Here is a 131680-nt window from a genome sequence, read left to right as displayed (position 1 = left end):
ATGTACTAACTCTGCCAGATTGCTTGGTCGGTATTTTCTAACTCAGACACTGCCTTCTTCAAATCAAGTCTGAAGACAGAGAAGGTAATGACAAAATTGTAATTTTTTTTTCTTCTGGTTCTTTTCAAACTATTTTTGGATAGCTGTCCTGTTACCACCACGTTTCCTTTTTAACTTCTTGAGATGATGTATTTTGTAGAAAAATTGTACAAATATATTCATTTTTCTTTAAACCACGTGCTGCTGAATTCTCGATTCTGATTGGTTAGAAGGTCTATTATTTTCTATATTAATGTTTTTCTTCTAATATGTTACATGAACTTGTACGACTGACAGAATTAAAAAATATGTAATTGTTGCTATGGTGAACTTTTCTGTGAGGAGATGTTTATTTAGCATTTTTGGAAGGAATCTCCAGTGTCAGCACTTTTTAACAGTCAGATGTAAAGCTGTAACTTTTCTGACATGGGATGGAGTTCACGTCAGCTGCATCGCATCTCCCTGTTGTTGATTACTTTAATTTCACAGCACACCTCATCCTGCTTTAAAATAAACCTTTGAACTTGACTGCATTTTGAGTGTATAGGTGTTTTTAGAACTTGAAAAGAAAACTCTAACTGTGTGGGACTGTCTCTTGGTGTGACCCGGAACCAGAGCAGAAACCCCTGCTTTGTTGTTTCTCTTTGCAAATTTGAAACACCCCACGTTACCCTTTCCCATTTATCTCAGATACATCATCAAACCGAAGAATCCTTCTATATCTCTGCAGTAAAACAGTGCTTAAGAAGATTATGCTCAGCGGAACAGGTGACCAGCTCTGGTGTAATAGATACTCATGCGGCCGCTAATGATGCCTGCTCAGTTGGGCCATGATTGTTTTGCTAGTCAGCGCAGGCTAAAAGCATATCATTATCCTGCTCCGCTCTCTTCACTGAGCCAATCCTAGAGAAAATTAGATGTCATGGACATGAAGAAGGGGTGCGGGACGCGTGTAACCATAGAGACTCGGCCCTGTGTGGCGGGAGCCACATCAGGAGGAGGGAAAGCGTCCTTACGATCAGGCTATAAAGAGGATATGGGACCGACGCTTCCTGTGCCATTACACCATGACTCCTACACATGACTCAAGATGATTGCAAGCTTCGGGAATTCAGTCTTGATAACTGACAGACAACTGAGAGCAGCTTCTCATTACACACTTTTAAATCAGAAAAACTGTGGTTGAATGATTAGCATGCTAATTCTTACCTCAAAAATTAAATTAGAATAACACTTCTGTATATTAGACATTAATATATAAGTAGAGTATTGCTTAAATAAAAAATAGTATAATATTAGTGCTTTATTTAGTGATCTCATAGTCTTACCTTACATACTGTATAAATATACCTTTATGCTTTCCACCTTCTTAAAACAAGACATTCTAATAAATAACTGCTCTTAATTGTATGTGTACTGAGCACAGAGCTCAGTATAAACTCCAAACTACTGTAGTAGAGAGAAAGAGATGGCACATACTAAGACAGTTTACACAAAAATGCATGACAGGTTTTGGATATGAAATGAGACATAATTTAAAAATGAAGGAAAAACCTCAGACATGAGATTGCTCAAAAGTTAAAATTACTGGTAACACTTTACATTAAGAGTCAAATACATTTCGAAAATCAATAGTTATTATAAGGGAACATAAGGTAAGGATATGAGAACACTAAATTAAGCACTAATCAGCTACCAAAAGTCACCTTATTCACTAAAAAATATGTACTGAAGTGTTTCTAAAATCCAAAACTTATGGATTTTTTTCCCCTAAAAGAAACAGGTATTAAATTCACTTCTGGTTCTGTGAGAGGAAGGCATAGCTGAGCTCTAGTACCATTTTAATAAAATATACTAATGTATTTACTAATGTACTAATTTAGTACTAATTTAATAAAATGTAATTTATGATGGCATAAAAAATGATAATGGTAATAATGCTTAATAATCAATAATAATATGATATAATAATATATTTAGATATGGCACTGAGCTGATATGCAGGTTTGTATTGGGCTGACGTCAGCCAAAAATGGTGGATCAGATATCGGAGAAAAAAAAGACTGAATTAGATCCAATCTTGTAACAAATGGAAAAGATTAGAATTGGGTTTGGAAAATATATTTTTTTTATGTAGCTATATGTGTTTACATATATTTTTTGTTAGGACTGATTTTGATTATATTCACATTTTATACTGTATTAGATTTGCAAGTGATGTTTGTGTGAAAGCTGTAAATTTTGTGTAAGTCATGTTTTTAGTGATGTCTGTTTTTTTCCTGTATTTTTGTGTGCTTCGGTTTTAAAAAATCATTTTAAAGCTCAGCAGGTTTTAAGAAATACTGGATGGATATCAATATCGGCTGATTCAAGGTGTCAGTATCAGTACTGGAAAAGAAAAAGTGGTATCACCCCATCTCTAAGTATTATTATTATTATTATTATTATTATTATTTCTACTACTACTACTACTAATAAGAATAATAATGCTTTATAGAGCAATGCTTTTATTTCTATTTTTTCCACTGTAATTTATGTGACCTGTTGTACATACAGTTGTAAATTAAATCAACAAAATTCCTTCAGAGGCTGTTAAAAAAAAGCCTCTGAAGGTATTTTGATATCATTTCGAAGCCAAACTGACCACCAAGGAACACTGAAAACAAAATATAAATGAACGAAGAAACCAAAATATCAAAAAATTTAGCTATTGTAATCAGATTTAATTTTCAGAATAATAAAACATTAATTCAGAGGTACTGTTCCCACACTGCCAGCACACAGGAAAGAAGTTTAGAAAGAAGCTCTTAATTTAATCTCTGAAAAGAAGCTTCTTCAACTGGTCAATGTTGATTAAACTGGTTTAAGTTACAGCAATTTCATGTAGTTGAGCATGTAATTGAGTATTTGAGCTACAAAAATCAGTTAGTGCTACTACACATCTCCCACTGAAACTCGTTTTAGCAGACGTCAAAAAATGGAATTTCCGCCTGCTTTGGAGGTGCCTGTGTTCAGCATTGAATTTATTTGTGATGTCACACTCCACAGTAGTGGTTAATGGCTCATATGAAAGTAGACACTCAGGGCTGGAAGAATTTGAAGTATTTCGTAAGTTTTTTTTTAAAACTTAGCCTACTAGGTTTAAATGTTATAATTTTTTTGTGGTAGTTGTATACAGTGTTTTGCTATCAATAAAGCTTTAGTTTCTCTCTGTACCCATGTTATTGTGGAGAGGTGTGAATTGTTTGCCCAGCAGAGGGCTCACACCCCTCCCTTTTCCCAACGCCCTGCTCACCAGCAGCTAAACACAGTCACGATACTCTACACACAGAAACCCAACAGTGTCCTGACTAATCTTATATCAGACTTCCGCCAATAAAATAATTCATTTCTTTATACCTATTGAAAATGTCCATGCTGTCAGTGGAATGGAAAGCTAGTATACTGTGAGAAAGGGTTAAACTACTTCAGCATGTGAACTTGTGTATTAAACTCACCACCTGTGGACTCTAATAAAAGTCTAAAAAATAAAAATCTCAGCAAGGTTTTGCTCCTAAATATTACTGTCAGTTCCAAAGCTCAACAAATACTGATTCTACTACTCTGTATGCTGCATATAGCGCATTTGTCAGATTTTCAAAACCTTTGCCATTCAAAATATGCATAAAAAATAAACATATTTTTTAAATAAACATAGCTTTTTTTTTTTTTAGAAATGCATCTTTCTTTATAACCCTGAGACAGAGACTGGCAAGCTAACAAGCAGAGAGGACCAGCAGCTCATTAAACAGTGCAGTGCCTCTTTCATACACTCTTTCCTTCTCTCTCTCTCTCTCTCTCTCTCTCTTTCCCTTTTTCTCTCTCTGGTGCAATTACTGGAAATGGACTCGGGATGAGAGACCCTGCTATTGAGCATCTTGTGTAAACACTGAGGTGACCTGTTAGACATGGACTCTAAGCGTCTTGATCACAGCCAGGCCACTCGTGAAGCAAAAGCATGAAATTAGTCCAGGTTTTCAGAGCCTTTGAACCTGTAATAGATTTGTTGTTATTGCAGGAGAATGAGAATTTCGAACCATTTAGCGGAATGAAGTCAGCACACTCAAGAGAAAGAACAATCCAGGATTTCTGATCTGATATGACATGATGGAGTTTTGTTTAGGCAATGCTTTAGCAATGTGAATCTGCCAGATACATATTTATACAATGTACACAATGTTAATGTAACTATATGAACGTACGTACGTTTTAAGATGAATATATTTGATTCTTAATAATGACAGTCCATTTGCGATCAGGAACTGAAGCTGTCATTTAAGAGAGAAGGGAAGGGTTTTTATCCTTTATCTTTTTGGAGTAACATCCAATCCTTTCCTGGATCCTGTATAATATTACTCACGCTACAGCGCTGTTGAATTCTTAAATCTGATTAATTTTCTAGAACAGCAGCTCGGTCAGTTGATTCATTTTAATGTGCTTGTTCTATTATGTTATTGTTTCTATAGTAACAGCTAATTCTTAGGGACTTGTATTTTCCACACTCAACAATAATCTAATAAACAGATGTGCTGTTTAAGCAATAATTAAGCAATATCACATGAGGTTATATTGAATATCGTATACTGATATTCAGTTTAACTGCACAATTGTGAGTGTGATAGTGCTTTTATACAGCAGTTCTATAAACAAGAAATTAATATTGAGTAACTGACATTTCGGACACAATGTGGCCAAACGTTTTATTTATTTTTGCTCCGCTAGCGGAAATAGATCCCGAAGAAGCCACATTCACTTTACAGCATGTCGGCTAGCTGGCTAACCTACCCACATTGATTTGTACAGTGAAATTGGCTTCCCATCTTCCTTTTCATCTTCATCTGACAAGCTATCATATTTTAATTCAAAAGTTTTATTCCTGAAAAGTATTTCTTGCTAAGTCTGCTGATGATCTCTCTAACTCTACTGTAGTAACCGTGTCGAACTAGGAAGTGGAATTCTACATGGCGAACACACACAAGTGGAGTGTTGTATAAAAGAAAACATATAATTGTTGACATAGTGAAGATCTCTGTAAGGACATGTTTGTTTAACGTTTGTGGAATGAGTCTCCAGTTTCAGCGCTTTGTAACGGTCAGTAATTTTTCCATCACTGTAAAGTCTTAAGGACAGAGGATGTTGCGCTTTCTGGATTCTCAGCAACATGAAAAGCTGTGCCTTTTTGTCTTATTAACCTCAAGAGATGGCTGTTTATAGCAGCTATAATGTAAGTGATAATAGGAACTAACTTGTTTTACGGATATTTCACGACATTAAATGTAACTATAAATGGATAAAAAGTACTATGCTTCACCTTGTTGTGGCCATGTCATGTTTTATTCCTCACAGTTAATACAATTTTTCATCCAAAACCTCCCAACAAAGCCTTTTACAGTGGTCTCTCGCATAGCATCCTTGTGAAGATGGTTAATATCTATAATGTCTCGGAGTAACTGCTGCTCTCACATTGGATTTTTTTTTTTTGCTGTTATATTGCGTTTGAAGGTCAGAGCACTGTTGTCTTTTTATTTTAATTAATATCACTAACAGGGGCGACACAAACAAAATTTGTAAGTGATTAGCTCAAGTGAAAAGGTTAAGTGCCTCACGGCATTGTATGATCTAAAACTAATGTGTGAATATGTGCTACTTTTTCATTTTTATTATCATCTCTTAAAGCCTTCGTGTCACACAAGTTTTGTGTGTAGGCTGGCTCATGGCACTGTGTACTCATCTTAATCCTAACCTTACATCGATCACATTTCTGTCTTTTTATTAGATATTGACATGTTTACATACCCTGATTCAGGGGCTTGATCTAATGAAGTGTCGTAACTGAATGAAATTAGACTGAAATAAATGAAATAATTGATTTTTGGAGGTTTAGAATCCAATCTAAAACAATTATTGCATGACTAAGCTGATCAAATAATGTACATGATTAGTTTTGCGAAGCTTTTGTCTTCTTGAGAACAAGCAGTAATAATTCAGATTTCCTCCTCACGGCCAGTTAATTGAAAGTTGGATATTGACCTAGAAATAAACCGGGAGTGCATTACAACATGAGTCATGTTGTTCAGCCAGGCAGTTAGACAGGGGTTTTGACCAAAGTGTAGCCATTTTACAACAGAAGCAGAGAGCTTTACTGTCCTTCTACAGGAAGTGAGAAGAGTGAATCACCAGACAATATGTCTGGTGCTTTATACACCTTTGCAATGTATAATGTATAATGTAACTATTAAATCTAATTAAAAAAAAATAATCTTTGGCAAATTGCTGTGGCATAAGAGGAATAAATCACACACGTGGCTTCATTCACGTGGAGCCACATTACACCATTCTGTCGTTGATTATTTTCCTATAACAGCATGTCCCCAGGTGTTTTATTCCTTGCTAAATGTAACACTTCAATTTTCACAAAGTTTGCATTACAACTGTCTACAAAGATCTCTAATCTGCTAATGTGTAATGATGGGAACTTTAGGCTCAGATCACTTGGCTCAGATCACCAACAAGATTTGACTCTCAAAGGCTTTTTTCTAAGCCAGAGAACATTTGCGATATTATGACCAGTAATTGCTTTTCTTTGCCTAACTATGGTTGAAATTCTTTAATAAAATCTTCAATTACTTCACACTGTGTTTTTGCAAACTCTATTTAAATGCACATTTAAGCATTAAAGTTGTTGTGCCTGGGGTGTATAAAGAGTTTCATTCCCATTTAACCTGATTGCCTTCGCTAATACACTTCACTAAATATACAACATATCTACAACAAGCAGAAATGCAGTGGATCCTCCCTGTCACGCTGAGAGTCAAAAACACACCTCAGAATTCACACTAGCAAACATTTCAGATGTTCACCACAGGTTTCCATGGAATCTTATTGATTAAATTACACTACAAGAGTAACAGCATTGTCGAGATGTTAAAAAAAAAAAAAAAAAAAAAAAGAAGAAAAGAAAAAAAGGCTCCTATATCTGAGTCAGCTCTCAATGTTCACCGAAAAGAGTGACTCGTTCCTGAATCATTCCTGGTACATCATTTCATATTTTCTAGAATTTCTAGCTGGAACTTGAGTGGAAAACATTCACTTCATGTGTGCATCTGGTGTAAAAAGCTACAGTGATTAATAAAATACCTTAATATGCCGTGCAATACTGTAATAGACTGAGTGTTTGAGCTCTGGATACAGGGTCTTGTGGTGTCTTTCAGTGTTGTTCCATAGGAGACAAAAGACAGCTAATTTTCTAAGGGTCAATTTTGTCACTTGCACCTCAGTGTGTGTTAATTGTGAATGTCCCTGTGTTGTTGCGGCGTGACAACAAGCATAGCAGGAGAGAAAAAGAGAAATGCTGGGAAACACGGCAGGCGGCTGCTGTTTAGCCTTTAGAGGCTAATGCTGGGAATTATTCTTGATGAATTAAGGCTGAATCCTCCTGCTGCTAGTTTCAGCCCTGGTGCCACATTGCCATTACTCTTTCAATTTGGTTCTTTATTCATCGTTTCACAAATTAAAGTTCCCATATGGCCTTTTTTTTTTTCATACTCCCGTGATCCGGCGGGTTTTTGCCACTTGAGTCAGTCTGACACATAGGTTCTAGTTGAGATAGCGCTGCATAAAAGATGATAACAGGAGCGATAATGTGATGAGGGGAAACGGTGCACAGGTGCTGCACTGACTGCTGATTGTTATTCAGGTTGACGATGGAAAAACGAATTATTGAATAACGCCAACTTAGGTTAGGCCTACAAAACAACAAGGCAGCGCTCCCGGACATCTTACATGAAATTTTCAGCAGCATACACCTTAAGCCAGTGTTCATTCCAGGAGAAGCTTTGATGCCTGGTAAGATAAAATAGGCCTGATGTTGGCTGTCAGATTGTTTGATTAGTACAGATTAACACCTAGAGCTGTCTCTCTCTCTCTCTCTCTCTCTCTCTCTCTCACACACACAAAATGTAATACTGACAATACATTCTTTAGGGCATTTCTCTTTTTTAGCAGGTGAAACATGTCAAACCTCAGAGCCCCTCGTTTCCCTGATTCCCTAATTGCCATGTGGTGAACACTGACAATCAGTCTGACACTTAAGGACACTTAAATATTGATCCCAACTCGTCATTGCTGGTTTCTGCTTTTTCACTGGACACACTGATGTATTCTTAAAAGAATACTACACCATGAAACACATGAAATATGTTTATATTGAAATATTTGTGATATGCCTAAAGATTTGGTGCTAACTTTGGTTGGTCCTGTATTTTCGTTATTCTTGTAAGACACTAGTGGTTGTCTGCTGCACTGATGTCACATTGCTAGCGCAGTTACAATGGTATTTAATAAAAATAAAACTCCCTGAGGCGACAAGAGGAAGAAATCCTGAGAGGAACCAGGCTCAGAAGGGAACCCATCTTCATCTGGGTGACACCGGATAGCGTGAGTATAAGTTATTCTACCTCTATAACTGCATACTATAAAGTCAGACAGTGTTAAGTGTGTTAGAAGCAATTTGAGTATGAGCATCGTTAGCCTTTTAAGTTATCTTGTATCAAACTGAAGTTATCAACTGTTCAGTGATGAACACTTGAGTGTAAACTGTTCATGTTTTGGAGATGAAAGACGGCTATTCTAGTAATATTATCTACATGAGCTTCAAATGAGAGACTGGAGTCAATAATCACACCAAGGTCTGAAAAGCCATCTAGAGTTAATGTGCAATCGGAACGCTTGCTTCTAGCTGCCTGTGATCTTAGTCGAAGTTCTTCTGTCTTGTCAGACAGTGTCTAACATCCTTTACAAATTCCTCAACTTTACTAAGCTGGTGTCTGTCATCTGACTTGTTAGCGATCTACCAGATGATGAGCATGATGGAGTTGTTGGAGGTTGTAGCAAGAAGGCTGACGTTTTGGAAGCTGATCTGTTTGATACAGTTTGTACAGATGAGGATGTGAGAGAGCTGGACAGACTAAAGCACTAAAGCGCCGCTGCATCACTCTCTTTAGGTAGAAATGAAGTAAGGGTTAAATCTCACTGGCAGTGCTATCAGCAAGTGGTCAAGCTGCGCTGTGGATAATATAAGAAACCACTTAGCAAAGTGAAAATGCAACAAATTCAACATTTCGACTACATTTTTTTAAGATTAAAAAGTTAACTAAGAATTTCATTACAAAATAAATCTGGGATGGCAGTGAAAACCACATATTGATTAGAAAGATTAATGTGCTAGTCATTCAGGGTGGATTTTTTCCTTTAAGGCTCCAAAGGCAAAATAAAAGTTGCACTCATAAACTCCATAATATCAGATTACTTCTAACTTCTAATAATTATTCTCCTCTACATAAAATCTTTCCCCTGCAGACAACTTTCATTATAAACAAATTACAAAGAATGCCTTTGGACTTGTTCTTTGCTTTCGCTGTGCTCTTTTACAGCTGACAGCACTTTTATTTTTATCCCATGTGGGTGGCTGAGTTTGGAAAGCATGACTTAGTCGTGTTTAGCAGGAGTGGTGAAGAAATTACACTGTTAACACCATCATATCAATTAAACAGCACCTCAATATAAGGAAGGCTTTTATTTTATTTGCTGCCAAATACGCACATAAAACCTTAACACAGCATTCAAGCTCAGCAGTGCAGTACTGCGAAATACCATAGCAGTGTGCAATTTTAGCAGGGACGGCCTCTCGCTTTCCGCTCGTGTGCATTCGTTACAAGTTTGGATCACTCTTGTGTGTTTTTTTAACCTTTGGCACTGTTGTGTACCACATCAAAGCAGCTTGCTCTCTCATTAATGACTGGCAGCCTTCATTATTTAGGTACTTCATTACCTTCGGTGCACAGAGCTTTACAGAGAGGAGAAGCTTTTCAATAATAAGAAATAGACACAGGGTTAGATGTGTGGATTTATTGTTTGTCACTTCCATTTATATAGGGATTGAAAATCTACTCTGATTTTAACGTATTACTGATTTATTTTTCTAACTCTGATGTATGTGTCAGTTGAAGACTTTTATAGAAGACTTTGCCTGAGCCTTTTATAAGAGCAACCTAATATGTGTGGTGGTCTGGGAAGACTCATCAGATGTCTCTGAATTCTTTCTTTCTCTTTTTCTCTGAATTTTTTTTTTAAACCAATTTTTTTTGTCTATAACATATATAAACACTTAAAACACACACACACACACACACACACACACCTGTGTGTGGAGGGTCTGCAGGCTGAAATACTTTTTGATGAAAGAGATCAGAGGAGAATGATCACACTGGTATGAGCTGACAGGAAATCTATAGTAACTCTTTACAACCGTGGTGAGCAGAAAGGCATCTGTATAGGCTATTACATACATATATATATATATATATACAGTACTGTGCAAAAGTCTTAGGCACCCTATTTTTTTAGTACAAACTTTGTTATAGATTTTTTGAATCAGATTATTGATTCAGTACAAAAACATTTTAGATTTCCAAACAGTAGTTTTCCAGCACAAAATGAAATGTTACAGAAAAATGTTTGTAGCAGTTAAGAAAGCTGCAGATTACATAAGAGACACTTTTCAGACAAAAAAGACATAATGAAGGCTGCTGGGTTTCGCTGCAGAAATAAGAAGCAAGTGTGACAGTCAAAGTCTCCAGAAGAGCTGTGTCTGCTTCTGCAAGATGCTCAGTAACACTTACAGCTCATTTCCTTATAAAACTGCACACACTGCACCTGAGACTTTTTAAAAGTGAAGGATCGTCACACCAAATATTGATTTTGTTTCATTTATTACTGTTTACTGCTCTTTATAGTATTTTTTTATGTAGAAAGATTTAATTTCATTATTTTTGAAGGCATTTTTGCATGTGCCTAAGACTTTTGCACAGTACTATATATATATATATATATATATTTCTGTAGTAACAACTTATACAGATATTTGTTTGGTGGACAATCTACATAATCTATAGTAATACTACTAATAAAAGTACATTTCAATTCTTTTCAAGCCTAATGGTTTTCAAATTACATGTAGTATAATAGAAAATGTCACCATTTCAGCATGTGAAGATTTTTCCCAGGCCTCATGTATTTCCTACACATATATACATGAGCACTAGCCTTAACTTTTCATGTAAACAAAATGTTTTGATTAGAACTGTCCTGTTGTGCCAAAGGTTTCTTCAGATACTGAAGGCAAACAGAAGTGCAAACTACTCAACAATCAGTGGGTTTTGTTTCAGTTGACATCGTAAGAACCCTGCGCTTTAAAGAAGAACTAAAGGACTCTTGACAATCCTTGAGTTTCACTTAAGCTGCTACTAATGCAATGACAAATAGCTGACTGTGACTGACAGACTAATACGACACACTAAAAGTCAGCTTAATTGCCCTGGTTATACAATCAGCAAAGTGCTTGAGATACAGTGGGCTGCACATGCAAAAATATTATCTAACCAAGTACAACATTAGACAAAATCTATCAAATATTTCTCATACTTAATGCCTAGCGCATTTTACTAATTTTAATTACTGTTATCATTTTTTAATTATCCAACTGCAGTGGCAAGTAATTTATCTCCTTTTAAGAAATAAATGTTTGAAGAAAGCAAAATGAACTGCCTGTCCAATATGTTAATTTTACTTTATAGGATTACTTAATAATAGGTAATAATAGGTGAAATAATCGCATAATTCATAATAATCTCATAATGTGTATTAGATACATACATAACTTATATTAAAGAGAGCTGCTTTACAAAACGTTTTTCATTTTTTAATTCAGGTTTTTACTCAATAAATTATTATATTTGTTTTGAAAGGCCTGTTTTATACACAGTTGAATTTCAGCTCCTTAAAAATACTTTTTTTTCTCCATTAATTCCTGTACTGAAAGCAATGGCACATGCTATACTTTAGTATGCTATGCTATGCTATGCTTTATTATGCTATGCATAAAGGTAAAACTCTTAACATTACAACCTTTCATAGTGTAATACTATATTACACCAATACTGTACTATTCTACACTATACTATACTACTACATTTTACTATACCAAAACATACCTTACAATAAAAGTTAAAACATCAATATCAGAAACATTCTTAGCTTCATACCATATTACACAATCCTACACCATACTATAATATAGTGTACGAGTACTATTGTGTATTATAGTGTACTAAAGTGTAGAAGAATACTATAGAATACTATATCATAAAGGTAAAATGGCCAACATCAAACAATTTTCATATACTATACTATACTATAGTATACTATACTATAAAGGCCATCATCAACAAATAGAGAAAATGGAGCACCACAGTGACATCACCCAGAACAGGAGATCTCTACAAATTTTATAAAGGGACAAGACAAAAACTTACCAGGGAGGCTGCCAAGAGACTTACCACAAAATTAAAGGAGCTGCAGGAATATCTGACAAGTACTGATTACATGTGATGACAATCTCTCATATTCTTCACATGTCTGTGCTATGGGGTAGGATGGCTAGATGGAAGCCCTTTCTCACAAAAAACATCCAAGCTCAACTAAATCACCCCAAACCGTGTGGCAAAATGTGTTATGGTCTGATGAGACCAATTCCAAAAGGTACAATAATTCCATAATTCCAAAAGGTATGTTTGGCACAAAAAAAAAATCTCCAAAAGAATACCACACCCACAGTGAAGCACGGGGCTGGCAGCATCATGCTGTAGGGCTGCTTTTCTTCAGCCAGAACTGGGGCTTTGTCAAGGTGGAGGGAATGATGAATAGCTACAAATACCAGTTGATTTTAGTGCAAAACCTTCAGGTGTCTGCTAGTAAGCTGAAGATGTAAAGGAATTTCACCTTTCAGGATGACAGTGACCCAAAGCATACATCCAAATCAACAAAGGGATGGCTTAATCAAAAGAAGATCAATGTTTTTGAATGACCTAGCTAGAGTCCAGACCTGAATCCAACTAAAAATCTGTGGGGTGACCTGAAGCGGGCTGTGCACGGGAGATACTCTTACAATTTGATGGCTCTAGAATGCTTTTGCAAGAAAGAGTGGGAAAATATTGCCAAGTCAAGATGGGCCACGCTGATAGACTCTTAGCCAAAAAGGGTGAGTGTGTAATAAAAGGTGCTTCAACAAAGTATTAGTTTAGGGGTGTGCAAACTTATGCAACCAGGTTATTTTTTATTTTTCCTTTTTTCCCTAAAAAAGTTTCTGATTGTTTTTCACTTTACTTACATACTTTGCAATTTCACATCAAAGATGGGAAAGGTCCGACATGATTTATCTTGGCTTAATTTTTTTTACATCACAAAAACCTGCCATTTTAACAGGGGTGTGTACACTTTCTATATCCATTGCACTGTACCCTATACCACATACCAGTAAACCCTTCAACGTCAGAAACTTTCATACTATACTATATCTTAATTTACAAGTACTATCATGTGCTACATTGTAGAAGAATACCATACCATATTGTAAAAGTAAACCCTTCAACATCAGAAACCTTTAATACTATACTACACTATACTAGTATACATTACTGTACTGTACTGTACTATACATTACCATACCGATAAAACTGTCACATCGGAAACGTTCAGTTTCATACTATGCTATGCTATGATATGCTATAGTGCAGAATTTTGCATTCCCTTGAAATGAAGAAGACAAAAAAGGGAATTTGTACCATTTATACCAAGACAGTGTGTTAGGTTTAAAAACCGATGCACCTTCATTTTTATTGAATAACGAAAATAATTCTTCCAGCCATTTCTGTTCTCTGCCCATTTTTCTTACCAAATTTGTTCTAACTTTTGGCAAACTCATGGTAAAACATTTAAAAAAATAATAATAATAGTAATTTTTTTATAGTAAAATTATTATAGTAAATTATTGTTGTTGTAGGGAATATTAACATTTTATTCTTAACATCTTCTAACATTATTGTAAATAATAATGTTATAATGTTAAACAATAACTTGGGGGATACAGAGGAACTTGGGGGATGCCCTTCACTATATACTATGCATTATATATTATTTTATAATACACACTATAATACTGTATCCTTATTCTGTGTTGATGCGCATGTACAGCCTTCTCAGTGAGATTTGTTAAAGTATATATTTTACTATCTCTCCTTGTGCCATTACATTGACAGGAGTTTATTTTACATCAGGTTGCTGACAGCGTCCGTATGACGTGGTGCCTCCTGGGAATGAAACTATTCAAACAGAGAAGACAGTTTTCTTATTGCCACTATCAGTCAGGGAGACAGATGAGTGTGGGCTGGACTAATATAACCATCTTCATTTGACTCCCACAATGAATAAATATGACTATAATACATATATATATATATATATATATATATATATATATATATATATATATATATATATATATATATATACCCACTTTAATAGGAACACCTGTATACCTGCACAATTATGCAGTTATCCAATCAGCCAATCATCTGGTAGCAGCATAATACATAAAAATGTTCACATGAAACATCAGGATGGGGAAAATTGTGATGTGTGTGACTTTAACTGTGGCATGGATGTTGGTCCCTGATGGGCTATTTTGAGTATTTAAGAAACTGCTGACCTCCTGGAAATTTCACACTCTCTAGAGTTTACACGGAATGGTGAGAAAAACAAAAAACTCTCCTGTGTTGAAGTACATGGACTTTCTGGATACCCACAAAATCCTCCATCCTAAAATGAATTTACACATACAGTACATTGCTGTGAGAAAATATGTCAAAGACTGGAATTTCTTACTGCTATAGCAGCTACTATAAACAATGAACTAGATCACAGGTAGTGATCTGCTAAAACTAATGGACTAGATAACAGGTAGTGTTTTCTCTGCTCCAAAAGAGGGGCTGTTACTTAGCTGATTAGTTGAATCAGGTGTGTTAGGAGCAGGGAAAACATTAAAATATGCAGGACATGGGGTTCTCCACGATCAGGGTTAAGAACCTGTGGACTAGACCATCAGATGCAGTTCTCCGATCTTTCATTTAAAGCATGTTTATGAGTCTCAAAACATGAATCAGGTGATAGAACAATAAAATAATCAGTCATTTGACACACAGGACCAGAGTTGGCATTTCCAGCATCCCAGTGTAGAGTTAATGCAGGATGCCCTCAGTCATATGATAGCTGCTGTACCTCTCAATAGTGATTTGGGACCAAACATTGCGTCCACTTTTTAAAATCACAGCTGTAACCCAACAACCTGTGATCCCCCGAGCCGACAAGAAGTGTGAGGTCGCCACATTATAGCAGATGCTCACAATCAGCAAGGGCTTTCGCAACTGGAAATTACCATTGTCATTTATGAGGATAATTATTATAATTCTCCATGTACATCAAACCATTACCAGTGTAGTGTATCGGAAGTAAGGGCCCCATTAAAAGCTTGCTTGCGGAAAATTTGTTGCATTCACTCACTCTCATGCTCGCTCTCTGAGAGCTTCCACCTTTTTAAATAACAACTAAAACAACCACTTACTTCTATGACAAAATGCAGATATGAATGAGACAAGGACATTACAAAAGCCTCAAATCAATTTTGCTCTTAGGATAATTGGCACATGGTGATGCAATCTGGTCCCATTCAATGCAGACGTGGAGCTTGATTATCAAGCAGAAGCACTACTCTGCTTGGATCTGTTTTTTTTTTTTTTATCTAATAACTAGGTGGAAAAAAAGTTGTACATGAGTATTTAGGATTCTTTTACACTTCAGTTTCAATATTCTATAATTTTTATACAGCTTTATTATACAGCTTATTTACAGCTTTATCAGTGGTTGAGGCCCTTGAGCTGTTATGTTCTCTTAAGTTTCTGCTTAGATGAACACTTGGATTGTATTCTGGCTAAAATAGTCTTCATCAAATGAAACAGTAATCAATATTGATCTGAGAGTCCCAAGTATGTTTTATAAGCCCTTTAGTGTGCTTCGTGGTCTGGACTCAAGTTATAAGGTTTTAAGATGAAGATTTTTCTCACAGAAGACAATTTGTATATGCTCATTTTGTTCTACTTTGTGCTAATCCATTACTGGGATTACTAATGCTAATAAATCAGTAGACGTTTTAATAACAGATATGCAAGTTTTATATAATACTTACTAGATGTGGATAGAATAAAAGATAAGCAAAATACACAAAGTTTCTAGAGGTGTTTTGGACAAAAGTCCTTCATCAACTACTTATGAGGCTGTTGGAGGTAAAGAGGTGAAACCAGCCACACATATTATCATTCAGGTTAAAGGAGTGAACATAAAAAAAAATCAATCAATTGCAGGTTTAAAGAAAGACATAAAGGATGCACACCATTATTAGCTGACAGCCTGTCTTTCATTATATAAATAAATGTGATCTCCTTTTTAGCTTGTCATGTAAAGCAGGCTAATGCTCCCTGAAAGTATCACACAGATGCAGAGATATTCCTAAACCTGACCAGCACTCACACTGTCAACATTTGGGAAAGTCTACTCTTTCATTAGTCAGTATTTGCATAGACCTTGTTACTGGATTGCTGGTTCAGTAACCTGGAGTACACTATGTGGTCATCAGTGTAGCTTGAACAAATGTGAATAGAAGTTTGTTATCTTCAGCAAATGACACAAAGTGAAGAATGATAAAAGGGTAAGCAAAGCCAAAGAACAGCTTGTTTTTTTTAAAGTAAAGAATGAATATTTGGTGTTGTTGAATATATGTGTTTTGAATGTGTGCCTACAGTGTGTTAGCAGCTGTGGTTGTCCTGCTGCCTCTGTCTTTGAGCCTGGAATTAACAGGATTGTTTGGGAGCTTCACTTCTCCCAACTTTCCAAATGCGTATCCCAATAACCAACTCATCGTGTGGAACATCACAGGCCCAGTGGGTCACAGACTTCGGCTGTACTTTACCCATTTCGGCCTGGAACCCTCTCTTCACTGTGAATATGACTACCTACAGGTAATCTCCAGGATGATCTCAGTGATACAGCACACATTCAGTATATTACAGTATAACTGTGATAAATGTATGCTGAAAGTAGAATTTAGTCAACCAACAAACACTGACTCTGCTTCCAATGCAAACCTATTACCTGGTATGAATGCTATTCATTTGTGATCTTGACGTGTACACATGAAGCATTAGCACTGCAGACGCTGCACGTACAATTTTATAATTACTAACATTGCATTAGGCCAATTAGCCATAATCTTGATCTGGAAAATGAAAGTCCTAATTAGACCCTTAATGAAGAACCTAATTTCAACCTGCAAACCTAAACATGTGTCAGGTTTTTAGATTAGGTTTTTAGAAAAGCAACTATTTCAGAATATGTGTCTATGTTCTATTAAGCTGTATCCTGACAACTGCAAAAGTTTACACACCCTTAAGACAAAAGGAACACTTAATTTAAAGCAAAAAGGCAGTTAGCGTGTTACGATACCCATGTTCCTTTATCATCGCAAATAAGAAAATATAGTGCGGGGGTTCTCAAAATTTTTGTAGCCAGGAACCCCTTTAACTGTAAAATAAATTCCACAGACCCCCTCAGTACAAATTCATTTCATGAACATTATTTAAATGTGTACAATAATATTTTGTCTATTTATTAGAGCCATAGAGCTTTTCCTCTATTCCTGAATCTTCCACCATCAGAACAAGTTAGGTCTAAACAGACATTATTTATAGGCCAACCTGTTTTTGAGTTACTGAGATTTGGAGATATATTGACATTTTTGAAACCCATTCAAGTTAAGTGACCAGACAAGTGAACAGGCTAAAAATGATAGGAATTCATTAATAAATATAATGTTTTTTTTAATGGTGGGTTGTGATTTCCATTGCTGTAACTTAATTAAAAATCATGGATGAATGTGAATGCTTTATAAACTCATTTCTCTGTCTTTCTCCCTCTGGTGTGACAGGTGATTTCAGAGGGCACTGATACAGTCCGATTCTGTGGTGAGAATGAGAAAAATTATGACGATTCCCCAAAGAACACCAATCTGTACTCTACAACCAACACAATGTCTGTGATCTTCAGATCAGATTACTCCAATGAGGAACGATTTACCGGCTTCCAAGCTTATTACGCTGCACAAGGTGAATAACTTATTGCTATATCTGGAGTTTTGTAGTTGTATATGCAATCCAGTTTCACATCTGTATATTCAGCAGCACAATGTGGGAGTTCGAAAGATGTAGCCATGTGCCCTGGCAAACAAGAATGACAGGAAATTAAGACAATATTAGGTTGCAGTTTTGCAGCCTTACAGCATGATCCTTGGTTGAATCCTGAACTCGGGTTACTGTCTGTGTGGCGTCATGCATGTTCTTCCTGTCTCTGACTGGGTTTTCTCTCACCACCTGACATACTGGCTATGCGCTAAATTGCCCCTCGGTGGGAATGTGTATGCATGGTGCCATGTGATTAACGAACATCCCATTCAGAATGTATTTCCACCTCAAACCCTGTGTTCTTGGGATAGACTCCAGATATGGAACAGAGATGGAGCAATGCTGAACATAATACTATGTTGTCTATCTCTTCGAATCCCGGCGCAGTCTTGCTAATGAACCTACCTTCCATAGAGCGATGTATTGATAATCTAGACTACAAAGATCCTAGGCAATCTTCAAAGCAATCTTCAGTTTATAGCCAGGAATGAAAATATCTCATCATGAAGAGAGGAAAGTCAACTTAAATGGTTATGTGTGTCAAGCTGTAGAGATTCCCTGGGAACTTTACAGTAAAGATTAGCAACAAGTTGCAAGATTCATCTCAGACGGTGGGGAAAAGCCTCCACCAAAGGAAGAACTGTAGCAATCAACAACTGTGAGGATACACTAGTCAGATAACATCCTAGCTATTAAGCATCCAGCTTGAAAAATGCATTAGCTGATGATTAAAGACTAGGTGAACATACAGTTTGTGCCCACTGTTGCCTCAGATTCCTGTTCATGGCTGACAGGAGTGGAAACTGATGTGGTCTACTGCTGTTGTTACCCTCTGCCTCGAGGTTTGATGTGTTGTGCATTCTGAGATGCTTTTCTGTTCACCATGGTTGTAAAGAGTGTTTTCTTTCTTTTTTTTTTTGGAGTCACTGTAGCCTTCCTGTCAGCTTGAACAGGTCTGGCCATTCTTCTTTGGCTTCTCTGATCAAAAATTTCCCTTCTACAGAACTGCTGCTAACTGGATGTTTTGGGGTTTTTTTTCCCCGCACCATTCTGTATAAACTCTAGAGACTGTTAAAATTCAAGAAATTTCTAACATACTCAAACCAGGGTATCAGGTAACAGTCAGTGAGATCACATTTTGCCCCATTCTGATGTTTAAAGTGAACATATATAGTATATATATATATATACTATATATATATATACTATATATATATATATATATAGTATATATATATATAGTATATATATATATATACTATATATATATATATATATGTTTTGTTTGCTTTGATAGTTGTTATTATGGGAGAAATGAAGTGAACAATCATAAGAAAAAAGAGCTCATCTACAGTGAACCTCTACTTTCTTATTTACTTACTTTAAATGGAGGCCCTAAATAAAAGAAATACTTTCCATAAACTCACATTCTGAGCATATGGCAATAATTAGCTGTTGCAAATAAGCCATAACCAATGAATATTTATAATGTTATGTGTAACCCCAATCTTCACTGGGAGAATGGCTTACTCATTACAGAGAATATAGTGTGTAGAATGAAACTTTGTCAGCAAGAACTCAGGTACTAATTGCTCGCTTTCTCTCTGTGCACAGACATTGATGAGTGCGTGATTACAGTGGATGGAGAGCCTGTGTGTGACCATTATTGCCACAATTACGTGGGGGGCTATTACTGCACTTGCAGACTGGGATACCAGCTCCATGCCAATAAAAGGGATTGCACTGGTAAGGATGCAGAATGAGCGTGAACAGTGTGACCTTCAATTAATTTGGTGGCTGATCACTGAAGCGAACGAGGAGCGTTTGTATTAATACTGGAGGCAATGGATTTGCAATTTGCTTTGTTGTATTTGTAACCATTTTGCATTTGTGATGAACGAAGAAGCTGGAAGTGCGCAGATGATTTTTCACTGTTATTTTAAATGTCATTTGTGCTAACAGACCACAGCATCATTTTTATATAAATCTTCATATATAGCTAGATATTGTAGCAATAAAACTTCTAAAACAAACGTGTCCATGACTCTTTATGTTTAGATATTTAAGAATTCTCCTGTCTGTCGCTCAGAATGGTGCACAGTAGGCAGGGCACCAGTGATTATTTTCAACATTGAACTTTGTTCCTTTGGCAATCCGCTCTAGACAGTTGTTTTCTTTTTGTTATCAGCAATGCTATAGACCTATTTAGTGTGTATCGCCACCCCGGTTCCCTCAAGCCAACACAAACAATTGACCCTGTCAGAGGCTGCTGATTACGGTAGCACAGGCCACAACAGAGTAGAAAATACAGCTGAAAAAAAACATTGCAAGGATTCCTTTATAACAGAAAGAGATATATCTGAGTGCCCAAGGTGGGTCAAAGAGGGAGATTGTCCAATCATGTGTCACATTAATGCATTTATCATGTCATTTATGCAAAAACAAGAATGTAGCCTAGATTTGAGTTGGTCTGAGAGCAATGAGTAACCCATAAGTCAGTGCTTCTCAAAGTGGATTCTGTTAAGTATAGCCAGGGAGTTATTATATTTAGTATTGAGTTCTTATAGTTATTAACCTGTTTGATTGGTCACTCACAAAAAAAGGCACCAAAATATTATTGTATTCATGTTAATAATGAGTGTAATATTCGAATAGTTGGATTATGTTTGGAGCAGGTCCGTGAAATTTATTTTACAGTTAAATGGGTGCAAAAAGTTTGAGAACCCCTGGCTTAAGGTCTGTAAATAAATAATGAAAGTTGTCTTGGGTGGGCAGTGGGATCATTACCATGCCTGCATATGAAACACTACATCTCTGTGTCGATCTGAGGCTAAGTTAATCGCCATAAGTTCCTGATTGAACAGCAGGATGGAGAGCAGAAGAAAATTGATACCTGTTTGCTGCTTTAATAGAGTGATGATGGTGGGTAATTAATCACAATTACCAGCCTTGATGTGCCTCTTAATTATTGTTCTCCGCCGAAGAAAGTGACATCACATTATGCTGAAGAATGGGGACAAAGACCTGCATCTGCGTCTCCCTAATTATATAAATTACCCAACCTTGGTCACCTTCAGTAGAGCCTCTCCCTTTGTCACATTCTCCTACGTTTGATTCGCTTGAAAATGAATTGGAGCAGTTGGCAAAAACAGACAATGCGTCACCAGTCTATTGATTAAAGCTGTGTAATGAAAAGGAAATGAAGAAAAAATACTGGTGGATCATTTGCAAATTTTTACGATTAGGATGACTCCTATTCATATTAATCACTAAGAATTCTCAAATCTGATTGGTCAGAAGGTGTTGATTAATTTACTATAACAGGAACTCTAACATTAAAGCAGATGCTTCACATAATCGAAGACTAGCAACAACCAGATTAAAAACCATACTGTTATTTAACAAAGAAATACATATAATCCATATAATTGTTAATATGTTGAAGTGTTCTGTAAGCAAAGAGTCATTTCTTTAACATTTAGAAGGAGTCTCCAGTGTCAGCACTTTGCATCAGTCAGTAAGTTTTGTGAAATAGTTTGTAAAATATCCAGTTTCTCAGTAGCATGACAAGTTGTTTTTTTTATTAACTTGAGAGAGGCTGGTAAAGGAATGACTGTTTATAGCTGCTATAATGCTATAATTTATAGCTGTTTATAGCTGCTTTAAGAAAAAAAACAGCTTGTCTCGTGGACATGCCACAACATAAAATGTAACTATGAATAGATTTTAAAAAATTGATGTGCAACTTATTGTTCATTAATAAATAGAAGACAGTATGTAGGTAAGAGAAAGAGAGAGTGCATTGTTGATAATAACAGAATGACTCTTTTTCCTTTCTAGTGGAATGCAGTGGTCAGGTGCTTTCGGACAGGTCAGGTGAGCTGACAAGCCCAGAGTATCCGTTTCCGTATCCCAGAATGAGTCAGTGTGACTACACCATCCGCCTGCTGGAGGGCTTCCAAGTAAGCCTTGACTTTGTGGATATGTTTGACGTGGAGACTCATCCGGACAGTCCCTGTCCTTACGACATCCTCAAGGTTAGTACTAGCCAGGAGGTACTGATAGATATTCCAGTAAAATCAAGCTTGAATTATCAAGGACTTTTACAGTGCTGAAAAAATGTCATACGAGGGCACCGTAAAAAGACTCCAGATCACTTCATGCTATTTGAAAGGAAACTTAATGGCTTGAATCTCATCTCACATCTGCATTAAAAAGTTAATACAGTATTTCATGTAAAGATCTTGACATGATGGGGGTGTGGTGGATTAGTGGTTGTTGTAAAAAACAAAAGTTGTTTGGTGTGTTTTTTGAGATAGTATAATGTTATATTAATATACTAATAAATTAATTAGTGATATACTATGTGCCAATAAATGTAGGTCAATGACCAAAAGTTATATCACAGTGAATTAAATGTGTGATATGTCAAAAAAAAAAAAAATCAAACAGTCGCAAACTATTTTTTTGCACATCACAAATCAGATCACACTCATTAACATATGAATTTTATATTTATATATTTTTTTGCTTCAGATATTTACACTGAAATCACTCTTGGTCTTAAGCCTGCATTGAAATATAGCTGTTATGTTAGGAATGAAACACTTGGGGGCGTGCTTTAATAGGAAAATAATCAACAACAGGTGGAGTTGACAGGTTGCTTATTTTCCAATAACAGCACATGTTTTATTCCTCTTATACCACAGCTATTTGTGAATGATTTTTTAAAAATTATTAATGACTAATAGACATTAGATTTTTATCCATCTATCGTTACATTTACTGTTGTGGAATGTCCATAAAACAAGTTAGTTCCCGTTATCACTTATACATCAGCTACAAACATTCATTCCCAAACCAGCCTCTCTTTTTAATAATCCAAAAAAATGCATCTTGTTATATTATTTAGAAACTGCAAAGCGTAAAGTCCTCTTTCCTGAAGACTCTTTCCCCTGGCGGAAAACGTACCTTTGACATACAAAGTGCTGGCACTGGAGAAAATGTTAAATAAGCTCCCTTTACAGAAACCTTCTCCATATCAATGATTATACATTTTTCTTTGTTAAATAACGTTATTGGCCTTAGATTATTGTGGAACATCTGCCATACAAGTCCGTTGTGAACTACACGTTACTATAGAATGAATGCATGCATCTAATCTAATCTAATCTAATCTAATCTAATCCTCTGATTTGAATTAAAGCTGGTGCTACTGTCAGAGCTATTACAGAAAAGTAAACACCTTCTGACCAATGAGAATCAAGAATTCACCTGTTCTGTGGCATAAAATATCACAAGATATAATATAATATAATATAATATAATATAATATAATATAATATAATATAATATAATATAATATTTGAACAAAAAAACTCGAACACTAATTTCTTACAACACAAACAGACAAGAGCACAGCACAAATGATATGAAGTTTTAATTAATATCTTCTTAGAAGGTTTGCCATATGTATATTACTAGACACATCCTTGTTGATATGCGCTGTACACCATGTCCTTTGTGAAGCTTTGATTCTAAGTAAATCTCCGGATGTAATAATAAATGGGAAGTCAGGCGTCTGTGAGTTGCACTTAACTCTGACATCTTATTTAAAACTAATTACTCATCTGTGATAATAACTGCAGGTCGTGAGAGACGACATGCACTGTTTAAATGAATGTGTTGAAATGAGTGGTAGGAAAATTGTTTTTTAATTCAATTAAAATCTCTAGTTAGACAAAAAGTGAGAGTTATAACTTGCATCAGGGAGCTGCAACAGAATCAATAAGAAGGCCAAGCAAGATTATATTTAAAATGTGAATAATTTCATAATAAATGTTATTAAAAAATATTAAACACAACATTACTAGTCCACAATAAGAATAAATGTGTACTGTGTCCAGACATTCTCTTCTACATGCTGATTAAGTGTAAAAACAATTAACAAATGTGTGATTATCAGCTGCTGTGTGATTATCAACTGCTACAATGCTGCAGATTTATTATTATTATTATTATTTTTTTTTAAAACTCCCGAGAATATTCCAAGCATCACATACCAGCACACTGCTTTCGTACTAAGAGCTTTAGAAATAGAAACAGAATTTCTAAAACAGGTCAGTCTTGTGTAACAGAGTGAATTATGTAAGCAGGCTTTATAAATTAATAATAAATTATGCTGCAAAAGATGACCTGCGTACATTTGTGTACCTTTTACTGTTTTTTTTGTTTAGGTGAATACTTTTAATTAATTGATTATTTATTTATTTTTAATAACATATCACATATTGTCACATTTAATGCATCATGTACGAGGTCCTAGCTAGTAACAGGGCTATTGAACGACTCGTTATTCTGAGTATTATTCTGAATGCACAAACCAAACATCATTAAGTGAAACATCTGATGAGTCACATAAAATGAGCAGTTTGATGGATCCAGGTATTATTATTGAGAGTGATTTAACTATGTACTCTCACAAATATTAATTACAGGTTCAGTTAAAATAATTAGCAGTTGGTCCATCCCCAGCTTGTTGTGGCTTACTTCGCTTTTATACCAAACTAAGCAGTATTTATCTCTGTATGTAAATGAACTGTCTTTATATTCATTCGGTTCTGCCTCTCTCAGGCTTCTGTCTCCTCTTTAAAACAAATGCGGGTTCATCAGGCATGACGACAACTATTAGAGTGCTCCCCAAGCCCCACTGATCAATGACCCGAAGGCCCATGAATAAACAATATATGCTCTCTCATGCCTCTTTAAACTACCTGTCTTTATTTCTCCCAACGGACGTGTAGATGTGCTTTTCCCGGCATTTATCCTCTAAAACAGGCATGTTCTGCTGGCTAAAAGAAAGTCTGCTTTGTCTCTGATCGAAAGATCACTGCAGGTACAAGGGAGTACGGCCCATTCTGTGGAACCACGCCACCGGCTAGAATCGAAACGGGCACTCACGAAGTGCATGTGACTTTCCACTCGGACGGCTCAGGAAAAAACAGAGGCTGGAAGATAAAGTACTCCAGTACAGGTAGCCTACGAGCCACTGGGACATTCTTAAATGTTCTTCAGCTTCACTTACAAATCTTTATAGCACAGCGCTGTTTAATTCCCAAATCTGATTGGGCAGAATTCATTTTGCTATATAACAGCAGCTCTGATAGTAATGCTGCTGCAAGGCAAATCACAGGTTTATATTAATATGATTGTTTTAATAGATTATTATTTCTATAGTTACAACTTACAGTGGAACTTGTATCATGGATGCACCACATAAAAGGATTAAAATGTGTATAATCTTTGGTATGGAGTAGTTTTCGAGGTGGAGATGCTTATTTAGCATTTGTGGAAGGAGTCTCCAGTTTCAGCGCCTTGTAACAGTCAGAGGTAAAGCTGTAATTTTAAGTTTTATGACTTTGAGTTTCTCAGTACACTCACCATCCAATTTATTAGGAACACCTATACACATGTGCATTCATGTGGCAGCAGCTACAACAGCAGAAGACGATATCAGGCTCCACTCCTATCAGCCAAGAACAGGAATCTGAGGCAATCATGGACACAGCTGAAGATTAGAAAACTGGACAGTTGAAGATTAGAAAAAAATCACCTGGTCTTTTTCCAGTCTGTCCAGTTTTGGTATCTGCATGATTGTATGCATTGCATGCTGCCACATGATTGGCTGATTAGATAACTGCATGAATGTGCAGGTATACAGGTGTTCCTAATAAAGTGGATAGTGAGTGTAACATGACAAGCTGCATTTTTATCTTATTAACTTCAAAAGAGGGAAAGAGAGGCCGGTGAGGGAACGATTGTTTACAGCTGATGTAATGTAAAGTAACAACAGGAACTAACTCATCACACAGAAACATACACACAACTATAAACTGAATTAAAAACTAATAAAAAGTACAATAAAAAGTCATTCTTTAATTAATACAAAATGCAATTGTTGGCAAATTCCTGTGGCTTAAGAGGAATAAAACACTTCAGGATGTGCCGTTATAGGAAAATGGCAACAGTAACTCTGCTTCATGTCTGGCCGCATCACACCACTCTGTTGTTGATTATTTTCCTTTAATAGCACGTCCCATTGTGTTTTATTACTACTACATAGCAGATGACTAGTTCCCGAATTTTAGTGGCAGTAAACATCTTGGTGATGAAAGCTCTGGCACCAAACTATTTTACATTTTAAAAAAGTACAATTCAGTGCTTATGCATAGAGACATTCAAGCAAACATCAGCATTTAGAGAGAAGACGCTAACAGCTTGGTTTCCTCAGTACCCATCGAAATGTATACTGCCATTTCCAGCTATGTTTGATGGCTTAATGTTTATCGTTCTTCTCTCCCACAGCCAAACCTTGCCCAAACCCAGTGGCTCCTCTCCATGGCCGCATTCACCCTCAGCAAGACCAGTACATCTTATCTGACACTTTCAACGTTACATGTGACCTCGGTTATGAGTTAACTCTGGTATAAAAGCTCTGAGTTCACTTTCTGAGTTTGAAAAGTGAGTACATGAATTCATCTTCTTTGCTATTTTGGAGGTTAAAGTAACTTTTATATCTTTAGGGTGATGACAACTTACCCTCTTATCAAGCCACATGCCTGAAGGGTGGATTTTGGGATGGTCCAATGCCTCTCTGTATATGTAAGCAGACTGAATTCAAAAAAGCATGAAGTGTACAAAATTGTCAGTGGGGCTTTACTGAAGGAGCCTTTACACCTTAAAGCCTGATGTGGAGTAAACCAGCAAGCCAGATTCAAGCCAGACATTAAATACAATAAATATACTATTGTGTAAGCTTTTACTTGCATCACATTCTATTTAACCCAATGTATGTATATTAGTAAGCATTTTTCTTTCTCTGGCAGTGGTTAACTGTGGGCCCCCTGATAACATTAACAATGGGAGTGTCGAATTCACCACAACCACATATAAATCTAAGATCAAGTACAGCTGTGAAGAATTCTACACCATGAAGGACAGTACCAATGGTGAGAGCTGATCATAACACACTAACCACAATATGCACAACAAGGAATGTACAATACATACGTGGCACCCTGGGAAACCCTTCAGACAGTGAAATTTTGACATTTGCTATTTTATACAGTGCTACAGGCTTGCATCTCAATCACAAGTACTATTTTAGTTATAGCATTTTAAAGTCTGGTTACCCCAAAAGTGAATACGGAGAAAATGACATTAATAGATTCCATTCTAACTGTGGCAGAGGAGCATCATGGACATTTTGACGGCCTGTATCTTCACTAATGACTCGTAGCTATCCAAGAACTTGATCAAAGCGTAACAATCACAGTGTGAAGAAATCGCACTTAGCTAGCAGGGCTTTAGACATTTTCAGGTAGAATGACTAAGACACTGAGTTTGTTAAATTGTCTCTGTGCCTGACATGATCTTTGCAGGTAGGTAGCCTAGGCAAAATTCAAAAGTAAATAAAATCATTTCAATGTCATATTGGAAAAACATATTTATGGTTTCTAATAGTCAATGTATCAAAGCATGTAATAGGCATGTAAAAACCCAAGCACCCAGCAATGTTCCTTATCGTTAGCATTTGGTTCCCCTTTGGTTATTTTTTGGGAACCATAATGTGCGATGAAATGCGACTGTTATAATTCTGTAAAGAAAACTTTCCTGAAAAACCAAAAATGGGAACTAAAAAAAAGATCTCTTCTTGATCAGAAACCAAAATCAAACATTGCCAGAACATTCTGAGAACCAAAACAAATGTTCCCAGCATGTTCTAGGAAACAATAATTGTTAGCTGGGAATCGGCTGAAACATGATTTTTCATCTTTTTTGGCTATTAGCCAGAATTGTGCCACAGCACAATCCAAACTAGGCCAATGACATTTGTGAATTGGTATTTAAGCTTGTTCCCTCACTATTTAGGAGTCTACACCTGTGCTCATGATGGCTACTGGAGAGACACACTGGGTGGAAGAATTCCTCCTGACTGTATACCATGTAAGTAAGCTAATTAAGTTATATCACTGAACTAAAATAAACAGTTTTCTCATAATAACTGGTCTACCATGTGTGGAAAGTCTGTGGCAAGCCTACAGGAAGACTGGCTAAGGTGATTGGAGGAGAGAATGCAGAGAAGAACGAGATACCCTGGCAGGTAATGATCCTGAAGGGAGGTCGTTTAAAGGGTGGTGGCGCTCTTCTCAGAGATGACTGGGTCCTGACCGCGGCTCATGTCCTGCACGGTTATGGTGATGTGTCCAACCTGGCAGTGAAACTAGGCTTGGTCTCGCGCTCCGATCCTGAAGCAGTGGTGGCCATTCCAGAGGACATCTTCATACACCCGAGCTACCATCATGATGGGGTGAACTTCAATAACGACATTGCTTTGATCAAGCTGGGGCACAAGGTTCCTATAAGCGCAGCCGTTATGCCAGTGTGTTTACCAGGAAAAGAGGAACGATTTGCCCTGAAGACTAATGACTATGGGACAGTAAGTGGGTGGGGCGTCTGGCAAAAGACCAGTCATCGTGGCTCTCATACTCTAAAGTTTGCAGAAATACCTGTGGCTGACTTTGGAGAATGTAAGGCTAAGTATGATGCCCTAGTAACACCAAAAGGGAAGCTGGTAGTAACAGACAATATGGTGTGTGCAGGTTGGGTGGATGGGGGTGTGGATTCATGTCAAGGGGACAGTGGAGGGCCGTATGTATTCTTGGACAAGCAAAGCCGTAGTTGGTACATTGGTGGCATTGTTTCCTGGGGATATACTTGCGCCGAAGCAGGGTATTATGGGGTGTACACGAAAGTGACCAATTATCTTACCTGGATAGAAGACATCATGTCATAAAACAGTTAAATAAACAGTCATTAGAGTACGACAGGTACTGTACCTCTTGTTTATTATAGTCTTTTTTTTAAAGTTGATTAATGCCAGATGTATTGTTTGGATACCACTGCTCTTGAGGGACTTAGCAAACCAACAACTACCTGTTGCATTTGAGCAAAACTCAGAATCACTGGATATAATGTAGAGATGTTGTTTAAAAGGCAAATGAGCTGCTTGAGGCTTCCAGCTTCAACATAATCATTTACACTCATTTAACTCTTATGCATTATGCATTTTGCAACACACGCTTTCTCGGTGTGACCCATTCAGACCTCTTGACTTGGGTGTAATTGCCTCTCCAATGGCTTCTAGCCTTGTAAACACACAGCTTTTTCTCCACTTATATTGTCTGTCATCAGAATTTTAGCAATGCATGATTCAGTGTTCAACTACAAAGTTACGAAATGATGAAATAAAGAGGCTGTGAATCTGCTGGGTGTCTGATACTGGGTTTATGCTTTGTTGGCAGTGGGCGGTAGATAACACACAGTTGACTTGTTTGCCTTTGGCAAAATCAGGTATCGGTGATGTGCAGGTCGATGTGGCTTCAGTGTCAGACTCTTTTGATGAGAGACCATGATTAGGAAAAGACCCAGAGTGTTAACATAGAAATAATAACAGATAAGTAATAATATAAATGTCAAATTAGGTCATGCAAGTGCAAAAATGCAATAATAATAATAATAATAATAATAAACAGCAGTTATAAAAAAATAATAGAATTTCTATAAAAGTAAAAAAAATACAATGAATACCAACAGACTCTGCAGTGGGAGCATTGAGAGAGATAAAGGCAGCATTTGGACTATAATTCAGTGGCAGGGGGTTTGATCTACACGCTGTAGAACCACGTTCCAGCCGGCTATTAAAGCTTTCAAGATGGGAAGACTTATGCCACCGGAACTACACCCCATTCCCAGCCCCTCAGCTGTGACGCTGCATACAGAACACGCGTACATTGAATCCTTAATCAATATAACGGCATGCTGCATTTCGCACGTAGACTCATGACTAAGAAGCTAACCATGTCAAGAGATCGTGGCAGTTTCAGGGTCAGTGGTCGTTTTCATGCGTGTCGTCAGGCGTACTGGTCAAGCTCTTCTCCAACACCACTCTGTGCTCATTACACTGTAAGGCGGAGCTACATCCTCGGGAGTGACCTCAGTGCTTTTAACAAGACTATTGCGCTCAACCAGTGTAGCTGTCCACGAACAAAACATTTCCTTCATTACACTCAAAGTGTTCTGCATTATTAGCATCCAGGCTGTTGTGATAAGTCCAGATGCTCTAACAAGCTAAGTTTGGCTTTGTGTCGAGTCTTGTAAAATCTTTTGATTGTATAAATCAAAGTGACCTTAGATGGAGATATGAAATGAAATATGAAGCGGATTGAGACATGAAGTCAAAACAGAAAGGTAACAAAAAGCAAAGGAACAAGACTTATTTCATGGAAAGTTTAGTAAATGTTTTTACATTTTTGTGTCCATCGAGATTTAAATTCATTAGTCTGTCAGTTATCATTTACTCAGGAATAATAAATTGGATTTAATGTGTTAAGGGTAGAAAAGGAGATTAAGCCTATGTTGCATTTTAGTGAAGAGTCAGTTTTCTGTGAAAGTCTAAATTTACTGCCATGCATTTCCAATTCTACTGCATTTCTTCATGAGCAATGGTTTGAATGTATATGGTGGGCTGGGAAACCCCATCAGATCTTGCTGCAAGGTGTGATTTCCACACACAGTGAATGTCAGGCTTTGATCAAGCTGTTGAATAGCTAAGTGCTGTAGTGAAATGGACATAAACCTAATCAATTCAGTTTGTAATCAGATACCGGCTGTCAAAATGTCTGCACTACTCCTCCTCCAGTTGGAATGAAATCTGAAAAGCAATTTTCTCCTTTTTCACTCGTGAGTGAATTTAAAATGCTTTACTTATGGTTGAGATACCTGCAGAAGAAAATCATATTTCCGTTCATGAAAATCTGTAGTTATTTAAACAGAAAAGAACTAAATTTCACCATGTAAAGGTTTCTCCCAGGCTTCCACGCATAGAGGACAAGACTCCAGCTATATGCAGGAAACAAGGTCTAAAGGAATTTCACTACAATCACAAAATTCTCAAGAATTTTTTTTAAAATTTTATTTTGTTTGTTTTTGCATTAAAACAACTGTTATATTGTTATTGCGTACCTTTATAAAAAAATCTTTCAAAATGTTTTAAACTTTAAGATTAGCAGCAAAGCTTAGGCAGTGATGCACTGCATCTTGCCAAAATTAACTAGCTGTACTTTTACTAAACAGGTCACGCTTTAATAACCAATATTGTGTATAAATCCTAGACACTTGACATTAGGCTACAGTTATGCATTGTTAGAGGTGAAGAGTCAATAACTTACATATGATTTGTTTGAAATCTGTGATGTCCAGACTCCTGTGCTTTCAGTCTCTCGCAGTTCCAGAATGGAGTGTCGTTGTGATTAAACACAGACCGAAAGCATTGACAATATTTTGCCGTGAGACACGGTATATTGCAAATCACGCAAAAAGTCGTTTAGTACAGTTATAACTAATGAGGTTCGGCTAAATCAATACTTAATTAGGTAACCTTTAACACCTGGTATTCTTTGCGTCTAAACGTCTCGTATTGCTCCATGGAGTCTTGGTGTTCGGGTGCCTCAGGTGTTATAATTATGAGAGAACTTCTCCAGCTGTTTTAACTAATTCTGCACTCGTACAATGGCATTGAAGAATTCACATCAAACATGTTAAAAAAGAGAAAAATTTAATCATTTAAAAGTTATCCCAGCAGTTGTGACAGCTACTTCTAGAGTCTGTTATTATGGATCATTATGGATATAAAATTGTCACAGTTGTAATATACAGCATTTCCTCCTTGGTTATAAACCTTAATGATAAATGGTACTTTCCATGTGCGTCAAATCAAAGGAAGAATTTACACCAGCAGTGAGTTGTTAGTGCTAATGTCAGGTCACTTTTAGCAGTTAACAAATGATAAGCTTTGAACTGGACAGAAATTAAAAAATACTTAATGTCAGTAGTTTGTCTGACGCCGGATAATAAGAGGATTCTTAATGTATATGATGTCAAAAATGATATAAAATCAGCCAGGACTTGTGTCAGAACAATTATGGAGTATCAAAATGAACTGAACTAGACTTAAAACAATATAACCCTGAATACAGGAGTGTATCACCAGCGAGTCTAAACACTGCTTGGGCTATTTTCTGCGTTTTGCTTTGGTCTCCTCTTTATGTGGCTGTGTTGTGGAGGTGGAATTGCTGCACTGCGAGTGAGCGCTGAGCGACTGCATGGCTTGGACCTGCTGCAGACGTTTTCTCAGCTCTTCCTCACAGGCTTGTAGTAACACCGCAGTCCTGTCTCTGTCCCAGCCCAGCTCGTCCATCATCGTCTCCACTCCCTGCTTCAGCACCATCTACACACGCAGTGGTATATCACAAAAATCAAGGCACCGTGCATTCAAAACTCACTCGCTGTCTATGTGCTAGAGCAAGATGTGCAAAATGTGCAGCTATAATTTTCTGAAGAATCAATCTTCATTCCCATGTTTCAATGCAGAGCTCTGAATCAGATTAATTGTGTGAATTAAAGTAAGTAATAACTGAAGAACAGTGTGAGCAGGAATATTCTGCGCTCACGTTACAGATTGACGAAGAGGGCTAGTGCCCCCATGTGGAATGTAAATGTAAATGCAGTAATAGAGAGATTGTGCTGTGGAAAAAAGATTCCTGACCACGCACCAGGCATCCAAAGCTATTACAAATATAGATGAAATTTCTTTAAACATTCCAACATGAGAAAAACTTAGCAGTCAAATATCTTGGCAAGAACGCAACAACCACAGAGGTAGACAAATCAGGCAGGTTAGAGCTCCAATGCTGCCCTGAAACAACTGACTAGGTTTAAAAAAAAAAAAAAAAAAAACGTGATCACTAACATAATGTCCTAACATATAGTGAGCTAGTTAGCTAGTCAAGCCCATTAATACAGACTAAGAGACATGAATAATTTATGAATTCCTTGCAGAAGAGACAAATCCTTATCCTTTCCTCATAAAGTTTCTAATGAAGCACATGGTGTTTGCGACCTCAACAAACAGTCACCAAGTTTTTGCTATGAAATGTGTCAAAATATTATTCGAGTTTGGTCTTTATTTTCTCTCAATATGTTTAACTGTGCTTGCAGGAGAATTATACGATGACTTTGCGCTGCACTTTATTTATTTCATCAGTTCTACTGTAATAACGCCTCGGCCAATGTGTGTAGTTCAGCACGCAATGGGATTTGGAATGAGTAGTGCACACTATATTTACAGCATCGAGGTGGCTCGTACCACGTGAAAGACAAATATTTTCTTTCTCTGGGTGCTGAAACTACTTTCCTGTAAGGCAACTATGAATAAACAACGAAATAATATTTAGTCATATTAAATATTACTAAATAATATTTAAAAAGAGACCTCGCGGTTACCGAACACGGCACACTGGTTGGTTGCTGAAAGTAAACTGTAAATGTATTATATAGCTGTGGCAGACAAATCCCTTGTTTTTTTTTTTATCTTCATTGGCTGCAGAGAACAAAATGCCTGGTAAAGAGGGTGTACAATGTTATTCCTTATTAGGGTTAGCAAAATAGCAGATTTTAGTCATTGCTGCAATATTTCTGTTATTTTGCTCAAATTAATTATTAGTAAAAAAAATAATAGTATGATGCATCGAGATTATTTACAACACTTAGAAGTGTGCAGTCATATAATTTATTACAGGTATCACCTTTCATAACCACAAAGGGCGCCTGTAGCTGCATATTTCAACCACAGTGGTGCTGATAGCTGTAAGAAGACCGAGATGAACTGATTACACAGGCGGAATCAGGTATGTCTCCTGCAGGGTAAACCTGGTGACCCCGGTTTATTACTTTATACTGCTCCAGCAGCCAAGACGTGACATCTGCCATACTCAGATGATTTCGCTGGGCCTTATTTCAACTTACTTGCCTCAGCAAGACAGCTTGTGCCTAATCTCACAAAAAGTCTTTTATGGCAGTAATTCTGAATTGGGCTGAAGTTCCCTACACAACCTATATTCCCTGCACACCTGAAGGTCTGTTAGACAGACGCAAATACAAAAAAAAAAGTACAAAATGACGAAAATACAAAAGAAATTAGATTAGTAGATTGCAAGTGCGATCAAACAACAGGACTTCAATGCCAGATTTTACTCTGTATAATTAATACATGGGTGTTATCTTAAGTCTATCTAAAATTAGACTTTTCTAAGACTTTCAGTCTTCTGAAATATTTCAAGCCTCAGTGACTTTTTCTTTTCCTAAAACCTTTCCTGAATTTCCATATTCCAGAGATGGAAATGAGTGCCTTGAAGAATGCACACGAACCCTAAATAGCCCGACACGCCTCTTGTAATCTGTTCAGGATGTAGAAATGTTCCTACACGCAGTGTAAACAAGGCCTATGAAGAGACATTAGTCCCGTACCTGCAGCTCCTCATTGGAGAGTCTTGTTTCAGGACTCGTTTTGCCCTTCAGAACCAGCAGTGTCTTAGCGTTAAACCCCACAGCCGAGTCCACCTCAATGCCATCCACCTCATCCGGCACTGTTTCACCTGCAACAAACAAGATCTATTAAAAAAAAAAAAATCTGCATAATCTATACAGAAAATAAAAATACTGTTCCAACTCCACGGATCATATAAACGGTTCACATATTGCCACCACCATCTGCTGTTTAGTCCCTGAATGGCAGTACACTTCATTTGTTACTGAATAGTATTATCTTTCACAGCACAATGGCACCACCTTTTGGCTGCAGGGTTTCTATAAGACATCAATCTCTATTTTTTTTTCCCCCGAGAGAGTGTCACTAATAATAGTGTCTATAAAATCAGATTTCTACCTTGTTGCAAATCCTGGCTACGCTCTTTCTCCACAACTTTGAGATAGAGCTGCAGCAGCTCTCTGGACTGCCGCTCCTCTTCTCTGCGGTCCAGCACTCTCTGCAAGGTGTCTTGTAAATCCTTAGTTTTCTGCTCTGGGAAGGCGAGCACTGAGGCCAGGACTGCGCAAGGTACAGCCACCAGACTCTGTAGTGAACACACACATGAAAGCACACATTTATACATAACTCATTAACAGCCCTTACACCACAGCGCTGCTGAACTCTCAACTCTGATTGGTCAGAAGGTGTTGATTAATTTTCTATAACAGCAGCTCTGATAGTAGTTCCGGCGTCACAGGTTTATATTAATGCGCTCGTTTTGATACTACGGTGTTGTTTCTATGGTAACAACTCAACAACTTGAAGGCGGACGCTTCCACATAATCTATGGTGTTGGTGTTGTTATTTACTGAACATAAACATGTTATTTAACAAAGAATCCTGTATAATTGTTAATATTGTGATGCTTTCTGTTAGGAGATGTTGATTTAACATTTTCACGGAAGGAGTCTCCAGTGTCAGCACATGGGAAAGTCTTCGGACTGGGGAGTTTGCACTTTCCAATTTCGCGGTTACATGGTAAGCTGCAATTTTGTGTAGTTACTTCAAGACAGAAAAAGGAACACTAGTGTGGGACTGTTTATAGCTGCTATAACTTGGTTTGCAGATGTTCCACAACATGAAATGTAACAACAAATGGGTAAAAATGTAAAAATTGTGATTGCAAATTGCTGTGGTATAAGAGGAATAAAATACTTTGGGATGTGCTGTTATAGGAAGTCTGGAGAGAAAGTTTTAACACACCTGTAGATCTGCCTCGGACATGAGAATGATGCTGGCCAGGTCCTGTCTCAGCTGGTCAGCTAAACCACGCCAGGGTTCTACGCCACCATTCGTGCTGTCTACTGTGTCTGAGCCCACGTCAAAAGACTGCATGAGCCACGCCGTGCCTCCGTCAACTACACAGAACAACAATCCTGATCACGCTTTGAGATTAAGACTGGCAGAAAAGGAAAAGCTTTTCACCCATAGGCATTCATACATCGCTTTGCAGGCTTCCACATCTCTTTATCTTGCAGGAACATGAATTTGGTGTTCGGTGGCAGACATAAGAAGTAGGCGTCATCTTCCACGATGGTTCCATCATCGTCGAGCACCACGGACACTGATGTGTCGGCACTGTAGCCCAATGCTTCACTACCTGCACGACAAACACCAAGATTTTGATTAAAAATTGGACCAGAATCTTTAGAAAAACAGAAGACTGGTGCTAGTGCCTGAATGACTATGGTCAATTAAAATCAGCAGCAGAAGATGAAGAAGAAGAAGAAGAAACATATCCATAATCTGTGGGAAAGATAATGTAAAGTGGGCAAGCCTCTACTTGCATTAAAGGAGACAGTTACTCAGACAAGCAGCAACTAGTGATGAACATTCCGGCTCTTTTTCCCCGAGAGTCAGATCATTTGGCTCATATTACAGTTAAGAACCAACTCTTTCGAGCTCATAAATGCCTCGTTTCCATTTTTCTCTACATTCTTTGACCCTTGATCGTTCTTCTTTCTCTATCTGTGGCTGAAACTGAGTAAGGAACTCTTACTCTACCTCGTAATTAATAAAATAACATTAACTTGCAGTTTATAAAGCTGATGTGAATTACTGTTAAGTTCACAAAGCACTGATGTGTATTGAAAGTCTGCATCTCTGCATTAATGGTTCTGTGCTGTTGTGTTTGTGCTTCATTAGGAAGATTTATTCCCATTTATCCTGATAATCGATCACCTTCCTTAATATACTGACTACATACAGTACATTTTCACCAAGCAAAGACAGGAAAGAAAGAACAACAGGAAGGAAGGAAAAAGACACAGACAGACAGACAGATAGACATATAGGAAGAAGGAAATAAAGAAAGAAAGACAGGGAGGAATGAAGGAAGGAAAAAGACACAGACAGACAGACAGATAGGATGAAGGACATGAAATAAAAACAAGGAAGGAGGAAGGAAGGAAGGAAGGAAGGAAGAAGAGAGAGACAGACCAACAGGAAGAAGAAAATAATGAAAGAAAGAAAGACAAGGAGAAATGAAGGAAGGAAAAGGACAAATAGACAGACAGACAGAAAGAAGGAAATAAAGAAAGATGGGAAAGGAAGGAAGGAAGGAAGGAAGGAAAAAGAGAGACAGACAGAGAGGAAGAAGAAAACAATGAAAGAAAGAGAGGGAGGAAAAAAAGACAGATACAGACAGAAGAAAATAAAGAAAGACAGGGAGGAAAGAAAGACAGGAGGGATGGAAGAAAAGACAGATGGAGAGACTCCAAGAAAGACAGGAAGGAAATAAAGAAAGAGAGGCAAGAGGTAAATAAAGAATTACATGAAGGAAAGAAAGACAGGACGGAACGATAGACAGACATAAAACAAGAAAACAGGAAGTATATAAAGGGAGGCAGACACCAAATTGTTGAAAAGAAAGAAAGAACTGAGACAGAAGGAAAGCAGGATAACTCATTCGAATCGGAGAAAGAGTCGATTCAAAGAGCCGATTCATTCACAGAGAACGACACATCACCAGCAGCAACGAGTTTCTCTTACAGTTAAAATTCAGGCCTTATGAAAATTCATCAGGGATTCAGGTAGCTATAGCTGTACACTCCACACTGCCATTGCATGGTTTAGCTGTGTTTATCTGCATAAACAAACAAACAGGACTAATGTGAAGTGTGTATTGAGTTGTCAGTCTCTGACTTACCCTTTACTTTGAGCTGGCTCAGTGAAACCACCACCACGCCATAATAGTTCTGCCGGCTGAAGTTACACACTTTACAAGGCTTTATCCCTGACATTTTAATCTCACTTCCACATAAACACACAGTCACAATCCTCCATCAGCTATACTCATCTTCACAGACGGTGACGGTGTTTCCCTGCGCCTCAGACACGCTTGTGTACAAAGATAAGGCTTCCTTCAATCCTAATTTGCTTCACATTTGATATGTAGTGCACTACATAGGTTATAACCGCCATTATGTTTCACCCTCTGCAGTCTACTACAGTAGGGAGTATCGAGCCATTTGGGACTTATCACGTGACCGTTCCTGGATCGGCTACTTTGGGCTGAGCCAGGCTCGAGTAGATGCGACTTCGAGTTAGCTTAGCTAGCCACACAGTCCTATAGTAATGTTTTTCTAACAAGCTTGTAAAAGAAACATATCAAGCTCCCTATCAGTTAGAACAGCATCCTAAGTAACACATCAGGCGCACTGTAGCTTTCGGCTAACTTGCTATATACAGCAAGCTACACCGTAGATACTGTGACTAAATTAGTTGATGTAGCTTCTATATATATATATATTACCATACGTCAACTCGTCCGCCATATTGGAAAGGGCATAATTTAAATTGTAACTCTATGAAGAGATGCAGGTCTCTCCTGATAAAATATGTTGGACCTCGCTTTTTACACTGATTTTCAGTAATTTCGTCAAAAAATTGTGCATATCTGAAGCGATTATACATAATACTATAAGCGATTATCTGAAAGGGGGGGGAGGGGGACGACTCATAATAAATTGATCAAGTACATAACATGTTTAATCTACCAAATGTAAATTCAACGGTTGGAATCAACTCCAGACCTTTTTATCTCCTTAATTTGTCATGAAATAATGAGGAAACAGGTCACACCTGGCCATGAAACTGCTTATCAGTCACTTGTCCAATTACTTTTGAGCCTGTGAAAATGGAGGGACTGGGTAAAAAATGGCTGTAATTCCTTAACAGTTGCAGTAATGCAATGTTTTTGTTAAACCCCTTGAATTAAAGCTGAAAGTCTACACTTCAATCACATGTCGATTGCTTCATTTCAAATCCATTGTGGTGGTGTACAGAGGCAGAATTACGAAAATTGTTCACTGTCCAGATACTTCTGGACCTGACTGTATGCTAGGGGAAAAAGATTGAGAAGTGTCTTTTGGATTTAAATTTTTTTCAGTAGTTATTTAAATTTTCATCAGTGTTCGTTCCTCAACCACAGGATGGATGATGGTCTGGAAAATTTTGCCTGTTGTCAACCCAGTAACAGTGCTTCACTGAATACTCTAGAGCATGCAACTTTTATAGATTTTTATAAGTATAGATATTTACTTGGGTTTTTCTCTGTATTGCAGTCATGAATCACACATTCCCAGGGCCACTTTTCCACTGCTAGTGTTAGAAAAAATTAATTCAAATCTGCCTCTTACTTAATTTGAATAACATGTTTGCATCGTTGATGTTATTTGCATCCATGGGCCACTTACAGTAAGGGAACAATCATATCCTTATGGTGTTGTACATAAAGTCTGTGATTTTGAATGACGTAAAAATTGGGAGAGCTTTTGTACATATATAAAGTAGCCCACACTAAACATTTTCAACCAAGTGTCAAATTTAATAAATTGTCAATTCTTTATTAGATTTGATATACTGCCTGCTATTCACATTGCTTTACCATTAACAGTGACATTTTTGTCCATTGACATTATCATTTTACAATACACACTGGCATACACTTTTCATTTTACCCATCAATGTTAAACTTGAAATTGAATTTCTTTGCAGTAAAATGTTCCCACATTTTATTTATGTATAACATACATTATTGAGTCAGTACAAAAACATTTTAGAATTCCATTCCAAATACATTAGTTTTCCAGCAGAAAATTAAATATTACAGAAAAATGTTTGTATGTCAGTAAAGAAAGCAGCATATTACATAAAAGACTACTTTTCAGACAAAAAACATAATGAAGGCTGCTGAGCAATATGAGGAAATCATTAAAAGTTTAAGTTTAAACTTGTGAGTGATGTAACCTATGGTAAGATTATGTAATCAGACCCATTAAATATTAGTGTATATCTTCTCCATTACAATGCTAGTTTCTAAAAAAAATTCTAGTGTCTGCTCAGGCACAACTATTTTTGTGAGAGGAATTTTAAAAAATACATACATACACAAAATTACAACAATGGAGATAAATATACATCACATTCTGAAAACCAAACATGCTGTTATGAAGTTAGTGCAACCAGTTCTATACATAACCACCTAAGCACACAAACACACACACACACACACACACACACACACACACACCTGTTTATTGTCGATAAGCCTCCTCTTGGATGAACGTGCTGAGCCTGTAATTGTATGAATTACACTAAGAATGGCACTCACTTTCTGACAAACTCACCACAGTGATTGCAATAATAAAGTCTGACAGGTGATACAAGAGCAAGTCTGGCTTCTAAAACAGCTGAAAGGTTTCGTTTTTAGTTACCATTTTAGTTACTTTAGTTGTTGAAGTTCAGGGTTAGGTTTAAGTGCAGGCATAGCATTAATTTGCTGCATTAATAATTAGGAGGTCCTTACGAGAATAGGAAGACAGATATACATGGTGTGTGTTGTGTGGGTGTGAAGAGTACCTTGTGTTCTCTTATATATCAGTATGTAGATCGTCAGTGCAAATCCTCCAAACAGCAGCAGAGCCACACAGACACACACACCGATGATGACACAGGTTTCTTGGAGAGGTTCCTCTGTGGTTCATATGAAGACAGAAATTGAGACAATGCAGAACAGAAACTGCATAATTGACCATAATCTTCACAGACGACCAAAAAGCACATTTATTTATATCAGTTGTGGTGTAATTACATCGTGTTGCATGTTATATTCCTGCAGCCTCCTAATATCAAACTGAGATCAAACCAGGAACCTTCTAGCTTTAATGCAAGATCCCTTGACTGTAACACACTGATCCAGAATAATACAGAATGAAAGAGTGAGTTATAATAATAAAAATAATACATTTATTTTATATAGCACTTTTAAAAGTTGCTTTCTCAAGGCGCTTTCCATGAAAGCTTACATAAAGGAAAACACAACAATATAAGACAATATATTATAAATTCAACAAGAAATAAATCACAACAATACAATAAAAAACTAATCAAATAAAAGCATTCCTGAAAAAGAATGTTTTGAGAAGAGTTTTAAAAACAGCTAAAGAATTAGCATCCTAATGTCAATTGGGAGAGAATTCCAGAGTTTTGGAGCATATGTTGAAAAGGCCCTGTCACCCCTGGATCATAACCGAGTTTTGGGAACAACTAAGTGACCATGCTGAGAAGATCGTAGAAGGTGTTAAAAGATCTGCCAGATACTGTGGAGCGAGACCATGCAGAGCCTTGTATGTAAGCATTAAGATTTTAAAATCTTACGGTATTTAACAAGGAGCCAGTGTAACATCTTCAAAACAGGAGTTATATGGTCGCCAGCCCTAGCCCCAGTTAAAATACTAGCTGCTGAATTCTGCAAGTATTGCAATTTATTAAGAGAGGATTTGGACACTCCAACAAGGAGAGCACTGCAATAATCAATTTGTGAGAAAACAAAAGAATTAATCAATTTTTCAGCAACAGAAAAGGGCAACGTAGGCCGAATACGTGCGATATTTCTGAGATGAAAAAAGGAGGTCTTTACTGTGTTCTGTACAAAAGGCTCGAAAGATAACATCTAGAAACACCTAACACCTAAAAGATTTTTTAGTTTACTGTGTAGCTCTAGGGCAACACCATCAACTGATAGATCTATAGAAGCAGCATTTCACAGTCGGTGGGGAGAGCCAAGAAGCATAACTTCAGTTTTAGAGCTATTCAGACACAGAAAATTTTTCTGTATTTTTCTGTTTTTATGTATAATGAGTGAGTCTTTGCTGGAATATAATGCATTCAGTGGGATTTCTGTCGCTGCTGATGTTGTCATCCTGTAGTTGCACAGTTTTCTAATGTGTTTAAAACATGCAATAATAAGCACTATATGCTTAGAGCCAAATGAGTCTGTTGCTGCCTTGTAAATTACTCATTTAGTGCTAGTGAGAATGGTTGATGTACAGTACTGTGCAAAAGTCTTAGACACCCTATTTTTTTAGTATAAACTTTGTTATAGATTTTTATTTTATGACTTCTACATTACTGATTCAGTACAAAAACATTTTAGATTTCCAAACATTAGTTTTCCAGCACAAAATAAAATGTTACAGAAAAATGTTTGTATGTCAGTAAAGCATCATATTACATAAGAGACACTTTTCAGACAAAAAAAAAAAAAACATAATGAAGGCTGCTGGGTTTTGCTGCAAAAATAAGAAGCAAGTGTGACAAAGTCTCCAGAAGAACTGTGGCTGCTTCTGCAAGATGCTCTTACAGCTCATTTCCTTATAAAACTGCACAAACTGTATCTAAGACTACTATTTTTTAATCAAAGGGTCGTCACACCAAAAATTGACTTTGTTTCATTGATTACTGTTTACTGCTAAATGTAGAAATATTTAATTTCATTATTTCTGAAAGCAAATCTTTGGAATTTTATATATATATACAGTGAGGTCAAGTATTTGATCACCCTGTGATTTGATCACCCTGTGATTTTGCAAGTTCTCTTACTTAGAAATCATGGAGGGGTCTAGAATTTTCAGCATAGGTGCATTTCCACTGTGAGAGACAGAATCTAAAAATAAAAATCCGGAAATCACATTGTATGATTTTTTAACAATTTATTTGTGAATTACTGTGTCAAACAAGTATTTGATCACTTGCTTATCAGCCAGATTTCTGACCCTCAAAGACCTGTTATTTTGCTTTTAAATAGTCCAGCTACACTCTGCTCATGATTCTAAATTAGTAGCACCTGTTTGAGGTCTTTAGCTGTCATAAAGACACCTGTGCACCACACAATCAGCCAAAGTCTAAGTAGCAACATGGGCAAAACCAAAGAGCTGTCAAAAGACACAAGAGACAAAATTGTAGACCTTCACAAAGCTGGAAAGGGCTACGGGGCAATCGCCAAGCAGCTTGGTGAAAAAAGAACAACTGTTGGAGCATTTGTCAGAAAATGGAAGAGGCTAATGATGACTGTCAATGTCCCTTGGACTGGGGCCCCATGGAAGATCTCTCCTCGTGGGGTATCAATGATGCTAAGAATGGTGAAGAATCAGCCCAGAACTACACGGGAGGAGCTGGTCAATGCCGTGAAGAGAGCTGGGACCATCGTTTCCAAGGCTACTATCAGTAATACACTAAGACGTCATGGTTTAAAATCTTGCATCGCACGGAAGGTTCCACTGCTTAAGTCAGCCCATGTCCAGGCCCATCTGAAGTTTGCCAGGGACCATCTGGATGATCCAGAGGAGTCATGGGAGAAAGTCCTGTGGTCAGATGAGACCAAAGTAGAACTTTTTGGTCTTAACTCCATTCGCCGTGTTTGGAGGAAGAAGAATGATGAGTATCATCCCAATAATACCATACCTACAGTGAAGCATGGGGCTGGAAGCATCATGCTCTGGGGGTGTTTTTCTGCACAGGACGACTGCACTGTATTAAGGAGAGGATGAACGGGGCCATGTATTGTGACATATTGGGCAAAAACCTCCTTCCCTCAGTCAGAGCATTAAAGATGGGTCGTGGCTGGGTCTTCCAACATGACAATGACCCAAAGCACACAGCCAGGAAAACCAAGGAGTGGCTCCGTAAGAAGCATATCAAGGTTCTGGAGTGGCCTAGCCAGTCTCCAGACCTAAATCCAATAGAAAATCTTTGGAGCGAGCTGAAACTCCGTGTTGCTCAGCGACAGCCCCGAAACCTGACAGATCTAGAGAAGATCTGTATGGAGGAGTGGGCCAAAATCCCGCCTGCAGTGTGTGCAAACCTGGTGAAGAACTACAGGAACCATTTGACCTCTGTAATTGTTAACAAAGGCTTCTGTACCAAATATTAAAATTTTTTGACTCAAGTGATCAAATACTTATTTGACACAGTAATTCACAAATAAATTGTTAAAAAAATCATACAATGTGATTTCCGGATTTTTATTTTTAGATTCTGTCTCTCACAGTGGAAATGCACCTATGCTGAAAATTCTAGACCCCTCCATGATTTCTAAGTAGAAGAACTTGCAAAATCACAGGGTGATCAAATACTTATTGACCTCACTGTATATATATAAAACTGAATCATATATATATATATATATATATATATATATATATATATATATATATATATATATATATTAGACAGAAAGAGAGAGAGAGAGAGAGAAACAATCCCACAGACCCATTGTAATTATGCACAAGGGTTGTTCCTCTCTCTGGGGGAACCCTTAACCCCTTATATTGAACCTGAGTTTTTCTTTATTAAAAACGGTTCTAAACTAGAACAATGTTAGGAAGCTAAGATCCCTTAACTACACAGAGAACCATTGAAAAATCTTTGTCCACATTTCCACAGTATTATACAATTAAATAGTGATACAGCCCCCAAATTGTTGTCGGAATAAAATCCTGAAAATATGACAAAGAATATGGCAGAATCCCTTCAAGTGAACCTTCTTTTGTTGCTTATGGCCATGGAGAAGAAAGGGCACACAACAACAACAATATCTCAGAAATGCATCACCATCTCATTCTCCAACAATCTTCTTTTACATGCTAACATACAGTATTTCTCTGTTGCTTATACAGGGCAAGACACTAGTTGGATGGTTTAAAAGATGAGAATCTCTGAATTGTTTTCTCTATATACGCAATACATCAAAACACACGTTTAATGTTTCCTGAATCAGACTGAATCATATGTTGGCTTTGTATTTTGTGCGTCAGACCAATTGTATGTTGTCGTTGTCATACACTGATTCAGGATGATTTCAGGATGTTTCATGAGCTGATGATTTCACATGGCATAACCACTCCATCCTGAATGCTTTGTTTGTGTCGAGATGACTCATTTAAAATGTTCAAAGGTAAAACAAAGCAAAATGCAGTTTTTAAAAAATGAAACCTTATGTCCTCTGAGCACTTTCAGTAATAAATGCAAATATTCACTAAACATTTACTAATTCATATTTATATTAAATTCATTCATTCTCAGTAAGCTTTGTACTGTTCAGGGTCATGGTGAATCCAATGTCTATCCTGGAAACACTAGGCACAAGGCAGGAATACACCCTAGTCAGGACGCCAGTCCATCACAGAGTGCCAAGTACACACATGCATATGTCACCCCATTAATCACTAGCTAATCTGATCTAGCTTCCTCCCTCATCACTGTTATTATAAGTCATTGGTATATAAAATTATATTAAAATATATTAAAATTTAAGTAAAGTTAATAAAACCTGAAGAAAAAATCACTTTTGTTCTCTTTATCTCTTTTTAACACTACCATGTTCAATAGTTTCTAATTTTTTGCTAATCAGGGAGATAAAATGAGTATTTTTTAATGATAATGTACTGCTAAGAAATTTACAAAGGTGTCTTAGGCCAATAAGATGTCCATTTTTAAATAGGGCAAAGAACATAAACATATTATAAAGTTTGTGTGCCTTCAAACACATCCACATTTTAGTACACATGAAGGAAGCTGAAAAAGAGACTCTTCTTTCTTTCCACAGTGCATTTCTCATGAAAAGGCAAATGTAACGTCTATCACTGATTACATCATGTGTATGATGTATATGATCAGTGTCCGACAAAACAACGAGTGGGTTTCAAGGGTATGTACATTGCTATGACACATAACATCCTGTTTTTTTAACAGGAAATTGCTTAACATGGTAAGTGATAAAATCAGAAATACATCTGACCACAATTAAAGACAAGTAAAACCTTCCTCTGTGGGCTAGATAGAACGAATTTAAACAGAACTGAAGGAGTAGAAGTGAAGCTGAACTTCATTTCCAGGATGAAGATCCTCCTCATCATCACCCTCTACCTAATCTCAGGTCAGATATATTTTTTAGTAACTGCATTTGAGGTTTGCTATCCAAGAATATTGAAAGCTTAGTGAGGTTAACAGACCAATTTATTTTGATTGACAGGTCCAGTGGTTCACTCTGAAGTGATTGGATACTCAGGTGGACGTGTCATTATACTGTCTAAGCTGCAATGGGATTTAGGTGATAATAAATATATTTGTAAGATGGGACAGAACCACTGTGATTATATAATAAATAACTGTTCCAAAAGACATCAAGAGTATACAGACAGATTCATGTTGTTTAGAAATCAGACAGGTTTCTTGAGAGTGTTGATCACAAACTTGAAGCCACAGGATGCTGGAACGTACAGAATTGGTATAGGGAATCAGAGCAGTTACGATGTGAACCTGGACGTGCGAACAAGTGAGAAAATTTCTAACTTTATTTTACTACTGAACATAAATTATTCTCAGATGAATCATAAGACATAACACAAATACTAAACGTATACACATTTTTATTGATTGATTTTCCCATCTGTATAATTGACAGATCCTTGTTGCGGAGGGCCAAAAATAATGACCGCTTATCGAGGACAAAAAATCAGCATCATCTGTAACTATTCAATGGAGTATAAGGAATTTGAGAAGTATGTTTACAAAGATGACAGTGACAATCTTTCTAAAGACATTCGTGCTATTATAACAAATTCTCAGAAAGGCAGATTCTCAATTTCTTATGAGAGAAGTACTGAAGTTGTCATTGTGAACATCAGTGACCTGAGAGAAGCTGATGGAGGAGTTTATTTATGTGGAGTGAAGAACAAAGACCAACCAGTCCTGTATTACTCCTTATTCCCAGAGATTCAGTTAAATATTACAGGTAAGACTTTTATTCATGCCGTTTAAAAAAAACGAATTCATACTGTACATGCAGTACTGTGCAAAAGTCTTAGGCACATGCAAAGAAATGCTGTAGAGCAGAGATGCCTTCAAAAATAATGAACCAATTTTATTTTCAGAAATAATGAAATTAAATATTTCTACATTTAAAAAAATACTATAAAGAGCAGTAAACAGTAATCAATGAAACAAAGTCAATATTTGGTGTGACGACTCTTTGATTAAAAAAAAAAATAGTAGTCTCAGGTACAATTTGTGCAGTTTTATAAGGAAATGAGCTGTAAGTGTTACTGAGCATCTTGCAGAAGCAGACACAGTTCTTCTGGAGACTTTGTCACACTTGCTTCTTATTTTTGCAGCAAAACCCAGCAGCCTTCATTATGTTTTTTTTTTGTCTGAAAAGTGTCTCTTATGTAATCTGCTGCTTTCTTTACTGACATACAAACATTTTTCTGTAACATTTAATTTTGTGCTGGAAAACTAATGTTTGGAAATCTAAAATGTTTTTGTAGTGAATCAATAATGTAGAAGTCATAAAATAAAAATCTATAACAAAGTTTGAACTAAAAAAATAGGATGCCTAAGACTTTTGCACAGTACTGTACATCAACCATTGTCACTAGCACTAAATGAGTAATTTACAAGGCAGCAACAGACTCATTTGGCTCTAAGCATATAGTGCTTATTATTGCATGTTTTAAACACATTAGAAAACTGTGCAACTACAGGATGACACCATCGACAGCAGCGACAGAAATCCCACTGAATGCATTATATTCCAGCAAAGACTCACTCATTATACATAAAAAAAAATTCAGAAAAATTTTCTGTGTCTGAATAGCTCTAAAACTGAAGTTATGCTTCTTGGCTCTCCCCACCGACTGAGAAATGCTGCTTCTATAGATCTATCAGTTGATGGTGTTGCCCTAGAGCTACACAGTAAACTAAAAAATCTTTTAGGTGTTAGGTGTTTTTAGGTGTTATCTTTGACGCCACCCTGTCATTCGAGCCTTTTGTACAGAAATATTGCATGTATTCGGCCTACGTTGCCCTTTTCTGTTGCTGAAAAATTGATTAATTCTTTTGTTTTCTCACAAATTGATTATTGCAGTGCTCTCCTTGTTGGAGTGTCCAAATCCTCTCTTAATAAATTGCAATACTTGCAGAATTCAGCAGCTAGTATTTTAACTGGGGCTAGGGCTGGCGACCATATAACTCCTGTTTTGAAGACGTTACACTGGCTCCTTGTTAAATACCGTAAGATTTTAAAATCTTAATGCTTACATACAAGGCTCTGCATGGTCTCGCTCCACATTATCTGGCAGATCTTTTAACACCTTCTACGATCTTCTCAGCATGGTCACTTAGTTGTTCCCAAAACTCGGTTACGACAGGGCCTTTTCAACATATGCTCCAAAACTCTGGAATTCTCTCCCAATTGACATTAGGATGCTAATTCTTAAGCTTTTTTTAAAACTCTTCTCAAAACATTCTTTTTCAGGAATGCTTTTATTTGATTAGTTTTTTATTGTATTGTTGTGATTTATTTCTTGTTGAATTTATAATATATTGTCTTATATTGTTGTGTTTTCCTTTATGTAAGCTTTCATGGAAAGCGCCTTGAGAAAGCAACTTTTAAAGGTGCTATATAAAATAAATGTATTATTTTTATTATTATAACTCACTCTTTTATTCTGTATTATTCTGGATCAGTGTGTTACAGTCAAGGGATCTTACATTAAAGCTAGAAGGTTCCTGGTTTGATCTCAGTTTGATATTAGGAGGCTGCAGGAATATAACATGCAACATGACGTAATTACACCACAACTGATATAAATAAATGTGCTTTTTGGTCGTCTGTGAAGATTATGGTCAATTATGCAGTTTCTGTTCTGCATTGTCTCAATTTCTGTATTCATATGAACCACAGAGGAACCTCTCCAAGAAACCTGTGTCATCATCGGTGTGTGTGTCTGTGTGGCTCTGCTGCTGTTTGGAGGATTTGCACTGACGATCTACATACTGATATATAAGAGAACACAAGGTACTCTTCACACCCACACAACACACACCATGTATATCTGTCTTCCTATTCTCGTAAGGACCTCCTAATTATTAATGCAGCAAATTAATGCTATGCCTGCACTTAAACCTAACCCAACAACTTCAACAACTAAAGTAACTAAAATGGTAACTAAAAACGAAACCTTTCAGCTGTTTTAGAAGCCAGACTTGCTCTTGTATCACCTGTCAGACTTTATTATTGCAATCACTGTGGTGAGTTTGTCAGAAAGTGAGTGCCATTCTTTTTGTGTACAATTACAGGCTCAGCACGTTCATCCAAGAGGAGGCTTATCGACAATCAACAGGTGTGTGTGTGTGTGCTTGTGTGCTTAGGTGGTTATGTATAGAACTGGTTGCACTAACTTTATAACTGCATGTTTGGTTTTCAGAATGTGATGTATATTTATCTCCATTGTTGTAATTTTGTGTATGTATGTATTTTTTAAAATTCCTCTCACAAAAATAGTTGTGCCTGAGCAGACACTAGAATTTTTTTTAGAAACTAGCATTGTAATGGAGAAAATATACACTAATATTTAATGGGTCTGATTACACAATCTTACCATAGGTTACATCACTCACAAGTTTAAACTTAAACTTTTAATGATTTCCTCATATTGCTCTGACTGAATTATTGTAGCAAAACTGTAATTCTCATATAAATTCACATAAACAGTCCAAAGTATTCATGCCCTTGGCCATACACCAAAGGTTAAAATAATGTGTCAGTTCTCTTGACACTTCCATGTTACATTCAGTATGTTATAACCCTGCTGTGGCATGTTTGTCTATCACCCACAAGTGGAGGCAATTATTTGGCGATCAAAAAGAGTATACAAAGACTTGTTTCTCAAGGCAACAGAGTGAATACTATACAACTGTTAACCCCATATATCAAGGAGTGATGGATATGCTACAATCCCACTACACTAAAAGTAACACTGATTCATTTCTCTTATTTTAGGCTCCTTCTGTTTATGAGAATGACCTGGCATATTTACCCCCGTATGAAAACTTGAACATCGCAATGAGATTGAATCAGCAGAATCTGGATTCATTTACAAGCCAATCAGATTCAACGTACCAAAGACTGGACCCCCTCACCAACCAATCCGATTCAGGCTACGCGTCTCTTACTAACACCACCGACCAATCACATTCACACTACCAGTGTCTGAATCCTAGAACTCAGATTAACTCTATTTACCACACCCTTCAGTTTTAGTGCTTAATATTTTATTTATTCTTTTTATCATAATGCTACTTTATTTTGGTCCATCATTACAAGCTGCTTTACTACAATTTAAAGTTAATCAACTACGAACCTGCCTCACTAGCCAAAGGTCAGTTGAGAGAAACTTAATATACTGTATGTTATGTAAATACCAGCATTATAAGTGTAGTTACACATCAAGTGAAATTTGATCGTAAATTGACATAAAGGAAAAAACAGGGGGATTTTCTACTTTAATAAGAAAGGTGCGTGAGCATTTCTTCATCAAAAGATATAATTTCAAGTGCTTCGTCTATGGATATTGCAATGATCTAAGCTTCATGCTGTTTTTCTAGGAACTAAGGTTAACATGGCTGGTTCATATACAATATCATATATATTTAGAATATATGTTATAAATGTTATGTGTTTGTTCTGTCCATGTGTAAAGAGTGTGAAATTAAATTATATAGTGTGTTGGATTCATTTTAAGAGTATCAGTTGTTGCAATGCTGGAAGAAAAACACTGAATTTTCATAATACCTCTCAAGAGTTGACACTTTCAGTACTACTCTGCAATAGAGTGTGATGAATTTAGTGTTTACTGTATTATTTATTAAATAGTTTATGGTATATTTTATAGTTTTTATAGTTTATTGTCTGTCTAGGTTTATTTACTGTATTTATTTACAGTTACTGTACTTATCCTCCTGTCAAACACTGTTTCATGTTAACTGTAGCATTATGATTCTGGAGTAACTACATTCCAACATTAAAAAAACTCAACCTGAAGAGCTTCATAATAGCAGCAATGAGTTACTGAGGTTTTTTTTTTAACCTCTCGCACAGTCTGCGGTTGTCGAACATGGAATGTGGAAGCAGCAATGTCCTGATAATATGGTGGTAGAATGTTGTTACTGTACCAGAACTGCATTCCATGATCCAATCAGCAGTGATGGTTTTCAGCTGACTTCTGAGTAGCATAGATTTAATTATTCATTATGTTTAGCTCTCATGTTGTGTTATGATTATGAGACATTTCTTCAGTGTAGACCGCATGAACGTTTTGTTTTTTTTTGGCCCTCCCATTTAACCCTCCTATTATCCTCAAAATTACATCTTTTATCCTTGGGGTCAATTTGACCCCAGTAATTTAAACCTCCAGAATATGAGTTTTACCCAAGTTTGAGTGTCAAGTACTTTATGTTTATTTGTTGAATACCTAAATAGCCCTTTAAATAAAATATAGACCCTCACCCAACCCCCCTCCCCCCACTTTATACATCCAGAATACCGATTGCGTGACTATGGAAAATTACGCAAATCACCATAAAATCTCACTAATTGACTTACAGTTGGAAAGAAAGATCTTTTTGGTTTTTTAAAAGCTTTATATTATTCCTAAGTACAGATTTTTGTTATTTAGAACATTTGGAAAGAAGAACATTTTCTGTTATCAAGGATAGTAACATGTATTATGTTCGGGGTTAATTTGACCCCAGGAGAAAAAACACAATTTCAAACATTTAGAACAATTGTATTTGTAAAACAGAAATGTAGTCATTGTAGTCCAAGACCATTTATGATTTCCTGTCTTCTCTGGTGCTCAGGACAGCATTTTGTTCATGGTGCTCATCAGCAGGACATTTTCCCCTTTCTTGGGGCAATAGGAGATGACAGTGGCTCTTTCAGTGAAGGCGAAACATTGAAGATGTTACCTTCTTGTTCTTCATTGCAAGAAGCTCAGAAGGAAGCTCCAGATTGTTTTATTCTCATTGTCCCCTACATGGTAACCTCCCTTTTCAGCAGTTTTTCACCCAGCATATACAATGTGAAAAAAATGATCACATGTAATGTTATGACCATTCAGTCCTTCAGCCATGTCTAATACCACCCTCAGCGTATCTGGTGGCTCTGGGACCATTTTTGATGACATTAGCAGCACTAAGTCTACCCTGCCGTTCAAGTGGGGAGAGGGACCATAATAACTTTGCTTTTTTGGAAGGTAATGTGTCTGCTGGTGGTTGACAGGAGGGTCAACACTAAGAGTATCATTCTCATCAGAGGAGGATGCTCATAATCAGTGTCCTCCTCAACATTATCCTCTGTCTCAGACACATCCTCCTCTATGTCACTTACACTGTCAAAGAACTGTGACAAAATGTCATTGACAGAAAACCTTTGTTAAAAGGTCATTTTCAATTCATTTTTCATATAAAGAGAGCCCACAGAGCACCAAGAGAAATTCTAGAGAAGGCTTTTGTGTAAGCTTTTATATATTTGCTCCTCCCCTATGTTGGGTGAACTATCAGTGTCCTCATGAGAACTGTGTTTACCCCTTCCCCATGTCATGTGAACTATAAGTGGTTCTCGCAATACTACAGGTATGGTTATGTTAGATTAGGGCCCTAAAGCAGAAGGAAGTTTTTTGAAGATTATAAAATTGTATCTTATAGTGACCCTCAATATCATCTAAAAAAAATGTGTGTAAAATTTTTATATTTCTTATATGTTTTATACAGCTAAAACAGCCTGGGGTCAAATTGACCCCAAGGATCACTGATGCTCCAAAATGTGTACAGGATGCTCCAAAATGTGTAAATAAGAAGCAAAAAAAATGACGTCACCCATGTATTTAGAGACGTTAAACATTGAATGGGGTCAAATTGACCCCAAAGATAATAGGAGGGTTAAGATCACGACCAGCCATCACTGGACACAAGGTTTAATGAACACGTTAAAAAAAAGACAGATAGAACCACCATCACTAGTCACATAATACATAGGAGGTTAAAAGTGTGTTAGAGAGGGTGTTGAGAAAATGTCACGAAAACGAAAAACCACCAACACAAAAATAACATAAAGAGGAAGTTACTCATGAAATTACACAGAAATAAATTGGGCAACGTCTGCTGAGAGAACTCCACTAGGACATTTCTCAGTATGCTGGAAAGAGCAACCAAACTGAAGTGAAGCTTCAGTCCATGATGAAGATCCTCCTCATCTTCACCATAGATGTTGTCATAAAGCATCTTTACAGAAAAAATACATTCAAATTATATTAAATCAAAATAAATTGTAAATATGTGAATTTATCCTTAATGAGCAAGCCAGAGGTGACGGGGGCAAGGAAAAACTCCCTGAGACGATATGAGGAAGAAACCTTGAGAGGAACCAGACTCAAAAGGGAACGCATCCTCATCTGGGTGATAACGGATTGTGCAATTATAAATAAATTGCTTCTATAACTGTGTACCACATGGACAAATACTGCAATTGTGCAACCAGTAAATTCATGACAGTTTACACATGAAGTCGTACCCCCAACCCCAGGGGTTGAGGCAAACATGCTAACCAATAAGCCTCTTCTTTGAGCACAATCAGATAGCCAGTCTTCCCCAAATAATTGGCTCCACTTGTGTAGGAAAAACAAACAGGACATAAAATACAGAATATGTTGAAAACTTTATAACTCTTAATGCTGTGTGCCTGGGAGTGATGGATATTCTACCATCCCACTACACTAAAAAGTGACAGTAATTTATTTCTCTTATTTTAGGCTCCTTCTGTTAATGAGAATGACCTGGCTAATTTACCCCCGCATGAAAAGTTGAACATCGCAATGAGATTGAATCATCAGAAACTGGATTCATTTACAAACCAATCAGATTCAACGTAATAAACACTGGATTCAGATATTGGTAGTGTGAATGTGATTGGTTGGTGGTGGTAGTCAGAGACGCGTAGCCTGAATCGGATTGGTTGGTGAGGGGGTCCAGTGTTTGGTACGTTGAATCTGATTGGCTTGTAAATTTACTAACTCTATTTACCACATGATGTGAGACTATTGATTAAAAATGTAATTGTTAGCAAATTGCCGTGGTAGATGTTTGGACATGTTGTTATTGGAAAATAATCACCTCAGGGTGGTAATAGTAACTCCTCATAACTGATTATTTTCCTATAACAGCACGCTTCATTGTGTTTTTCTGTACTTCACACATTGCATCTCCTTCTTCCTGTTTTATTTCTGCTAACAATGTAAACTTAAAATGAATGAAATGTTGGTGACATGGAGTAACTGACCCCATAGCTGGTGTAGATTGTATCATAACACCTGAGTGTTACATGTTTGTCTTGTTAGACGTGTGTAAGGAGTGACCGACTTGAAAAGTTTAGCAAGTTAAACTAATTTCAGAGCAATGATTGCTGTAATGCAGGAAGAAAAACTTTTGCTTTTATGCATGTGTAAACTTAGTGACAATATCCTGGCTTCCTGCAGATTTTATTGTTAGATAACGAATTTATACATGGGTGACAAATTAAAGGAAAAAAATAACAAGTTCCTTATTGGTTTGGAAGCATTTACTAGCATTTCTCATCACATTTACTAATGAGAGTGACTCAGAAATGGTGCCATAATGCTATAGCTAATGTAACATTAGAGTAAGCAAGTTTTTGTGAACACCCTTGGAAAAGGCAGCTATAACCAACAACATAAATCATATACAGTAATATAGAGGAAGTTAGCAGTGTGTTGAAGAGGGTGTTGAGAAAGTTTCAATTTAAACACCAACACAAAAGATCCTGTCTAAAGAGGAAATTCCTCATGACATCCAGCTAAGAGAAGTCCACTAGAACATTTCTCAGTGTGTGGGAAAGAGCAAAAGAAGAGTAGAAGTGAAGCGAAGCTCCAGTCCACGATGAAGATCCTCCTCATCTTCACCCTCTCCCTAATATCAGGTCGGCTATTCATTTTATTAACCACATATGAAGTTATTTGTCATGGATTGTGAGTGTATTAAGTAGAGTTATAGACATTAGTAAGATTTCCTTTTGATTGACAGGTCCAGTGGGCTGTGTTGATGTGATTGGCTACTCAGGAGGAAGCATCATTTTAATCTCTAATGTCTACTCTAGTTCAGCAAAGAGTAATTATATTTGTAAGGTGGAAAACAGAGAATGCACAGATATAATACGTTTGAACACTGGAAAGAACGATTTTCAAGTGGAAAGATTCATGCTGTATAAAAACACAGAAGGATTCTTAACAGCGTTTATCAGAAAGCTGAAGCCACAGGATGCTGGAATGTACAGAATGGGAGCAGGAACTCAGAGATACACTGATGTGACCCTGAAAGTTGTTAATGGTTATTATTAAAACTGAAACATTTTATCCCTACAACACAAAATTAAAGCATTGTTAAGGCATTACACAGCTACTGAGCTTTTTCATTTTCTTGTTTGTGTAATTGACAGATTCTTGTTGTGCGGGGCCAAAAATAATGAACGCTTATCGAGGACAGAATACCAGCATCATCTGTAACTATCCAGTGGTGTATGAGCGAGACTATAAGTATATCCAGAAACTTGATAATGACAGTGTTATTAGAGCCATTCTAGATCCTGGATCAAAATCTCAGAACAGCAGATTCTCCTTTTCTGATGACAGAAGTGCTAAAGTTCTCAGTGTGAGCATCATTGATGTGAGAGAAGCTGATGATGGAGTTTATTTATGTGGAGTGTATAACACAGAAGTCCAGTATTTCTCCTACTTCACAGAGATTCAGCTGCATGTTAGAGGTGAAACTTTTATTCATGGTGTTTTAAACGTGTGAATATTTACAATAACAGATGTCACTAACACCCAATATGTGTGATCTACTGGATAGTATTAAAGTCACGTCTAAAATGTCTAAGATTTACTGTGTAATTGTTTCTTTCATGTTCTACACAACGTCAGCAGCACTGACAGACATCCCATCTGATGTAGTGGATTTGAGTAAGAACTCACTCATTATACATAACACTCACTGTTTCATTCTGTATTCATATTAAATGTATAGAGTCAGAGGGTTAGTGTGTTTCATTCAGAATATCAGTGTGTTACAGTCAGAACATCAGTGTGTTATACTCAGGGGATCAGTGGGTTACAGTCAGAGAATCAGTGTGTTACGGTCAGGGGATTAGTGTGTTATAGTCAGATAATCAGTCTGTTACTGTCAGGGGATCAGTGTTTTACAGTCAGTGCAGAAATATGTTTTAGTCAGGGGATCAGTGTGTTACAGTCAGGTGATCAGTGTGTTATACTCAGGGGATCAGTGTGTTACAGTCAGGTGATCAGTGTGTTATGGTCAGGGGATCAGTGTGTTGTAGTCAGATAATCAGTGTGTTGCAGTCAGGGGATTAGTGTGTTATAGTGAGATAATCAGTGTGTTACTGTCAGGGGATCAGTGTTTTACAGTCAGTGCAGAAATATGTTATAGTCAGGGGATCAATGTGTTACAGTCAGGGGATCAGTGTTTTACAGTTTTTAGTGATGTGTGTGTTACAGTCAGGTGATCTGGAACATTCTTGTTTGATTTTAGTTTGGTACCAGGATGCTGCAAGTTCTAATGTCTTTCTTCTACAACATGACATCATTACACTAGTACATCGATGTTCAAAAAAGATCAGGAAGTGACCAGCAACTCTGCTGTACACACATACACACTACAATACACATGTTTATGGATATGTATGAAGAGGATGTGTTTGTTCTTTTCCTGTTCTGTATTGATTCTGTTTCTTTCTCCAGGTTCTTCTGTCATCATCATCAGTGTGTGTGTCTGTGTGGCTCTGCTGCTGATTGGAGGATTTGCACTGATGGTCTACAAACTGAGACACAAGAGAACACAAAGTACACACACACACACACACACACACACATTTTTATCATATGTAGGATTTTATCACTGCAGTCAGCTGGAAGAAATTGAGCCATTTGTATAATTACAGGTTCAGGAGCTTCATCCCAAGACAATGAACAGGTGAGTAATTATGTCTGATTGTGTTAGATCTACTTGTGTATCAGTTTTTATTAAGGTTGCAGCCCCCCTAAGCCTCTATGCTATGGCAAAAAAAAAAAAAACAATCATGTCAAACTTTTACATTCAGCTGTCTGCCCCTCTACTTCAAGTATTTTCCCATGTGCCTGCATGGCATTTTTTTTTTATTACATATGGTCATAATCATATGTTGGGGGTCGGGGAAGGAAGGGGGTTATTGGTGTGCTTCTATGTTTAAAAATGAGTTAAAAATGTTGATTACATATTAATCTTATTCAAGTAGCACAGTGGAAATGTCGCTGTGGTTTGGTTGTTGCAGAATGTGACCTACACAGTGGTCTAGTGAAAGTTAGATATTTTGATATGCAGTCAATGAAAACACTTTGTTAAGAACACTATGCTATTACTGGGTAGGGCCTCCCTTTGCTCTCAAAACAGCCTCAATTCTTCGTGGCATGGATTCCACAAGATGTTGGAAACATTCCTTTGAGATTCTGGTCCATGTTGACATGATTGCATCATACAATTCCTGCAGATTTTTCAGGTCCACTTTCAGGCTTCAAATCTCCCGTCCTACCACATCCCAAAGGTGTTCTACTGGATTCAGATCCGGTGACTGGGAAGGCCACTGAAGAACACTGAACTCATTGTCATGTTCATAAAACCAGTTTGAGACGACTTTTGCTTTGTGACATGGTGCAGTATCATGCTGGAAGTAGCCATTAGAAGATGGGTAAATTGCGGCCATGAAGGGATGCACATGGTCAGCAACAATACTTAAATAGGTTTCAAGTGATGATTTATTTGTATTAACAAAGTGTAGCAAGAAAACATCCCCCACACCATTACACCACCTCCACCAGCCTGGACTGTTGACACAAGGCAGGATGGGTCCATGGTTTCATGCTGTTGGTGCCAAATTCTGACCCTACCATCTGTGTGCCTCAGCAGAAATCGAGATTCATCAGACCAGGCTACGTTATTTTCACGTTAACTGTCCAGTTATAGTGAGCCTGTGCCCACTGCATTCTCAGCGTTCTGTTCTTGGCAGACAGAAGTGGAACCTGAAGTGGTCTTCTGCTGTTGTAGCCCATCCATTTCAAGGTTTGACATGTGCATTCTGAGATATTTTTCTGCTCACCACAATTGTACAGAGTGGTTATCTGAGTTACTGTAGCCATTTCCATCTGTACAATTTTCTACCTGCCATAAGGGTCAAGCTCTTTGAGCACAATCAGATAGCTAGTCTTCCCCGAATAATTGGCTCCACTTGTGTAGGAAGAACAAACAGGACAGGACAGGGCCATAAAATACAGAATATGTTGAAAACTTTATAGCTCTTAATGCTGTGTGCCTGGGAGTGATGGATATTCTACCATCCCACTACACTAAAAAGTAACTCAGTAATTTATTTCTCTTATTTTAGGCTCCTTCTGTTTATGAAAATGACCTGGCTAATTTACCCCCATATGAAAACTTGAACTTCACAATGAGATTGAATCATCAGAAACTGGATTCATTTACAAGCCAATCAGATTCAACGTACCAAACACTGGACCCCCTCACCAACCAATCCGATTCAGGTTATGCATCTCTGACTAACACCACCGACCAATCACATTCACACTACCAATGTCTGAATACTAGAACTCAGACTAACTCTATTTACCACACCCTTCATTCTTAATGCTTACTTTTTCATTTATTCTTTTTATTATGACGTGAGGTTATTGATTAAAAATGTAATTGTTGGTAAATTGCTGTGGTATATGTTTGGACATGTTGTTATTGGAAAATAATCACCTCAGGGTGGTAATAGTAACTCCCCATAACTGATTATTTTCCTATAACAGCACACTTCATTGTGTTTTTCTGTACTTCACACACTGCATCTCAAAAACATTGCAAATGTTATGTAAAAAAAATGTAAAATGTAATACATATCATCTATATGTGAATGAAATGTTGGTGACACGGTGAAATGGTATAACTGACCACATAGCTGGTGAAGATTGTATCATAACACCTGAGTGAAACTCTGTGTCACATAAATATCAGTATTATAAGTGTATTTGCATATTAAGTGAAATTTGATTGCAAATTCATATAAAGAAAAAAAACAATAAATTATTGTTAACTTCAATAATCAAGGTCCACATGAGATGTTCTTCAGCAAAAAATAAATGACAATTTCAAAGGTTTGTTCTACGGATACTGCAGTGATCTTAAATGTTAGGAAGCTGCATGTTAATTTACAAGGAACTGATAAGGTTAATATGGATGGTTCATATTTAATAATAATATTCAGTACATTTACAATGTATTTCATATGTTATACTGTATGTTTGTCTTGTTAGACGTGTAAGGAGTGTGCAACTTGAAGTGTATAACAAGTTAATCTAATATCAGAGCAATGATTGTTGTAATGCTGGAAGGAAAACTTTTGCTTTTACATATGTGTAATCTTAGTCATAATATCCTTTCTTTATTAAGGTGTTGGGCCACCAGCAGGATTAATAGCCACATTTACTAATGCGAGCGACTCAGAAATGGTGCTGTAATGCTATAGCATATAACATTACAGAGGTGAAGGAGGAACACAGGGCTTATAGGATGCCGTAATGGGACAAGCCCGGAGTCAGTTACCTTCTTATAATAGCCTCGATTATTACCAAGGTTGATATTGCAGTGAACTAATATGTTAACTGATTAGGTATCATATCATTGTTGACCACATCTTCAAAAAAGGCTTGTACTGTATCCATGTGTAAATGTACATGTGACAGTAAAGGCTTTATTAATTTTTCCTTCATTTCTAAGAACTGATAAGGGTAGTATGGATAGTGCTAGGGAACATCTATCCTAACAAACCTTAGACTCTTTCTGCAGGCCTTGTTATGCTTTATCATAGAGCACTGATGTCATATCACTTAGACTGTAAAAACAGCCGAAGGGATTTCATGCAGATTTTATTGTTAGAGCATAAAAGTAACTGTCTAAACAGTAAGTATGTTTCCCATAAAATGAAAACAGGTAAGTGGACAGTAGGAGGAGCTTTAAGATCAAACTTGGGGGCAGCAAGTTTTCTAACTAACACATCTCTTAGTTATTTAAAAAACACAAACTGCAATTTCCATTATCAAATTATGTAGTGAATAATAATAATAATAATAATAATAATAATAATATAATGTCTGTGTAAGCTCTCTCTACTGGAGTGAGTTAAGCTGATAAAAGAGAATAATTACATGAAGTGAGGAAGGCTAAGCAATAAACCAGACAGAAGTGGATGGTCCGCCTTACATCTCCCTCACACAGATTGGCCAAGGCTTACACGTGTGGTCAGGACCCAAAAGAGCTTGTTTATTCCATTTATAATAGCTTGTTTGTTCCATTTGTGATTTTAATAATAAATACACGGAAGAAGATCACTAAGATAGTAATATAGTTTTACAGATTATTTTCTCGATACATGACTCGCTGCTGTGTCCCAGAATAGCCTTTATACAACAGAATGCTTTTAATGAGACAGTATAGAGCCAACTACTACAGGCTCAACCACATCTATGTTTCCAGACATCACAGCAACCACGTCATCAAGATTGCTGATGACTGCAATGTCATGAGGCTCATCACCGACATCAGTGAGAGGAAGCGAGGCAGCTTGAAGTCTGGCGTAAGGACAATGATCTCTCTCTTAATGTCAGCAAGACTAAAGTGGTGATTTTTGACTTCAGAAAGACCCGAGTATCTCACACTGCTCTACACACTGGCAGTGCAGCAGTAAAAACAGTGAGCCACTTCAGTTTCTTGGGCCTGCACATCACAGGCAACTGCAAATGCTCCCTGAACACCTCGTCATTAGTGATGAAGGCACAACAGCACCTCTACTTTCTAACGAGAATGAAGAGGAATTAGAATAATAAGAATGAGAAGAATGCGCACACCCATCCTCAACTGTTTCTACAGGCGTGACATAGAGACAGAGATGTAACTGAGGGGGGATTTCGGGGTGAACCCCTGCTGAAATATTTTTGACAGCTCCAAATGATTATTCATGGGCAGCTAACATAACACTCATACTGCACAGCTGATTATATATATGTGTCAAAAAACACTGTTTTGTTGTGTAATTGAGCTGAAATGATGTTTATAAAAGGTCAATAAAGTTATTATGAACACATTTCTAGGTTTGTTTAATTGGTCGCCAGATGTTATGGTGTTAAACGAGATTAACCAGATCATGTTTTGTTTGTTTGTTTGTTTATTTCTGTTTGAAAGCTACTGGCTAGCTAGCTATACTAAATGTGAAAAAGAAAAATCTCTGTAACCTGACATTTTAAATACATAAAACATTCCGAAATGTCTACCCAAACATTTTCAAACTTCCCCACATTTATGCAACACTTCCTGTATTCACAGCTCATGTGGTGAGACTTGCACAACACCATTAAAGAAAACTGACTTAATGGAGTAAAAATGCTCTCTGAACATAGAGAAATCGAGGTTACAGCCAGCGTAGTACTGGAGGTTTTACTGCAGGAACTAGATCCGATTTTTATAAAATAAAATGTCATTTTCCCTATTACTAGTATCTTATATTATTAGCTTATATTAATTATTTTCAGTGGAACTGTCATAAATATATTTTATTAATGTTAGTAATATGGCAAGATCAGTAGACTGATAGGTACTGACAGATAGTATCCATGTTTTAGGCAAGTTTTAGTGAACATACTTGGAAAAGGCAGCTATAACCACCAACACTAATCACATCCAGTAATATAGAGGAAGTTAGCATTGCGTTGCAGAAGGTGTTAAGAAAGTGTAAAACACCAACACACAAGATCCTGTCTAAAGAGGAAATTTGAGCAACAACAGCTAAGAGAAGTCCACTAGAACATTTCTCAGTGTGCTGGAAAGAGCAAAAGAAGAGTAGAAGTGAAGTGAAGCTCCAGTCCACAATGAAGATCCTCCTCATCTTCACCCTCTCCCTAATATCAGGTCAGCTATTCATTTTATTAACCACATATGAAGTTATTTGTCATGGATTGTGAGTGTATTAAGTAGAGTTATAGACATTAGTAAGATTTCCTTTTGATTGACAGGTCCAGTGGGCTGTGTTGATGTGACTGGCTACTCAGGAGGAAGCATCATTTTAATCTCTAATCTCTACTGGGGTTCAGCAAAGAGTAATTATATTTGTAAGGTGGAAAACAGAGAATGCACAGATATAATACGTTTGGACCCTGGAAAGAACCGTGGTCAAGTGGAAAGATTCATGCTGTATAAAAACACAGAAGGATTCTTGACAGCGTTTATCAGAAAGCTGAAGCCACAGGATGCTGGAATGTACAGAATGGGAGCAGGAACTCAGAGATACACTGATGTGACCCTGAAAGTTGTTAATGGTTATTATTAAAACCGAAACATTTTATCCCTACAACACAAAATTAAAGCATCGTTAAGGCATTACACAGCTATTGAGCTTTTTCATTTTCTTGTTTGTGTAATTGACAGATTCTTGTTGTGCGGGGCCAAAAATAATGAACGCTTATCGAGGACAGAATACCAGCATCATCTGTAACTATCCAGCGGAGTATGAGAGAGACTATAAATATATCATGAAACTTGGTAATGACAGTGTTATTAAAGCCATTCTAGATCCTGGATCAAAATCTCAGAACAGCAGATTCTCCATTTCTGATGACAGCAGTGCTAAAGTTCTCAGTGTGAACATCAGTGATGTGAGAGAAGCTGATGATGGAGTTTATTTATGTGTAGGGTATAACAGAGTGGACTCAGTCCCCTATTTCTCCTACTTCACAGAGATTCAACTGCATGTTAGAGGTGAAACTTTTCTTCATGTTGTTTTAAATATTTACACTAACAGATGTGACTAACACTAAATATGTGTGATTTACAGGACAGTATTAAATTCATGTCTAAAATTCTAAGATTTACTGTGTAATTTTTTTTTTCATGTTTTATACAACAACCACCACCTCGATGATGACATCAGCAGCACTGACAGCGAGCCCATTTAATGGAGTGCATTCCAGTAAGAACTCACTCATTATACATAACTCTCACTCTTTTATTCTGTGTTCATGTTGAATGTGTAACAGTCAGGGGATCAGTGGGTTACAGTCAGGGGTTAGTGTGTTAATGTGAGAGCATCAGTGTGATACAGTTAGGGGATCAGTTTGTTAATGTGTGAGCATCAGTGTGATACAGTTAGGGCAGGGGTGTCCAATCTTATCCACAAAGGGCCAGTGTGGGTGCAGGTTTTCATTCCAATCAAGCAGCAGCCACACCTGATTCCACCTGTTTAATCAGTTGATCCTGGCTTTCAATAGACTATCAGGTGTGGCTTCTGCTTGGTTGGAATGAAAACCTGCACCCACACCGGCCCTTTTTGGATAAGATTGGACACCCCTGAGTTAGGGGATCGGTTTGTTAATGTGAGAGCATCAGTGTGATACAGTTAGGGGATCAGTTTGTTAGGGCTCCACACCAATAACTGGAACATGATTGGAACTGGAAGGTTCCTGGTTGATCACAGTTTGGTACCAGGATACTGCAGGTTCTAATGTCCTTCTTCTACAACATGACATCATTACACCAGCACAGAGGATTTCAAAAAGAGCAGGAAGCAGCTCTTCTGTACACACATACACACTCTGGCATACAGGTTAATGGCTAGGTATAAAGATTATGGTAACGTAGATGTTTGGTTTGTTCCCGTTCTGTATTGTCTCTGTTTCTTTCTCCAGGTTCTTCCCCTGTTATCATCATCAGTGTGTGTGTCTGTGTGGCTCTGCTGCTGATTGGAGGATTGGCACTGATAATCTACAAACTGAGACCCAAGAGAACACAAGGTAAAGTTTCTTCTCTCAAACACACACAAATTATATCATCAGTAATAGGATTTTATAACTGTCAGGGTCGGCTGGAAGAAACTGAGGCATTTGTTTTGTGTTTTACAGGTTCAACACCTTCATCCAAAGACAATGAACAGGTCAGCTTTTATATCTGAATGTGTTATGTGTGTGTAACAGTGGCATTTTGTTTTTTAATACATATGATCATAATCATATGTTGGGGGTCGGGGAAGGAAGGGGGTTATTGGTGTGCTTCTGTGTTTAAAAATGAGTTAAAAATATTGATTACATATTAATCTTATTCAAGTAGCACAGTGGAAATGTCGCTGTGGTTTTGTTGTTGCAGAATGTGACCTACAGAGTGGTCTAGTGAAATACTGTCACTGAACACTTTGTTAAGAACACTTTACTATTACTGGGTAGGGCCTCCCTCTGCTCTCAAAACAGCCTCAATTCTTCGTGGCATGGATTCCACAAGATGTTGGAAACATTCCTTTCAGATTCTGGTCCATGTTGACATGATTGCATCATGCAATTCCTGCAGATTTTTCAGGTCCACTTTCAGGCTTCGAATCTCCCGTCCTACCACATCCCAAAGGTGTTCTATTGGATTCAGATCCGGTGACTGGGAAGGCCACTGAAGAACACTGAAGAACAACTCATTGTCATGTTCATAAAACCAGTTTGAGACGACTTTTGCTTTGTGACATGGTGCAGTATCATGCTGGAAGTAGCCATTAGAAGATGGGTAAATTGCGGCCATGAAGGGATGCACATGGTCAGCAACAATACTTAAATAGGTTTCAAATGATGATTTATTGGTATTAACAGGGCCAAAGTGTGGCAAGAAAACATCCCCCACACCATTACACCATCTCCACCAGCCTGGACTGTTGACACAAGGCAGGTTGGGTCCATGGTTTCATGCTGTTGGTGCCAAATTCTGACCCTACCATCTGAGTGCATCAGCAGAAATCGAGATTCATCAGACCAGGCTACGTTTTTTCCAGTCTTTAACTGTCCAGTGAGCCTGTGCCCACTGCATTCTCAGCTTTCTGTTCTTGGCGGACAGAATTGGAACCTGAAGTGGTCTTCTGCTGTTGTAGCCCATCCGTTTCAAGGTTTGACATGTGCATTCTGAGATATTTTTCTGCTCACCACAATTGTACAGAGTGGTTATCTGATTTACTGTAGCCTTTCTGTCAGCTCGAACCAGTCTGGCCATTCTTTGTTTACCTCTCTCATCAACAAGGCGTTTCCATCCACAGTTCTGCCGCTCACTGGAAGTTTTTTTATTTATTTCATCATTCTGAGTAAATTCTAGAGACTGTTGTGCATGAAAATCCCAGGAGATTAGCAGTTATAGAAATACTCGAACCAGCCCATCTAGCACCAACAAACATGCCACGGTCAACATCTTTTCCCCATTCTGAAGGTTGATGTGAATGTTACCCAAGCTGCTGGCCGTATCTTCATAATAGTTGTACTGCTGCCACACGATTGGCTGATTAGATAATTGCATGAATGCGTAGGTGTTCATGTGTTCCTAATAAAGTGGTCTGTGTGGAGAAATCTAGAATACATATATTGATAGGTTAATTTTTGTATAAAAAGCTATGCCCCCCCAAATATATTAATTTTTCGTTGTAATGTCTGTTCAATAGTGATTAATTGTTTTATGTATGTTAAAATATTCAGTACATGCACACATTTTTTGCATACTCACAGCTAGGCAATGGGTGTCCAGTGGGTGGCGGTAGCCAGATGGAAATCCCCAGAGCAGACCTGAAAGAGAAAAAAGAGAAGAGTGAGTAGTAGTTCACGCAATGATGTGTTGCACGGAGCTGTGGCGAGATCTGTAAGACTGCTGGCTGAATAAACGAAATAACCCAAAAATCAATCACGCTTGTTGCCTTCTTCAAGTGTGTTACAAAATACTGGCGACGAGGATGGGATCAGCGGTGCCGTTTTGAGTGAGTTACAGTGACGTTGAGCATGGACGTAGAACAACTGCAAGATCGGCTGAGCGAGGCATTGCTCCGGCTGCGGCTCGATCACCTGCACAAGGTGCGTGTGTATGCAAAATTATCGGCAGAGGGACAGAGTAAATGGCACTCGCTGATCAGATTAATAAGTGAAGTGGTAGAGAATGTTAAAGAAACAGAAGAGAATGATGTAGCCCCTCAACGTGTGAAAGATTTGTTAGTTTGCCAGCGATATAACGCGAGGCAGCGACCGCACGGTACAAGATGACGGCGGTGACACAGACAGGAGTTCAGTGGAGCTCGCGTATTTAAAGAAACAGTACGCAGAACTGCAGCATCATTTCGAGTTATCTTCTCATACAGAGAAGATTCCTACGTGCTCTGGGGACAGGCCTGTCAAATGACCACATTAAATACCAACTTAAAGCCTGCGTTGATGACCCTACAGTCACAGATGAAGTTCTCATCACAAAGATGAATGAAGCTGCAAGCCTCGAGTGGGAGCGACAGCAAAAGTTCAAGAAAAATGCCCACATCAAAGAGACTAAAGTCACTGAGATCCAGGCAGAATTGCATCAAAGTCAAGACAGAATAGTTCATGCTGTTGCAGGTAAAGAACAGACCACGCACACACAAGTAAAAGCTTTGAAAACGCCGAGGTCACAGACAAGAAAGACTTCGAGCTCTATGAGGCCGTCAAGCAGCTGAAGGAGGAGATTGGAGAAATGAGGAAAGTGATGACTGCTTACAGTTCCACACAGCACAGAGAATGGAAGCGGGGATGCCGTGGGTGTCAGGAGCATGGTAGAGGTGACCAGTGTGCCCATTGTTTTAAATGTGGGCAAAGTGGGCACCTTTCCAGAGGGTGCAGGGGACCACCTGCAGGAAGAACAGAAAGAGGGCACTCAGCTAGTAGTATGATGGTAACAGCTCATACGACACCATCCCAGTGGTCAAAACATCAAAATGTACTCTTGTGTGACAGCATCAAGCAGTTGGAAGCCCGAGAAACAGCGAAGCAGAAGGAGACCTACCTATAGCTCATCAGATCATTAAGTGCTAATCAGCTATCCACCAAACACAATGCACAGTTGCTGAATTTGATTGGAGAGAAATGTCTGGTGAACTGTTTCTTCGATGGTGTGGCAACACAAGCACTCTGGGATACTGGCTCACAAGTCTCATGAACGAAAAGTGGAGAAAAGAACATCTCCCATACACCATGCTACATAGCCTCGAAGAGATTCTAGGTCCTGGAAGTCTCACCGGTCGAGCAGTAAATCAAACAGCCATCCCATTTGAAAGCTGGGTCGAAGCGACATTCAAGCTAGGAACAGACAAAGCCACACCGCTGGAATTGGAGGTACCTGTATTAGTATCTGGTGATGATGAGGTGGCAGAGGAGCCCATTATTTGGTACAGTGTCATTGAGTATCTTCTGAACAATGGTGTCAAGCAACCTCCCGGGGTAACAACCAAAGCCATGAGTACTGCCCTGTCCTGCGACTGTAAGAAAGCAGAGGTGTTACTGAACTTAGTGAGAAGTCAGGACGATGGATGCAGCGATGGAGTAGCGAAAACGGGAAGGTCAGTAACAAAAATTCCAGCTAAACAGGCTACAGCTGTTAAATGTTGCATCAAAACGGGCCCTTTATTATCTGACCAAGATGCCCTGTTTGTGCCGGATGAGTGCGCACGGTGGCCAGACGGATTGAGGGTGGAGGAAAACATCGTCCACCTCCAGAGAGGGACTTGTTCACGCATCTGCATTCCAGTGATTAACGATACTGTCCATGACATTGACCTGCCTCCATGTGCAGTTCTGGGCCATATACAGCGAGTAAAGGCTGTCTACCCAGCGGAGGTGAGACCACCAACAGCCCAGCGAGATAGTGTATGCGAGAATACAACACACACCACTCAAAGCCCGCCCCTTAAAGACAGTAAAGTTACTCAATCTACGGAAAATGCTGAGACGTTAACAATCCAAGGGAAATGCTTATGGGACCCTCCGGTTTGCGTTGACCACCTAACATCCGAACAGCAGAAGAAAGTAAAACAGCTTGGTGCCTTTGCCTGCAATGACAGTGATGTGGGATGTATCCCATCTCTCCAGCTAAGAATCCGCCTCCATGATACCACACCTGTGAAGGACACATACATGTCTGTCCCGAAGCCACTGCACAAAGAGGTTAAAGAATACCTGGAGGATTTGTTGAATAAGGGATGGATTACTAGATCAAAATCACCATACTCTTTGCCGGTAGTCTGTGTGCGTAAGAAAGATGGAACCTCTGCTGCGACTACCGGGAGTTAAATAAGAAATCCATTCCAGATAGACACCCCATCCCCCGTATACAGGACATGCTTGACAGCTTGGTGGGCAGCGCCTGGTTTTCAGTCCTCGATCAGGGCAAAGCCTATCACCAGGGGTTTGTAGAGGAATCCAGCCGACCTCTCACTGCGTTCATAACACCGTGGGGATTATATGAATGGGTGAGAGTCCCATTCGGATTGTCAAATGCACCTGCCAAATTTCAAAGGAGCATGGAGGCGTGCCTGAGAGAACTGCGTGATAAGGTTTGTCAACCTTATTTAGATGATAACCTAGTCCATTCAAAAACATTTGATAATCATCTTCAGGACCTTAGAAAGGTGTTGCAGTGTTACCAGAAATATGGTGTTAAGCTAACGCCTCGAAAATGTGAAGTGTTCCGAAACCAGGTACGATTGCTAGGGAGGCTGGTGACCAAAGATGGGTACATGATGGACCCGGCTGACATCGCTCCAGTCCAAGCACTGAAGGAGAGGACCCCTAAGACAGTTGGCGAGGTGAGAAAGTTATTAGGATTGCTCTCTTACTACTGGTCGTACATTGAGAACTTTTCTTGCAAAGCCGCCCCTCTTTATGTGCTGCTCAATGAAACGACAACACCAAAAGAAAGAGTACCGCTGAAGCGGAAGGGCAAGGGGAAAAGTCACCAGGGACAGCTTGCATCGTCACATCCAGTCACGTGGACAGATGAGCATCAAAAGGTCCTCTGTGAGTTGATCGACTGCTTATCCAATCCACCCATGCTGGGGTATCCAGATCTAAATGAACCCTTTGTACTCCACTGTGAAGGGTCACAGGAAGGCCTCGGCGCAGTGCTGTATCAAAGACAGGGAGGCAAGTTAGTAGTGATAGCATACGGATCCAGAGCCCTGACCCCTCCTGAGAAAAACTACCATCTCCATTTGGGAAAGTTGGAGTTTTTGGCCATGAAGTGGGCCATATGTGAGAGGTTTAGAGATTATGTTTTCCATGCACCATCATTTACTGTGTACACAGATAATAATCCTCTCACCTATGTGATGTCAACAGCTAAGCTAAATGCCACCACGTATAGATGGGTAGCCGAACTTGCTGATTTTCGATTCACCATCAAGTACCGTCCCGGAAAGTCAAACAGGGATGCTGACGGCCTCTCACACATGCTGCTGTCAATGGAACAGTACCTGGAAACCTGCTCGGAAGAAATACACCCTGATGTCATGGTTAGTATAACTCAGTCAGTGATGGTACAAAATGTGGAGAGAGGCCCGTGGTTGTGTCCACTTACCATTAAGTCAGTGCTGGCGGGAGAACAAGAGGAGGAGCTGCTCACATCAGTTGCAGAGATTCCCAAGGAAGTTCTGAGAAAAGCCCAAGAAGATGACCCTGAAATCAGAGAAGTCTTGATGTGTCTCAAATCGAAATCACGCCACATAAACAGGAGCCAGGGCAAAGAGGCTCGGGGACTGATGAGGGAAAAGGCCAGACTATACTTGGATGAGCATGGTCTCTTGTTCCGTAAAACAGCAACCCGTCATCAGCTGGTCCTGCCAAAAAATATCACCAATATCACCAGAACGAGTGTAGAACTTGATCATGGATCAATTTTATTGGCCCCACATGCAAAGAGAAGTGGAACACTATGTCACACGTGCTTGCAGTTGTCTGAGAAGCAAGCCTCCAAACAGGGTGACCCGAGCTCCTCTGACCAATATCACCACCACTTATCCATTTGAGCTGGTCTCCATTGATTTCTTACATCTGGAGACATGTATAGGAGGTTATGAATACATTTTAGTTGTGATGGACCACTTTACACGGTTCGCTCAAGCATATGCGTGTAGAAACAAGAGCACCAAGACAGCTGCAGAGAAAGTGTTCGGAGACTTTGTTTTGAAGTTTGGGTTCCCAACGAAGCTGCACCACGATCAAGGCAAGGAATTCGACAACAAGCTGTTTGCAAAGTTGCAAGAGTACAGTGGTGTGCAAGGCTCCCATACAACACCGTATCACCCGCAGGGAAATGGGCAAGTTGAGCGGTTTAACAGAACTTTGCTCACAATGCTGAGGACCTTGCCCGAGACCGCCAAAGCCGACTGGAAGACATCACTTGCAAAAGTTGTGAATGCGTACAACTGTACAAGAAATGAGGCGACGGGGTTTGCACCATATTACCTCCTCTTTGGTCGTACGCCCAGGTTGCCCATTGATATCATGTTTGATGTTCCAGCGAAAGACCAAAGCTCCTCTTACCATGACTATGCTGAGGGCTGGAGGAAGAGAATGATGGAAGTTTACAACTTGGCCTCAAGAGTGTCGCACAGAGAAGGAAAGAGGAAAAGCTCTGTATGACAAGAAAGTGCATGGAGCTGAATTGTTCCCTGGTAATAGGGTACTAGTCCGTAACTTTAAGGAGAAGGGCAGACCCGGGAAGCTCAGACCATTCTGGGAAGAGCAAGTTTAAGTTGTCACTCAGAGGAAGTACCAGGATAGTCCAGTATATGAAGTTCAACCTGAAAATGGGAAAGGGAAAACAAGGATACTGCACAGAAATCTGTGTGATTACTTACCTGTAGAAAAGGAACACCTTCCTGGAAGACCTGAAAAAGAGAACAAGAAAAAGGTTGAAAAAACATCAACACAGCAAAATCAGACGCACTGTGACAGTTCAGATGGTAAAGATGATTGGAGAAGCCTGGTTGGCGTGCCAGTTGACAGGGAGAGTCGAAACGACAGTAGGCGTCTACAGTCAGAACCTCATCCAGACGACACAGTGATGCTGAACGATGCACATCCAGAGCATGAAGATGAGCAAGGAGCAGGACGGAGAGAAGATGATGTGTCATCCTCAAAAAGAGAGGTCAGAGAAACAGATGAGGCTGAAGAGAGTGACACGGAGACTCCTTCACAACCAGCCTGCAAAAGAACACATCCTTTGAGAAACAGAAAAGCAAAAAAAATTATAAAGTAGTAGCCACAACATTCCAGAAGAAAACACTTACAAAGTAGATTGTTTCAATGGTTCAAGGTTAGATTCCTTCAGTGAAAGTACAGACTCCTGTTGATGAACAGTGATGGTGGTAGAAGATCATGGTGCACAATGATGTCTGCTGCAAACACACTGCATGGAAAAGGAGATAAATGTTGTGTGTGGCGTGTGAACGTATAGCACGAGTACTTGAACTTTTGTATCACTGACTCCACCTAAGAAGTAATCTCACTGGTGAATAACCAATAATGTATTCTGAGAATGTCAGGACTACATTCTGTTTTGTAGGGGAGAATGTGGAGAAATCTAGAATACATATATTGATAGGTTAATTTTCGTATAAAAAGCTAGGCCCCCCCAAATATATTAATTTTTCTTTGTAATGTCTGTTCAATAGTGATTAATTGTTTTATGTATGTTAAAATATTCAGTACACGCACACATTTTTTTGCATACTCACTGCTAGGCAATGGGTATCCAGTGGGTGGCGGTAGCCAGATGGAAATCCCCAGAGCAGACCTGAAAGAGAAAAAAGAGTTAGAGTTAGTAGTAGTTCACGCAATAATGTGTTGCACGGAGCTGTGGCGAGATCTGTAAGACTGCTGGCTGAATAAACGAAAGAACCCAAAAATCAATCACGCTTGTTGCCTTCTTCAAGTGTGTTACATCTGTGAGTGTACATCATGTGCTTGTGAGAGAATGTTGATGTTCATCGTATAGAAGGTGCTCCAAATAAGTTGTATGTAAACGTTTTTTTTTTTTGTATGACACTGGGTTGCAATTCTCTCACCATTTCCATCTGTACAATTTTCTACCTGCCATAAGTTCAAGCTCTTTGAGCACAATCAGATAGACATGTCTTGCCCGAATAATTGGCTCCACTTGTGTAGGAAGAACAAAGAGGACAGGACAGGGCCATAAAATACAGAATATGTTGAAAACTTTATAACTCTTAACGCTGTGCGCCTGGGAGTGATGGATATTCTACCAACCCACTACACTAAAAAGTAACAGTAATTTATTTCTCTTATTTTAGGCTCCTTCTGTTAATGAGAATGACCTGGCTAATTTACCCCCGCATGAAAAGTTGAACTTCACAATGAGATTGAATCATCAGAAACTGGATTCATTTACAAGCCAATCAGATTCAACGTACCAAACACTGGATCCACTCACCAACCAATCCGATTCAGGTTATGCATCTCTGACTCACACCACCGACCAATCACATTCACACTACCAATGTCTGAATACTAGAACTCAGACTAACTCTATTTACCACACCCTTCATTCTTAATGCTTACTTTTTCATTTATTCTTTTATTATGATGTGAGACTATTGATTAAAAATGTAACTGTTGGCAAATTGCCGTGGTATATGTTTGGACATGTTGTTATTGGAAAATAATCACCTCAGGGTGGTAGTAGTAACTCCTCATAACTGATTATTTTCCTATAACAGCACACTTCATTGTGTTTTTCTGTGCTTCACACGTTGCTCTTTTTTTCTGTTTTATATATGCTAATGATGTAAGCTTAAAAATGTTATGTAAAAAATGTAAAATGTAATACGTATCATCTATATGTGAATGAAATGTTGGTGACATGATGAAATGGTGTAACTGACCCCATAGCTGGTGAAGATTGTATCATAACACCTGAGTGAAACCCTATGTCATTATTATAAGTGTATTTGCATATTAAGTAATTGATTGCAAATTCATATAAAGAAAAGAACAATAAATTATTGTTAACTTCAATAATCAAGGTGCACATGAGCAGTTCTTCAGCAAAAAATAAATGACAATTTCAAAAGTTTGTTCTACGGATACTGCAGTGATCTTAAATGTTAGGAAGGTGCATGTTAATTTACAAGGAACTGATAAGGTTAATATGGATGGTTCATATTTAATTATAATATTCAGTACATTTACAATGTATTTCATATGTTATACTGTATGTTTGTCTTGTTAGACGTGTAAGGAGTGTGCAGTTTGAAGTGTATAACAAGTTAATCTAATATCAGAGCAATGATTGTTGTAATGCTGGAAGGAAAACTTTTGCTTTTACATATGTGTAATCTTAGTCATAATATCCTTTCTTTATTAAGGTGTTGGGCCACCACCGATAAGGGTAATATAGACAGTGCTAGGGAACATCTATCCTAACAAACCTTAGACTCTTTCTGCAGGCCTTGTTATGCTTTATCATAGAGCACTGATGTCATATCACTTAGACTGTAAAAACAGCCGAAGGGATTTCATGCAGATTTTATTGTTAGAGCATAAAAGTAACTGTCTAAACAGTAAGTATGTTTCCCATAAAATGAAAACATGTAAGCAGACAGTAGGAGGAGCTTTAAGATCAAACTTGGGGGCAGCAAGTTTTCTAACTAACACATCTCTTAGTTATTTAATAAACACAAACTGCAATTTCCATTATCAAATTATGTAGTGAATAATAATAATAATAATAATAATAATAATAATAATAATAATAATGTCTGTGTAAGCTCAACTCTAATGGAGTGAGTGAAGCTGGTAAAAGAGAATAATTACATTAAGTGAGGAATGCTAAGCAATAAACCAGACAGAAGGAATGCAAAAACAGTAACTAACAGTTAAATATAAGCTGTAAAGCCATATGCTGTGGATGGTCCACCTGACATCTCCCTCACACAGCTATCTATGGATGGCCAAGGCTTACACGTGTGGTCGGGACCCAAAAGAGCTTGTTTATTCCATTTATAATAGCTTGTTTGTTCCATTTGTGATTTTAATAATAAATACACGGAAGAAGATCACTAATATAGTAATATAGTTTTACAGATTATTTTCTCGATACATGACTCGCTGCTGTGTCCCAGAATAGCCTTTATACAACAGAATGCTTTTAATGAGACAGTATAGAGCCAACTACTACAGGCTCAACCACATCTATGTTTCCAGACATCACAGCAACCACGTCATCAAGATTGCTGATGACTGCAATGTCATGAGGCTCGTCACTGACATCAGTGAGAGGAAGCGAGGCAGCTTGAAGTCTGGCGTAAGGACAATGATCTCTCTCTTAATGTCAGCAAGACTAAAGTGGTGATTTTTGACTTCAGAAAGACCTGAGTATCTCACACTGCTCTACACACTGGCAGTGTGGCAGTAAAAACAGTGAGCCACTTCAGTTTCTTGGGCCTGCACATCACAGGCAACTGCAAATGCTCCCTGAACACCTCGTCATTAGTGATGAAGGCACAACAGCACCTCTACTTTCTAACAAGAATGAAGACGAACAGGCGTGACATAGAGACAGAGATGTAACTGAGGGGGGATTTCGGGGTGAACCCCTGCTGAAGTATTTTTAACAGCTCCAAATGATTATTCATGGGCAGCTAACATAACACTCATACTGCACAGCTGATTATATATATGTGTCAAAAAACACTGTTTTGTTGAGTAATTGAGCTGAAATGATGTTTATAAAAGGTCAATAAAGTTATTATGAACACATTTCTAGGTTTGTTTATTTGGTTGCCAGATGTTATGGTGTGAAACGAGATTAACCAGATCATGTTTTGTTTGTTTGTTTGTTTATTTCTGTTTGAAAGCTACTGGCTAGCTAGCTATACTAAATGTGAAAAAGAAAAATCTCTGTAACCTGACATTTTAAATACATTAAACATTCCGAAATGTCTACCCAAACATTTTCAAACTTCCCCACATTTATGCAACACTTCCTGTATTCACAGCTCATGTGGTGAGACTTGCACAACACCATTAAACAAAACTGACTTAATGGAGTAAAAATGCTCTCTGAACATAGAGATATCGAGGTTACAGCCAGCGTAGTACTGGAGGTTTTACTGCAGGAACTAGATCTGGTTTTTATAAAATAAAATGTCATTTTCCCTATTACTAGCATCTTATATTATTAGCTTATATTAATTATTTTCAGTGGAACTGTCATAAATATATTTTATTAATGTTATTAATATGGCAAGATCAGTACACTGATAGGTACTGACAGATAGTATCCATTTTTTAGGCAAGTTTTAGTGAACATACTTGGAAAAGGCAGCTATAACCACCAACACTAATCACATCCAGTAATATAGAGGAAGTTAGCATTGCGTTGCAGAAGGTGTTAAGAAAGTGTAAAACACCAACACACAAGATCCTGTCTAAAGAGGAAATTTGAGCAACAAAAGCTAAGAGAAGTCCAATAGAACATTTCTCAGTGTGCTGGAAAGAGCAAAAGAAGAGTAGAAGTGAAGTGAAGCTCCAGTCCACAATGAAGATCCTCCTCATCTTCACCCTCTCCCTAATATCAGGTCAGCTATTCATTTTATTAACCACATATGAAGTTATTTGTCATGGATTGTGAGTGTATTAAGTAGAGTTATAGACATTAGTAAGATTTCCTTTTGATTGACAGGTCCAGTGGGCTGTGTTGATGTGATTGGCTACTCAGGAGGAAGCATCATTTTAATCTCTAATGTCTACTCTAGTTCAGCAAAGAGTAATTATATTTGTAAGGTGGAAAACAGAGAATGCACAGATATAATACGTTTGAACACTGGAAAGAACGATTTTCAAGTGGAAAGATTCATGCTGTATAAAAACACAGAAGGATTCTTAACAGCGTTTATCAGAAAGCTGAAGCCACAGGATGCTGGAATGTACAGAATGGGAGCAGGAACTCAGAGATACACTGATGTGACCCTGAAAGTTGTTAATGGTTATTATTAAAACTGAAACATTTTATGCCTACAACACAAAATTAAAGCATCGTTAAGGCATTACACAGCTATTGAGCTTTTTCATTTTCTTGTTTGTGTAATTGACAGATTCTTGTTGTGCGGGGCCAAAAATAATGAACGCTTATCGAGGACAGAATACCAGCATCATCTGTAACTATCCAGCGGTGTATGAGAGAGACTACAAGTACATCATGAAACTTGATAATGACAGTGTTTTTAATAAAGCCATTCTAGATAATGGATCAAAATCTCAGAACAGCAGATTCTCCATTTCTGATGACAGCAGTGCTAAAGTTCTCAGTGTGAACATCAGTGATGTGAGAGAAGCTGATGATGGAGTTTATTTATGTGTAGGGTATAACAGAGCGGACTCAGTCCAGTATTTCTCCTACTTCACAGAGATTCAGCTGCATGTTAGAGGTGAAACTTTTTTTCATGTTGTTTTAAATATTTACACTAACAGATGTCACTAACACTAAATATGTGTGATTTACAGGACAGTACTAAATTCATGTCTAAAATTCTAAAATTTACTGTGTAATTATTATTATTTTTTTCATGTTTTACACAACAACCACTACCTCGATGATGACATCAGCAGCACTGACAGCGAGCCCATTTAATGGAGCGTATTCCAGTAAGAACTCACTCATTATACATAACTCTCACTCTGTTATTCTGTGTTCAGGTTAAATGTGTAACAATCAGAGGATCAGTGGGTTACAGTCAGGGGATCAGTGTGTTAATGTGAGAGCATCAGTGTGATACAGTTAGGGGATCAGTGTGTTAATGTGAGAGCATCAGTGTGATACAGTTAGGGGATCAGTGTGTTAATGTGAGAGCATCAGTGTGATACAGTTAGGGGATCAGTTTGTTAATGTGAGAGCATCAGTGTGATACAGTTAGGGGATCAGTTTGTTAGGGCTCCACACCAATAACTGGAACATGATTGGAACTGGAAGGTTCCTGGTTGATCTCAGTTTGGTACCAGGATACTGCAGCTTCTAATGTCCTTCTTCTACAACATGACATCATTACACCAGCACAGAGGATTTCAAAAAGAGCAGGAAGCAGCTCTTCTGTACACACATACACACTCTGACATACAGGTTAATGGCTAGGTATAAAGATTATGGTAACGTAGATGTTTGTTTTGTTCCTGTTCTGTATTGTCTCTGTTTCTTTCTCCAGGTTCTTCCCCTGTTATCATCATCAGTGTGTGTGTCTGTGTGGCTCTGCTGCTGATTGGAGGATTGGCACTGATGATCTACAAACTGAGACACAAGAGAACACAAGGTAGAGTTTTTTCTCTCTAACACAAATTTTATCATCAGTAATACGATTTTATAACTGTCAGGGTCGGCTGGAAGAAACTGAGGCATTTGTTTTGTGTTTAACAGGTTCAACACCTTCATCTAAAGACAATGAACAGGTCAGCTTTTATATCTGAATGTGTTACGTGTGTGACAGTTGGCCTTATTTATCAAGCTGAATATGAACAGATTTATTCAGAAATCATTCACAGGAGCATTTAGACAAAAATGTGTGTGGCATTAATGAAATTACAGTTAGTTCAGAAGAATGTTCATATTCTACAATAACTCGTGAGTTTGTATAAATTTACATATAAGAAAACTCATTAATGCGAACTTTGAATGATCGGTTTAAAATAGAATACATTAGCATGAGTCACTGGAATTTTATATGTATGGATGAATTGCACAACAGTTTGTGAGCCATTTCATACCCATGACAAATAAGCAATCCAAAACAAACCCATAAAATTAAGACACATAAGACAATCCAATCAATTAGGACAAAAGTCATGGCACCCTATTAAGGGAAGACGAGTCAGTGTGTGTCTCTAGTAGCTGACACACTGCAGTGGCTGAGCTGCATTACTGGAAGGTTTAGCACATACCACACTTAGAAAGCCCTCTTTCACCATTTACTTATCATTTTTGTTGTTTTCAGCAACAATATCTGTGAGATTTTTTGCCTTTTATGGAGTTTTCTGGGCATCAATAAATGCTGTGCCATGAATGCCCTTGGTAATCTACATGTGATTGGCACTTACTAATTTTTCTAAATCTGGTCAGAAATTTTTTTGCAGTTTGACTGACAAAAACATTTACACAATTTTACTAAACGTTTCATAAATGAAGAACATTTTTGGCAGTAGGTGACTCAGAAACACAGCAGACCCAAGGTAAAAGCACGGTATATAATTTAATCTCATGCCCTGGACATGGTAGCCAGTCAGTGACGTAAAAGTTTTCAAAGCAAATAACTTTGCATCTTTCCAGCTCGCTTGTTTGTTCAGCTCACAGCCACATACATATTCACACACTCACTGCTCAGGAAACAGAAATCATATGAATATACAGGGAAAACAGCTTATCCTGGCAATGCTACCTGCTCATGCTAACCCATATCCCCAGCTGCTACAGAGTGTGTATAGGACACTGTACAAATGTTTGCATCATAAGGGAAATTTTTTATTTTTTTTGCTTCATAGACTTGCATTCTTGTCAACTTTCAGGTCCCCCCTGCTGCTTGTGTCTACGAGGAGATTAATAACACCAACCATGCTTCTGCCTCAGACACTGAACTTTATATGAATGCTTCTTCGCCCACTGACCCTGACAGAGAGATCTTCTCCACAGTACAACCACCCCAAGACCAAAATCTCACTTACACCACTGTGAGTTTCCAGAAGAATCCAGATGACGCTGCAGTCACTTTCAGTAAGGAGGAATCTGCCACTGAATATGCCACTGTCCAACACACCTCAAGACTGGAATAACTTCATTATATTTTCAACAAAATATACTTTCAACAAAAATATTCATTATATAATTTCTTACATTTAATTATACAAACAGCAAAGCAGTATTAAATATACAAAAATCTTATTTTTGTAACCAATATCTTTTGTTGGCAGTTTTGATTATGTGGCAAAATAACAAATAAATGCCACCTGGTATGACATTAAATGTATTATTTCCTAATGTAGGCATCCATGTGGAAATTGTAATTTGACTTTAAGATTAGTTTTGCAAACCTTAATGGTTTTTTAGTAGGTTGCTTATTTCTTTACTTTATAGGCCTCACTGTGGGAATTTACCACAAGGTGACACTAAAGGATTTCATATCAAATGGCCTTTAGTACTTCATCTTGAAGAAAATAGCTGAAAAAGACCAGATGCTTCTGTGTATTTACTATGAATGTATCAGATATATGTTCAAACATAAAATATAAAAATATAAAATATATACATATAAAAAATATGATAATTTTTGATGAATCTTGTTGAAAAACTTTGTGGTTGCTTGCTAGGATTCTTTAGAAAGATACAGTTGAAGATTACAGATGAAACTCTTATTCACATTGTTTAAAAATAATGAACATTTAAAATAATTTTCACTAGTACTAAACTTTACAAGCACTGTGGAATTTAGAGTTGTGCCTCTAAAGATTAAGTGTTTCATGGGATTTTACACTAAATATTTTTTACAGGTGAGAGAAAAATTAACACGAGATTTTACTTCCAACAAGAGTAACCACCTACAGACTGATATAATCACAGACAGTATTTCAGAGTATAAAAGAAAATCAGGGAAATAACACTAACCTTGTGTTTTCTGCTTTCCTTTAAAATTCTTTCTCATTCTTTATTAAATGAACTATGTGTTTAGGAGTGTCACTGCAATGTCAACACAATGTTCAGCCACTGTGCTTATAAACCTCTGGACAATAACTTATATAAATTAAATAAAAAGGTAACTATAAAGGCCTGAGTTGCCTTCATGTTTTTTTTTTCTTTTTTTCTTGTATATATTTAAGCAACTGATAAAACACAGCAAATTAACAAAGTGAATAAAAAATTTAATGAAGCAAACAGTATATCAGAATAACTTTGGGTGGGTTTCACATGGCTCTCCATCATCATCATTGTGAGAAAAGAGGAAATGACAGAACTAAAGTAGCAGAAAGAAATCGGACTGCAAAGTGAAAGCGAGGATCAGTAGAACTTTCCTCAGTGGAATAGAAAGAGCAAATTTCAACAGAAGTAAAGGAGTAGACGTCAAGTGAAGCTGAATTTCATTCCAGGATGAAGATTCTCATCATCTTCACCTTCTACATGATCTCAGGTCAGATATTCTTCCTTAGTAACTGCATGTGAAGTAGTTTATCCTGGATTGTGAGAATATTGAAAGCTCAGTGAGATTACAGACATGAGTGAGATTTTCTTTTGATTGACAGGTCCAGTAGACTGCTCTGATGTGATTGGTTACTCAGGAGGAAGTGTCATTATAATCTCTAACATAAAGTGGTACGACCACAATAGTAAATATATTTGTAAGGTGGACGGAAAAGGCTGCACTGATATAATACGTGCTGACACCAAACGCCACCAAGTTCACGATGGAAGATTTATGTTGTATGCAAACACAGAAAACTTCTTCTTAATATTGATCAGAAAGCTGAAGCCACAGGATGCTGGAACATACAGATTTGGTTTGGGGAATCAGAGCAACTCCACTGTGAACCTAAAAGTTCATAATAGTGAGTAAAATCTTTAAACTTTTTTAATAGTACAAACTAGGAAATATTTTATCACACAAAATCAAAGCATTAATATGGTATTATAGAGCTGATACTGTTATAAACTGTGCAGCGTATTAAATATCTATGCAGCTTATAAACTGTAATTTATTTATTTTTTTGGTTGTTTGTTTGTATAATTGACAGATGCATCTTGTGGGGTGCCAAAAATAATGAACGCTTATCTTGGGCAAAATATCACCATCACCTGTAAATATCCAGGGGAGTATGAGAGAAACAGCAAATATGTTTACTCGGTGGATGATGACAATTTTATTAAAAACATTCTTGATACTAACACAAAATTTCAGAATGACAGATTCTCCATTTCTGATGACAGAAGTGCTAAAGTTCTCAGTGTGAACATCAGCGACGTGAGAGAAGCTGATGAAGTATTTTATTTATTTGGCGTGTGGAACGGAGCAGGGTCAGTCAGATATTACTCCTACTTTACAGAGATGTATCTACATGTTACAGGTGAAACTTTTATTTTTGTCATTTTGAAAATAAATGTTTACACAAATAATTCTCACTAGAACTAAAACCGTGTGTACAGACAGCATTAGAGTCTTGTCTCAGTCATGACATTTTAAAAAGTTATAAACAGCTAACGTGTCCATGAATCTTGCAATTTTATATTTTAAATACAATAGAATTGAGCGCAAACATTCAACCAGCAACAACAGGGTCCTGCATGATGACATCAGCAGCACCGAGAGAAACTCCATCTCCATTGCGTTTCAGTAAGAACTTACTCATTCTGTATAACTCACTCTTTCATTCTGTATTCATGTTAAATGCATTACAGTCAGGGGATCAGTGTGTTACTGTCAGGGGATTAGAGTGTTACAGTCAGAAGATCGGTGTGTTACTGTCTATTGATCAATGTGTTACTGTCAGGTGAACAGTGTGTTAGGCCTCCACATCAGGAACTGGAATATTTTGGGTTTGATCTCAGTTTGGTATCAGGATGCTGCTGCTTTCTACAAAAGGGAGCTGAAACAAAACAGCAGCCCTACTGTACACACATACACACTACAGAATATGTGTTTTGGTCATGTATGATGTGTTTGGTCTCTTCCTGTTCTGTATTGTCTCTGTTTCTGTCTCCAGGTCCATCTATCATTATCAGTGTGTGTGTCTGTGCGGCTCTGCTGCTGACTGGAGCATTTGCACTGATTGTCTACAAACTGAGACAAAAGAGAACAAGGTAAAATTCACACACACACACACACACACACACACAAACTCACTATCCTTGTGCTATGCCCAAACCTGTCTCTAACCTTTACCTCAGCAACCACAGCAACCAAAAGGAAACCTTGGTCTGCTTTCAGTTCTTCTTTTTTTTTTTTTTTTTTTAAATAAGTTGTAAATTTGTCTCCACCGAGATATATAAGCATGTCCACAAACACACACAGCTGATAGTGTCATGCCTTTTGTTTACGATTACAGATTATATGCCTTCATCCAAAAGTAAAGACAACAATCCAGTGAGTAACTGTGTTCGTGTGAGTGTGTGAATGTGCTCAAGTAACTGCGTAGCATTATTTTCATGTTTTTGGAATATGATATAATTCTATAATGTGGTATATTGAAGCAGTTTATTGTTAATATAATTTCAGAAATCTCCTCATTCATATAAAAACACATGATAATAATGAATTCATTACTGTTAGAGTATTAGAGTGACAATTATCTTTATTTTTCTGCCTTCAGGTTACTTCTGATTTTAACACTGATTCAGCTCATTTGTATGAAAACATCAGAATGAACTCAAAATGAACCAGTGAAACATCAGAATGAACTCAAAATGAAAATGAAACCTGCACCAGTACACAAATCAGACTTCCTGTTTGAGCTGTTGAACTCTGCTATTCTTAATGTTCTGAGCTGCCTCGTAGTGGCTCAAGTCCCAACGCTGTAGTGTGTCTCTCTTCACTTCTTTATAGGACTGTGATCTAAAAAAGAATGTTGATCACTGAAATCCAAATGTTGATCATTGAAATTCAAATGAAATCAATGCTAGTTCGATCACAGGTGCAGTTTCTGGAGGACTGTTAGCCATTTTGTGTGAGTGTGTGTGTGTGTGTGTGCTGTAATCTCATTCAACGCATTGTACATTCTGTTTTAATTATGCTGTTGATGCTTTAGAAGGAAAGCTATATTCTGTATAATAATGTATATCTGCTACATGTCAATGAAATTCTCCTTTGCTTTCTCTATCTATAAAAACATACTTCTAAACTTCACTGTAAGTGAAGACTGTCCCTTCTTATTTTATCTAAATGCCTTGTTTTTATCCAATTAAGAGTGAACATTGTTGAATTGGAGATGATTGAGTGTTAAAGTGACTGATGTTTTGTAGACTAAAACCAAAAAAAATTATTTTAGTCTCTTTTAAAATCGGTAATGCCAAGATTTTGAGTTTGCCACTAATACGCTCATTAACTTTACAAAAAAGCTTCATCATTGTTTTAGTAAAAATTATTTTTATTATTTTTTTTGTGGTTTAGTCAACATTTCTTTTTCATAAACAAAAATAAATAAATTCTAATCAGCTGTGCTGTGAATGCATTTGGTATTTTATGGGTGATTTACAGTCTCTTGCATAAGTATAAAATTTTTTATTATTTTATTATTTTTATATCTGTAACATAATCTATTTTTTGGTATCATTTTAAAATAAATGCCACTTGGTTTGACATGTTGTTTTATAACAGTGAAATTCATACATTTGTGGCTTAAGTGTCCAAATACTTTTTGGAGTCGCTGTATTTCGGTGCAGAACTGCATATAGCAGACGTGAGGGTTTTTTGCAGGCTGCCAAGCAAACGTGGAAGTTGTTTTCCTTTTTTCAGCAATTCTGTAATGAAAGTGAAACAACTGGAATAAAAGAAGCTGTTTAATATTTCTGTTGTTGGATGACTGTCAGCTCTGCTTTTTTAATGTAAGAAATTATGCTGGTGTTCGCAGTTTTATTCATAGTTATAGGAATTATGGTTCCTTTCAGTAAGTCAGATCTGTAGAGTCAGCACTTTCGCCCACCAAACACTTCATTACCATAATGAATAGCAATTAAAACATGGAAATGTTGGAATAAATGATGTAACATTTTTGCAGAAAGTAGTCTAAAATAGGACCGTAACACTACATTATGTTTTTGTAATTTATACAAAGCAGACCCAAGTGTAGTGCAGGGAACTCAGCTAATAATCATTAATGCTTTTTCATAGCACAAAGAGCATGACTTGCATAGCATGTTTAGGAGGTGTTTGGGAAATATTGCATTTTTTTTGTCATTACCAAAAGAGAAACTACAGACAATTCTCTCCAGGTTCTTTACGTTTTTGTGGATGATTGGGTTGTTATTTTCTTAAAACAACTGTAATAAGATGCATGCATATCTTTCCCATGATAAAACTCTGGCATTCACTCATAAATGAACATAGGACATGAAAATTTCAGATGTTTTCTTCCAAGCAATGACAGTATGGCTAATGAATTTATTTATAGGGTGGCACAGTGGTGCAGTGAGTATCGCTGCCTCCTCACAGCTCCAGGGTCACTGGCTCGATCCTGAGCTTGGGTTACTGTCTGTGTGAGTTTATGTGCATGTTGTTCCTGTGTCTGTGTGGGTTTCTCCGGTTTTCTGCTTGTGATGGACTAGCGTCCCATGTTTCCAGAATAGCCACCATGACCCTGACAAGGATAAAGTGATCACTGAACATTTTATGATAAATGCATATGTATTTAATATTTAATAATAAACGTAATTAGCCTGGGGCAGGGGTGTCCGAAGTCAAATGTGGCCCGCGGACAGAAATTAACTGGCCCACAGCTTCTCTAGAAAGGCAATTTCTTTAATAATAATAATAATAATAATAATAATAATAATAATGTCGAGCTACACATGCTACTCCTGAGATACCAGTCATCCTGACCCCTTCTGCTCTCCGGACCTGCCTGATACATCCTGATGCCCTACTTCGGTTGGAGTTCTCATCAGTTGAGATCGCTTGCTGCTGCTGGGGGTGGCCCCACATAGACAGCCTGAAGATCATTGGGATTGCTGGGGATGGTGCCACTTGCGGGCCGTGGAGATGGCTTAGGGATCTCATATGGGGACTTGTTCTGTGGTGGCTTTGGAGCTGTGGTTGCCACGAACAGTTTTGAACTCAGGTCTCCATCAGTGGACGGTGGATAAGTTCAACAAGCCGGACGTCATGTCAAAAAATGAAATTTGAAACTTCTTGTGACTTCAAACTTGTAACTTTGGTTACAGGATATACAGGTACAGGATGTGGTGATGCAACAAGGACACATGCGAAGGACAAAGGACAAAGCTCCTAGCATTGCGTCACATTCTGTCCAAATATCTGTACTTGCAAAAGAGAAATCTCTTCAGACCATTGTAAACCAACGACACAGTGATTAGCAGCGACAAGCAGCAATTAGCAGTGATTGGCAGTCCAGTTGGTGTTATGCTGTTCTCCACCACTGAGACAGGACAGGACAGGAAGACCGTTTCCTCACTCGGCTAGGCTTACATCACCTTCCAGCATTGAGCCAACGGTAATACAAACCATACAAAACACAGGAAAATGCTGTTCCGTAGACTACTTCTGCATTTTTATACCAGTTCACAGCCTATTTAAGGCTACACATGTAGTTTATGTATTATTTTACTGCTTTATTACATGGATAAGGTCATGTGCCTTATATGACATGCGGTTTTGTTTAAAAAGATTTTTTATAAGAGTTATTTATTTTCTTGGAATACATACTTCAGTTATTGGATTGATTTCTCTCCCAGGCTTTTTCTGTGAGATTGAGCTAATTAACCACTAAGACATTTTTTCATAACCTTTCTTACTCATTTTTACCAAGGGTGCGAATAATTCTGACTCTGACTGTATATACAATACATGGTGTAATAGACACCTGGCATTTTTTATTGAAATGAATGAACTGTAATTTATTTCCATTCCCTCAGCTGAGCGAGCATTGGAAATGCTCAGTGTCCAATTGGCCTCAGAGGAATTGATCTCTGACGAACACCGTAGAGGGAAACCTGTTCATCAAAAACTGATTTACAGTATGGCCCTTTTTTGACACCTTCTCCATCTTTGGGAAGGTCCTGTCATGCAAGATTCGGGCTTTGAACTATTTGGATCTGAATAGAATCTGTGCAGCATGATTAGCATACTTTTTTAAAAATAATAAAGTCCTGTATTAGCTCTGACATAAATTCTGTGTGTTGACATGGTGTGTCTCTCTTGAAGGTTGTAGGCAATGGAAAGGGGTCAAAAGGGTACAATTTGAGTCTGCAGAGGCAGCAGATAGAGCGATGGAGAGGTTCAGTGGCAAACTACTAAATTACTACGTTTTACCAGCCTGGGATCAAACGTCAGGATTCTTTTGTGTTTAGCTAATTAAATTTGATGTTTATTAAAATCCTTATATTGTTGAAACAAAGGTTCTGCTTGGCAATATGAGGGTATTTCAGTCAACATCAAGTTGTCTTTTTGCTGGCATAGGCATAAAGACTAACAGCAGTGTTTAGATAAAGACTCTAAGAGCAGTGTCTCTGTTGTGTTACAGGTTTATTGAACGCTTTAAGCTCTGTGAGGACTGCGAGCCTGAGGCAGGCCCCGGCTCCCAAATCTTCACAAGATCACCTGGATGCTTGTGGAGGTCGAACAACTATGTCATCATAAACATGATCGTAGATCCTGAGCTTCTTCGTGCCAGGGTGAGCACCCCCCCACACACATTATTATTATTATTGATGTTATTTTTAGATGTCCAATTTAGGAATGAGCGTATATTCAAGCAATATATCAAGTGTTTCATATCTGATTCTCAAACATTTTTGACATTGAAATCATGAATTAACTTTGGCCATGTGGAAATGAAACCCCACCCACTAATCCCTCATTTACACATATCCACAATTACATATATCACTCCCCTGTTCAATCTTTATATACATATCACTTTCATTTACACACATGGGTTCCTGGAGGACTAGTGGTTAGGCCACAGCGCTCTCACCACTGTGGCCCAGGTTCGATTCCCGGCCAGGGAACAAACCCCTGCCACAGGAGCTGTGTGCAACAGCGCTCTCTCAGTGCCAGTCTCAAACCCAGATAAAATTGGGGAGGATTGCTTCAGGAAGGGCATCTGGTGTTAAAAACTGTGCCAAATCAAATACATGGACCAATGATCCGCTGTGGTGACCCCTATTGGGAGCAGCTGAAAGAGGACCAACAACTTTAATTTATACACATGATATATGCGTGTGTTTGTAGGTGGATGAAATGGATGCAATCCTAAACTACTCACTCAGCTGCTGCAATCTCCATAGTAAATAAACAGCTGGTATCCCAGAAAGTACTGGAAAGATGGTAATGCTGTTAGGTCTGACCTACCCAGAACTGGAGACATTTATATAGGGAATCCCAAGGTGTAGGTCAGATTTACTGATTGCCTGAAAATTGTCAACAGACAAATCATAACCACAAGACGGAGGCAAATATACCAAACCTTGTTATTTTGTCAAAGTGACAATGTAAATAATGTATTCCCACCTCACACCCAGTGGTCCCAGCATAGGCTCCAGATCCCCCATGCCCCTGACCAGGATATATTGTTTACAGAAGATGAATGAATTAATGCTAATTTATAATGAGATTCTCTAACATTTTCGATACATTTCCCTAAAACAAATATAGAAAAGAAAAAGACAGATTTCACCACCATCACATAATTCAATGACACGAACAGTGGGTCACTAAGAACTTTTTCGCTGATGAAGATAGCATCACGACTAAAGAGGAAATGACTTAACAAGACAAAATTATAAAAGCAGAAAGACATCAGACCACAACGCAGAAGAAATGATCAGTACAACTTTCCTCAGTGGGATAGACAGAGCAGAAAGGAGTCAGAAGTGAAGAAGTAGAACTGAAGTCGGGCTGAATTTCATTCCAGGATGAAGATCCTCCTCGCCTTCATCCTCTACCTTATCTCAGGTCAGATATTCTTCCTTAGTAACTGCATGTGAAGTTATTTATCCTGGATTGTGAGAATATCGAAAGTTCAGTGAGGTTACATACATGAGCGAGATTTTCTTTTGATTGACAGGTCCAGTAGACTGCTCAGATGTGATTGGTTACTCAGGAGGAATTGTCATTATAACCTCTATACATATAACCTGTAAACATATTTGTAAAGTGAAAGAAAAAGACTGCACTGATATAATACAGATTCGAGAGTTCAGCTGTGCTGTGGAAAAAGATACAGTCAGGTCAATAAGTATTTAGACAGTGAAACAATTTTCATAATTTCGCCTCTGTACACCACAATGGATTTGAAATGAAGCAATCAAGATCCAAATGAAGTGTAGACTGTCAGCTTTAATTCACTGTGTTTAACAAAAACATTGCATTAACTGTTAAGGAATTACAGCCATTTTTATTTTTTATATATAAAAAACAAGTGGGGGATATTCATAAAAGAAAACGGTCTTGAAATAATCAATGATGTATGGCTTAGAAAGGCATGTTTTATTGTCTGTTGTGCTGTTGCAATATGTGGTTTTGTCTTTAACATTAGATTTACCAAAAAAAAAATATTTTATGGGGGGAAAAGCACATGCTATAGCACCAAAATGGAAATAGTTTTCACATTTTGGTTATAGTCAAAGCTGAAGCGGGGACTGCTTGAGAAGGAATTCCAGCCATTTTACTTGTAAGGCAGTATGTATTGTACAACAATAGAAAATCTCCCTGCTGTCTAGAACACACAACACTTTAATAAATGCAAATGCCAAAAATCATGTTGTACTCGCTTTAATTTATATCCCTAAGCAAAACCATTGCTCAAATGAAAATCAGACTTCACTGCTGGCAGTGGGGTAGAAATTCTATTCCTCAGACCAAAGGTCTTAGCTTGGCATGTGCTGTCCACAGTTTCATATCCCGGGCTGCATAGACACTAGCCTATGCAGTAAATGCGTGGTTGGTCCTCACTCTCAGCATTTTCCACAAAAGCCTCAGTCACCTCCCGAGGTGTGTGGTTCTCGCCCCCTGCCATCGTCACTGTTTCAGGGAACGTTGCCAAGCTCTTCACTGTGGTGGGACATGTTTTATAGTAAACCCTTACAGAGTAGATAGCTACACAAGCACCAGTGTCCTGGAAAGCCAAGTAAAATCCCTTACGGGAGAGATTCTCCAGCACCTTTGTCTCTATGTTGATCCTCATATCTCTGGCAGAGGTTTCATCGGGTGCAATGGTTGCAACCTTGCGGAACAGGACCCTACGGAAGCTGGTGCCAATGTCAGCATCAGCTTCAGAAATGTACAGTTTGAAGGTTTCTTTGCAGGCAAGCGAGTCTGCATTGAAAGAACTGCAGTCACGCACAACAAAGTGGATCTTCACAAACACCTGTCTGGCGGTGGGGTGGCGCTGGATGAAGGTGGTGCGCAGCCAGTTGTCCTGCTCTCGTGCTTCCACATTGCAAACCACGTAGCAATAGAGCAAGCTACCATTAACAATCCGCTGGACCAACTCCCACTGCAACCAGAAAAAAGAGAAGATTCAACTAAGGAACGTTCAAAACCAAGACTGCAGAGGAGTAATGGATGAGTTGCAAAAATAACACAAAATGGCCTCAACAAGTTCGCAAAGAGTACTAAAAGTACATTTTTCATTTCATGTACTTTATGAAAATACACATTTTCAAAAAGTATATTTTAAAGTAATATATTGTCATTTCAGATTAAGTGTATTATATAAAAAGTATATACAAAATAAAAAAAATAAAGCAAGACATTTTAAATTCCACTTTAGTATGCTGTAACGGAATACATCGTAATAAGTGCATTTATAAACATATTAAAACATGCTTAAACAACATTATATTTTATCATCATTTCAAATTAAGTGTATTATTAAAATGTATATTTTTATAATACATTTATATTATAAAAATTTAAAAAGTATATTTTTAAAACCATAGCTTTTAAGTTATGCTTTAGTATGCGGTAAGGAAACACAGTTGAATAAATGCATTTCTTCACACACTGAAGCATACTTGAACAAAAATATATTTAATTGCCAATACAACTAAGTATATGATTGAAAAATTATATTTTAAAGAAATGCCTTTTAAGTATGCTTTAATACAACTTAGAAAGTATGCTTCAGTGAATGTATTTCTTCACGCACTCTTAAATGAATGTATATGTAACTGTCACATCAATTTCATTTAAGAATAAATTTATTTTATATTTATTTAGACAATATGGTGTGCTTTGTTGTCATGTAAACTGTAGTGTATAATGTAGATTTTAAATAATACTTAAAAGTACTCCAAAAGTATTAGACCACCCAATTTTTAGGTGAGAAATGTAATGGAACAGATAGTCTTAAAGTAAATTAAAGTAAATAGCACTTAATATTTTGTTGCATATCCCTTGCCTGCAATAACTGCATCAAGCCGGTGACCCACTGACATCACCAAACTGTTGCATTTTTCTTTTGTGTTTCTTCACTTGAAGTCTTCTTTGAACAGTGGATTGTAATACCTTCACCCCTGCCCTGTGAAGGTTGTTGGTGATGTCTCTGACTGTTGTTTTGGGGTTTTTCTTCACAGCTCTTACAATGTTTCTGTCATCATCTCTTGTTGTTTTCCTTGGCCGACCTGTTCCATGTCCAGTTGTTAGTACACTAGTGGTTTCTTTCTTTTTCAGGACATTCCAAATTGTTGTACTGGCTATGCCCAATTCTTGTGCAATGGCTCTGATCGATTTTTCCTCTTTTCTCAGCTTCAAAATGGCTTGCTTTTCTCCCATAGACAGATCTCTGGTCTTCATGTTGGTTTATCATTTTTAACAACAAACACAGTCTTAACAGGGGAAACCTAGGGCTCAAACCAAGAGTAGACATTCAGAGCTATTAATTCTTTAAACAATCAATCTAACAGGGCACATTGTCAATCACTTGAAAAAATGGGTACGTTCAAACAAAAGGTGCCATGTTTTAAGTTGTTTAACATGTCTAGCTGTCGATATGAGGAAATGAAAGCTGAAATTCTGATTTATCATCTCTGTGGAAGCGGGGGCATGGTCAAGCGCCGGTTTGGGGCTGAGGGCGGAGCCGGAGAAGGTGAGTGGTTAGGGTGGTACACCTGAGAGGAATTTTACTAACGAGGGTTGCAGTGAGCTGTGGCAAGGATAAAGAGGAGAGAGACGAGCGCCTCAAGAGAGAGCCAAGCTGCACAGAGCTGTGTGTGTGCGTGTGAATTAAAGCCGCTGAAAAGCGCAAGTGAGAATTTTGTGAATAAAGCATCCTTGCGAGTAGCTTCAAGACTGCCTTTTGTCTCCTCATTCCCTACCCGAACTGGGAAGTGTTACAGTCTCATATTCATCTTTTGATCTCAAATCCAAATGTCTTCTGTGTATAGTGAAAACAATACAATTGGCCTTGCCGTTCCAATACTTTTGGAGGGGACGGTATATCTGTATATTTAGTTTATTATTAATAATGTTGTTTTTAATATAGTTATAGGTACACTTAACCATTTAAACGTGACATACTTAACTGTTTAAAATTAACTGTGTACTTATAAATATGTTTAGTGTACAAAAAGTTTTACATGTATGTTCTGCAGTTTAAATTGTACTTTGAATTGTGATTAAAAATAACTGATACCAAAGTGATATTTCTTACTGATTTATTATAAGTACATACAGTATAATCAGTATAGCATCCACATCACTTTACTTGATCTTGGTACAGGGTCATCATCCAACAGGTATGCCTTGTACCTTCATTTCAGCATCATTAAAACAAATAAAATGAACATGACTATTAAACGTAATAATTTTCTGCCTCCCTTTACCTGAATAATTCTAATGGAATGAAAAAAAATGCATATGCCTTTTTTTGGCACTTTTTGGTTCAAAGCTTTGCGCTCAAAGTTTGAATCCAAATTACTCAATATTAAAGAACGTACTCGGTTACTAACGTAACCTCGGTTCCCTGAGATACGGGAACGAGTACTGCGTTGCTAGACAGCGGAACTGCACGCGCCTATGGCAAGGAAGCCCGCCAGAATGGGAGGAGCCATCTGGCTATATAAGCGGGCATATTCCTGTATCTCAGTGAACCGAGGTTACCTTAGTAACCGAGTACGTTCCCTTTCGATACTACACTCATACTGCTAGATGCTAGATGCTGTGGGGAACCAATACAATCACGCCGTGCCATGAAAGTGGAACGATTGGCATGAACTGGCCTTGAGCAATAAGACTCAGAGGGACCAGTTAAGATGGGTGAAACCCACAGGAGGCAGGAGGGCTGAGCTCACTGAGGTCAGCCCAGCCTAGGATAATCGTTCCCAATTAATCCCATGTTGTCTCAGCACCTTTTAGAAAGGGCCAAGAATGCACTAGGAATACGCCTGGTCCCTGATTTGTCTGATTACCGGAGGGATCAGAGCAATCGGGGGGAAAGCATACAGGAGAAGGTTGGGCCAATTGTGGGCCACTGCATCCTCGCTCTTTGAAAAATATATTGGGCAATGAGAGTTGTCTTTTGAAGCGAAGAGGTCGACCTCTGCCCTGCCAAAGACCTCCCAAATTTTCTGAACCGTCTGCAGGTGGAGCATCCACTCCTCTGAGGGGACGTTGCTCCGAGATGGCATGTCTGCTCCTTGGTTCAGCACGCCAGGGACATGTGCTGCCCTCAACGACCGCAGATTGAGATGTGCCCATTCCAAGAGGCGCTTTACCATCTCGAAAAGGTGTTTCGAGGAGAGCACGCCTTGGCGATTTATATAGGCGACCACTGTCATGCTGTCCAAGCGGACTAGCACATGGTGCCCCTTCAGGTCTGGCAAAAAGGTCTGAAGAGCTCGACATACTGCCATCATCTCGAGGCAGTTGATGTGTAGCCGATCTTCCGTGACCGACCATGAGCCAAAGGCCGGTTTGCCCTCGCACAGAGCTCCCCAACCCGTGTTGGAAGCGTCCGTCGAGACAACCTTCCTCTTGTGAACAATGCCCATGGTTACGCCCTGTTCAAACCATTGGGGGTCCTTCCAGGGGGTCAGAGCCGCAACGCAGGCCTGGGTCACCCTGATACGAAGGCAACCGTGACGCCACGCACTGGGCGGCACTTGTGGTTTCAGCCAGTACTGGAGGGGTCTCATACGAAGCAGGCCCAACCGTAGTACTGGTGGTGCAGAGGCCATGAGGCCTAGCATCCTTTGAAACGTTTTGAGAGGGCAAATGGCTCCAATTTTGAAGGAAGCCGCGAGCTGCTGAATAGCTAGCGCACGTTCTGGAGCGAGTGCTGCCCTCATGCGGGCTGAGTCGAAAACTGCCCGCAGGAATGAAGTTCGTTGGCTGGAGGACAGCGAGCTCTTGGCAAAGTTGACCCTGAGTCCTAGGCACTCCAAGTGGCTGAGGAGGAGGGATCTGTGAGACACTAGCTCAGCCTCTGACTGGGCTAAGAGGAGGCAGTCATCGAGGTAATTCAGAATGCAGATTCCTTTCTGTCTCAGAGGGGAGAGAGCCACTCCCTCGAAGGCGAATCTCAAGAACCGTCTGTGTTGGGGGGCTATCTGGATGTGAAAGTATGCGTCTTTCAGATCCAGAGAAAAGAACCAGTCCCCTGGGCGTATTTGTGAGAGGATCTGATTCAAAGTAGTCATCCTGAACGGCTGCTTCATGAGCGCGCGGTTCAGGTGTCTGAGATTAAGGATTGGCCGAAGGCCGCCACCCTTTTTGGGGACGAGGAAATAGCGGCTGTAGAATCCTGACTCGCTCTGCTCTCGCAGGACCGTTTCTACGGCACTCTTCGCCAGTAGGGCCATCACCTCGGAGCGTAGGATATGAGCGTCCTTGCTCTGCACTAAGGTGGGAACCGCACCGCTGAATCGCGGGGGTCTTCGAGTGAACTGGAGTGAATAACCTTGCTTTATAATCCCCAAAACCCAATCTGACACTCCGGGGATGGCCTGCCAGGCCTCTGCCCGTGTGGCGAGGGGTTGGATTGGTTCGAGTGGCAGATCGCCGTGAGGAGATCTGACACTCGTTGTAAGTGGAAGAGGAAGTAAGCTCTCTGTCTGAAAATGTTTGTGTTTTATTGTTCTTGCTATAACAGCGGCTGCTTGTGTGGGCGCTTTCAGAACGGGCCCAGTATCCACAACAGCATTTACAAACACATCGCCACTGGCACCCGGAACAGAACGGGGTGCTTGGGGGCATAACAGAGATCGTTTCGGGGTGGTCCGGCGACAGCGAGACTTTGCCCCCTCCTCTTCCTGTCCAGTAAATCAGGACGACGCCCGAGGCGCAGGATTCAGCGTCAACTTGGGCTGGGGTCCTTGGCGTCTCAAAAATGAGTGTCGTCTGGCCAAGCGGAAGCGCTGCGGAAGCTCAGGCTGTTGAGTAGGCTGAGCAGGCGCAGGCGCAGATCTAGCCGGCTGCTGCGTTGGGGCGGGTTTAGGGCGATTGGTGGCACTCGCAGAGCTTGAACGCTTTGGCAAGAAGTGTCGCAGTGCCTGGGACGACTTCTGAGCAGCAGTAAAGCGCTCAGCAAACCCTTCAACGGCGGGTCTGAACAGCCCCGTGGGAGAAACTGGAGAATTGAGGAAAGGAACTTTGTCCTTGGGAGGAAAGGAACACTGCGCAGCTCCTTGAAGGCCGCAGGATCGGGCCCCGGCTCGTCCATAACTTGGAGGAGTTTCGCCTGAAAAACCTGGAGCACGGCCATTGACTGCAGAGCTGAGGCTGCCTGCCCAGCGGAAGAGTAGGCTCGTCCAGCAAGGGCAGACGTTGTTCTGCATAGTTTTGAGGGGTGCGCGACCTTCGCTGACCGATGGCAGTGGGCGGGCAGAGGTGACCGGCCACTGACTCATCCAGCAGAGGTACCCTCTCATAGCCCTTTTCGTCCGCGCCGTCGACCGTGGAGAACACGGATGAAACGGACATGCGTCTGACGCCGCTAAAGACATGCTGTCATCTAGCGGCTCGTCCTCTATCGCCCCAAATGAAACCATGTCGCTCGCATCAGCCGAGAGACGCTGATCCGGGCGCTCAAAGAAGACGGGAGAATCCTCTCTGCACGGCGAGAGCGAGGCACGCAGGGTCTGAGCTGGCGTGAGCTCGTTCGTGGCCGGGCGCCACGCTTCTCTACCCCGCTGTTTTTTCCTCGCAGGTCCCTGGGAGGAAGAAAACGGGGGGGCGCGAGAAGCGGCATCACTTTCTGAAAAGAAAGCGATCCGAGCGCACAGAGAGGAGAGACTCATGTTCACACAATGCAAGCATTCCATCTCCGTCAGAGCGGCTTCCGCATGGGGACGGCCCAGGCAGGAAACGCACTCTGAGTGGCCGTCGTCAGCGTGCAGGGCGGAGCTGCACGAGCTGCAACGACAGCGCGGCATTATATCAACGCCGCTTGCTCTTTTAGAGGAAAAAGGTCTTTTAGAGAAAAAAGGCTCTTTTAGCTCTTTCGCTCTTTTTTAGCTCGCCGGATGGCGGCAGGGGACGAGCTGGTATCGGCGCCGGACGCTGAACGGCGGCTCGAAGCTCGGCGAGAACAGCGGGACGGCGCCGGCGAGTAGCTCAGCGTAGAGATGCTCTTCGTCACTGAAGGAGAATTGATCTGAGATCCTATTGCGCAATGCCTGCTTATATAGCCAGATGGCTCCGCCCATTCTGGCGGGCTTCCTTGCCATAGACGCGTGCAGTTCCGCTGCCGAGCCATTGGTTCACTTTATTGCACTGCATGAACCAATGGCCGTGCAGTTTCACTGCGTGATTGTAAAGGCTTCAGTCATCGGAGAAAAAGGAGTTTTCCCCATAGCATCTAGCGACACAGTATGAGTGTAGTATCTCAGGGAACTCAAACTGGATAGAAGGGCAGAAAAATGAAGATGATGCCTAAAGATTGCGTTAAAAGGAGTCACTGTGAATATTAAGCTAGTTCAGATTATCTGATCAGCCAATCGTGTGGCAGCAGTGCAATGCATAAAATCATAAAGGCATACAGGCCAGCAGCTTCGGGTAATCATACAGGCCAGCAGCTTCGGGTAATTTTGACATCATCCATCAGAATGGGGGGAAAATGTGATCTTAGCCGAGAACAGAAAACTGAGGCTGCATTGGGCACAGGCTCACCAAATCGTAGCCTGGTCTGATGAATCTCGATTTCTGCTAGGTAGGGTTGTAAGGTAGGGTCAGAATCTGGCACCAACAGCATGAATCCATGGACCCATCCTGCCTTGTGTCAACAGTCCAGGCTGGTGGACGGGGTGTAATGGTGTGGGGAATGTTTTCTTGGCACACTTTGAGCCCATTAATACCAATCAATCATCGCCTGAATGCCACAGTTATTTGAGTATTGTTGCTGACCATGTGCATCCCTTCATGGCCACAATTTACCCATCTTCTAATGGCTACTTCCAGCATGATACTGCACCATGTCACAAAGCAAAAGTCATCTCAAACTGGTTTCATGAACATGACAATGAGTTCAGTGTTCTTCAGTGGCCTTCCCAGTCACCGGATCTGAATCCAATAGAACACCTTTGGGATGTGCTGGAACGGGAGATTCACAACATGAATGTGCACCTGAAAAATCTGCAGGAATTGTGTGATGCAATCATGTCAACATGGATCAGAATCTCAAACGAATGTTTCCAAAATTTTGTGGAATCCATGCCATGAAGAATTGAGGCTGTTTTGAGAGCAAAGGGAGGTCCTATCCAGTATTAGTATAGTGTTACTAATAAAGGGTTCAGTGAGGGTAGATTATAGGTTTGCAAGATAATCTGCTGACAAAAAAATTATAAAACATCTTGACATTATACACCGATCAGCCGCTGTCAGGTGAAGTGAATAATATTGATTATCTCGTTACAATAGCACCTGTCAAGGGTTGAGACATATTAGGCAGCAAGTGACCAGTAGGTTCTCGAAGTTGATGTGTTCGAAACAGGAAAAATGGGCAAGCATAAGGATTAGAGAGACTTTGACAACGGCTAGTTTGTGATGGCTAGATGACTGGGTCAGAGCATCTTTAAAACGGCAGGCCTTGTGGGGTGTTCCCGGTATGCAGTCGTTAGCACCTACCAAAAGTGGTCCAAGGAAGGACAACTGGTGAACTAGTGACAGGGTCATGGGCGCCCAAGGCTCACTGATGCACGTGGGGAGTGAAGGCTAATCCGTCTGGTCTGATCCCACAGAAGAGGTACTGTAGCACAAACTGCTGAAAGGTTAAAGCTGGCTATGATGGAAAGGTGTCAGAACACACAGTGCATCGCAGCTTGCTGCGTATGAGGCTGTGTAGCCACAGACCTGTCAGAGTGCCCATGCTGACCTCTGTCCACTGCCAAAAGTGCCTTCATTCATGTGGTTGCTATTTTGACACATACCACCTACCTAAACATTGTCGCAGACCAGGTACACCCCTCCATGGCAACGGTATTCCCTAATGGAAGTGATCTCTTTCGGCAGGATAATGCGCCCTGCCACACTGTAAAAATTGTTCATGAATGGTTCGAGGAACATGACAAAGAGTTCAAGGTGTTGACTTGGCCTCCAAATTCCCCAGATCTCAATCCAATTGAACATCTGTGGGGTGTGCTCTCCATCATGTCCGATCCATGGAGGCCCCACCTCGCAACTTACAGGACTTAAAGGATCTGCTGTTAACATCTTTGTGTCAGATACCACAGCACACCTTCAGGGAGGATTAAAGGATCTGCTGTTAACATCTTTGTGCCAGATACCACAGCACACCTTCAGGGATCTAGTGGAGTCCATGCCTCGATGGGTCAGGGCTGTTTTGGCAGCAAAAGGGGACCAACACGAAAATGTCTTTTTTTCCCCACAAGAGTTGACAGTTGTGCTTTTTGGATGTGAGACCCTGGCCACCTCAAACCTCACCAGGAAAAAAAAAAAAGCAAGAATGGACCCCACAAAAGTCAATGCACTCATTGGCAGATATTAATGCAAACGGAAAACATGCTAATATTTGATAATATAACAATCGGTTCCATATTTTGTTTATTAAAGATGAATTTAAACTGATTTTTGACATGTTGTTGGTGTTCCTCTTTCAACTGCTGTTCCTCTTTCAACACGGTGTGAGCGCTGCAGCCTACCCACTAGTCCTACAGGAAACCAAACTGAATTTTGACATGTATACACTGTATATTACTTCATAAGATAATCTAATATTAGATAACAATAAGAATAGACTTTGGTAATGTTAACATTTAACTTCGCCTGTAATAAAACTTCACTCCCCTAACTGACATTTAGGTCCTTATGGTGTATTAGATGAATTGCTATTCAATTCTAAAGTAACAAACCATTCTTTTTTTGCCATTTGCAGATACTATACTAGCACAGTTTCCTGAGACCTCTCCATCAGATATCAGGGCTATCCTCAGAAGAAAGTGCAACAATGAGAGCTATTCAAAGAGAGGTCAAGAAGGTGATCAAAGTTTCCAAAAGATTATTGCTGATGACAAAAACCAGTTGACAGACAGAAGGGACCTAGTGACTAACTGAATACAAAACTGAACTGACAGACAGACAGGATAACAGACAGGGGGAATAACAGATGGACAGAGGATAACAGACAGGAATAACAGACTGATAGATGGAGCTAAATGACCAATAAATAGCATGACAGACAAACAGGATAAATGATAAAAGAGATAACAGACAGATGGGCTGACTGAAAAAGGAGATAACAGAGTGGAGTTTTAACAAGAGTTATATTTGTTCTTTAGAATCTCTTGCTTTTACTTCTCTGGTGTTGGCACAAGTATAGTTACTTTGTTCAATGACTCAGGTTGAGTGAATTCATTTAAATAAACTTGTGACATTCATTCAGCTTCTAACTTCTTATTTTTTTTTACAAAGCATAGCTATATGTGTTTAGGTGCTATTTTTAGTTACACATTTGCACTAAAATGCACTGTATTTCAGTGCATTTTAGTTGCAATATAGCTCAAATTTAGTAGCAAGTTAGTGTATCAAATATATTTATCATTACACCCAAGAGTGTACATATTTAAAAATATATATTTCAAGTGTAGTAGAATTTGGGTCTCAGTAATGCATGCTTAAGTGAACTTAATTACAACTTAAGTTGTTCCAGAAAAGCACACTTGGACATTACTTAAGTATAATTTAAATGCAATTTAAATGTTATTCCTGTTTAATGCATACTTAAACATGCATTTTATGAAAGTACATGTAAATGCATTTTTTATTATTTATTAAATATATTTAGTGATACTGAAATATAATTTAAAATGCACTTAAGTGCATTTTAGTTGCAGTATATCCTAATTAAAGTAGTATATTTATAATACACTTCAAGTGTAATGCAATTATGTCTAAAAATTGCATACGTAACTCTACTTCAGTTGTATGAAAAAACAGCACTCTAAAGTACAACTAAATGGATTTAAGACATATTTAAATATAACTTAATTACAATTTAAATACACTTAAGATTTCATAAGTTGTTCCAAAATAATACATTTTGTATACATTAAAGTATGTATTACTGTAAGTGTTAATGCTAAAAGTGTGTACTTTTTATACTAAGTACACTTTTTACAAGTATACTTAAATACACTTGTATTAAATACACTTAATACACTTGCACACATGTGCGCCCAACTCTAAATTTTAACGACACCCAACACAGGGCTTTAAAAGCACAGGCAGTATGGAGAAGTAAAGATGCAGGCCTGCTTTCTTATAGACGTGTCTAAGAAGGAGAGGAGCTATAGCTCAAGCCCATACAATCCAATGATTAACACAGCCTGAAGAAACCCTGAAGGAATAAAACTGTATCCGAATAAACATCCAGTAGTCTTTTGCCTCAGTGTAAGCTGTGATCATATTAAATCTGTGTTACTCACCCCGTTCTGATCAGGCCATATCAGCCAGCCCAACTCTCCTCCAGATGCCATCATGTCCAGCAGCACCTCTGGAAGAATAAAATTGAAATGAAACTTTTATAATAAATCCAGATAAATCAGTAAGCAGATAACAAACCTATTTTAATTTTAAAGGAATGCATTGCAGTTAACTGTTACATTTATTCATTTAGCAGACGCTTTTATCCAGAGCGACTTACAAATGAGGAAATACAAGCAAAGCGTTATATCAAGTGGGGAACAATACAAATAGTGCTACCATACGAGACTGTTAATTGAGTTCTAGAGAAGCAAAGTGCGCAGAGTAGAGGTGTAAGAGCCAGTCTAAGTGCATTGTTTTTTCGTTTGTTTTGTTTAAGGGGGGACTGGAGGACAAGTTAGGGGTTAGTTAAGTGTTCATGGAAGAGGTTTAGCCATGATTTGAAGATAGTGACGGATTCTGCTGTCCGGATTGAGGTTGGAAGTTCATTCCACCACTGAGGGACAGTCATTTTGAAGGTTCTGGAAAGGGACCTCATGCCTCGCTGAGTAGGCACTACCAGGCGTCGGTCGTTAACTGATCACGGGTTGCGCGAGGGAAAATAAACCTCGAGGAGAGGGTTGAGGTAGAGGGTGCTGTTCCAGACAAGGTCTTGTACATGAGCATCAAGGCCATGAATTTGATGCGGGGGGCTACAGGAAGCCAGTGGAGGGAGACAAAGAGGAGAGTAACATGGGTCCTTTTGGGCTGGTTGGAAACAAAGCATGCTGCTGCATTCTGAATCATCTGAAGGGGTCTGATGGAGCTGGCTGGAAGGCCCAGGAGCAGTGCGTTGCAGTAGTCCAGTTTTGAGCTAACAAGAGCCTGGGCTAGTAGCTGTGTGGCCTGATCAGTGAGATAGGGTCTGATTTTCTTGATGTTATACAGAATGAACCTACAGGACCATGCAGTTGTTGAAATGTGGTCTGTAAAGTTCAAGTGGTCACCAAAAGTCACCCAAAGGTTTCAAGCTGTCCTGGATGGTTTGAGTGTGGTACTGTTAAGCAACAGATAAACGCAGCTTTAGGGCTGCACAATATAACGGAATTATTGAAATATCGCAAATGTAAATATCGTGATATGCATATTGCAAGGGTTTGCGATAACGGAATGATTTTAATACTTCAAAAAGTTACGAACAATTCAAAGTTTTAGGGCGATGCAGACAGCAGAGATTGCTTTCTTTTCCTCTAAAGAACATGAAACATTTATGGTGGTTATGTCATTTTCAGTTTTTAAATATATAAATAATTTAAATTGATTTTACACACTGATTATAGCATTATAGTACCGCATATCGCATTATTTAACAAGTTATCGCATATCGCGTTTTTTTCAATATCGTGCAGCCCTACTCAGCTTCTTTATGTTGTGGCTGATTTTATAAGATACATTATAATAATAACTATTTGATTTGTGCGCGTGCTGCTTTACACTGATAGTCTGCTGTAATTTCCTTTTTATACAATGACAACACATTTAAACAACTTTCTCATACAGGCTGCAGAATTCTAACCCTGGATAAAACTTTTCAGTCTTATATTTTACTGCTCACAGCGAGCTCAGTTCAAGCGCGAGACTTTGTTTGTTTGTTTGTTTGTTTGTTTTGCTGAATGTGACTCCCAGCCATGTGAGTGATCCAATATTAACGCAAAAGGTTTTTTTAACCAGTCCAAAATGTTAACTTACCTTCATTACTTTGAAGAGAAATAAATACGCTGTTCATAATTACACTGACAAATAAAATTAGTTTCATCCGTCTGTAATCCATTGCAATCAGGAGGCTGTGATGAACTCCACGCTGAAACTGACTGCTCTATCAGGCGCTCTACAGGCGCGCTTATCGAGACACGCTGACAGCCATAAACTCCGCCCCCTCCTCCTCCGCCTCCTCCTCCTTCTTCTTCTGCTTCTTCTTCTTCTGGATTTTAATGACGGTTGGCAACCAACTTAAAAAGTGCATTCCAGCCTAATACTGGAAAGGAGTGTGGAGCGCATGATGGTTGTGAAGGAAAGAGAGAAAATAATAATAATAATAATAATAATAATAATAATAATAATAATAATAATAATAAATAATTAACTAGATTCTATTAATCAATCCTGTTTCTTTTAGATAAATGAATAATTCATGATAAGTTACTGATTTCTTTGGCCCATCTTCTAACAGAACCTGGAGTGATAAATTATTTATTCCCAAAGAGCTTAATGCTTGCGTTAATCGTAATCTTTCTCGTTCATATGCCTCACATTCTATGAGTATGTGTTCTATTGTTTCTACTTGACCACACTTATCACAGTTTCCCGTTTCATGCTGCCCGATTCTATACAGAGATTGATTTAAAGAACAATGCCCAATACTCATTCTGGAAATTAATACGTCCTCTTGCCTGTTCCCAAACTTTCTTCTTTCTGATCCAACCTTTTCTTGAACGCAATATAAATGTCTACCTTTTATACCACTATCCCACTCCTTTTGCCATATCTTCTTTATTTCATTTGCAATTTTACCTTTTACTTCTGCTTTACTTAATGCTACTTTAACGTCAATTTGTAAATATTTCAAAGCCTGTATAGCTAGATGGTTTGCCTCTTCAAACTCTTTCCTATGTGAGATGGCACCCACAAGAAATTTACTACTAGCCCATATTGTCTTATTCTAAATAAACACTGCATCACTTCATAAACCATATCTTGTCTTGTTATAGATATACCACTTAACAAACTGGTAAGAGCTGAAAGGGAATCAGAACATATCAGTGATTTTGTTGGTTGTACTTCTTCTAAAACTCCGCCCCCTGATTGTTGAGAACGTTTTAATGGTAGTGGGGTGTGGCCCCGGGAGAGTTCCCCGCCCACAATCTGTCAAAAATTAACCTATGTGTAGCCTGTAATTTGCACCCTTAACTTCTGACCAAATTCTGACCAAGTTATAACAAGTACTAGGCTTCAGAACTATCTATCTATCTAAGTGAAAATGTTTTTGCATCCCCCATGATTTTTGAATAGAAAAAACTATATAACCTCTGTTTTACAAATGGTCACAAACATTATCTATCTATCTATCTATCTATCTATCTATCTTTCCTAGTCAAAACCTTTTGCATCACCATGATTTTCATATGGAATATATATAAGTTATAAGTAAATATATATAAGTTGCAAAAGGTTGCACTACGTTAATTCAGGGCATGAGAGTGAATGGTTTGATGAGCATGAGGATAATGTAAATCATACGCTGTGGCCATCACAGTCACCAGATCTCAACCCAGCAGAACATCTGTGGGAGATTTTGAACCAATATATCAGACAGTGCCGTGTACAACCTCTCCACCATCATCAAAACACCAGTTGAAGGAATATCTTTTGGAAGAAGAATGGCGTTCATTTCTCCTTTAGAGTTCCAGTGAGCTGTAGAATCTACACCAAGGTGTTCCTAAGATATGTTATTTTTCTTTAATTTGTCAGCTGACTGTATGTCAGGCAGAATTAGCGTTGGCAAACATAGGCATACTATTTGGCCATTTTGTTACCCAATAAAAAAGAAACATGCAAAACCTAACTCACTGAATAACTTTTTAAAATTACTGTTAACAATTTCTTCATTCTCTTTATTTTGTTCTAAAGGTATGCAAACATTCAAAACTGGATTTTGTGTCCATTCTTCATTCCGTATGGATTAATCAGAATGTAATAGGACCCACTCATAGTGGTGGTCACACTCTTGATTTAATACTAACATTTGAATTAAATATAGAAAGTATAGTCACATTTCCGCAGTCTGAAGCTATCTCAGATCATTATCTCATCTCATTTAAATTGGATCTTAATCACAATATATGCACCTTGCCACACTACCACATCAAACGTACATTCACGTCTGCAACTGCACAGAGTTTTATCAGTAATCTCCCAGAGTTACCAATCATGATTGGATCACTATCTGATTCTAAAGACAAGGCAACTGAATGCTTAGAATCAACATTCTGCTACATGCTAGATAAGGTAGCTCCACTTAAAAGAAAAATAATTAGAGAGAAAAAATTATCACCCTGGTATAAGGATCACATGCACACCTTAATACAGACCACTCGAAAATTAGAACGTAAATGGCGTCAAACTAAATTGGTAGTATTTCAGATAGCATGGAAAGAGAGCCTTCTGAGCTATAAAAAAGCTCTTAGCGCTGCTAGATCAATGTATCTCTCCACCCTAATTGAAGATAACAAAAATAATCCTAGATTCTTGTTTAATACTGTAGCAAGATTGCCTAGGAATAAGACCACAACAGAAACATGCACACAATCATTATATAGCAGTGATGACTTCATGAATTTTTTCAATGGTAAAATTGAAAACGTCAGGCAAACGTCAGACTATTCATTTAAAACCAGAGAGTTTTATAACTAACCCTGTAGATAATAATATATTGATATCAACGATTAGAATATTTTACTCCCCTTCGAGAGACCGAACTATTTTCACTAATTTCATCATCAAAATGATCAGCCTGTATACTAAATCCCTTACCTACATGTTTCTTCAAACAGATAATTCCAGAAACAATCTAAAAAACTCTTCTAAAAATAATCAGTTCTTCCCTTAGCACTGGCTATGTACCTAAATCTTTTAAACTAGCAGTTATCAAACCCCTGATTAAAAAAAAACAGACCTCAACCCCTGTCAATTGTCCAACTATAGGCCAATATCAAATCTGCCCTTTATCTCCAAGATCCTAGAAAAAGTTGTAGCACAGCAGTTGTGCTCATACCTACATAGGAATAACATTCATGAAATGTATCAGTCAGGATTTAGGCCTCATCATAGCACAGAAACAGTGCTGGTTAAAGTGGTAAATGACCTACTGCTGGCCTCTGATCAGGATTGTGTCTTCTTGCTTGTGTTGCTTGACCTTACTGCAACTTTTTATACCATTGATCATGCTGTTCTCCTCGATAGACTAGAACATGTTGTAGGTGGTAAGGGAACAGCCCTCTCCTGGCTCAGGTCTTATTTGACTGATCGTTATCAATTTGTAGATGTAAATGGTGACTTTTCTATGCATATTAACATAAAGTTTTGTGTTCCGCAAGGCTCTGTTTTAGGCCAACTGCTCTTTTCTTTATATATGCTACCTCTGGGCAAAATTATTCATAAACATGGTATTAGCTTCCACCGTTATGCTGATGACAAACAGTTGTATGTTTCAGCAAAGCCAGATGACAGACGCCAGCTTAATAAAGTTGAGGAATGTGTAAAGGACATTAGACACTGGATGCTTATTAACTTTCTTTTACTTAATTCTGACAAGACAGTCACTTGTACTAGGACCACATGCAGCTAGAAGTAAGCTTTCTGATAACATAACAAATGGATGACCTTTCTGTTTCATCATGTGCAGCAGTAAAAGATCTTGATGTGATTACTGACTCCAGTTTTTCATTTGAAGAAAAATTTGTTCATGCTTTTTTTTTCACCTCTAGGTTGGATTATTGTAATATAAACAAGCTCCAATTAGTCCAGAATGTAGCAGTGAGAGTCCTTACTAGAACCAGAAGATATGACCACATCACCCCTATCTTATCCACACTGCATTGGCTCCCAATCAAATTTCGTATTGATTATAAAATACTGGACCTGTAAAGCACTGAATGGTCTCGTGCCGCGGTACCTGAGGAAACTTTTGGTCTTTTATGATCCCCCATGCCAACGTCGATCAAAAGGTGCAGGCTATTTGTTGGTACCTTGAATAGCGAGGCTACAGCAGGGGGGTAGAGCTTTCTCTTACAAAGCCCCACAGTTATGGAACAGCCTTCCAGTTAGTGTTCGGGGCTCAGACATAGTCTCAATGTTTAAGTCTAGGCTAATAACATATTTGCTTAGTCAGGCCTTTTGTGAATAGTTTTTTCTTAGGTAAAGGAGCAGGTCTGGAGGGTTCACAGGCATAGAGTCTTATGGTGAACTGGGATGTTTAGATGCTGGATGTTTAGAGGCTTTGGGGCTGCGGTTGCTGTGAACAGCTTTGTACTCAGGGCTCTATCAGTGGACAGTGGATAGCTTTAACAAACCGGACATCATGTGAAAACTGAGATGAATTTACTGGTTGCACAATTGCACTATTTGTCCATATAGTACACAGTTATAGAAGGGATTTATTTGTAATTGCACTATCCATTAGCAACCAGATGAGGACTCCCTTTTGAGTCTGATTCCTCTCGAGGTTTCTTCCTCATAACATCTCAGGGATTTTTTCCTTGCCCCCGTCACCTCTGGCTTGCTCATTAGGGATAAATTCACATATTTACATGTTATTTTGGTTTAATTTAATTTGAATCTTTTTAGTTCTGTAAAGCTGCTTTGTGACAATGTCCATTGTTAAAAGCGCTATACAAATGAAATTGAATTGAATTGAATATGAAGAAGCACAGTTCAGCTAAAGCATGCAGGTCTCAGCTGAACATTGTGTGGCTGACTGTGAATATTTCTAGATGACTTTGTTCAAATGTGGGAGCTGTTTTAATTGTATCATCAATTTTGTAATGAACAAAACTAAAACTAAAATAAAGGAATATTTTTATTTTTGGGTTTCTATTTCTATTTTGGTCTCATCCATCCACAAAACATTTTTCCAATAGCCTTCTGGCTTGTCCACATGATTGTTAGCAAACTGCAGCAATGTTCTTTTTGGAGAGCAGTGGCCTTCTCCTTGTAACCCTGCCATGCACACCATAGTTGTTCACTGTTCTCCTGATGGTTGACTCATGAACATTAACATTCGCCAATGTGAGGGAGGCCTTTAGCTGCTTAGAAATTACCCTGTGTTCCTTTGTGACCTCATGGACTATTGAAAGTCTTGCTCTTGGAGTGATCTTTGTTGATCAACCACTCCTGGGGAGGGTAACAGTGGTCTTGAATTTCCTCCATTTGTACACAATCAGTGTGACTGTGGATTGGAGTAGTCCAAACTCCTTAGAGATGGTTTAGTAACCTTTTCCAGCCTGATGAGCATCAACCACTTTTTGTTTTCTCACACTTAATTTTTATATGTTGTAATTTCACATTGAGGCTGGAAAATGTTCTGATATGATTGATCTTGGTTTAATTTTTTTACATCACAAAAACCTGCCATTTTAACAGGGGTGTGTAGATTTTCTATTTTATATTAGACATTGCTGCCTCACATGTCAAGGGTCTTTGGTTCGAGCTCAAGTTACTGTGTGTGTGTGTGTGTGTGTGTGTGTTTTTTTTTTTTTTTTTTGCATGTTCTCCCGCATGTTAATATGGGTTTCCTCAGAATTCTACAAATTACAGAAAACAGAATTCTTCCTCAGAATTATACAATTGTGCAAGCAGGCAGTTTGGTTACATCTTATCACACGTTTGAATCTTCAGCACTTCCTGTTGTCTGAATTCAACACACTGAACCCCTGACTGTGTGTTACATAGAAAAGTAGTTGTAGTTTTTGAGTGTTTGAGTAGAAAATGTTAATCATTTTCACAAAGTTAATCATTACACACAATAATTTTTTGCCAGTAATTCTGGAGCTGTCTGCATCTTGTATTAGGTGACATTTTCATTAGGTGACAAGTGGGATTTCTGTGCTGTGGCTGCATCTCAACAAGACATACAAATAGAACATGCACTCTGATAGTAATATGTTTAGCTCCATCAAGTCACAGTTTACACATAAAGAAAGATTATTGTGAACACCAGTCTGATATGAATAAATGATAAAAAAAATGGTTGTGTGCTCACAAGCCTACTAAGGAGGTTGACATGGTAATGTTGCATTATCTCTTTCATCATGCAAGAGAAAGCTTAAAGAGGTATATTAAAGATATATTAAAGAAGTATCTGATTTCATCATGCTCTACCAGCCAAGTCACAGAGAAAAAAGTTTCACATATAACTTATTTGTAGCATCTTGTAAACATTGCACTGTGCTAAACTGATACATGAAACTGATATATGAAAGATTTTTAGTAACCTGTAGAGCTGCTTTGTGACAATGTCCATTGCTAAAAGCATTATACAAATAAAACTGAATTGAACTGATTAGTGAGTTACAGTTTGATGATATATGTAATGCCCCAGATCTCTAGTAGTTATATTAAAAATGGGAGTGGTTTGTAATTATTTTAATAAAGATAAGATATCTTTAATAAAGATATTAAAATAATCTTTATTTTAATAAAGATAATAATTTTCTATCAACTGCCTATGTATTTGTTTTTAGCTATAAACCCCAGCGTAAGAAGAAGGAGCACCCTTTGAGATAATAATCCTAACATACCTCATAATATCAGCAGTCACCAATATGATGTGAAACAACAGACACAAGTTTAAGTGAATATCAACATGGCACTCAGTACTTCCGGATAGAAACATCTGGAAATTTTATTTCTCTTTGGAAATTACCGTCTAACCACAATATAAACCTCTCATACCACAGCAGTGCTGAATTCATGAATCTGATTGGTCAGACAGTGTTGATTAACTATCTATAATAACATCTCTGACAGTAGTGCTGGCAAATCAAAATTTTTATTAATGTGCATGTTCTAAAATGTTAGCATTTCTATAGTAATGATATTTCCCAGGGACCTGTATGGCCTATCTATAAATAGACATTCAAATACGAAGTTTTGCTCTTTGTTTGTCTAGTGTTGATTTCAAGCCTTTTTTTTTAATGTTCGTGTATTCCTGTTTTTTTTTTTTTTTTTTTTAAACTTATTCTGCTTCTAATTTTGTCCCTGTTTACGCTGTTTGCTGATCACCTGACCTTTTGCATGATGTTTTGGCTATGAGTTGGAATTGCCCTTTGGTTTGATTGGTATTCTCAACAAATTCTGGATTTCAATCTTGTCACTGCATGTGTGACACACATATGGTAAAAATGCTGACATTTCTACCTCTTGACTTTTTCCAGGGTGTTACATTTCTGCTTAGTGTTACATTCCTTTTACCTATATAAGCCAGTTTGCTATTAGTTCTGATAGATACTTATCCATGATTACACAATTAGTTCACAATTTGGATTTCTCTATGAGGCTTTCTGAAGAGATGCTGTCTTTCTGCACACTCTGGCTTCAAAACATGTGTATGTTGATGAAAGGCCAAACAGGTATATTGAAATGTGTATGTGTTTTTAGCTGTTGTTGAACATCACTGTGCTGGTACCTCTCATGATCCAATTACTGGTGTGGAGCTGTAAGTTTTCAAAGCAAATAACTCGTTTGTTCAGCTCACAGCCACATACACATTCGAACAGTCACTGCTCAGGAAAAAGAAATCATATGAATATACTGCGAAAACAGCTTATCGTCACAATGCTACGTGCTACAGACTCGTTCTAAACCACGTCCCCACCTGCTAGAGCGTGTGTATAGGACGCTGTTCAAGTGTCTGCATCATAATGGGAAGCAGAGATAGTAGCTGTGTCTGAAAACTATATGGCCTATTCACTATGTAGTGCACTATTTTCTGTTCTGTATTATATGTAGCGTACAGAGTGTAGTGGAACCCCTGATTCATGAATGAATGAATCAATCAATAAGGAAAAAAAGTACTCAAAAGTACACTACTCTAGTATACATACATAGTATGTGGTAAAAACAAGTATTTTATTTTTATTGATTGATTGACTGAACTAGATGTTATAGAGGAATCTACTGTGTGTAAAAGTACACTCATTGTACCGGAGACATTAGTTTTGGAGCTGACTGTATGTATTCTGTATCATTTTTTGTTAAATGAAAATGGAAACAGATAATAAGATAAGATAAGATAAGATAAACTTTATTAATCCCCGAAGGGAAATTCAGGCAGTCTTGTAGATAAGTAAGAAAGAAAGTAGTAAGAGTATTATATATAAGAGTATATTTATATTTATGTAAGAGTTTTTGGGTGTCTGTGCAGAATTATCAGTCAATTTTCCAACACGGGAAAAACCCTTTCTGGTCCTTTCTGGTTTCTCAGCAACATGACAACTTGTGGTTTTTCTGCTTAACTTCAAGAGAAAGAAAAAAAGAGGTTGTCCCATAGCATTACATGAACATAATTTCTTACTTCAACTTAACCCTTTTTCCATTCCGGTCTGTCAGTAGAAGAAGATATTCACACACACATGTGTATACACACACATACAGCTTATCCCTAATAAACAATGAGGAGTTTGTCAGCTGTGAGAAACTGAATACCATTTTTGTGCCCAGGTTCAACACCTTCATCCAGGAGACACCTCAAAGTCAATAACAAAGTGAGCGAGTAAGTAAGTAAGTGTGTGTGACAAACTGCCATGATTCTTGATAGTTTTTTCTACATTGATGAACTTGATTGGATGCTAAGCTGAAATGCCTGGATGCTAAACTGAGCCAGTCAATTGATGTATAATGTACTGTCACTGGCAAAAAGTATTTTTTTTTTAATGTAATTAAATAAATTTTTTTGGAAATATAATTAAGTAAAAGTATTCAATTTCAGTCATACTCAAGTATAAATATGCCAAAATAATATGTAAACCCAATGACAAAGATTGACAGTTTGATTCAGCCATATAGGGAAAGCCAGAAAAGGAAGCACAAACAAGCAAAAAATACGGAAAGAATACACAGAAAGAGACACACTAACACATAACATAGAGTGAATGCTGTAAATGTATAGGGAATGTTGTACAGTCTATAATGCTGTGTGTGTGGGAGTGATGGACAATCTGCAATACCACTACACTGAAAAAGTAACATGGATTCATTTCTCTTATTTTAGGCTCATTCTGATCATGGGGATGATCTGGCTGATTTAGCCCGGAGTACCAGAGAGAGGTCAAACCACCAGGATCTGGATCCATCCACAAACCAAACAGATTCAAATTATGAGTGTCTGAATCCTGAAACTCAGATCAACTCTGTTTATGAAACTATTCAGTCTTAATTGAGTTCTGAATTGGTTCTGAATAATTAAATTTTTATGTCATGGTCCATTATTAAAAGGTGTTTTCTCGCAGTTCAAGGTTATTAATCAAATATGCATCAATTGCCAAGGTCATAACAGGGGAAGATATGTATTGCTGTAAGCACATTTAATACATTGTGTTATTTTACTCTTTTAATGATGCCGTTAGTGTTTTAGGTACTAAGGTTTTTTTTTTTTTTTTTTTTGCTAGGAGAGAGAACATGTCAGATTTGCATAAACATGTAATTGTCATGCAATAATTAAGTTTAGTACTGCTTTTAAGTGATGACATTGTATAGCAACGAACAATAATTTCTGAGATTATGCAAGGAATAAGATGGTAAAATGACAAGCTGCAGTTTTTTTTTTGTATCATTAACTTTAAAAGAGAGAGAATAAAGATTGGTTGGTGAGGGAGCAACTGTTTCTAACGTAAACAATAACTTGTCTCACAAATGTTCCACAACCTTAAATGTAAATATAAACATGAGTTTTTTTAAAATAAATTTAAAATTGTAATCATTCTTCAGAAAATCTTTTTTCTTCATGTAACATTTTTTGATATGCAAATTATCTTGACAAGTGAATATGCAAATTAGTTTATGGTTATTAGCTACCTTTAGAGCACGCATGATCTACTTTACACTGAAAAGAGCAGACAACACTGTATATCCGTTTAATAATAGCAGAGTGTGATAACGTCAGACATCAGAAGGAAGTGCTGCAGTTGCAAACCATAAATACTGCAACCTTATCTTAACTTCCTTAAAAGGCTTTTGAGCATATACAGTCACCTTTATCATCTATTTATATCAGGCTGATGTTAACATTAATATCTTTATCTGTAATCTGTTACTTGTTTGAAGTAGATGGAGTAAAAACAAACAAACAAACAAACAAACAAACAAACAAACAAACAAATAAATAAATAAATAAATAAATAAATAAATAACATTACTGTCAGTGTGCTTGATCCATTTGTATGACAGCCACAGCTCAGAACAAGCACTATATTACTCATAATTAAATGAATAAACATTACTCACACTAATTTAAGTTTGCCACTCAAACAATTGCAGAAACTATTTATTTTCCCAATACCTTTTTTTAAATAGATTTTCCCAAAACCCTTATTGACACCCCTAACTTTTTTAATTTCTCTCACTCTAGACAAACTCTGTTGTTGCACACTCACTGCACAGCGAGTGCCATGAATTTTAGGAGTTGACTGTGTGGCTACCGCAGGGACATCACAGATCCATCTCACTAACTGTAGTGCTTACTGCAAAAAAAAAATAATAATTGTGTGAGAGGTTGTGTGATTTTTCTCTCAATTAAAATTTATATCAGATAAAATGATCTTTGGAAACAAAAACAGATATTTTTTTTATCTTTCAGGATGCACTGTGTGAATTTCCCACTGTGTGGCAGTAGAGACATTTACTCTATCGAAAAGTTTTTAGTATTTCATCGAGAAGAAAACAGTTGAAGATCTCATGATCTCTAAACAAATGTTATGTATCCATCCATCCATCCATTTTCTGTACCTCGTATCCTACACAGGGCTACACAGAGCCTATCCCAGGGGACTCGGGGCACAAGGCAGGGGACAATCTCACACACACACTCACACACCCTTTCATACACTATGGTCAATTTAGAGATGCCAATCAGCCTACAATGCATATCTTTGGACTGGGGGAGGAAACCAGAGTACCTGGAGGAAACCCCCGAAGAACGAGGAGAACATGCAACCCCATGGTTCAGGTTGCTTCTGATTTTAACACTGATTCAGCTCATTTGTATGAAAACATCAGATTGAACTAAATATGAACCTGCAACAGTACACAAATCAGACTTCCTGTTTGAGCTGTTGAACTCACACTGTGTGTGTGTGTGTGTGTGTGAGTGTGTGTGTCTGTGTTTCTTGTGGTTTTTCATTTGTTTGGTTTTTTTTATATAATGTGATGTTGATTGTAAGAAAGGTGCGATGAAACTTATAATCAATATGAATGAAATATTATTACTGATGTATAATGACTGATAAATGTTATTATTATTATTATTATTATTATTATTATTATTATTATTATTATTATTATTATTTTAACACTGATTCGGCTAATTTGTATGAAAACATCAGATTGAACTAAATATGAACCTGCACCAGTACACAAATCAGACTTCCTGTTTGAGCTGTTGAACTCTGTTATTCTTAATGTTCTGAGTTGAATCGTAGTGGCTCAACTCCCAACGCTGTAGTGTGTCTCTCTTCACTTCTTTATAGGACATGCTAGTTCAATCACAGGCACAGTTTCTGGAGGACAGCTAGACAAAATGTTCTGTGTGTGTGTGTGTGTGTATGTGTGTGTGTGTGTGCGTGCATGTGTCTGTGTGTGTTTCGTGTTGTTTTTCTTTTTCTTTTTTTTTTTATATAAAATGATGTTGATTGTAAGAAAGGTGCCATGAAACTTATAATCAATATAAATTAAATATTATTATTGATGTATAATGACTGATCAAAGTTATTATTATTATTATTATTATTATTATTATTATTATAGTGCTTATGTAATTGAATCTTAACCATTTATCCATTTTATGTGATGATGTTGCCTGCTTTATTCTGGTCTGTTATTATAAGTTACTTTATTACAGTTTAAATATGAACCTGCGTCACTAGCCAAGCTGATAACGGGGAAGATATTTAGTGCTGTAATCTCATTCAACACATTATACTTTCTGTTTTGATTTTGCTATTGATGCTTAAGAAGGAGTGCTATGTTCTATTTAATAATGTATATCTGCAATATCTCACTGAAATTCTCCTTTGCTTTCTCTATTGATAAAAACACATTTCCAAACTCTGCTTTAAACACAGTATTCATTTTTCTCAGCACTGTAAGTGAAGACTGTCCCTTCTTATTTTTATCTAAATACATTGTTTTAAAGAGCAGTGCACAGATATTTTGAGGGGCAGTCACCCGAACCAAAAAAAAAAAAAAAAAGTGCACTAAAAGTTCAGACTTTATTGTAGATAACAGTTTTGATAGAATGAATTGCTTAGTAGCATGTCCCTTTACAGTCAGCCAGCATATACCTGTACATATCACCTGTACCTGTCTGATTTGGCTCCTGATGCTCAGTGGGCTCTCCCTCACTTTCTGAGCCTGCCTCTGTCTCATCTTGAATGGAAGTATTAGAAATTTCATTTACTGTTATACAGCATATATCCGCATTAGGCTAAGACACAACTCATTTAGAATATGTGTACTACATTAGGTTTTTATATATATGTACTTCTATTTTTTGTGTACTAGTATTAATGTGGTTTTCATAAAATATTCTAAATATGCTATATGTTACAGATTACTACCAACTAAGACAAATGATTATGATGGGAAATATACATTTCAGGAGTTGCAGTGTGACGAACTGTTTGTTAAATATTCTATATAATGATTTACCTGCTGGTTTGCTGAAGCTTTGAATCCAGCTCTGCAATATTGCACTGGCTTTAGCAGCCTCCCTTTGTTCTTTCTCTCTCTGTCTCTGTCTTCTTTTTTGTGAAAGCATTGTCTACAAAGTGTAAGCAAATTTGGTGTTATTTATATTAGATCAGATCAGACAAGCTGACTTCCTAGAATGCTGGAGGGGATTTTGTGTGCTTTCCTCAAGCACCATGACATTATATCTGTAGAACATTCATGAGAATTAGAAATACAGTGCAACCTTCAGGTGCACCTTGGCAACAACACAACAAACACAGTGTTTCCTAAATTTAATGAAGTTGTTAGTTTAATTATGACTGCAAAGAGTAATATGTAAATATATGCCTAGCAATTTTTTATCTACATGGTATACATATAATGAACATACTGCATAGTGTAGTGCTCCTGATTCATTCAGTCAGAAAAGAAAAGAAAGGTATCAAGCACAGGCTCTGTCCACTAGCCTGGTAAAAACTAGTGCCTTATTGTTATTGACTGTCTGATCTAGATGTTTTAGAGAAATTGTCACTGTCAGAGTGCATGACTAATCTGCATGGTGTCTGTCTGCAGCCTACACAACCTGTACACTACAGCGAGACTTCAAGACTGACAGAAACCACGCACAACACGGAAAGCCCTCTTTAAAATATCAGTACAAGACAAAATTAATAATACTCACAATTAAAATGAATAAACATTACTCACACTAATTTAATTTTGACACTCAAACAATTGCAGAAACTATTTATTTTCCCAATACCTTTTTTTTTTAAATAGATTTTCTCAAAACCCTTATTGACACCCCTAACTTTTTTCAATTTCTCTCACTCTGGACAAACTCTGTTGTTGTCTTTAACCACTCATTGCACACTCACTGCACAGTAAGTGCCAACTAGCTAACTTTAGAGCACGCATTATCTACTTTACACTGAAAAGAGTAGACAACAGTGTATATCTGTTTAATAATAGCACAGTATGATAACTTCAGACATCAGAAGGAAGTGCTGCAGTTGCAACCCATAAATACTGCAACCTTATCTTAACTTCCTTAAAAGGCTTTTGAGCACATACACCTTACATACATACATACACACGTCACCTTTATCATCTATTTATATCAGGATGATGTTAACATTAATATCTTTATCTGTAATCTGTTACTTGTTTGAAGTAGATGTTGTAAAAACAAACAAACAAACAAACAAACAAATAAATAAATATAACATTAATAAATAAATAATAAATAACATTACTGTCAGTGTGCTTGATCCATTTGTATGACAGCCACAGCTCAGAACAAGCACTATATTACTCATAATTAAATGAATAAACATTACTCACACTAATTTAATTTTGCCACTCAAACAATTGCAGAAAATGTTTATGTTCCCAATAACTTTTTTTTAAATTGATTTTCTCAAAACCCTTATTGACCCCCAAAGCACTGGGAGAACATGCAACTACAGTCCCATCCAGGGTGTATTCCCAGTGTTCCCAGGATAGGCTCAGGATCCACCAAAACCCTGACCAGAAAAATGAGGAATGATAAATTAAATATTTGTAAATGAAGTTCTCTTTCTTTTTCTCTATCAGTAAAAACAAACTCACTAATTAATTCAAACCTGTTTTAATAAAAAAAAATTGCAAAAATCAAATGAATATATTGTTTCATGAGATAATAATAAATGCTACAACTTTATTGCAATAAAATCTAAGGAAATGAAGGGACATCCATTGCTAAACAGGAACAGCCTGCCTTGATTCAGACACACTCATCTATCTCTTATTGGACAGGAAGAAATGTTAATAACAGAAAAGAGAAGAACAGGTATCACCACCATCACATAATTTTAAAGAAGTGAACAGTATGTCAGTAACTACTCTGGGTGGGTTTCATGCAGATCTGCATCGCTGATGAATACAGCATCGTGACCAAAGAGGAAATGACTTAATAAATCCCTTGTTGCTGAGCATTGTGTTAATTGTGATGTTGGTACTGTTATGCTGTTTGTATTGTGAGTAGCTTGCCTTTATGTTTAGTTCTCCTAGCTTTCTTTCCTAGACTTGCCTTATCTTGCCTTGGTCGAGTACTTTATTATAGTTTTTGTAATTTTTGGTTCCATTCCTGCCTAATAAAGTCTGTCTGCACTTACATCTGCATCCTGCCTTGGCTTTGTAATAGGTTGGTAATAACACAGGTACTGACTTCCACCTTTTCATTTATTAGGGATGGGAAGCAGAGAGAGTAGCTGTGTCTGAAACCATATTCACTATGTAGTGCATTATTTTCTGTTCTCTATTATACATAGCGTACTATGTAGTGGAACCCCCGATTCATGAATGAATGAATGAATCAATAAGTAAAAGTACACAGCCTTTTTACACTACTCTAGTATACATATATAGTATGTGGTAAAAACAAGTATTGTATTTTTATTGATTGATTGACTGAACTAGATGTTATAGAGAAAGAGTCTGTACTGTGTGCAAGATCTACACTAAAAAACACAGAAATTCAATTTTAAAAAATGTCTCCTAATACAAGATAAGATGAATATTTATACCCAGGTTAAATGAATAAACATTACACACGATAATTGAATTTTACCACTCAATCAAATAACTGGGAATGTCATTTTTTTTGTTTCTTTCATCAATTGCTCCCAGTCTTCACAAACTCTTGTTGTATTTAACAATTTCCTGTTGTACAATAAAAATACACTCATTGTACCAAGGGAAGCATTAGTTTTGGAGCTGACTGTGTTTAGTGTTTAGATGTGTTTAGATGTGAGTGTCACCACAATGTCAACGCAGTGTTCAGCCACTGTGCTTATAAACCTCTGGACATTAACTTACATAAATAAAAATTTGTAACTGTAAAGGCCTGAGTTGTCTTCATGTCTTCACCTCTTGTGTTCCTTTTTTTTCCTGTATGTACATAAGCAACTGATAAAACACAACCAAAAAAGGAATAAATAAAATGACAGAGTGAACAAAGGATCAATTTAACAAGGCAAACAGTATGTCAGAAACACCTTTTGGTGGGTTTCACACAGATCTGCACCACTAACGAATATAGCATTGTGAGAAAACAGGAAATGACAGAACTAAAATAGCCGAAAGACATCGGACCACAAAGTGGACGTGAGGATCAGTAGAACTTTCCTCAGTGAGATAGACACAGCAAATTTCAACAGAAGTAAAGGAGTAGAAGTGAAGTGAAGCTGAATTTCATTCCAGGATGAAGATTCTCATCATCTTCACCTTCTACCTGATCTCAGGTCAGATATTCATCTTTAGTAACTGCATGTGAAGTAGTTTATCCTGGATTATGAGAATATTGAAAGCTCAGTGAGATTACAGACATAAGTGAGATTTTCTTTTGATTGACAGGTCCAGTAGACTGCTCTGATGTGATTGGTTACTCAGGAGGAAGTGTCACTATAATCTCTAATATAAACTGGTACTCACATAATAGTAAATATATTTGTAAGGTGGATGGAAAAGACTGCACTGATATAATACGTGCTGACACCAAACACCGCCAAGTTCAAGACGGAAGATTCCTGCTGTATTCAAACTCACAAAAATTCTTCATAGTGTTAATCAGAAAACTAAAGCCACAGGATGCTGGAACATACAGATTTGGTTTGGGGAATCAGAGCAACTCCACTGTAAACCTAAAAGTTAATAATAGTGAGTAAAAACTTAAACCTTTTTTTAATAGTACAAACTATGAAATATTTTTTTTATCATGTACACAAAGTAAAGGCAATAATAAGATATTACACATCTATAAAGCTTATAAACTGTAATTTATTTGTTTTCGTGTTTGTATTATTGACAGATCCTTGTTGTGCTGGGCCAAAAATAAAGACTGCTTGTCTTGGGCAGAATATCACCATCACATGTAACTATCCAGTGGTGTATGAAAGAAACAACAAGTATGTCACCAAATTAGGTTATGACACCGATATCGAACGTGTTCTAGACACTGAAACAAAATTTCAGAATGGCAGATTCTCCATTTCTGATGACAGAAGTGCTAAAGTTCTCAGTGTGAACATCAGCGACGTGAGAGAAGCTGATGAAGTATTTTATTTATTTGGCGTGTGGAACGGAGCAGGGTCAGTCAGATATTACTCCTACTTTACAGAGATGTATCTACATGTTACAGGTGAAACTTTTATTTTTGTCATTTTGAAAATAAATGTTTATACAATTAATTCTCACTAGAACTAAAACTGAGTGTACAGACAGCATTAGAGTCTTGTCTCAGTCATGAGCTTTTAAAAAGTTATAAACAGCTAACGTGTCCATGAATCTTGCAATTTTATATTTTAAATACAATAGGATTGAGCGCAAACATTCAACCAACAACAACAGGGTCCTGCATGATGACATCAGCAGCACCGAGAGAAACTCCATCTCCATTGTGTTTCAGTAAGAACTCCCTCTTTTTTTATTTCTTTATTGGATTTTTCTACACGGAATAGCAAGGGTATAAATAACAGAAATATTCACCACAAGTTAAGATTTCGCAAGATTATTTCCCCAATTAACAAAGCCCCAACAAATTACATAAATTAAGAAGTAAAATAAAACACAGCAATAAAATAAAATTAGAACAAAATAATACATAAATTTTAAAATAATTTAAAAATAAATAAATAATAAACTAAAATAAAAACAATAAAAATAATAAGGGTGTGTGTGTGTGTGTGTGTGTGTGTGTGTGTGCTTAACTGTCTATACATTATCCAAAAAGGGATGCTATATCTTATCAAATGTCTTTAAGGAGCCCGTGAGTGAGAATCAATTTTTTTTTCCAGCTTTATGCAAGTAAACACATCTTTAATCCACATATCAAAGGTAGGGGGTGAAGCACGGTGCCCAAGTTCTCTTCCCAATCATTCTTAACCTGAGCAGGAAGACTCAGCTTAGTAGTATTAATCAGTTTATAGATAGTAGAGATACAGTGTTTTAAATAAGGGTCAAGTCTTAAAAAAGTCTATTGGAGGTTTGGGAAGGTATTTTAGGGAAATGAGGAAACTGTTTTTGGACAAAATGTCTGAATTGAAAAAAGCAGAACAAATTGGAGTTGGGCAGACCAAACCATACGGAGCGTTCAGTGAAGGATGAGAACACCCCATTTTCATAGAGCTCATCAATGGTCTTTATGCCTCTATCAAACCACGTTTGAAATGCTGTGTCTGTGACTGACAGTGCAAAAAGATGGGTGTTGAAGACTGGAGACTGAGTGGAGGGAAGAACTCACTCTTGATGCATAACTCATTCTTTCATTCTTTATGCATGTTAAATGTGTTACAGTCAGAGGATTTTGGTACTAGGACATCACAGAGACATACAAAAAAAGATCAGGAACTGACAAGCAGCTCTACCGTACAAACACACACACTACAAAATATATGTTTATGTTCATGTATGACGATGGTGTGTTTGGTCTGTTCCTGTTCTGTATTGTTTCTGTTTCTGTCTCCAGGTTCCTCTGTCATCATCATCATCATCAGTGTGTGTGTCTGTGTGGCTCTGCTGCTGATTGGAGGATTTGCACTGATGATCTACAAACTGAGATGCAAGAGAATACAAGGTAAATTTTGCACACACACATACACACACACACACAAACGAACACACATATATGTATATGAATGCGCCTGACTACTGCCTATTGAGCTGACCTTGGGCTGTTTTAGTTTTTTTCTTCTTAAAGTTGCCATTTTTGTGAAAACGCATTTTCCACATGGAGAGCAGCCAATGTCCCCGTTACATCAATACTGTTCAATATTTCTATCCTTGTGGGGAAATTTTGTCCCCACCCACACACACACACACACACACACACACACACACAGCTGTTGAGTGTTTTTTTTGTGTGTGTGTACAATTACAGATTATACTCCTTCATCCAACAGGAGAGACAATAATCCAGTGAGTAACTGTTTCCATGTGGGTGTGTGTGAGTGTGTGAGTGTTCTCGAGTAACTGTGTAGCATTATTTTCATAAGTGCTTGTTTTTGGAATATGATATAATTCTATAATGTGGTATATTGAAGCAGTTTATTGTGAATATAATTTCAGAAATCTCCTCATTCATATAAAAACACATGATAATATTAAACTGAACACTGAATGCATTACTGTGAGAGTATTAGAGTGACAATTATCTTTCTTTTTCTGCCTTCAGGTTACTACTGATTTTAACACTGATTCAGCTCATTTGTATGAAAACATCAGATTGAACTAAATATGAACCTGCACCAGTACACAAATCAGACTTCGTGTTTGAGCTGTTGAACTCTGTTATTCTTAATGTTCTGAGTTGAATCGTAGTGGCTCAAGTCCCAACGCTGTAGTGTGTCTCTCTTCACTTCTTTATAGGACATGCTAGTTCAATCACAGGCACAGTTTCTGGAGGACAGCTAGCCATTTTCTGTGTGTGTGTGTGTGTATGTGTGTGTGTGTGTGTGCGTGCATGTGTCTGTGTGTGTTTCGTGTTGTTTTTCTTTTTCTTTTTTTTTTTTATATAAAATGATGTTGATTGTAAGAAAGGTGCCATGAAACTTATAATCAATATAAATGAAATATTATTATTGATGTATAATGACTGATCAAAGTTATTATTATTGTTGTTATTATTATTATTTTTATTATTATTATTATTATTATTATTATTATTATTATTATTATAGTGCTTACTTAATTGAATCTTAACCATTTATCCATTTTATGTGATGATGTTACCTGCTTTATTCTGGTCTGTTATTAGAAGTTACTTTATTACAGTTTAAATATGAACCTGCGTCACTAGCCAAGCTGATAACGGGGAAGATATTTAGTGCTGTAATCTCATTCAACACATTATACTTTCTCTTTTGATTATGCTGTTGATGCTTAAGAAGGAGTGCTATGTTCTATTTAATAATGTATATCTGCAATATGTCAATGAAATTCTCCTTTGCTTTGTCTATTGATAAAAACACATTTCCAAACTCTGCTTTAAACACAGTATTCATTTTTCTCAGCACTGTAAGTGAAGACTGTCCCTTCTTATTTTTATCTAAATACCTTGTTTTAAAGAGCAGTGCACAGATATTTTGAGGGGCAGTGACCTTAACCAAAAAAAAAAAAAAAAGTGCACTAAAAGTTCAGACTTTATTGTAGATAACAGTTTTGATAGAATGAATTGCTTAGTAGCATGTCCCTTTACAGTCAGCCAGCATATACCTGTACATATCACCTGTACCTGTCTGATTTGGCTCCTGATGCTCAGTGGGCTCTCCCTCACTTTCTGAGCCTGCCTCTGTCTCATCTTGAATGGAAGTATTAGAAATTTCATTTATTGTTATATAGCATATATCCGCTTTAGGCTAAGACACAACTCATTTAGAATATTTGTACTATATTAGGTTTTTATATATATGTACTTCTATTTTTTGTGTACTAGTGTTAATGTGGTTTTCATAAAATATTCTAAATATGCTATATGTTACAGATTACTACCAACTAAGACAAACGATTATGATGGGAAATATACATTTCAGGAGTTGCAGTGTGACGAATTGTTTGTTAAATATTCTATATAATGATTTACCTGCTGGTTTGCTGAAGCTTTGAATCAAGCTCTGCAATATTGCACTGGCTTTAGCAGCCTCCCTTTGTTCTTTCTCTCTCTGTCTCTGTCTTCTTTTTTGTGAAGGCATTGTCTACAAAGTGTAAGCAAATTTGATGTTATTTATATTAGATCAGATCAGACAAGCTGACTTCCAAGAATGCTGGAGGGGATTTTGTGTGCTTTCCTCAAGCACCATGACATTATATCTGTAGAACATTCATGAGAATTAGAAATACAGTGCAACCTTCAGGTGCACCTTGGCAACAACACAACAAACACAGTGTTTCCTAAATTTAATGAAGTTGTTAGTTTAATTATGACTGCAAAGAGTAATATGTAAATATATGCCTAGCAATTTTTTATCTACATGGTATACATATAATGAACATACTGCATAGTGTAGTGCTCCTGATTCATTCAGTCAGAAAAGAAAAGAAAGGAATCAAGCACAGGCTCTGTCCTCTAGCCTGGTAAAAACTAGTGCCTTATTGTTATTGACTGTCTGATCTAGATGTTTTAGAGAAATTGTGACTGTCAGAGTGCATGACTAATCTGCATGGTGTCTGTCTGCAGCCTACACAACCTGTACACTACAGCGAGATTTCAAGACTGAACTGTGATTGACAAGACTGAACACGGAAAGCCCTCTTTAAAATATCAGTACAAGACAAAATTAATAATACTCACAATTAAAATGAATAAACATTACTCACACTAATTTAAGTTTGCCACTCAAACAATTGCAGAAACTATTTATTTTCCCAATACCTTTTTTTTTAAATAGATTTTCTCAAAACCCTTACTGACACCCCTAACTTTTTTCAATTTCTCTCACTCTGGACAAACTCTGTTGCTGTCTTTAACCACTCATTGCACACTCACTGCACAGTCAGTGCCAACTAGCTAACTTTAGAGCACGCATTATCTACTTTACACTGAAAAGGGCAGACAACAGTGTATATCTGTTTAATAATAGCACAGTATGATAACGTCAGACATCAGAAGGAAGTGCTGCAGTTGCAACCCATAAATACTGCAACCTTATTTTAACTTCCTTAAAAGGCTTTTGAGCACATACAGTCACCTTTATCATCTATTTATATCAGGCTGATGTTAACATTAATATCTTTATCTGTAATCTGTTACTTGTTTGAAGTAGATGTTGTAAAAACAAACAAACAAATAAATAAATAAATAAATAAATAATATAACATTAATAAATAAATATAACATTAATAAATAAATATAGCTTTAGTAAATAAATAAATAAATAAATAAATAACATTACTGTCAGTGTGCTTGATCCATTTGTATGACAGCCACAGCTCAGAACAAGCATTATATTACTCATAATTAAATGAATAAACATTACTCACACTAATTTAATTTTGCCACTCAAACAATTGCAGAAACTATTTATTTTCCCAATACCTTTTTTTTAAAATAGATTTTCTCAAAACCCTTACTGACACCCCTAACTTTTTTCAATTTCTCTCTCTGGACAAACTCTGTTGTTGTCTTTAACCACTCATTTATGTGTGTTTATGTTCCCAATAACTTTTTTTAAAATTGATTTTCTCAAAACCCTTATTGACCCCCAAAGCACTCGGAGAACATGCAACTACAGTCCCATCCAGGGTGTATTCCCAGTGTTCCCAGGATAGGCTCAGGATCCACCACAACCATGACCAGAAAAATGAGGAATGATAAATTAAATATTTGTAAATGAAGTTCTCTTTCTTTTTCTCTATCAGTAAAAACAAACTCACTAATTAATTCAAACCTGTTTTAATAAAAAAAAATTGCAAAAATCAAATGAATATATTGTTTCATGAGATAATAATAAATGCTACCAATTTACTGCAATAAAATCTAAGGAAATGAAGGGACATCCATTGCTAAACAGGAACAGCCTGCCTTGATTCAGACACTCTCATCTATCTCTTATTGCACAGGAAGAAATGTTAATAACAGAAAAGAGAAGAACATGTATCACCACCATTACATAATTTTAAAGAAATGAACAGTATGTCAGTAAGTACTCTGGGTGGGTTTCATGCAGATCTGCATCGCTGATGAATACAGCAAAGAAGAAATGACTTAATAAATCCTTTGTTGCTGAGCATTGTGTTAATTGTGATGTTGGTACTGTTATGCTGTTTGTATTGTGAGTAGCTTGCCTTTATGTTTAGTTCTCCTAGATTTCTTTCCTAACCTTGCCTTATCTTGCCTTGGTCGAGTACTTTATAGTTTTTGTAATTTTTGGTTCCATTCCTGCCTAATAAAGTCTGTCTGCACTTACATCTGCATCCTGCCTTGGCTTTGTAATAGGTTGGTAATAACACAGGTACTGACTTCCACCTTTTCATTTATTAGGGATGGGAAGCAGAGAGAGTAGCTGTGTCTGAAACCATATTCACTATGTAGTGCACTATTTTCTGTTCTCTATTATACGTAGCGTACTATGTAGTGGAACCCCCGATTCATGAATGAATCAATAAGTATGAGAAAGAATGAGAAATGAGAAAAAAACAGATAAAGGCAGATCTTAATGTTTAATAGTGTCACCACAATGTCAACGCAGTGTTCAGCCACTGTGCTTATAAACCTCTGGACATTAACTTACATAAATAAAAATTTGTAACTGTAAAGGCCTGAGTTGCCTTCATGTCTTCACCACTTGCGTTTCTTTTTTTTTTTCTTGTATGTACATAAGCAACTGATAAAACACAACCAAAAAATAATAATAATAAAATGACATTGAACAAAAGATCAATTTAACAAGGCAAACAGTATGTCAGAAACACCTTTTGGTGGGTTTCACACAGATCTGCACCACTAACGAATATAGCATTGTGAGAAAACAGGAAATGACAGAACTAAAATAGCCGAAAGACATCGGACCACAAAGTGGACGTGAGGATCAGTAGAACTTTCCTCAGTGAGATAGACACAGCAAATTTCAACAGAAGTAAAGGAGTAGAAGTGAAGTGAAGCTGAATTTCATTCCAGGATGAAGATTCTCATCATCTTCACCTTCTACCTAATCTCAGGTCAGATATTCATCTTTAGTAACTGCATGTGAAGTAGTTTATCCTGGATTGTGAGAATATTGAAAGCTCAGTGAGATTACAGACTTAAGTGAGATTTTCTTTTGATTGACAGGTCCAGTAGACTGCTCTGATGTGATTGGTTACTCAGGAGGAAGTGTCATTATATTCTCTAACATAAAGTGGTACGACCACAATAGTAAATATATTTGTAAGGTGAAAGGAAAAGACTGCACTGATATAATACGTGCTGACACCAAACGCCACAAAGTTCACGATGGAAGATTTATGTTGTATGCAAGCACAAAAAACTTCTTCTTAGTATTGATCAGAAAGCTGAAGCCACAGGATGCTGGAACATACAGATTTGGTTTGGGGAATCAGAGCAACTCCACTGTGAACCTAAAAGTGCATAATAGTGAGTAAAAACTTTTAAAAAAAAAAAATTATATTACAAACTATGAAATATTTTATGACTCACACAAAATCAAAGCATTAATATGGTACTATAGAGCTAGTACTGTTATAAACTGTGCAGGGTATTAAATATCTATGCAGCTTATAAACTGTAATTTATTTGTCTTTTTGGTTGTTTGTATAATTAACAGATGCATCTTGTGGGGTGCCAAAAATAATGAATGCTTGTCTTGGGCAAAATATCACCATCACCTGTAAATATCCAGGGGAGTATGAGAGAAACTACAAATATGTCAACTCAGTGGATGATGACAATTTTATTAAAGTCATTCTTGATACTAACACAAAATTTCAGAATGACAGATTCTCCATTTCTGATGACAGAAGTGCTAAAGTTCTCAGTGTGAACATCAGCGACGTGAGAGAAGCTGATGAAGTATTTTATTTATTTGGCGTGTGGAACGGAGCAGAGTCAGTAAGCTATTACTCCTACTTTACAGAGATGTATCTACATGTTACAGGTGAAACTTTTATTTTTGTCATTTTGAAAATAAATGTTTACACAAATAATTCTCACTAGAACTAAAACTGTGTGTACAGACAGCATTAGAGTCTTGTCTCAGTCATGACATTTTAAAAAGTTATAAACAGCTAATGTGTCCATGAATCTTACAATTTTATATTTTAAATACAATAGGACTGAGCTCAAACATTCAACCAACAACAACAGGGTCCTGCATGATGACATCAGCAGCACCGAGAGAAACTCCATCTCCATTGTGTTTCAGTAAGAACTCCCTCTTTTTTTAAATTTCTTTATTGGATTTTTCTACACGGAATAGCAAGGGTATAAATAACAGAAATATTCACCACAAGTTAAGATTTCGCAAGATTATTTCCCCAATTAACAAAGCCCCAACAAATTACATAAATTAAGAAGTAAAATATAATACACAGCAATAAAATAAAATTAGAACAAAATAATACATAAACTTAAAAATAATTTAAAAATAAATAAATAATAAACAAAAATAAAAACATTAACAATAATAAGTGTGTGTGTGTGTGTGTGTGCTTAACTGTCTATACATTATCCAAAAAGGGATGCTATATCTTATCAAATGTCTTTAAGGAGCCTGTGAGTGAGAATCAATTTTTTTCCAGCGTTATACAAGTAAACACCTCTTTAATCCACATATCAAGGGTAGGGGTGAAACAAATTTCCATTTTAAAGAGATTTTGAGCCTTCTGCAACAGTGCTGGAAAGTCCATTTCAGACGGCACTCCAAAGATAGCTGAAAGTGGATTTGGATCAAGGGTTATGTTGAAGGCGTTCTGCAATGTTTGAAATATTTTAGTCCAGTAATCAAATAGTTTTGGACATGCCTACAGCATATGCATGACATCAGCCGGTGAGTGTTTGCATCGACTGTATGCGCCACTAACACTGGAGTATATCTTGATGAGTTTCATATTAGTATCATAGATCCTGTGTAAAATCTTGCATTGCAACAAGCCATGCCTTGCACATATTGACAATGAGTGAACAAGTTCATGAACATGCCCCATTTTTCTTCAGGCAGCTCGGTGCCCAAGTTCTCTTCCCAATCATTCTTAACCTGAGCAGGAAGACTCAGCTTTGTAGTATTAATCAGTTTATAGATAGTAGAGATACAGTGTTTTAAATAAGGGTCAAGTCTTAAAAAAGTCTATTGGAGATTTGGGAAGGTATTTTAGGGAAACTGTTTTTGGACAAAATGTCTGAATTGAAAAAAGCAGAACAAATTGGAATTGGGCAGACCAAACCATACGGAGCGTTCAGTGAAGGATGAGAACACCCCATTTTCATAGAGCTCATCAATGGTCTTTATGCCTCTATCAAACCACGTTTGAAATGCTGTGTCTGTGACTGACAGTGCAAAAAGATGGGTGTTGAAGACTGGAGACTGAGTGGAGGGAAGAACTCACTCTTGATGCATAACTCATTCTTTCATTCTGTATGCATGTTAAATGTGTTACAGTCAGAGGATTTTGGTACTAGGACATCACAGAGACATACAAAAAAAGATCAGGAACTGACAAGCAGCCCTACCGTACAAACACACACACTACAAAATATGTGTTTATGTTCATGTATGACGATGGTGTGTTTGATCTGTTCCTGTTCTGTATTGTTTCTGTTTCTGTCTCCAGGTTCCTCTGTCATCATCATCATCATCAGTGTGTGTGTCTGTGTGGCTCTGCTGCTGATTGGAGGATTTGCACTGATCATCTACAAACTGAGATACAAGAGAATACAAGGTAAATTTCGCACACACACACACACACACACACACACACACACACACACAAACAAACACACATATATGTATATGAATGCGCCTGACTATTGCCTATTGAGCTGACCTTGGGCTGTTTTAGTTTTTTTCTTCTTAAAGTTGCCATTTTTGTGAAAACGCATTTTCCACATGGAGAGCAGCCAATGTCCCCGTTACATCAATACTGTTCAATATTTCTATCCTTGTGGGGAAATTTTGTCCCCACCCACAAACACACACACACACACACACACACACACAGCTGTTGAGTGTTTTTTTTTTGTGTGTGTACAATTACAGATTATACTCCTTCATCCAACAGGAGAGACAATAATCCAGTGAGTAGCTGTTTCCATGTGGGTGTGAGAGTGTGTGTGAGTGTTCTCGAGTAACTGTGTAGCATTATTTTCATAAGTGCTTGTTTTTGGAATATGATATAATTCTATAATGTGGTATATTGAAGCAGTTTATTGTGAATAGAATTTCAGAAATCTCCTCATTCATATAAAAACACATGATAATATTAAACTGAACACTGAATGCATTACTGTCAGAGTATTAGAGTGACAATTATCTTTATTTTTCTGCCTTCAGGTTACTTCTGATTTTAACACTGATTCAGCTGATTTGTATGAAAACATCAGATTGAACTAAATATGAACCTGCACCAGTACACAAATCAGACTTCCTGTTTGAGCTGTTGAACTCTGTTATTCTTAATGTTCTGAGTTGAATCGTAGTGGCTCAAGTCCCAACGCTGTAGTGTGTCTCTCTTCACTTCTTTATAGGACATGCTAGTTCAATCACAGGCACAGTTTCTGGAGGACAGCTAGCCATTTTCTCTCTGTCTGTGTGTGTATGTGTGTGTGTGTGTGTGTGTGTGTGTGTGTGTGTGCGTGCATGTGTCTGTGTGTGTTTCGTGTTGTTTTTCTTTTTCTTTTTTTTTTTATATAAAATGATGTTGATTGTAAGAAAGGTGCCATGAAACTTATAATCAATATAAATGAAATATTATTATTGATGTATAATGACTGATCAAAGTTATTATTATTATTATTATTATTATTATTATTATTATTAATTATTATTATAATTATTATTATAGTTCTTACTTAATTGAATCTTAACCATTTATCCATTTTATGTGATGATGTTGCCTGCTTTATTCTGGTCTGTTATTAGAAGTTACTTTATTACAGTTTAAATATGAACCTGCGTCACTAGCCAAGCTGATAACGGGGAAGATATTTAGTGCTGTAATCTCATTCAACACATTATACTTTCTGTTTTGATTATGCTGTTGATGCTTAAGAAGGAGTGCTATGTTCTATTTAATAATGTATATCTGCAATATGTCAATGAAATTCTCCTTTGCTTTGTCTATTGATAAAAACACATTTCCAAACTCTGCTTTAAACACAGTATTCATTTTTCTCAGCACTGTAAGTGAAGACTGTCCCTTCTTATTTTTATCTAAATACCTTGTTTTAAAGAGCAGTGCACAGATATTTTGAGGGGCAGTGACCTTAACCAAAAAAAAAAAAAAAAAAAAGTGCACTAAAAGTTCAGACTTTATTGTAGATAACAGTTTTGATAGAATGAATTGCTTAGTAGCATGTCCCTTTACAGTCAGCCAGCATATACCTGTACATATCACCTGTACCTGTCTGATTTGGCTCCTGATGCTCAGTGGGCTCTCCCTCACTTTCTGAGCCTGCCTCTGTCTCATCTTGAATGGAAGTATTAGAAATTTCATTTACTGTTATATAGCATATATCCACTTTAGGCTAAGACACAACTCATTTAGAATATTTGTACTATATTAGGTTTTTATATATATGTACTTATATTTTTTTGTGTACTAGTGTTAATGTGGTTTTCATAAAATATTCTAAATATGCTATATGTTATAGATTACTACCAATTAAGACAAACGATTATGATGGGAAATATACATTTCAGGAGTTGCAGTGTGACGAACTGTTTGTTAAATATTCTATATAATGATTTACCTGCTGGTTTGCTGAAGCTTTGAATCCAGCTCTGCAATATTGCACCGGCTTTAGCAGCCTCCCTTTGTTCTTTCTCTCTCTGTCTCTGTCTTCTTTTTTGTGAAGACATTGTCTACAAAGTGTAAGCAAATTTGATGTTATTTATATTAGATCAGATCAGACAAGCTGACTTCCAAGAATGCTGGAGGGGATTTTGTGTGCTTTCCTCAAGCACCATGACATTATATCTGTAGAACATTCATGAGAATTAGAAATACAGTGCAACCTTCAGGTGCACCTTGGCAACAACACAACAAACACAGTGTTTCCTAAATTTAATGAAGTTGTTAGTTTAATTATGACTGCAAAGAGTAATATGTAAATATATGCCTAGCAATTTTTTATCTACATAGTGTAGATATAGTGAACATACTGCATAGTGTAGTGCTCCTGATTCATTCAGTCAGAAAAGAAAAGAAAAGAATCAAGCACAGGCTCTGTCCACTAGCCTGGTAAAAACTAGTGCCTTATTGTTATTGACTGTCTGATCTAGATGTTTTAGAGAAATTGTGACTGTCAGAGTGCATGACTAATCTGCATGGTGTCTGTCTGCAGCCTACACAACCTGTACACTACAGCGAGACTTCAAGACTGACAGAAACCACGCACAACACGGAAAGCCCTCTTTAAAATATCAGTACAAAGACAAAATTAATAATACTCACAATTATAATGAATAAACATTACTCACACTAATTTAATTTTGCCACTCAAACAATTGCAGAAACTATTTATTTTCCCAATACCTTTTTTTTTTAAATAGATTTTCTCAAAACCCTTACTGACACCCCTAACTTTTTTCAATTTCTCTCACTCTAGACAAACTCTGTTGTTGTCTTTAACCACTCATTGCACACTCACTGCACAGTAAGTGCCAACTAGCTAACTTTAGAGCACGCATTATCTACTTTACACTGAAAAGGGCAGACAACAGTGTATATCTGTTTAATAATAGCACAGTATGATAACGTCAGACATCAGAAGGAAGTGCTGCAGTTGCAAACCATAAGTACTGCAACCTTATCTTAACTTCCTTAAAAGGCTTTTGAGCACATTCAGTCACCTTTATCATCTATTTATATCAGGATGATGTTAACGTTAATATCTTTATCTGTAATCTGTTACTTGTTTGAAGTAGATGTTGTAAAAACAAACAAACAAACAAATAAATAAACATAACATTAATAAATAAATATAACAGTAATAAAAAAATAATAAATAACATTACTGTCAGTGTGCTTGATCCATTTGTATGACAGCCACAGCTCAGAACAAGCACTATATTACTCATAATTAAATGAATAACCATTACTCACACTAATTTAATTTTGCCATTCAAACAATTGCAGAAAATGTTTATGTTCCCAATAACTTTTTTAAAATTGATTTTCTCAAAACCCTTATTTACCCCCAAAGCACTTGGAGAACATGCAACTACAGTCCCATCCAGGGTGTATTCCCAGTGTTCCCAGGATAGGCTCAGGATCCACCACAACCCTGACCAGAAAAATGAGGAACGATAAATTAAATATTTGTAAATGAAGTTCTCTTTCTTTTTCTCTATCAGTAAAAACAAACTCACTAATTAATTTAAACCTGTTTTAATAAAAAAAAATTGCAAAAATCAAATGAATATATTGTTTCATGAGATAATAATAAATGCTACCAATTTACTGCAATAAAATCTAAGGAAATGAAGGGACATCCATTGCTAAACAGGAACAGCCTGCCTTGATTCAGACACTCTCATCTATCTCTTATTGGACAGGAAGAAATGTTAATAACAGAAAAGAGAAAGACATGTATCACCACCATTACATAATTTTAAAGAAGTGAACAGTATGTCAGTAAGTACTCTGGGTGGGTTTCATGCAGATCTGCATCGCTGATGAATACAGCATCGTGACCAAAGAGGAAATGACTTAATAAATCCCTTGTTGCTGAGCATTGTGTTAATTGTGATGTTGGTACTGTTATGCTGTTTGTATTGTGAGTAGCTTGCCTTTATGTTGAGTTCTCCTAGCTTTCTTTCCTAGACTTGCCTTATCTTGCCTTGCCTTGGTCTAGTACTGTGTTAAAGTTTTTGCAATTTTTGGTTCCATTCCTGCCTAATAAAGTCTGTCTGCACTTACATCTGCACCCTGCCTTGGCTTTGTAATAGGTTGGTAATAACACAGGTACTGACTTCCACCTTTTCATTTATTAGGGATGGGAAGCAGAGAGAGTAGCTGTGTCTGAAACCATATTCACTATGTAGTGCACTATTTTCTGTTCTCTATTATACG

The 131680-nt window shown here is 37.7% G+C and overlaps 6 protein-coding genes across 9 annotated transcripts; 4 read left to right on the top strand and 2 right to left on the bottom strand.

Moving 5' to 3' along the window:
• Positions 1 to 16573: 16573 nt before the first annotated feature.
• Positions 16574 to 29587, top strand: masp2 (MBL associated serine protease 2). The gene is made up of 11 exons (XM_026920319.3): positions 16574 to 16732; positions 16826 to 17042; positions 18008 to 18185; positions 19875 to 20006; positions 22101 to 22297; positions 25146 to 25293; positions 26625 to 26743; positions 26843 to 26921; positions 27146 to 27268; positions 28191 to 28265; positions 28346 to 29587. Exons 1-11 carry the CDS (start codon positions 16722 to 16724, stop codon positions 29113 to 29115), a joined length of 2049 nt encoding a protein of 682 aa, XP_026776120.2. The 5' UTR covers positions 16574 to 16721; the 3' UTR covers positions 29116 to 29587.
• Positions 29588 to 31918: 2331 nt separating this feature from the next.
• Positions 31919 to 38207, bottom strand: dffa (DNA fragmentation factor, alpha polypeptide). Its single transcript, XM_026920133.3, has 6 exons — positions 37895 to 38207; positions 36188 to 36346; positions 35950 to 36104; positions 35104 to 35290; positions 34686 to 34813; positions 31919 to 32607 (listed from the first exon to the last, which is right to left on the bottom strand). Exons 1-6 carry the CDS (start codon positions 37986 to 37988, stop codon positions 32392 to 32394), a joined length of 939 nt encoding a protein of 312 aa, XP_026775934.2. The 5' UTR covers positions 37989 to 38207; the 3' UTR covers positions 31919 to 32391.
• Positions 38208 to 54744: 16537 nt separating this feature from the next.
• Positions 54745 to 59094, top strand: LOC113530856 (uncharacterized). Of its 2 annotated transcripts, XM_026921222.3 has the most exons (7): positions 54745 to 54862; positions 54967 to 55269; positions 55379 to 55702; positions 55866 to 55901; positions 56697 to 56798; positions 56897 to 56928; positions 58373 to 59082. In XM_026921222.3, exons 1-7 carry the CDS (start codon positions 54823 to 54825, stop codon positions 58631 to 58633), a joined length of 1098 nt encoding a protein of 365 aa, XP_026777023.2. In that variant the 5' UTR covers positions 54745 to 54822; the 3' UTR covers positions 58634 to 59082. The 2 variants fall into 2 exon arrangements, with proteins under 2 accessions (XP_026777023.2, XP_053096805.1); XM_053240830.1 differs by lacking the exon at positions 54967 to 55269 and having other exon boundaries at positions 58373 to 59094.
• Positions 59095 to 61700: 2606 nt separating this feature from the next.
• On the top strand, positions 61701 to 74466 carry LOC113530966 (uncharacterized). The gene is made up of 7 exons (XM_026921405.3): positions 61701 to 61950; positions 62055 to 62357; positions 62467 to 62796; positions 62969 to 63007; positions 63723 to 63827; positions 63936 to 63967; positions 72155 to 74466. Exons 1-7 carry the CDS (start codon positions 61911 to 61913, stop codon positions 72413 to 72415), a joined length of 1110 nt encoding a protein of 369 aa, XP_026777206.3. The 5' UTR covers positions 61701 to 61910; the 3' UTR covers positions 72416 to 74466.
• An 818-nt stretch (positions 74467 to 75284) lies between these two features.
• Positions 75285 to 83352, top strand: LOC113530967 (uncharacterized). Of its 3 annotated transcripts, XM_053240975.1 has the most exons (14): positions 75285 to 75442; positions 75547 to 75849; positions 75959 to 76291; positions 76470 to 76508; positions 77063 to 77167; positions 77272 to 77303; positions 78414 to 80026; positions 80139 to 80208; positions 80356 to 80441; positions 80628 to 80957; positions 81134 to 81223; positions 81594 to 81690; positions 81936 to 81973; positions 82200 to 83352. In XM_053240975.1, the coding sequence occupies exons 1-7, from the start codon at positions 75403 to 75405 to the stop codon at positions 78675 to 78677; spliced, it is 1116 nt and encodes a 371-aa protein (XP_053096950.1). In that variant the 5' UTR covers positions 75285 to 75402; the 3' UTR covers positions 78678 to 80026; positions 80139 to 80208; positions 80356 to 80441; positions 80628 to 80957; positions 81134 to 81223; positions 81594 to 81690; positions 81936 to 81973; positions 82200 to 83352. The 3 variants fall into 3 exon arrangements, with proteins under 3 accessions (XP_053096950.1, XP_053096951.1, XP_026777207.3); XM_053240976.1 differs by having other exon boundaries at positions 76473 to 76508; positions 80139 to 80441; XM_026921406.3 differs by having other exon boundaries at positions 80139 to 80441.
• Positions 83353 to 87881: 4529 nt separating this feature from the next.
• LOC113530862 (ephrin type-A receptor 2) lies at positions 87882 to 101371 on the bottom strand. The gene is made up of 3 exons (XM_026921225.3): positions 101171 to 101371; positions 99445 to 99512; positions 87882 to 89060 (listed from the first exon to the last, which is right to left on the bottom strand). The coding sequence occupies exons 1-3, from the start codon at positions 101250 to 101252 to the stop codon at positions 88482 to 88484; spliced, it is 729 nt and encodes a 242-aa protein (XP_026777026.3). The 5' UTR covers positions 101253 to 101371; the 3' UTR covers positions 87882 to 88481.
• Positions 101372 to 131680: the final 30309 nt, after the last annotated feature.

This window comes from Pangasianodon hypophthalmus, chromosome 16, assembly GCF_027358585.1.
Source record: "Pangasianodon hypophthalmus isolate fPanHyp1 chromosome 16, fPanHyp1.pri, whole genome shotgun sequence".
Lineage (NCBI taxonomy): Eukaryota > Metazoa > Chordata > Actinopteri > Siluriformes > Pangasiidae > Pangasianodon > Pangasianodon hypophthalmus.
This window is presented reverse-complemented; position numbering and strand designations above follow the sequence as displayed.

Coding starts and splice junctions, on each gene's coding strand:
- LOC113530967 (XM_053240975.1), top strand. CDS start 75,403: ATGAAGATCCTCCTCATCTTCACCCTCTCCCTAATATCAG. Junction 75,443..75,546: donor CACCCTCTCCCTAATATCAG/GTCAGCTATTCA, acceptor TTTGATTGACAG/GTCCAGTGGGCTGTGTTGAT. Junction 75,850..75,958: donor GACCCTGAAAGTTGTTAATG/GTTATTATTAAA, acceptor TGTAATTGACAG/ATTCTTGTTGTGCGGGGCCA.
- LOC113530966 (XM_026921405.3), top strand. CDS start 61,911: ATGAAGATCCTCCTCATCTTCACCCTCTCCCTAATATCAG. Junction 62,797..62,968: donor GATTCAACTGCATGTTAGAG/GTGAAACTTTTC, acceptor TGATGACATCAG/CAGCACTGACAGCGAGCCCA. Junction 63,828..63,935: donor GAGACCCAAGAGAACACAAG/GTAAAGTTTCTT, acceptor TGTGTTTTACAG/GTTCAACACCTTCATCCAAA.
- dffa (XM_026920133.3), bottom strand. CDS start 37,988: ATGTCAGGGATAAAGCCTTGTAAAGTGTGTAACTTCAGCCGGCAGAAC. Junction 36,105..36,187: donor GTGGAAGCCTGCAAAGCGAT/GTATGAATGCCT, acceptor TGTTCTGTGTAG/TTGACGGAGGCACGGCGTGG. Junction 32,608..34,685: donor TCTCCAATGAGGAGCTGCAG/GTACGGGACTAA, acceptor CTGCGTGTGTAG/ATGGTGCTGAAGCAGGGAGT.
- LOC113530856 (XM_026921222.3), top strand. CDS start 54,823: ATGAAGATCCTCCTCATCTTCACCCTCTCCCTAATATCAG. Junction 55,902..56,696: donor ATCTGATGTAGTGGATTTGA/GTAAGAACTCAC, acceptor TTCTTTCTCCAG/GTTCTTCTGTCATCATCATC. Junction 56,799..56,896: donor GAGACACAAGAGAACACAAA/GTACACACACAC, acceptor GTATAATTACAG/GTTCAGGAGCTTCATCCCAA.
- masp2 (XM_026920319.3), top strand. Junction 25,294..26,624: donor GATAAAGTACTCCAGTACAG/GTAGCCTACGAG, acceptor TCTCTCCCACAG/CCAAACCTTGCCCAAACCCA. Junction 28,266..28,345: donor TCCTCCTGACTGTATACCAT/GTAAGTAAGCTA, acceptor ATGTGTGGAAAG/TCTGTGGCAAGCCTACAGGA.
- LOC113530862 (XM_026921225.3), bottom strand. CDS start 101,252: ATGGATTACAGACGGATGAAACTAATTTTATTTGTCAGTGTAATTATG. Junction 99,513..101,170: donor TTCTCTTCAAAGTAATGAAG/GTAAGTTAACAT, acceptor TTATTCTTCCAG/AGGTGCTGCTGGACATGATG. Junction 89,061..99,444: donor TATGGCCTGATCAGAACGGG/GTGAGTAACACA, acceptor TTCTGGTTGCAG/TGGGAGTTGGTCCAGCGGAT.